The following is a 144,179-nucleotide window of genomic DNA, read 5'->3' as shown; positions in this document are numbered from 1 at the left end:
CCAGAACCAGCTGGCTGAGAATACTCTTCTCTATGTTCCTCTCTAGGCGAGGGCTTTGTGGTGGAAGGCATGGGCATTGCTTCCTTTTAAGTGGTTGTAGAATTTATAGAATTTAACGTCTCTTTTCTGGATTTTGATCATTAGTGGGTATCGGCCTAATTCTGCTCTGCCTAATTCTGCTCTGCATGCATTATTTGGTGTTTTACTTGTGCACAGAGCATGTTACTGCAGAATTCTGCATGCAGTCTCAATTGGGTGTTAGTCCCATTTTATGAATCTTTGGTTGGTGAGCAGACCCCAGAGCTCATAACCATATAGAGCAATGGGCTCGATAACTGATTGAACTATTTTTACCCAGATCCTAATTAGATGTTGAGTTTAATATTCCTTTTAATGGCATAGAAGGCCCTTCTTGCCTAGTCTCTAAGGTCATTCACAGCCTTGTGGAAGTGACCTGTTGTGTTGATGTTTAGGATCAGGGGGTGTAATTCTTTGTTTTCTCAAGGGCAACAGTGTCTAGATAGAATTTGCATTTGTTGTCTGGACCTTTTTTGGAACACCATTACTTTTGTTTTACTGAGATTCAGTGTCAGGGCCCAAGTCTGACAAAATCTGCGCAGAAGATCTAGGTTCTGCTTTAGGCCCTCCTTGGTTGGGGACAGAAGCAGCAGATCATCTGCAAACAGTAGACACTTGATTTCTGAGTCAGGTAGGATGAGACCGGGTGCTGTTCTAGTGCCCTCACCAAGGGTGGGGCTCAAGCTGCATCCCTGTCTCACCCCAGGGCCCTGAGGAAAGAAATGTGTGTGTTCATTGCCAAGTTTAACTGCACACTTGTTGTTTGTGTACATTGACATTATAATGTCATATGCTTTCCCCCAACACTGCTTTCCATCAATTTGTATAGTAGACCCTCATGCCAAATTGAGTCAAAAGCTTTTTTGAAATCAACAAAGCATGAGAAGACTTTGCTTATATTTTGTTTTGTTAGTTTGTCAAGGATGGTGTGCAGGGTATATACGTGGTCTGTATATATGTGGTCTGATCAGTATTTTGGTAAGAAATGTTAGTTGATAGGTCAAATATATTGTTCAGGCTTCCTCCTGTTCCTAAGTTTATACCTTCACTATTGCAGGAAAACATCTTGTCTAGGAGGGATTGGATTTGTTGTTGGCCAATAGTTTTTGGGTCGGTTTCTACACTACCCTCCTTCCATCTACAGTATTTCTCAATAATATGCAGTTTGTTCAGCTTCGATGTCTCATGGTTGATTATTGCTCCGTTCAAGTAGATTATGATTTTGCTGTGATCTGATAAGGGTGTCAGTGGGCTGACTGTGAATGCTCCGAGAGACTCTGGGTTGAGGTCGGTGATAAAGTAGTCTACAGTACTACTGGCCAAGAGATGAGCTATATGTACAGTATACTTACCGTAGGAGTCCCCTCAAAGCCTACCATTGACTATGTACTGCGACAGAGCTGCAGGAGTTGTGACCTGTTGTTGTTGGTTATGTTGTCGTAGTTGTGTCTATGGGGGCATATGGGGGAGGGAATGCTGTCACCTCCCGGTAGCTGTTTGACCTCCTGTGTGCTGAGGGTGTCAGGTTCTTGTCCAGTTCTAGCATTTAGGTCACCACAGACTAGTACATGTCCCTGGAGCTGGAAATAATGGATCTCCCCCTCTAGGATGGAGAGCTGTCTTCATTAAAGTATGGGAATATACAGTGCCTTCGGAAAGTATTCAGACGGTTTGCCTATTTTTCACATTTTGTTCGGTTACAGCCTTATTCTAAAATGTATTAAATCGTTTTCCCCTAATCAATACACACACAATACCCCATAATGACAGAGCAAAAACAGGTTTTTAGAACTTGTTGCTAATTTATTTAAGAAAACACTGAAACATGACATTTACATAAGTATTCAGACCCTAAAGTACAGTAGAATAGAATACAGTATATATATATGAGATGAGTAAAGCAGTATGTAAACATTATTAAATTGACTAGTGTTCCGTTATGAAAGTGGCCAGTGATTCCAAGTCTATGTATATAGGTTCAGGGTTGCGTAACTAGGTGGAAGCCGGCTAGTGATGGCTATTTAACAGTCACCAGACCAAGTCTGATGACCTTGAGAAAGAAGCTGTTTTTCAGTCTCTCGGTCCCAGCTTTGATCCACCTGTACTGACCTTGCCTTCTGGATGATAGCGGGGTGAATAGGCCGTGGCTCGGGTGGTTAATGTCCTTGATGTTCTTTTTGGCCTTCCTGTGACATCGGGCGCTGTAGGTGTCCTGGACGGCAGGTAGTTTGTCCCAGGTGATGCGTTGGGCAGACCACACCATCCTCTGGAGAGCCCTGCGGTCAATCACTCCCTTTCCTGCTGTGCCCACCCTTTCCTGCTGTGCTCTCAGGTCGTTTGTGCCTGTGTGTATTATTATGTGGCTGGGTGACCCTAGTTGGTTCTCAGACGATAAGGTCTAAGGTCTCTCTCTCTCTCTCTCCGTCTCTCTGTCTTAACGACCACTCTACCACAGGCTGGTGTTATTTGGGAGCCAAACATCTCGGAGTTTAAGTTATGATTTCGAGCAACATTGTGTGATAGATAAGATAAATCTCCAACCCTGAGACACAAAAGCAATCATCCTCACCACTGTATTCTCACACTCAAGAGCAGTTAATGCTATTCCTCCCGAGATAGATAATATTTTGTCAGTGAACACTACTAGGGCACTTTCCCTCTCATCTCTAGGGCTAAGTGTCTTATCAACAAAAATCCTGCTTTCTCCATTCTTTGAAAAAACACTGGCAAAGCAACCATTGATTTTAGCTTGTTTGCGGCAGTCTTTCAGAGACTCGTTCACCTGTTTCTTTTCTTTGGGCATCAAATTTGAATTGGATCTTACGAATGTGTGTTTCTTCACTCTGCTGTGGGTGTCAATAACAGGTGATTTTGTGAAAGCCATGATGGTATAGACCTGGCAGTCAATATGACATCAATAATCCATCTCATGCTGTCGATGCCAGCAAACGGCTATAGGGGGGGGGGGGGCTTTCCTTGAAAGCTCACAGTGCAATCGAATGAAACACAGGGATAAACTGAATAAGGTAAGACCCATTCTGGAGGAGCAAGTAAGATTGGTTTCCTGGGATCTCAGTGGAACAACGCCGTTAGGTCTGCAATAACATCAGTTACTGACCAATTACAGTCCTACAAAACGTTGAACTTGGAAAACAAACATCTATTGCTTAGAGGAGCAGTGTGAAGCAGCAGGATTCGAACCGGATTTGCACAATTCAAGGCTGTTATCCCACTGAGCTAAAGCCTGGGCAATAACTCAGGGAGTCAACGCAAGTCTTCAGGTCTCAGTTTATTCATCACACCCATACAGCAAAGCAGGCCCGGAATGAATCATTTGGACTGGCATTTCTATTCCATGAGGGGGGGGGGGGGCACGTATTATTTTCAGGGATGTGCCAAGTGCCAACAGCTTACTTTATTGAGATGTAAAAACTTCAATTTATACAATGGGTGGGGTTGGAATTCCCATTGTTATAGAGCAGGGGTGTCAAAGTCAAATGGACGGAGGGCCAAATAAAAAAATCAGCTACAAGACGAGGGCCGGACTGTTCGAATGTTCATTGAAAATTTTTAAATGACGCATATAGTCTAGTGAACCTAATTGAACCTACTGAAAACCTAACAAATATATTACAATATGATCAGATAAATAAAGCAATATTTTCTTATGGCTCTGTCAGTAATCTTTAATTTTCAACAGACACAAAAGACAAATTTCCTTTATATAAATATCCCCATAACATGAACATTAAATGAAAGAAACCGGTATTCAAGGCACCATCAGTAGACTATATTTTCTATTTTAGCAAAAGTGGGCTAAATTTACTTCAAAGAAAAAACAATAATAGCAATTTTCTATCATCCACTCAACTGAAATATTTTTAAAATATAATTGGATTGAAATACAAAAAAATAAAGTGCAAAAATCTATTAATCAAAAACAACACTTTGTTTAAGGAGAAGTAACATGCAGTGAAAACAAATATTAAATTTTAACTTTTAAACTTGAACTGAGTAAAAACTCTAAATATGTGATTGCACAGTAATGTTCACTTGTTTGAGGTTGAGGGTGATACTTGGTGGTGTCCCATCTTTTCCACAAGTTCATCAATGTTCGGGGTAAGGCTCTGAGCTGAAGAAATCCTCAGAATTGAGTGGAGGTGTTCAGCAGTAAGTCGACTTCTGTGTGATGTTTTGTTCAGGTTCATCAAAGAAAACAGTTGTTCACACAGGTATGTGCTGCCAAACATAGACAACGTTTGAGCAGCCTGGATGCGCAGCTGGGGCATTGTGCCGGGAGGAAACGGGCGAACTCCGCAGCACCCACTGCCGCATATTTTGCCCTCAGTGCATCATTGCATTGGAGGTCAATCAACTCCATTTGGAGGTTTGGTGGTGAGCTTTCCACGTCAACAGCAAATGGGTTACCGAGCAGTTCCAACCTGCTTTTTGTGCTTCAAAGTCAGCAAATCGGCGTCGAAAGTCAGCGGCAAGCATACCTATTTTATCAGCCAACTGTGTGCTCGGGAACGCACTGGTAGAGAGCTTCTCTTTCATGGTCTGGCAGCTGGGAAAGTGGCTCAAATTTTCTTTCCGCATCTCGTCTCCCACAGAGTCAGTTTGGTTTTAAATGCCTTCACTGTACTGTACATATCAGAGATGACACGATCCCGACCCTGCAGCTGCAAGTTTATTGCATTCAGATGACTCGTAATGTCACACAGAAAAGCCATTTCACACAGAAACATTTCGTCTCGGAGTTGTGTTGTGTCTTTCCCTTTGCTGTCCAAGAACAGACAAATCTCCTCACGAAGCTCGAAACATCTTTGAAGCACCTTTCCCTGGCTTAGCCATCGCACCTCTGTGTGATAAGGCAAATCACCATGCTCCGTTTCTAACTCCGTCAGAAATGCCTTGAACTGGCGGTGATTCAAACCTTTGGCTCTGATAAAGTTAACTGTGCGCGTGATGATGCTCATTACATGCTCCATTTTCAAGGCTTTACCGCACAACGCTTCCTGGTGTATGATACAATGATAAGCTGTCAGCTCACCTGTCGCGTTTTCCTCTTGCATCTTTTCCCGTATCTTCGCCACCAGTCCGCTCCTGTGTCCACACATCGCAGGTGCTCCGTCGGTTGTCAAACCCACAAGTTTTTCCCAAGGCAGCTCCATCTCATTTACACATCTTGACACCTCTTCATACAAATCATGCCCCGTAGTTGTGCCATGCATAGGACGTAAAGCCAAAAACTCCTCTGTCACGCTTAGGTTGGAGTCCACTCCGCGGATGAAAATTGACAACTGGGCAATGTCAGAAATGTCGGTGCTCTCATCCACAGCCAAGGAATATGCAATAAAATCTTTTCCCTTTTTCACAAGCTGCTCTTTTAGATTGATGGACAACTGGTCTACTCTCTCGGCAATGGTGTTTCTGCTCAGACTCACATTTAAAAAGAGTTGCCTTTTTCTGGGCAAACTTCGTCACAAACTTTAATCATGCAGTTTTTGATGAAATCCCCTCCGTAAATGGCCGGGCTGATTTAGCGATCTCTTCTGCCAAAATAAAACTGGCCTTGACAGCAGCCTGGCCTTGTGATTTGGCTTTTTTGAACAGAGCCTGTCGAGATTTGAGGCCTCGTTTTAATTCCTCTGCCTTTTGTAGCCTTTGTTCCATGTCCATATTCTTGTTTTTGTCCGCGTGTTTCGTTTCATAATGTCGTCTCAGATTATACTCTTTCAGTACCGCCACACTTTCTCCACACAGAAGACACACAGGTTTTCCAGCTACCTTCGTGAACATATACTCCGACTCCCACCTTGTTTGAAACCCCCGGTTCTCAGTATCCACCTTCCGTTTTGCCATTTTTGATGGGTATCTGAAAGTTAATTTTACTGTGATGCTGACGACTGCTGTGCCAATAAATATTGAAATGAAGCAGCCTACTGCTCGGTGCGTCACCTTTGCATTGTGGGAAATGTAGTATTGGTGCGTGTAAAAGATCTGCGGGCTGCCGGCATGCTGCGGGCCGGTTCTAATAATAAATCAAGATCATCCCAGGGGCCGTAAAAAACCTTCTTGCGGGCCGGATGTGGCCCGCGGGCCTTGACTCTGACATATGTGTTATAGAGCATTTCAAACCCGTAATAAAATGCACAACATGCATAAGCCTACCCATGTCCACGTGTTGACGTGGCTTGCTGCTGATCAGCTTCGGCATTACCGGTACATTGATCTCTAACTTCAGCACAATGGACAATCCCGTATATTTGTATCATGCATGGCCTGGTACCTACATGACATAGGAAACACTAACATTTAAATGAAATTCAAATGCTTTTACTTACACTCATCGCAGCTGCTTAAATCACCTTTATAATAGGCTAATGCAAATCTTTGATCGCATTTGCAGAGGAAAGATGAATTCATGACAGTAATTAAGTAGATTGGGAAGCATCCAAAATGGAATTGCCTCATTATAACAATACAATGACAATAATCACTCTTTTAAATTATAGGCTATAACACATTTTTCTGTACAATTTGTGAACCAACTTGTGCACTCAAGACCATTCGTGAAATAGTCACATTATGGTTATTTTGAACAGATCACCACCGCTTGGGTAAAATGATAGTTTAACAAATTCTTATCAAATAAGCCTATACGATCAAATTCATTGCTTCCAAACTACAAATAATAATGACACAAAAATTTACAATAACAACAACACGAAAAACAACTGCTTTAAATACAAAGATCATCTTATTTGAACATACAGAGCATCCCGGAAAGTATTCAGACCCTTTGACTTTTTCCACATTTTGTTATGTCACGGTCTTATTCTAAAATGTATTAAATATATTTGTTTCCCCCATCAATCTATACACAATACCCCATAATGACAAAGCGAAAACAGTTTTTTTTTTAAATTTATTGCAAATTTATTAAACATAAAAACTGAAATATCTTATTCGACCTTGAGATGTTTCTACAACTTGATTGGAGTCCACCTGCAGTAAATTAAATTGATTGGACATGATTTGGAAAGGCACACACCGGTCGATATAAGGTCCCTCAGTTGACAGTTTGTCAGAGCAAAAACCAAGCCATGAGGGTGAAGGAATTGTCCGTAGAGCTCAGAGATAGGATTGTGTCGAGGCACAGATCTGGGGGAGGGTACCAAAACATTTCTGGCGCATTGAAGGTCCCCAAGAACAGTGGCCAGAGACCGGACTTTCTGACAAAGTTGCTTCAACAAAATACAAAGGGTCTGAATACTTCTGTAAATGTGATATCAGTTTTTTAAAAATTTTAAATACATTTTCAAACATTTCGAAAAACCTGTTTTTGCTTTGTCATTACGGGTTATTGTGTGTAGATTGAGGAGGGGAAAAAACATTGTAATCCATTTTAGAATAAAAAAAATGTGGAAAAAGTCAATGGGTCTGAATACTTTCCAAATGCACTCTATACGAAGGAATCCGTTGAGAATGTCCATGTCATATCAATAAAGAGTAAATTATTTCATATCCTTGCTGTGTTGTGGCCAGATGTTTTAAGACTACTTGTTGCAGCAGATGAGGCATTCTTTTTAGCAAACCAATTTCTAATATTCATTTCGACCACGATGAAGAAAACAAGTTAAGGTAGCCTACTCTTGAACATGACATTCCGAACAATCACAAGGCTGTTTACGTAACACTCCGCCCACTATTAATTTGACTCATCAAAAAGAGAAATGAGCTTCATGATGCATTTATGATAGGTCTAAATCCCTGTCAGTCATAATTTCTTGAGACATATTTATTTTAACAATAAAAAATGTTTTGCGGTAATTAAAACTTTAAATGGACAAATATCATACATTAGTGTTATAGCAACAACAACAAAAAAATATAAGTCTTGCAAAGTTTCATTCAACCATGTATTTTATTTGGACGGGCTAGGAGGTGCGGTAGGGCGAGCATGGCTCCCTAAGGCCCACCCACAACGCTAGGCCTGCAGTAAAGTCATATATTGAAATATTTGGTGTACAATTTCAAATGCACTTTATTTACATTTGATATTATGTTTATGAAATAGATGAATTATTTTTTAAATATATTTTGAAAAACATATGTATAAATAATATACCCATCTGTAAAGTATGTAACATAGAGAAATGTGCACAAGCGATGGGCTTGTAAAGGATGCCAGAAAACATATCAAAGCTACGTGAACATACAGACTTGTAATAACTTTTCAAAGCCCGAAATCTTATTTTATTTTGTCTTTTAAAATGCTGAAATATCAAATGATCCCTCCTGGAAAACGACCTGTGAGACAAAAATAAATAACTTAAAAATCACTGCAACTTCAGCCAAGTGTTGCTGTATATTAAAGCTAATTAAATAAATCGTTGCAGAAGGATTGTTCAGTGTCGATTCTCAAAAGGGTAGAGTGCCTGGGCCAAGTTTCTGCCTGTCAACATCGAATGGCACAGTCATCGGTGCCATGAGTGTTGCATGCTGGGCAGGGAGCGATCCAGGACCCTGGTATGGAGGCGATGTGGTGATCCCACCATGGTACAATAGCTTGGGATACCTGTCCCCTAGGCTTCCTTGATCTGCTGTTAGAAGGAAAGGTGTTAGCAGGAGATCATCGGAGAGGGCTATCAATGGCTGGCACAGTCTTGGAGTTAAACCTAGTGTAGTCTAAAGCGCTATTCACCTGCTTTCATGGAGTAAGGATTCACTCCTTTGGGGAGACTAGAGTTCCCCAGATACATCCCCATCGGGGGAGGAGGTGGAACAGGCTTGTTCTGGAAAACATATCAACAAATGTGCAAATGTATTAGTAACGTTCTTACAGTTGAAATACGATGGTCATCCACTGCTTTAATGACGTGAATTAAAGTGAACACCTCAGTCTTGGGCATGGGACTTGCGTCAACCCATCTGTGCAGGTTTTGATCCCAGACAATCTAAGGAAGAAGATAATAAAGACAATGTGAATCAAGACACTGAGAAATAGATGAATCCACTAGAGTGTCTCTATACACAATATACATAACAGGTTCCTTACAGAATTAGGCTTGTCATCTGGTATCCTTGTCATCTGAGGAACTTCTTCCTTTTCACCGAAGAACCACCTGAGCCAGCCTCCACTGTTTGGTGTTTTCTGTACTGGGGGTGCTGCGCGCTGAGGTTTAGCCACCGGCCAACTGCCAGCCTGGCTCTGAGGGTTGGCCTCGAAGTGTTCTGGCTTGGTGATGGTCATTAAAGCAGGATCCGCCACATATCTACTCCGGATATCTGTGACAAGTGGGAGAAATCAAGCCACTCTGCTTGTCACCGTACAGAACAATCACTACAGAACAATCACTAGCTGACGGTGTAACTTGCAATGATACTTTGTTCACAACCCAAACACAAACAAGGCTACAGGCAAATGGATGAATTGAGTTAAATCTGTTCAACGTAGACACTTAGACAACACACTCATAAGATAAGGCTTTTCTTATGACCTTTTCTCCTGGCATAGAAATCTCCACAACGTGGAGCATTCACTCCAGCGTCCCAGGATCCCACCATGGGGATGATGGGAGGTGGAGGTGGTCCATGATATTCCATCTGTTCCATTCCATTGTTTTTGATTGGGATGACGCCTTGTTGGAATGATTGGTTCTTGTTGGGATCCTCCCTCTGGATGATTCCTATCGGGAGGATTCTGTCCCACTGTGCAGGGGTGACGTTCTTCAGTTGGATCCCCTCCGCTTTAGGTGCCATAGGCATGTTGTCATCAAGGAGCTATCCAGTACAGGTGGATTATAGGAGTTACAAAGACATAATTACCATTACCATTCCAGTCATCATCATCAACATCATCACAATCCCAGACATCATCATCAATCTTCATAACATCATGACTACACATGACTCATTCTACTCTTGCGGAGACTAATCTACTACCTGAGAGAGGGCACTCTGCAACTCAGTAAACTGCCTCCGCATGGAATTCAGCTGCTCATGCATGTGGTTCATTGACTGCTGCAAGTTGTTCACCTGATTCTGGGCTCTCTGCATCTCATCCCTAGCGGTCATCAGGAAGTTAAACATGACTTTGAGATAAAGAGACCTCACCATGTCCATTGGACCATCTTTAGGATTCTTTCTCACCCAATTCTCATTTCATTAGGATTGCACCCATGTGCAGATGTTACATTGTGTTATGTAGAAAACCCTTACCCTGACATGGGCTCATGGACCAATGGGATCATTGGTATGTCTCCCTGCTCCTGGTTCACTAAAACAAAGAACGCGAGGAAGATTAGAGGACACCGCCTTGGTTCAGCAATGGCACATTCAGCACACCATGACTATTGGACTGTACAAATGAAGTCAAATCTTGCTCCATTGGTAGTTTTGGGAAAGTTACCAGCATTTTTCAACCTTTATATCAGTCCAGTCAGTGCTTACCTTCAGGAGAGTTATCCATGGTTAGCTTTCTCAGAAAAAGACAATCCTTGTGAAGTACACTCCGTCTGGGTCAACAATACAATGATCCACAGCCTTCAGGCAACTTTCTGTCTTGTGCCTGAATGACGGAACCAGAGAACTAGAACATGATTCTATTTCTATGGACAAAACAGCAGTGGTGTTTCTCAGTGTTCTGACATATTGAGTCATAATCACGACTGCATGACTAACAGTTCATCTAGGTTAACAACGCCGTAGCAACCAAAGACTCTTCTATTGATTGTGACATAATCAATCCACAGTTGCATTTAATTCCATATCATGTGGAATTGAGATTGAATATGAGGATGAGGATACTATGAGGATTATTCTGTCCAATGCCAGAATCAGGACACAGGAAACCACAAGGCCTAATGGAACACTGACATTTGCACTGCGGAAAAGTAAAGCCATTCTAAAAACCCACTGAAACTCAATACATCTAGGTTTTTAAATATGTACAGAACCATCTTTGTTACACTAGAAGTCTATAGTAGAGTCATTGCTGAACGTCTGCTTCCAACTCTGTGTTATAGGCCAATGTCTTATAAAAAAAATGTTAACACTAAACAACTGAATAAGTTCCTCTATAAATAGACCTACAATAAGTTACAGTGAGTTGATAGTCATTTGGTTGAATTACAGTATTTTAGGCCCCTCCCAGATTTTGGTTGGTGACCTGGATAATGTTGCTGCTGTGGGAATCATCCTGCTCCTTCTTGTAAGGGACGGGGCCAGCTGACCTCAATACATGTCATTATCATATCACAGTTTCCTGTTGGCAAGAAGCAGCCGTATCACTGTGTGTGTGTCAGTCCTACGTAACACAGCCTAAAGAAGTGCAACATGCTAGCTCCCTGGCAGCACGATACAGTCAAGTGCTGTTGCTGTTGCTGACATCCCTGTAGACACCAAAACATCCCCATCCCATCCCGACACACACTTATCACCAACAGACAGCGTTCATACAAACCCCTCTTCAGAGATTATCCGAAATAAACCCCACATAGCCACACGCCCCAATCCATCTCCTATCGTTGAGACCCCCGCCCCACTTACCTTCTGTTTTCGTCCACAGACATGATAATACTCACCTTCTTCTTCTTCTTCTTGATGTTCTTGGGCTTGAACTCATTCTGGGAAGCACAAACACATACAGGTCAATCCCAGACATCCATGGCAGCAGAGCAACAACCACAATCAACCATCTGTTGCATAGGTAGGTGCATATTGGTAGTGGATGTGGTGAATGACCTATTTTACAAAGTAAAATGCTTTGAATAAACACCATGATCTCCACCTTCACACAAGCATACACCCACACAGCTAATTATAGTGCCTGTGTGATGAGGACGAGGTGTATCTCATAGAACCCCGCGGGGTTACTTTGTGCCTCTAATCCTTTGTTATGATTTGTGTCTTAAACAAGCAGTGTCTACTCAGTCCTCCTAGTGTCAGCACCCAGAGTATCCATGGCAACTGCCGGCTGGGCCCAGCTCATGGAGATGCAGTCTGTTGCCCAACAGGCAGAAAAGATACCTTGCGTACACTAAATAGTGTGAATGACAGTGCTCTCCTATGGGGCGTTCCTCCAAGTGCATGGAAGAGGGTTTTGATCAACTCTGGTTCCAGCAGGGGGAGGCTGATTGATGCAAGATTTGACTCCAGGATCTGAATGGGTTTTGGATATTTGATTGCTACAGTTCACGTGAGAGCAAAAAATGCTAAAGCAAAGGCCAATGTAAACATCACAAACCAGTGAACAAAACAATTCAGCTATGTTGTAGCCATCAGCACCATCTATTGGTGATATTTGATAATAGATTAAACAAACAAATTGACCGTTCTAATCTATTTCTAACCTATATTCAACACCGTACTGCTATACGCACACGATAAACTCTTTATTCTCAGTTAAAAGCAACAACAATAAAAAAATACAATCTTGATATTCCTAAGTATAGAAAGTAGAGTTAAAAGAATGTGAATAATTCCTCAAAAATGTGTTATGTAAAAAATTTTTTTTAAATACATGTGCAACATGAAATAGACTTCCTTTTGCATAATGTTTATTTCAATTTGAAACTGTAAGCATAACGCCTGACATGTAACATTTTACAAGTGGAACAGTAGATATGGTCAACTAGCTTTCTTGACATTTTGATAAGAGCCTGATACAGCTTCACCTGCAAGTTGAGGTTAATTGCGTTTACAATGTCATGTCATTTTATGGAATAGGAAAAACGAATATATTAGATAAATGAATGGATAGTAAAAAGTGGAATAGATATTAAGTGTAAATAAGTGTAATAAAGCCAGTTTTTTATGGTAGCCTATGCATGAAAACCAAAATGCTTCACTTTCATATCAATAAGTATTCTACAGTTGAAGACGGAAGTTTACATACACTTAGGTGGAAGTCATTAAAACTCGTTTTTCAACCACTCCACAAATTTCTTGTTAACAAACTATAGTTTTGGCAAGTCGGTTAGGACAACTACTTTGTGCATGACACGGGTCATTTTTCCAACAATTGTTTACAGACAGATTATTTCACTGTATCACAATTCCAGTGGGTTAGAAGTTTACATACACTTAGTTGACTGTGCCTTTAAACAGCGTGGAAAATTCCAGAAAATGATGTCATGGATTTAGAAGCTTCTGATAGGCTAATTGACATCATTTTAGTAAATTGGATGTTTTTCAAGGTCTACCTTCAAACTCAGTGCCTCTTTGCTTGACATAATGGGAAAATCAAAAGAAATCATCCCAAAAAATTGTCTGGTACCACGTTCATCTGTACAAACAATTGCATGCAAGTGTAAACACCATGGGACCACGCAGACGTCATACCGCTCAGGAAGGAGACGCGTTCTGTCTCCTAGAGATGAACTTACTTTGGTGCGAAAAGTGCAAATCAATTCCAGAACAGCAGCAAAGGACCTTGTGAAGATGCTGGAGGAAACGGGTACAAAATGATCTAAATACACAGTAAAACGAGTCCTATATCGACATAACCTGAAACCACCATAAAAAAAGCCAGACTACAGTTTGCAACTGCTCATGGGGACAAAGATCGTACTTTCTGGAGAAATGTTCTCTGGTCTGACGAAAGAAAAATAGAGCTGGTTGGCCATAATTGCCATCGTTATGTTTGGAGGAAAGAGGGGGAGGCTTGCAAGCCGAAGAATACCATCCCAACCGTGAAGCACGGGGGTGGCAGCATCATGTTGTGGGAGTGCTTTGCTGCAGGGGGGACTGGTGCACTTCACAAAATATATAGCATCATGAGGATTGAAAATTATGTGGCTATATTGACGCAACATCTCAAGACATCAGTCAGGAAGTTAAAGCTTGGTCACAAATGGGTCTTCCAAATGGACAATGACCCCAAGCATACTTCCAAAGTTGTTGCAAAATGGCTTAAGGACAACAAAGTCAAGATATTGGAGTGGCCATCACAAAGCCCTGACCTCAATCCCATAGAAAATTTGTGGGCAGAACTGAAAAAACGTGTGCGAGCAAGGAGGCCTACAAACCTGACTCCGTTACACCAGCTCTGTCAGGAGGAATGGGCCAAAATTCACCCAACTTATTGTGGGAAGTTTATGGAAGGCTACCTGAAACATTTGAACCAAGTTAAACAATTTAAAGGCAATGCTACCAAATACTAATTGAGTGTATGTAAGCTTCTGACCCACTGGTCATTGTGGTGAAAGAAAAAAAAGAGCTGAAATGAATCACTCTATTATTCTGACATTTCACATTCTTAAAATAAAGTGGTGATCCTAACTGACCTAAAACAGGCAATTTGACTAGGATTAAATGTCAGGAATTGTGAAAAACTGAGTTGAAATGTACTTGGCTAAGGTGTATGTAAACTTCCCACTTCAAATGTACCTTGTAAATGCTCCCTTTCATACCTTTACTATGCACATATCCTTAACGTTCCTCTACGCAAAGAATTTCAAAGCTATGATAAACCGCAGTACACAAAACCATGACATGCATGGGCAGAAGTCTAGATGCAGGAGTGACGAGAATATACAGGTCAAAATAAAGGAAACAGTCAAATAAAATGTCTTAATAGGCCGTTGGGCCACCACAAGCCAGAACAGCTTCAATGCACCTTGGCGTAGATTCTACAAGTGTCTGGAACTCTTTTGGAGGGACGAGACACCTGCGCTGTCTCAAGCGCCACTCCAGAATTTCCCATAGTTGTCCAATTGGGTTGAAATCTGGTGACTGAGACGGCCATGGCATATGGTTTACATAGTTGTCATGCTCGTCAAATAATTCAGTGCCTACTTGTGCCCTGTGGATGGGGGCATTGTCATCCCATGGGGGCATAGGGATGGTAGGCAAAAATAATGGCATGCCCAGCATTTGTTTTATTTTATACAGGATGGGATGCTAATTGATTAATTAACTCAGGAACCACACCTGTGTGGAAGCAACTAATTTCAATATACTTTGTATCCCTCATGTACACAACTGTTTACATTATTTTTGACATTTTACTGTAAAATACACATTTGTCTCAAATGTCCTTCTCTAAAGCTATAAAACACTTCCCTGTGTGAAATGTGAACACACTTCATGAAATACATTTTCACACAAAAACTAGATAGTACATTCTGTAATTAACAACTGGAATATGATGAATATTGCAGAAAAGTATTCTCCCTTTTCTCCTTATGAAACAGAACATTAGGTGACATTGTAAACTTGTTTTATTTTAGCAAAAATCCCTGAGGTGAGTAGTACATTTTTACTACAGTATATGCTGATACAAATATTTTAGTAGCAGTAGCTTTATTTTTAAAAATACAAAATCCAGCACAAAACAAAAACGACTGCTGATGACAGGGTTGTGCGCAACTAACTATTTGCATAATGTATTCTACATTCCCACCCCTAGGAGGCTCACTACGTCGTGTCTTTGGCAGGCTGCTCAATAAATATCCCCTTGTGGTACTTCTGTCCAATCCCATAAGGCACGTGTGCAGCGATAGTCCCCAGCTCCTTGGCACCTTCAATGTGGAACATTCGGTCATCAAAGAAGATGTGAGGCTGGATCTTCTGCAGGAGAGGCCATTTAGGGGCCCCGGCTAGGAACAGGGCCTCATCTATCTCCAGGCCCCAGCTCCTGAGTGTCTTGAGGACGCGGACCCCTGAGCTGGCTGCACTGTGGGATGTTACTAGGTAGGTACGAATGGGGCAGGTCATACGCTCGTTCTTGGCGTAGAACTTCCTCTGGAGCATCCCCAGCACCTCCAGGAAACACTTTAAGGGACCCTGAGTGAATGAACGAGACATAGGGTTGGCATTGCATAATTTTTGTATTTAAAAAAAAATAATCTAAGCAAATAAAACAAATGGGTTCAACTTTATTTGAACATTCTCCTATTATAGATGGTCTTTAGACGCTCAAACTATCACCAATCAATCAAATACCACGGATGATACGCAACAACTTACAAGGGTTAAGGTTAGGTCTCGGATTAGAGTAAGTGGGTGTGTTAGTTAAAACGTTTGTTGATAGTAAGTTGAACATCTATAATAGAGGTCGACCGATTAAACGGAATGGGCGATTAATTAGGGCCGATTTCAAGTTGTCATAACAATCGGAAATCGGTATTTTTGGACACCGATTTGGAAGATTTAAAAAATAATTTTTCACAACATTATTTAACTAAACAAGTCAATTAAGAACACATTCTTATTTTCAATGACGGCTTAGGAACGGTGGGTTAACTGCCTCGTTCAGGGGCTGAACGACAGATTTTTACCTTGTCAGCTCGGGGGATTCAATCTTGCAGTTAACTAGTCCAACACTCTAAACACCTGATTACATTGCACTCCACGAGACTGCCTGTTATGCGAATGCAGTAAGCCAAGGTAAGTTGCTAGCTAGCAATAAACTTATCTTATAAAAAACAATCATAATCACTAGTTAACTACACATGGTTGATGATATTACAAGTTTATCTAGCGTGTCCTGCGTTGCATATAATTGATGTGGTGCGTATCGTTGCGCCAATGTGTACCTAACCATGAACATCAATGCCTTTCTTAAAATCAATACACGGAAGCATATTTTTTTAAACTGCATATTTAGCTAAAAGAAATCCAGGTTAGCAGGCAATATTAACCAGGTGAAATTGTGTCACTTCTCTTGCGTTCATTGCACGCAGAGTCAGTGTATATGCAAGTGTTTGGGCCGCCTAATTTGCCAGAATTTTACGTAATTATGACATAACATTGAAGGTTGTGCAATTTAACAGGAATATTTAGACTTATGGACGCCACCCGTTAGATAAAATACGGAACGGTTCCGTATTTCACTGAAAGAATAAATGTCTTGTTTTCGAGATTATGGTTTCCGGATTCCACCATATTAATGACCTAAGGCTCGTATTTCTGTGTGTTATGTTATAACTAAGTCTGATTTGATAGAGCAGTCTGACTGAGCGGTGGAAGGCAGCAGCAGGCTCGTAAGCATTCATTCAAACAGCACTTTTGTGCGTTTTGCCAGCAGCTCTTCGTTGTGCGGCAAGCATTGCGCTGTTTATGACTTCAAGCTTATCAACTCCCGAGATTAGGCGCATGTAACCGATGTGAAATGGCTAGCTAGTCAGCGGGGTACGCGCTAATAGCGTTCCAAACGTCACTCGCGCCCCTTGCTCTGCATGGGTAACGCTGCTTCGAGGGTGGCTGTTGTCGATGTGTTCCTGGTTCGAGCCCAGGGAGGAGCGAGGAAAAGGACAGAAGCTATACTGTTACACTGGCAATACTAAAGTGCCTATAAGAACATCCAATAGTCAAAGGTTAATGAAATACAAATGGTAGAGAGAGAAATAGTCCTATAATAACTACAACCTAAAACTTCTTACCTAGGAATATTCAAGACTCATGTTAAAAGGAATCACCAGCTTTCATATGTTCTCATGTTCTGAGCAAGGAACTTAAACGTTAGCTTTCTTACATGGCACATATTGCACTTTTACTTTCTTCTCCAACACTTTGTTTTTGCATTATTTAAACCAAATTGAACATGTTTCATTATTTATTTTAGGCTAAATTGATTTTATTGATGTATTATATTCAGTTAAAATAAGTGTTCATTCAGTATTGTTGTAATTGTCATTATTACAAATACATAAATAAAAAGAATTGGCCGATTAATCAGTATCGGCTTTTTTTGGTCCTCCAATAATCGGTATTGGCGTTAAATCATAACCGGTCGACCTCTAATCTATAACCCTCTATAGGGAGACTCCAAATAAAGTGTTACCCATCTTAAAAAAAAAAAGTGAATCAGAAACGAAAAGCTACAAGAAAAATGGAGGCATGTACTCGAACACCTGTGCAAGAGGTTTGTTCTCAAACTCCTTCTCGTGCTCAAAGAACGTGTCCAGGCCGTGTTGTTTCACGATGATCTCCGACTCATCAGAGAAGAGGACGGCGTCCCCGTCAAAGGCAACTTTCAGCTGTGTGTCGGATAGCTGGTTCTCCACATCTCCGGACGCAAACGTGGTCGCTGCTGCAATGCCTATTTATAAAGACATTATAAGGGGCTTATACATGCTCATAACAATGGTATCATAATGTATTACATCTGTAGGCTATATTATACCTATAAAGCGTTCCCACAATGTACGTCTACAGTTGAATTTTTTTAACTCTGTTAGAAACGCAGTATCCAAGCTAAACTAAAACAGTTTAATCCCTATAGGACAATAAAGGAAAGTAGCATTATCAATTACCCTCCTCAATGGCCTCGATGACTTGCTCTCCATCCTTTGAGAGGTACAGGTTGGTCATGTAGGCCTTCAGGTAGCCAATAGGGCTTTCCCCTCCAGTCATACAGAATCTTTCAATAGTTAAATCTGTCAGGGAGAGTGAAAAACAAAAACATATCAGAACCCAATAGAAATCTGATATATCGTCATCAGGCTGGTAGCCAAAGATGGCCACTAACATCCACACAAAACAGCTATTTAACTATTAATAAAAAAACATTTGGTCAAAAATACCAGTCATTCAGCGAAATGCAGCACAGAAGTAGTGAGTCTTATAACCAAAGAAATATAATTACTAGAATTACTGGTCATTGTATTTCTCTGCTTATAGCACTGTAGTATGGCTGAGCGTGTCGACCACGAACCGTAGTGGTTGATGCTGTTGATGAGGCGCACCCCGACCTGGGCATGGTTATTCGTCATCAGGACGATGTCAAACAACTCGTCGCTGTCGGGGTAGAGCCGCCTCAGCCGTGCGTTCACATTCATCAGAGCCTGCAGTGTGTGTGTGTGTGTGTTTGTTTTTAGGGCAGAATTGACACAGGGGTAAAGTCAAAACCTGACTGGTGGGTACTAGAGCAACTACTTACAGGTGGTTGCTTCAGACTATTTAGTCCCAAGTTGCAACATATATACATATGCAGGCAGGCACACTCACATGTACTGATAAATGCACAGGGGTGGAAGGGGACAAGAATTCGGCCCTGGCATTTTATCCACACCAGCCCACGTCGCTGTATAAACCACCATCATGCTACCAATCCCCGGTAGGCCACCAACAACACACACACTATACCCTGACAGGCAATAGTGCTGACATTACATTGGTAGTACAAATCAGCGTTTCTCAACCATTTTCTGTTCCAGTGACTGGCAACACATGGTCCTCCTCTTTTATCCAGCTCATGTTTAAAAAAATATGCATTTCCAGTGGTGTTTTTACAACTCACCACTATAACTGGGCCTCTTCTCTAACCATGTTGGTTTGCCACCCTGTTGTGCTGTCTATTAGTCTAAGCATCTTCTCTGCTGTCACTCTGTGCTGCTTTTGTCCTGTCTGCTTAAGCATTAGACGTTAGAAAAGCCAAGCTAACGACTTAGGCTATGTTGCAAACTCGTACATGTTCTCCTGAATCAGCACGGCCCATGTTGGTGGTTCACACCAACATGGATTAAACCTTGATCTAACCCAGTTTAAGAGTTCTAATAATCTTGGTGCAACAAATTCCACATTTAAATTAAATCTTTCCTCTAATCTAAGTTTATTTTTCACTTCAAACCTGTTGCTCAACGAATAAAAAATTAAAAAAAATACCTTAGATTGGAGATTAATTCTAAACTGCCACTTGAGGTGGTTTAACTGATAAATTGGCTGCACATCTACTGTGGAGAAACCAAAGTGACAAGAGTTCCTCAGAGATTAATTAGAGACAGGGTGAATCCTGTTGCGTGTGATGATAATTAACAAATGATTAGTAGGCTATTTACGTGCCCATTTTGTACAACAATTGAATTATGGGCTTATGACATGCCCAGCCTTGGTACGAATTATGATGTTATGCAACAATCTGAACGGGCCTGATAACGGTAACATTGTAGTGAAGTTGCATTAACGTTAGTTTTAACGTGAATTATAAGGCATTGATATTTACCAGTTATTTATGCTTACTAAATATTGCTGGGTCGAGTTGTGGGTGGTTATCATAGGAGTTATGGAGAGGGGCAAACTGCTGGGGAATCATCTCACATATCTTCTGGGTGATGGGATCAATTGCCTTGGACAGAGGCCCCCCTCCAAAGAAGTGTAACATTGTTTCATCTAACATGTACAAGCAGGAATGCATGACTCAATGCAACCTAACCCAGTAATTGTCATGTATTATGGGTTGACAATTAGACTATAGCTGCTATATTTCTGTCAAAAAAGGACTCCAGATTTTTTTTTTTTTAGTTCAATAGCGATGATACATCGTAATGTTCAAAACCTGAGGAAGTGGAAACTCAAAACAAAATGAACTAGATCGACAACTCTAACACCCACTGCTAGTAGCCATGTATTCAACCAACAGTACATTTTATGTCCTAAAGCACTTTGCATTTGTAGTCTACTACCCATGTGACCTATAGGCCTACACTACACTTGCAATGTCCTTTGCGCATTTCGCACGTGTACCGCTCCATATCTCAAAGCCATATCAAATATCTAGGTGGTAAAATAATTGCTATTGAGCGTTGAGAAATAAAAATGATACCTGCAGAAAGCGAAGGCCCTCCAATCGTCAACCAGGAAAAGGGGGACAAAGCTTCCAAAGCTGTGTTTCCCCCCAATTACATTATGAAATGTCATACGATTAGAACACATTTTTCCCTCATGTGCATTAGGGGGAGGGGGGGGGGGGGGGTTGCTCATTACAGAAGCAGGCCCCAGTGAAAACAGGCACAGGGCACACACTTTCATTACAGGAATCATGAGGCTAATGCACTTTACCGTTTGCCCAAATCATGGTTTTAGCTGCAAAAAAAATGACATTTTGAGTAAGAAGAAATGTAAAATGTGCTCTTCCTAAGTTTATAGGCAGTGACACCCACCCTTACAGTTTATGATCCATGATGTCTGTCTAACTGATGACAGTGTCGGAACAAGTATCTTTAGCTATGCCGCGTTTCACTTTGAATATGAGTTTGCATGACCTCAGCCTACCAGAAAATCAGGCCGGCCCATCTTGGCAGATTAGTATAACAGAAATTGCACAAATAAAATCAAATAAAACCAACAAATTAACTGGTCCAGCCCATCTGGCATTTCCCAGAATTGCCAGATGTCTAGGGGTAGGTTGGACAACAGTCGGCTGCATTTGCTAATTAGCTAAATGAGTCTTCGAACACCTGTGTGTAAACAGAGGACAGACGCCAAACATGTCACTAAAAAACACTGTTGGCTGCAACTGTGTTAACTTTGGAGTCCACCTGTGGTAAATTCAATTGACTGGACATGATTTGGAAAAGGATACACTTCTCTAAATAAGGTTCCACAGTTGACAGTGCTTGTCAGAGCAAAAACCAAGCCATGAGGTCGAAGGAATTGTCCGTAGAGCTCAGAGACAGGATTGTGTCAATGCCCAGATCTAGGGAAGGATACCAAAACCTTTCTGCGGCATTGAAGGTCCCTAAGAACACAGTGGTCTCCTTCATTCGTAAATGGATAAAGTTTGGAACCACAAAAACTCTTCCTAGAGCTGGCTGCCTGGCCAAACTGAGAAATCACTCAGACAGAGCTCCTCTGTGGAGATGGGAGAACCTTCCAGAAGGACAACCATCTCTGCAGCACTCCACCAATCAGGCCTTTATGGTAGTGGCCAGACGGAAGCCACTCCTCAGTAAAAGGCACAAGACAGCCTGCTTGGTGTTTGCAAAAAGGCACCTAAAGACTCGCAGACCATGAACTCATTGGCCTGAATGCCAAGCTTCACGTCTGGAGGAAACCTGGCACCATCCCTACCGTGAAGCATGGTGGTGGCAGCATTATGCTGTGGAGATTTTTTTCAGCGGCAGGGAGTGGGAGACTAGTCAGGATCGAGGGGGGGAAAATGAACAGAAGTACAGACAGATCGTTAATGAAAAGGTTCACCTTCCAACAGGAAAATGACCCTAAGCACACAGCCAAGACAATGCAGGAGTGGCTATGGGACAAGTCTCCAAGTGTCCTAGAGTGGCCCAGCCAGAGCCCAAACCAGATCGAACATCTCTGGAGAGACCTGAAAATAGCTGTGCAGCAACTCCCCATCCAACCTGACAGAAGTTAAGAGGATCTGCAGAGAAGAATTGGAGAAACTCCCCAAATACAGGTGTGCCAAGCTTGTAGCGTCATACCCAAGAAGACTTAATGATGTAATCGCTGCCAAAAGGTGCTTCAACAAAGTACTGAGTAAAGGGTCTGAATACTTATGTAAATGTGATGGTTGCTTAAAATATAACTATTTCTAAAAACCTGTTTTTGCTTTGTCATTATGAGCTATTCTGTGTAAATTGAGGAACAAAAAACTACTATTTTAGAAAAAGGCTGAAATTTAACAAAATGTGGAATAAGTGAAGGTCTGAATACTTTCCGAATGAATTGTATATCTACCGCAGTCATATACCCTTGAAAGCACCTCAGCTATGACATGTTTGTCTGTCTGTAAGGTACACCGTTTTTTAAATGCCGAATTGCTACGCCATTTTACTTGTCTGTAAAGGAATGCCACTTTTGAAACGGAATAACGTCAATCACTAGCCGACCAGAAATATCAATCAAATAATCTTACGCGCAGACCACTCTCTCCAAAACAAAGTACTTTGAAATGTGTTAAATACCGTGACATTTGAAAGAAAACAGCCACTAGGAATTAACTCCTAAGATTCAGTATTTCTGGAAAGGAGGAGACTGATTAGTTGCCGTACTTCCGAACACAAACACTTGCATCTTTCATAATGAGCTACAAAGGGTCGGGGAGAGAGAGGAGAGGGGCACAGTATAGGTAGGTCGGCCACCAGGCAGAACTATGCACTAGGCTTATCTATCTGCAATCAAAAGTTGGATCTGGCACCTTCAGTAAAGAAGGGCCTATCATCAATAAATAGGCTAGGATATTCTACACGCAAATGACCAAAAGACTGAACACACACACTCGCATGATTTGCAAAGAGAAAGAGCAAGCTAGCCAACTGTACTGTAAATGTTTTACATTTTAAGGATCCATATTTTTTTTGTTTAAACATTTTAACGTTCACACCCCCTCATATACTTAAACAGAAATTATGATGACTTTCACAGACTTTCCTCCAACCTAGAGCTCTTGCAGTATGGACTAACATCTTGTCCAGCCAATCAAAGGATCAGAGAATTAATCTAGTCCTGAAAGCATAAGCTACAGCTAGCACTGCATAAAGTGTGGTGAGTAGTTGATTCAGAAAGAGAGACAATCGAACAGTTAAATTAATTTCTTCCAAAAATTAATGAGAAGAAGCCGAGAGAGCTAGCTATGTTTCATTGTATTTTTTTCCCTTCAGAGTTGACCTTTCACTTACTTAGCTAGTTAATGCAGTTAATTTAGCCTACTCAACAACCTGCCTCAGAGAGGACTGCTATTTATGCAAGCTGGCCAAGCTGACCTTGACTTGCATTCATTTGCTGTACTGCGTGATTGTACACATGGATTGTATTGTGGGTTTACAAATGGGTTTTTTGCCTGGTCACAGGCAGCTGTTGTGAACTGAAGTCCAAATTTGAGTATCATGTAGTAGCCTAAACCTATCGATGTTACATTGAGCTGGGTGAATGGAATATGAATGACAGCCATACAATATGCTTGCATTCGTGAAATTATTTTGATGTGATATGAAAGTAGGGGGCTGTGTTTCTAGAACCTCAATGCAATTGAGAATCGATCTGTGTTTAAATTAATATTTTGGCTGTTTTTGCTGCCAGAGCCAATTTGCCTATAAACAGAATCTAATACCCCTTACCAAAAAGATTGCAGTCAGAGCGCAGTATAACTGCAGGAGGCTGAAAATACTACATCCAAAATAACTTTACCGCAGTAATTTTTCAGTATAACCGCAGTTCTGCAATCCCTGCGTCCCGAAATACCACAGTCGACTGCAGTTAGTGCACTTTTACTGCAGTTTCAAAACTGCAATAATAATAATTGTAAGGGCACACTCTGCCTTTTCCTTGCAGACTTGACGGTAGGCCATGTCCTTCAATCACTCTCTGAATTAACCTACCTTCACTAGAGGAAACGCCACCCCTGGCATGAGCGGCTCATTGTCGTGCTCCTGTTGATAGGCCACATACTTCTCGACCCCATCTTCTTTGTAGATCTTCCCCTCTGCAACCATGTTGAACAGGGAGCGAGAGGAGACGGCGATAGTAACGGCATTCTGGGGTTTGGGCTGTTTGCAAAACAGAATAAAATTACGATACGAGATTAGCAGCAAATATACCCGTATTGACACTTATCTGCAAACAATATATTTTTATTTTACCTTTATTTAACTAGGCAAGTCAATTAAGAACAAATTCTTATTTTCAATTACGGCCTAGGAACAGTGGGTTAACTGCCTGTTCAGGGGCAGAACGACAGATTTGTACCTTGTCAGCTCGGGGGTTTTGAACCAACACTCAAACCACTAGGCTACCCTGCCGCCCCAATATGCGAATGTATCACTTACAGGTCTAGGTTTGTTTGTTTTTAAACGGTCAAAAAAGGCTTTTGCTGCTGCCCAGTCCTTTTCCTCTCCAGCCTCCGTGGCTGTTGGATCGGTAGTTTTGCTTTCAGCCATATTTGGCCTGGAATTGAAACGTTTTTAGTCTGATAATTCCGTAACAACGATTACCAATGTAGACGACCAGACCAAGAGACAACAGGAAAGTTTGCGGAAATGCTTGCGTGACGGTGAAGATGTTCGTGTGTTTTTACCCATGACGCTCAATCACATGAGGTTGGTGGCATCTTAATTGGGGAGGACCGGCTCATGGTAATAGCTGGATCAGAATCAGTGGAATGGTATCAACACATAAAACCCGGGGCCGGCTCTAGCCTTTTGGAGGCTCTAAGTGAGATTTGGTCGGGGGGCTCCAATCTCGTGGCAAAAAAAAAACATTTTAGTGGCCCCCCACTTGACGTGGAGAGAAAATGTTAAAGCTGCAATATGTAACTTTTTGGACAACTTGACCAAATTCACATTGACATGTGTGTTATAGATCTGTCATTCTCATTGACAGCAAGTCTAAGAAGCGGCAGATATGTTCTATGTGCTCTATTTCTATGATTCTTGTTCTTAAGTTTAGTTGTTACACCTTTTTACTTTTGGTTTTGTACACCAGTTTCAGACAGCTGAAAATTCAATATTTTGGGTAATGGAAAATATATTTTTCACAGCGGTTTAGATGGTACAATGTTTATCTACACTATACCTGTTTTGTCACATAAACTGAAATTAAGCGAACTATTATAATTTTAGCAACCAGGAAATGGCGGAGTGAATTCTGCATAGTGCATCTTTACACATTTTGCAAAGAGGCGTAGAGAAAATGTGGCAGTTTTAAAGCAAGTTTTCTTCAATTTCTTCAACGTTTTGTAAGGACTTATGACATGTTAATATGATATCTGAGTGAGAATGACTAACTAAATCAATGGGGGCCCCAGAAGGTCAGGGCCTCTCGGCACGTGCCCTGCTTGCCCAGTCTGTATTCAGACAAGATTTCTACACGTTTAGAACATGGCTAATTGAGTGACTGTCAGTGACTGACATAATGAGAAAAACTGCTGATGCACAACCAATTTCGAAATTGCACCTTATGTATTCTAATATTCATACTCTTAACAGTAAGTTGAGACCCTAGCTGTGTTCAAATACCCATACTAACATACTGTATACTACATACTTAATGAGTATATATTACATATGCTATTAGTTCATTTTAGTATACTGTCAACGGAACAGTATCCTTTCAGTACTAGCTCTTTGCCAGTCTACCGGAAGTTGATGCTGCTGCTATGCAACCTCTTGCTAGCTAGTTAGCAAAACAAATGACTAGTTAGACATTTTACAACTTTGGGTGTGTTGTTAAATTCAATCTGGAGTGCCAGAGTGCGCTCGAAAATTCAGAGCATTGTCAGATTGTCCGTTTGTAAATTCAGAGCATTTTGCTTTCGGAGCACACTGGACGCTCGGGCCGAGGAGTAAGGGTTGATTCGAGCGTTCTGACCTGACAACGGCAGTCAAGCACCCAAGCTAACGTTAGCTAGCTTGCTAGCTACTTCCAGAAACAAATGAGTGACCATTTTACTCGCCCAAATAGAGCTGGTTAGGCAGTTTTCATGTTATCTAGAGCGTTGGTGACTAAATGTGTTGCTGGCAACAATTGCCTTAACTGACACCGGCCATATTCAACCGATGTTGAGCGCTCGTAAATTCATTATTCTAACCTCTGGTACACTCAGAAGAGAGTGCTCTGAAATCAGAGTAGATAGCCAGAGCGAATTTACGAAAGCACCCGAATGTCCATTGAGAACGCACAACGACTATACCATTTAGCTAAGCTAAGAATGACGGGAATAATCAAGTCAATAAACGTTGGGTAGGTAGTTAGATAGCCTATTGTTAAAACGTCTTATGGCTGCAGGGGCAGTATTGAGTAGCTTGGATGAAAGGTGCACAGATGTGCCCAGAGTAAACGGCTTGCTCCTCAGTCCCAGTTGCTAATATACAGTGGGGCAAAAAAGTATTTAGTCAGCCACCAATCCAGAAAAAATCCAGAAAATCACATTGTAGGATTTTTAATTAATTTGGGAGCTTGTTTTGAAGAAATCAACTGTGGGAGCAATTATAAGGAAATGGAAGACATACAAGACCACTGATAATCTCCGTCGATCTGGGGCTCCACGCAAGATCTCACCCCGTGGGGTCAAAATGATCACAAGAACGGTGAGCAAAAATCCCAGAACCGCACGGGGGACCTAGTGAATGACCTGCAGAGAGCTGGGACCAAAGTAACAAAGCCTACCATCAGTAACACACTACGCAACCAGGGACTCAAATCCTGCAGTGCCAGACGTGTCCCCCTGCTTAAGCCAGTACATGTCCAAGCCTGTCTGAAGTTTGCTAGAGAGCATTTGGATGATCCAGAAGAAGATTGGGAGAATGTCACATGGTCAGATGAAACCAAAATATAACTTTTTGGTAAAAACTCAACTCGTCGTCTTTGGAGGACAAAGAATGCTGAATTGCATCCAAAGAACACCATACCTACTGTGAAGCATGGGGGTGGAAACATCATGCTTTGGGGCTGTTTCTCTGCAAAGGGACCAGGACGACTGATCCGTGTAAAGGAAAGAATGAATGGGGCCATGTATGTGTTTTGAGTGAAAACCTCCTTCCATCAGCAAGGGCATTGAAGATGAAACGTGGCTGGGGCTTTCAGCATGACAATGATCCCAAACACACTGCCTGGGCAACGAAGGAGTGGCTTGGTAAGAAGCATTTCAAGGTCCTGGAGTGGCCTAGCCAGTCTCCAGATCTCAACCCCATAGAAAATCTTTGGAGGGAGTTGAAAGTATGTGTTGCCCAGCAACAGCCCCAAAACATCACTGCTCTATAGGAGATCTGCATGGAGGAATGGGCCAAAATACCAGCAACAGTGTGTAAAAACCTTGTGAAGACGTTTGACCTCTGTCATTGCCAACAAAGGGTATATAACAAAGTATTGAGATAAACTTTGATATTGACCAAATACTTATTTCCCACCATAATTTGCAAATAAATTCATTAAAAATCCTACAATGTGATTTTCTGGATTTTTTTTCTAATTTTGTCTGTCATAGTTGAAGTGTACCTATGATGAAAATTACAAGCCTCTTTCATCTTTTTAAGTGGGAGAACTTGCACAATTGGTGGCTGACTAAATACTTTTTTTCCCCACTGTATGTTGCTTTTGCCTGGAACCGGCCCTGCACATGGCTTCCATGCATTTGATGCCATTCCATTTACTTTCTTCCCTCCTTTCTTTTCCCCCTTTCCTAGGATTAACCATGACCAGTAGAGAGGAAATGAAAGGAAGAAGGAAAGGCAGGAATCTAGGAAAGGGAGCTATTAAAGGAGGAGGTTAGATAAGCTAGGAAAGGAAATTAGATAAGGAAAGGGATATAGAGAAGGAGGAGAGGAAAGAGAGGTAGGGAAGAAAGCTAGGAAAGGAGGAAAGGAAATACATCTAGGAAAGTAGAAAAATAAATGGAGTTAGGAAAGGAAAATGACAGAGGAAGGAAGAAAATGAATCTAGGAAAGAAAAGGAGTAGAGGAAAAGTAAGCCAGAAAAGGGAGCTAGGAATGGAAGAAAGGCACTAGGAAAGGAAAGGAGACAAGAAAATGGAGATGGGGAAGGAGGAGAGGAAAGGGATGTAGGAAAGGAAAATAAGTTAATAAAAGCGCAAAGGAAGCTAGGAAAGGAAAGGAGTTCACATATATGTGGATGGGATTAATGGTAGCCATTATATGGCTATAGTATTAGTTTCAGTAACAGGCTATTTTTAGTTACAGGCTGCTGTGGATGCTCGCTCTGTCATTCTGAAAAAAAAAATACAAATGTTCCCAGGCTACACATTTTAAGCACATTATCTGGCTACTTTTTGCATAAAGCCAAACGCCCGCTATATAGTTACTGTTTATCTGGGCATTATTACTAATTCATTGTAATAAAATTGATCCCAGCACAAAAACATAGAACATGCAATAATGGGAAAACTGATTAATATTGAAAACTACACAAGATGATCCCACAGGTGAAGAAGCCAGATGTGGAGGTCCTGGACTGGCTTGGTTACATGTGGTCTGCATTTGTGAGGCCGGTCGGACGTATTGCCAAATTTTCTAAAACAATGTTGGAGGCAGTTTATGGTATAGAAATTAACATTAAATTATCTGGCAGTAGCTCTGGTGGATAATCCTACAAGTCAGCATGCCAATTTCACACTCCCTCAAAACTTGAGACATCTGTGGCATTATGTTGTGTGACAAAACTGCACATTTTATTGTGTCCTTTTATTGTCTCCAGCACAAGGTGCAGCTATGTAATGATCATGCTGTTTAATCAGCTATTTGATATGGCACACCTGTCAGGTGGATGGATTATCTTGGCAAAGGAGAAATGCTTGCTAACAGGGATGTAAACAAATTTGTGTCCACCATTTGAGAGAATGAACATTTTGTGTGTATGGAACATTTATGGCATCTTTATTTCAGGTCATGAAACATGAGACCAACACTACATTTTGCGTTTATTTTTTTGTTCAGTGTATAAATATTACAAACATTTTTACTTTACGACAGTATGCATAACATAAAATAGCCTATTTGATACACACATAATGAATTCATGTTGACCTATACACTTAAAAAAATATACATAATCCATCATGCAAATGAACAATTATTAAACGATGTATTGCAAATAACTTACTAGTTCTTATTGCACCTACAGGTAGGCTACACTCAATGTGCGGTGCTGATGAACAGCGTCAAACAATGCCCCCCTCCCTCAAACACAAGAATAACTTCTCCCGAGTTTTCACCCCCTCGCCTTGGACCAGTCCGAAACAGAACATCATGGCGATTGATGGTAAGTACACCGTTAACTTGCATGGGACATAGTTAGAATGCTTAGTGACAGTACCATTAATTCAGCAAGATAGATGTCTAGTAATGATATAGCTGCACATTGCGTTGTCCCGTCAGCTTGGGCTGTAGGCAGCCTACATAGCGAGACGGGATGCTGAAAATTAGACGCAAGAGGCAATAGGGATGTTGCAGTACCTTCACCGGATGCGCGCGAAGTGGTGTTGAAGTGGTCAGCGACCAATAACATACATGTGACTCGGACATTACGTTGTCTTTGCTTAGTCGTATGCATGAGTGTATCGAAATCTTGATAGACTACACAAATGCTTCCTTAGAAATAGGAGTAAGTGTTGAAGTGTATTATAGGATAATGGGATCAGAACTTTATGAGTGGTGCAGTCAGATCAATGCTGTCAATGGTAGCCTACCTGTCAGTTTATCTTTTTAAAAATGTCTAGATTGAAAACTGCATGCCTGCTTCTGGGCAATACTGCATGTCATACACATTTATGGGCTACTTGGTCACGTGTACTCACTAGCACGTTGGTTGGTTGCGATCCCATCTCAGCATTGGAAGTGCGGCAGTCACACCTGGCAAATGTGGTACTGTGAGATGGAAGAGAGAGGAGAGATTGTCAGCTGTCAGTTGGTGAATGTGCTGGTCCTTAGCCAATGCTCGTCTATACTGTACTGGTCATTGGTGTAAATACACAAAATACACAAAATGTTTCTAAATGACTTTTTGTAACCTATATCCATTTTTTTGAGGCAGGCTTCTGCTCAACAGAAAATTGCGTTGAGAGCAAATAGGAAGCATTTTCTGCAAGCTACAGATATTGCATGAAGATAGAAAAGATTTGCCTATTTTCAAGTGCTTTTGGTTTTTACCTGACATTTTTTGCTAGACGGCTGATGGCAAATATAGAAACGGAGAGCGATAGAAAAAGTAGTCACTACTGATCATATAGGGCTACTGCCAAAGTAAAAACATAAATCATTTTGAAGCAGTAGCCTGTTTTGCACTCTTTGAGCAACCTCTTGTTTTTGTCCTCGGCAAAAAATGTCAACACGGGGAAGGGAAGCTTTAACCAAGCTGTTAGTGAAGTGGCTTAGACTCACAAGACAGAGTAGTGTTGAGGTTGATTTGTGTGAAATGAGAGAGGTTGCCTCAGTGCCCTGACTGAGAGAGGTTGCCTCAGTGCCCTGACTGAGAGAGGTTGCCTCAGTGCCCTGACTGAGAGAGGTTGCCTCAGTGCCCTGACTGAGAGAGGTTACCTCAGTGCCCTGACTGAGAGAGGTTACCTCAGTGCCCTGACCGAGAGAGGTTGCCTCAGTGCCCTGACCGAGAGAGGTTGCCTCAGTGCCCTGACTGAGAGAGGTTACCTCAGTGCCCTGACTGAGAGAGGTTACCTCAGTGCCCTGACTGAGAGAGGTTACCTCAGTGCCCTGACTGAGAGAGGTTACCTCAGTGCCCTGACTGCCCTTGCTGCCTTATTGACCTCAGTGATGTACTTTGATTTCCTCCTTCAATGTGAACTTCCCGTGTGTGCTCTGTCTCTGTAAACTCACACTCCATAGGGAGTATAGTACACATTCAGTAGTGAGAGGATCGTTTGAGGGTCAAGAGCCTGAGCTACTATGCGACTAAGAACTATAGTACACTCTCTGTGTAGCCACTCAGAAAAGTAATTCCTACACGACATAGTGCCAAGTATGTGTGTGTTGCATGAGTGCATGTGCCTACGTGTGTGTACTTTGCATGTGCCTGTGTGCGTGTTTGTGTATTCGTGTGTGTGTTTGTCTTTATTGTCCTATGAGTTTGTGAAGGTTGGGATACAGGGTTAAGAACATTGATCTATTTACAGTGCATTCAGAAAGTATTCACATCCCTTGACTTTTTACACATTTTGTTACATTACAGCCTTATTCTAAAATTGATTGAATAAAACATTTTCCTCATCAATCTACACACAATACCCCATAATGAAAAAGCAAAAACAGTTTTTTTTTATTTTTTAAATACCTTATTTACATAAGTATATACTTTATATAATGTAGCAAAATGTGGAAAAAGTCAAGGGGTCTGAATATTTCTGAATGCGCTGTATATAAGTATACTCTGTGTTCTCTATTCTATTTTACTTCTCAACGTTTAAATTCAACGGTTTAATGGACAGACACGTTTTTGTTCGATTTTAAACCCTTATTCATGTGTGATTCCTCACAGATAAGGAATTGAACCCTTTAGTGAATTCCTCCAGTGAAAGAGCTTCTCATTATGTAATGGGACAGTGCCTTGATAAATCTAATTGAATGTACTTAAACACTTGATAACCCCATGAGATTAGTTGGCTCAAGTTAATTAGTGTGACATCTGCCTGCCTCAGTAGCCTGAGGAGGAGTTGACATAGGAGCCAGAGCAATTTCTTAACCCCTGACCCCTGACGCTCGTATCCCTTTACTTACCCTTTAGGTGGTGGTGGGAGGAGCTGTGGGGTGCATGAGCTCATCTGTGCCAGACGAGGTAAGATCAGGGGGTTGCTCTGTTTGTCTGTCTGTACTCTAATGTACTCTATGCTTCCTTGACTGTTTGCTTGACTGTACTTGTATCCCCCTAAAAGCAGAGAGATGGCTCCATCAAAGCACTTGGCTATCTGTTTTGCTTGTTTGTAACTTTCGAGTATAGAGTTGGCTACTCTATTGTTACACACTTCTAGAAGATTCTATATCTGTGTGTGACAGTGGAGGCTGGTGGGAGGAGCTATATGAGGACGGGCTCATTGTAATGGCTGAAATGGAACGGAGTCAAACGTGGTTTCCATATGTTTGGTACCGTTCCATAAATTCCATTCCAGCCATTACAATGAGCCTGTCCTCCTATAGCTCCTCCCACCAGCCTCCACTGGTGTGTGAATCAAGTTTTAGACCTCTTCTCCAGAGAAGGCAATAGTAGTCATTATTTATTTACCACAGAGGTTTTGTTTCGTATATGGGGGGCAACGTTTTCAGATTAACCAATTGCGTTTAAATATGCGTGCCCTACATTTCCTTAGTAACCTCAAACACGCATACAATGGCACTCTGATACTGGGTCCTGAAAAAGGATATTGCCCTTGCTACCATGCTCAGCTAGTCGGGTGGCAGGTGGTCTAGCGGTTAGAGTGGTAGGCCAGTCCATGTGCCCTTGAGCAAAGCACTTAACCTTCATTTGCTCCAGGAGTGCTGGACTGCTATGACTGACCCTGTAAAACAACACATTTCGCTGCACTTATCTGGTGTATGTGACAATGAAACGTTTTTGTTTTATCTGAATGTAAACAGCGAATTATGCAAAGAGGAAATACTAGAATAAATATGGCAGTTTTCTTTTCATCAGTATTTCAATGTCATATCGTAGACTCTCTTTTTTTCATTCGAATTTTGTGGACAAACATGGTACACATTTGTCAAGAGTAACTCAGCTGTTGACATATATTCCATTAGTGGAATGTCAAATGTTCATGGTCTTTTACTTTTAATTAGTGTTTTTTTTGTTGTTGTGTGTGAACAGAATATTGTGTCAGTTATCTGGAAAACAGATGTAGCCCTGAGGCTTGGGAGTTCAAGTTCACATACTGTACAGCAGAACGCGCTTGTTGTTTTCTTTCTCTGATGCTCGGTTCATAGATTGCCCTTGGGAAAACACAACACACACACACAAACAAACACAAACAGATGCACGCACATGCACATACTGTACATACGCACACACAAACACATGCATGCACGCACACACACACCCCCACCCATTCACATCCACCCATGCTCTCTCACTCACACACACACACACACACACACACACACACACACACACACACACACACACACACACACACACACAGCTGCTTTGGAAACTCATCATACGAGCTCATCCCATCTGTCAGTATGAGATGAATAAGTCCAGTGTCCATGACTTCACTCACCATCAGCCTCTATTGCCTTATAATAGTAATCCTTAGTGAGTGCAGAGCGGGACAACAGCATCTCACTATGAGTGCTGATCTAGGATCAGCTTTCCCTGTCCATATAATCATATTCATTCATCTCTAAAAGGCATAACTGATCCTCTATCAGCACTCTGAGACTTTGTGAACACAGGCTCGGGTCATGTTAGCATGGGGCTAGCTAATGGCTAAAGGTCCACCAGCATCTGTCAATGAGAGAGGCATCCGGTTACTGCAGGTGTTTGAATTATTTAGGAGCAGTTGACATGCAAACAGCAGTAGCTTATGAAGTGTCACCACCGCACTCAGGTCAGGGACAGGGACATACAGCATTGGACTTCAGGGTCACTTCAAGACCTAATTTGACTCAATTACTAGAATTGTCTTCAGTGAGAGAGGATAGGTACTGTAATGGTGTTGGGTGTTGAGAAGAATCAAGGAATTTTTGACCAAACACGAAAGATCACCTTATGGTCTCGAAGCGTTGTTACAGCTTTTGGTTACGTTGGACTCAATATTAGGATCATAACCAATTTTTTTTTTTTTTTTTCTTTGTGTTAGACTCAATAATTGTATTGGATAACCGGATTACCACTAAGGGGAACAGCACACAACACTGGTGTTTTGACAGAATGGAATAATTCACCATAGCTTAGGCGTGAAGCAATTGAGATACATACACAATCGAAAGCTGCTAGAATGGAGAAGGTGAGCTATGCATGTGGGTTATTGTTCTCTTATCTCGCCCTCTCTTTCACTCTTTCTGCTGAGCTTTGACTATCAGTCTATCTGTTTTGGGAGGAGGAGGAGACAGGAGAAGCCACTACTTCTTGTCTGTTCTCAGGCTTCAGTGGTCTCTGCCTGTTGCCATGGTGAGAAGAAGAGATAGTCCACGAGAAGTAGTTCCTTCTAAACTCAGCCAGGGTTGGATGAATGGTGCACCTTTTCCTGTGGAGATGTAGTGTGAGCGAGAGCTGTAAGGCCTTCACTCCTCAGGCAATAGATGTTTTCATATTGATGAACGTCCGCCCACGATACTCTGCCAATGACCCTTCAACGTTGCTGAATTATTCTCAGTGTTTCTGAATTGTTCGAAATGGAGGCTCTCGTGGACTCTTGGTGTGTTTTCCGAGCTTTTCTGGCACCTCTGTGTTATTTTTGTAATCGAACGCCCACTCATGCACCTGTGGCTATTCCATGGCCTGTATATTATCCATTAACTACCCTGTTTCCATAACGACAATTCTAACAACAACCCAAAAAGTAATGGGAAAGATAAGCATCATATCATTTTCAGATCTTATTTAGTGCTATACTCTTTCCATTAATTTGGGGTTGAAGCATTTAGATGTGTGCCCTGTTTGTCCCGGTATCTGCTTAATCAGTGAAACTCAATGCCTCAGAGGTCTCTGTTAAAAATAACACATCGGCAAGAACAGTGGGAGGCTGCTTAGTAACATGAGCTATTGTTGGCCTGAATAAGTGTCTGCTGAGCCTTTGAAGTGAAAAATGAATCACGAACTGAACTGTACCGTAATGGGGACGCTATCTGGTTTCTCAACTCATTCTCAAACTGAATTGTACCGTAATGGGGGAAGCTTTCGGGTTTCTCAACTCATTCACAAACTGAACTGTACTGTAATGGGGAAGCTATCGCGTTTCTCAACTCATTCACAAACTGAACTGTACTGTAATGGGGAAGCTATCGGGTTTCTCAAATCATTCACAAACTAAACTGTACTGTAATGGGGAAGCTATCGGGTTTCTCAACTCATTCACGAACTGAACTGTACTGTAATGGGGAAGCTATCGGGTTTCTCAACTCATTCACGAACTAAACTGTACCGTAATGGGGAAGCTATCAGGTTTCTCAACTCATTCACGAACTGAACTGTACCGTAATGGGGAAGCTATCGGGTTTCTCAAATCATTCACGAACTAAACTGTACCGTAATGGGGAAGCTATCGGGTTTCTCAACTCATTCACAAACTGAACTGTACTGTAATGGGGAAGCTATCGGGTTTCTCAACTCATTCACAAACTGAACTGTATTGTAATGGGGACGCTATCGGGTTTCTCAACTCATTCACGAACTAAACTGTATTGTAATGGGGAAGCTATCGGGTTTCTAAACTCATTCACGAACTGTATTGTAATGGGGACGCTATTGGGTTTCTCAACTCATTCACGAAATGAACTGTATTGTAATGGGGAAGCTATCGGGTTTCTCAACTCATTCACGAACTGAACTGTATTGTAATGGGGAAGCTATCGGGTTTCTCAACTCATTCACGAACTGAACTGTATTGTAATGGGGAAGCTATCGGGTTTCTCAACTCATTCACGAACTGAACTGTACCGTAATGGGGAAGCTATCGGGTTTTTCAACTCATTCACTAGGGCACATTCTCACACTGTCTCCTTCATTTGTCTCTGTTTGTCTTCTCCCCCTCTTCCTTTATGTCTATGTATGTTTGTCTCCCCTCTCTCTCTACTCAGTGTCTCCTGAGCTGCTAGGGGTCCTGTCCTCCATTGCAGCCTTCATGGGCCTGATGGCTCTCTTTTTTCTTTACCTCAGCAACAAGCTGTCTGTGGAGAGCACAAGCGACTTGTCATGTCTGGACGACTATAGGCCCGACCAGCAAGGTAAACACGTCAAGGTGTATAACATGCAAAGTCTGTAAACAGTTTGTTTATTGTTCAATGGGCCTGAGATAGTTTCTCGGACCAAGATTAAGCCTAGTTCTGGACTGAAAATAATATTTTCTACAGACATTTTAGCAAATTTATTAAAAAGAAAAAACAGAAATATCTTATTTACCTAAGTATTAAGACCCTTTGCTATGAGACTCAAAATTGAGCTCAGGTGCATTCTGTTTACAGGTTTCTACAACTTGATTGGAGTCCACCAGTGGTAAATTCAATTGATTGGACATGATTTGGAATGGCACACACCTGTCTATATAAGGTCCCACAATTGACAGTGCATGTCAGAGCAAAAATGAATTGTTCGTAGAACTCCGAGACAGGATTGTGTCGAGGAACAGATCTGGGGAAGGGTACCAAAAAATGTCTGCAGCATTGAAGATCCCCAACAACACAGTGGCCTCCATCATTCTTAAATGAAAGAAGTTTGGAACCACCAAGACTCTTCCTAGAACTGAGCAATTGGGGGAGAAGAGCCTTGGTCAAGGAGGTAACCAAGAACCCAATGGTCACTCTGACAGAGCTCTAGAGTTGCTCTGTGGAGATGGGAGAACCTTCCAGAAAGACAACCATCTCTGCAGAACTCCACCCATCAGTCCTTTATGGTAGAGTGGCCAGACGAAAGCCACTCCTCAGTAAAAGGCACATGACAGCCCGCTTGGAGTTTGCCAAAAGGCACCTAAAGACTCAGACAATGAGAAACAAGATTCTCTGGTCTGATGAAACCAAGATTGAACTCTTTGGCCTGAATGCCAAGTGTCATATCTGGAGGAAACCTGACACCATCTCTATGGTGAAGCATGGTGGTGGGGATGTTTTTCAGTGGCAGGGACTGGGAGACTAGTCAGGATCCACGCAAAGATGAACGGAGAAAAGTACAGAGAGATCCTTGATGAAAACCTGCTCTAGAGCGCTCAGGACCTATAGTCACTGCCAAAGGTGCTTCAACAAAGTATTGAGTAAAGGGTCTGAATACTTATGTAAATGTGTTACGGCAGTCGTCGGAATGAGACCAAGGTGCAGCGTGGTAGGCGTACATTTTTAATTTATTTAAATGAAAAAAACAAAACAAGAAAGATAAACTACACGTAAATTAATGTAGTGCTAAACCAGCAACTAACAAAAACAAGATCCCACAACAGAAAGTGGGTAAAAGGGCTGCCTAAGTATGATCCCCAATCAGAGACAATGAAAGATAGCCGGAGACAATCTGGACTGCAACTCGTCGCTGAAGACTCTGGACTGCGGACCGTCGCTGGGGCTCCGGACTGGGGACCGTCGCTGGAGGCTTCGGACTGGGGACTGTCGCTGGAGTCTTCAGGCTGGGGACCGTTGCTGGAGGCTTCGGACTGGGGACCGTCGCTACAGGCTCCGGGCCATGGATCATCACTGGAGGCTTTGTGCGATGGATTATCACTAGAGGCTCCGGGCCATGGATTATCACTGGATGCTTCGTGCCATGGATCATCACTGGAAGCTTCGTACCATGGATTATCACTGGAGGCTTCGGGCCTTGGATCATCCCTGGAGGCTTCATACGTGGAGCTGGAACAGGTATCACCGGACTGAGGAGACGTACTGGCAGCCTAGTGAGTGGAGCTGCCACAACACATCCTGGCTGGATACCCACTCTAGCTTGGTGAGTGTGGAGAGCTGGTACCGGACGCACTGGGCTATGACGGCGCACTGGAGGCATAGTGCGTAGAGCCAGCGCAGGACACACTGGACCGTGGAGGCGCACCGGAGGTCTGGAGCGCAGAGCTGGCACAACTCGTCCTGGCTGGATACCCCCCTTAGCCCGGCAAGTGCAGGGAGCTGGAACAGGCCGCACTGGGTTGCTGGCGAACTGGGGATACCGTGCGTAGAGCTGGTGCAGGACAACCTGGGCCGAAGAGACGCACCGGAGGCCAGGAACGCTGAGCCGGCACAATCTCTCCTGGCTGAATGCCCACTCTAGCACGGCAACTGTGGGGAGCTTGCAGAGAGCGCACCGGGCTGGGGCTGCGCACCGAAGGCATGGTGAGCAGAACTGGATAACACGGTGCTTGACCAGTCACTCACTCCCTATGGTAAACACGGGAAGTTGGCTCAGGTCTGAACCCTGACTCCTCCAATCTCCCCGTGTGCCCCTCCCAAAAAATGTTTGGGGCTGCCTCTCGTGCTAGCTTCGTGGAGCCAACTCCTCGTAACGTCGCCGCTCCGCTTTAGCTCCATCTCCTCCTTCGGACTGCAATACCCTCAAGCCTGCGCCCAGGGTCCTTTCCCGTCTAAGATCTCCTCCTAGGTCCATTCCTCCTGACCACGCTGCGTGGTCCTTCTGTGGTGGGATCTTCTGTTACAGCTGTCGTCGGAATGAGACCAAGGTGCAGCGTGGTAGGCGTACATTTGGAATTTATTTAAATGGGACAACCCAAAAAAACAAGAAAAATAAACGACACGTAAAGTAATGTAGCGCTAAACCAGCAACTAACAAAAACAAGATCCCACAACAGAAAGTGGGAAAAAGGGCTGCCTAAGTATGCTCCCCAATCAGAGACAACTATAGACAGCTGCCTCTGATTGGGAACCATACTCGGCCAAAAACAGGGAAAAAGACAACATAAAATGCCCACCCCAAATCACATCCTGACCTAACCAAATAGAGAAATAAAACGGCTCTCTAAGGTCAGGGCGTGACAAAATGTGATATCAGTTTTTTTTAAATATACATTTGCAAAACCTGTTTTTGCTTTATAATTTTGGGGTATTGTGTGAAGATTGATGAGGGAAAAAATGTGTTTAATCAATTTTAGAATACGGCTGTAACGCATCAAAATGTGGAAAAAGTCAAGAGGTCTGAATACTTTACGAATGCACTGTATATAATCTGACTGGCAATTTAAAACTCTCATAATCACTGTTGAGATACATGCTTGTGGGTGAGAATGTTGTGAATATACATGATCCCTATTCCCAACCACAAATTGTCCTCCTCATTACATGTACAAAGTGTAAGTCATGGTTTTCAGATAGTAATACCTTTCCCACACACTCTCATGAACCAAATGTCCCTGCCAGAGCTGTGATTATGATATAATCTAGAACACAACAGACAGTGTGGAGAAGGACAGCAGCCACAGCCATCAGCAAATCCAACCAACATGGCGTTCTTCCAGAGCTTCGGTCAGAACATACCATCGGTCAGCATCTCCTCCATCTTGGATTCAGTCAGCAGCAGAGTGGACGACCTAGCCAGCGCTGTCACTGATGCCACCTACAGCGTCAGTGACCAGCTGACCGAGCTCAGCGACCAGGTCATCAAGAAGGTGCAGACAGAGGAGGAGGAGGCTGCAGATAGGGCAGAGGGGGGCCAGGACAGCAAGGAAGGGAAGGCCCAGGAAGGGATGGCCGAGTCAGCGAGGAGCAAAATCAAGTGGCAGGCTTCAGAGGCCTGCTCAAGCCTAACAGACTACAGCTCCAAGCTTAACCAATCCAGTGACTATGGTTTGAAGAACAACCAATCGAGTGAAGTGACCGCAGAGGACTATCTTCCAGCCCACTTGGAATGGGTGTGGAAAGACGGAGGCTGGCGAGCTGTAAAACCAGGGGAGAGTTCTGCAAGGGACAAGGAACCAGAAGACAAAAGGAAGAAGGAGGAGAAGGAGAAGAGGAAGGCGGAGAAGAAGGAGGAGAGGCTGAAACAGGTGGAGGAAGAGGAAAATAGCCATGGGGAGACCATCAAGGAAGAGCCTGAAGATATAGAAACCAGCTTGTCCCCTAAAGAGAACCACACTGCTTGTCAGGACAACGAGGGCCAGAAAGAGGACAAATCCAATGGGGTCCACCAGTGACGACCATAGCGATCCTCCACAGTCTCCTTGCCCCGAGGAAGAGTCGAGAGCATCCAAAAAGAAAAAGAAGGGGGAAGCTGAAGAGGAGGAGAACGAGGTGAGCCCTGAGGGAGACGGAGAGCAGAATGAGACTGAAGCCGCTGTATCTCCCATTTCTGAGGGAAAGAAGAAAGAGCGTGACGTGAAGAATAAGAAGGGGAAAGGGAAGAAAGAGAACAAGAAGAAGAAGAAGAAGAAGAAGAGAGGGGATAAAGGTGAGATCTCTCTGGATCTCTTCTTCTCTTCTACTCTTCATGTCTGTCTGTGACATTAATTAACTGAAGTCATGGGTTCTAAAACTGAAAACAAATCCTATTTTAACAGTCATGGATGGATCCAAATACATCTGTCTGTAAGCTGTCATGTTTACACTTTCACTTCTTTCTCCTCACAGATTTAACTATTTCTCTCAAATGAGTGTTGTAGATGTGATATCGTGGACACAGAGGAATAGCTTACCAGTTAGAAATATGATACTTCTCTTCTCTGACGTAGTAGTAGTATCCATTCTTATCAGTCTGCTATCTAATACATCCCCTAACTGGAGAACATGAAATACATTTGTGGAACAGGGTAAAAAAAAAAAAATCCTTCCATTTTTTGCGAGGACACATCCTCTGTGGTCTGTGAGTGGAGATGTGTCTTATGTTGACTGATTGTGATGATGTACTATGATCTTGTGTGTGTATCTGTTTGTCCAGACCAGAGCTGCCCGGAACGTGGCTCTGAGGACGATAGTGAGGAGGACAGACCAGGGAGACACTCTGAATCCTCAGCCCAGCACAGAGCCTCAGTCTGGGATAACAGACAGAAACATACCAGCCATCACAGCAGTGAAGCCTCCATTGGACAAAGTGAGAAACTCATTGATGTGACAACATACATGCATGCACACATACACACACATCCGAGATGTTTACTAAGTCACAGATGAATCGTATCCATCACTCTGTTCCACAGCCAACAATATCCAGCGGATGAGACGGGGTTCCCCCTCAACGAGAACCAGCCTCCCCCGTATCAGGACGAGGATAGACCGGTCCGGGTGTCTCTCTCGCGGTCGGAGGTAGGGGGTCTGGGGGAGTCGAACCCTGACGGCAATGGTACACGGCGATCCAGCAAGGCCAGCGTTGACCAGGACACTGCGAGTTACCTCAACAAGGGCTATGATGAGGATGTACCTAGTGACAGCACTGCCGTCCTGGGACCAGAGGTGAGCTAGGACAAAGACACTCATGCACCAGACTGTTAGCATTTCCCATAGGACACTGTGTCATGCTAGCCGGGCATGCCGACACTGCCTGAGCAAGCCCACTGGCGTAGCACAAACTCCACAAGGCGGGGGGGGGGTGGAATACACATGTTTCTCAAAAAGTATAGAATAGCTGGAAATTAGCTCAGGGATTCTTGAAAGTCGGGACAATCCTTATCTGGCAGGGAAACTATATTTTATTATGTTGCATTATTTGAGCTTAAAATGTACATTTAGGGGAATGTTATAAGGAAAATATTTTTGAAAGAATTTTCTAAATACTTTCGATATATACAGTATACACTACCGTTCAAAAGTTTGGGGTCACTTTGAAATGTCCATTAAAATACCCATTAAAATAACCTCAAATTGATCAGAAATACAGTGTAGACATTGTTAATGTTGTTAATGACTATTGGCTTTCTAGGCAGAGTTGCAAAGAAAAAGCCATATCTCAGCCTGGCAAATAAAAAGAAAAGATTAAGATAGGCAAAAGAACACAGACACTGGACAGAGGAGCTCTACCTAGAAGGCCAGCATCCCGGAGTCGCCTCTTCACTGTTGACGTTGAGACTGGTGTTTTGCGGGTACTATTTAATGAAGCTGCCAATTGAGGACTTGTGAGGCGTCTGTTTCTCAAACTAGACACTCTAATGTACTTTGTCCTCTTGCTCAGTTGTGCACCGGGGCCTCCCACTCCTCTTTCTATTCTGGATAGGGCCAGTTTGCGCTGTTCTGTGAAGGGAGTAGTACACAGCGTTGTATGAGATCTTCAGTTTATTGGCAGTTTCTTGCATGGAATAGCCTTAATTTCTCAGAACAAGAATAGACTGACGAGTTTCAGAAGAAAGCACTTTGTTTCTGGCCATTTTGAGCCTGTAATCGAACCCACAAATGCTGATGCTCCAGATACTCAACTAGTCTAAAGAAGGCAAGTTTGATTGCTTCTTTAATCAGAACAACAGTTTTCAGCTGTGCTAGCATATTTGCAAAAGAGTTTTCCAAAGATCAATTAGCCTTTTAAAATTATAAACTTGGATTAGCTAACACAACGTGCCATTGGAACACAGGAGTGATGGTTTCTGATAGTGGGCCTCTGTACGCCTATGTAGATATTCCATAAAAAATCTGCCGTTTCCAGTTACAATAGTCATTATTTTAATGGACAAAACATGTACTTTTCTTTCAAAAACAAGAACATTTCTAAGTGAGCCCAAACATTTGAATGGTAGTGTGTGTGTATGTATGTGTATATATACACACACATATATACATAAAGCTGAAGTCGGAAGTTTACATAAACCTTAGCCAAATACATTTAAACTCAGTTTTGAACAATTCCTGACATTTAATCCTAGTAAAAATTCCCTGTCTTAGGTCAGTTAGGATCACTACTTTATTTTAAGAATGTGAAATGTCAGAATAATAGTAGAGAGAATTATTTATTTAATCACATTCCAAGTGGGTCAGAAGTTTACATACACTCATTTCTACAAGCTTCCCACAATAAGTTGGGTGCATTTTGGCCCATTCCTCCTGACAGAGCTGGTGTAACTAAGTCAGGTTTGTAGGCCTCCTTGCTCACACACGCTTTTTCAGTTCTGCCCACAAATTTTCTATGGGATTGAGGTCAGGGCTTTGTAATGGTCACTCCAATACCTCGACTTTGTTGTCATTAAGCCATTTTTCCACAACTTTGGAAGTATGCTTGGGGTTATTGTCCATTTGGAAGACCCATTTGTGACCAAGCTTTAACTTCCTGACTTATGTCTTGAGATGTTGCTTCAATATATCGACATAATTTTCCTTCCTCACGATGCCATCTATTTTGTAAAGTGCACCAGTCCCTCCTGCAGCAAAGCACCCCCACAACATGACGCTGACACCCCCGTGCTTCACAGTTGGGATGGTGTTCTTCAGCTTGCAAGCCTCCCCCTTTTTCCTCCAAACATAACGATGGTCATTATGGCTGAACAATTCTATTTTTGTTTCATCATCAGCTTGCATGCCGAAGAACACCATCCCAACTGTGAAGCACGGGGGTGTCAGCATCATGTTGTGGGGGTGCTTTGCTGCAGGAGGGACTGGTGCACTTTACAAAATAGATGGCATCGTGAGGAAGGAAAATTATGTCGATATATTGAAGCAACATCTCAGACCAGAGGACATTTCTCCAGAAAGTACGATCTTTGTCCCCATGTGCAGTTGCAAACCTTAGTCTGGCTATTTTATGGCGGTTTTGGAGCAGTGGCTTCTTCCTTGCTGAGCGGCCTTTCAGGTTATGTCGATATAGGACTCGTTTTTACTGTGGATATAGATATTTCACAAGGTCCTTTGCTGTTGTTCTGGGATTAATTTACACTTTTCACACAAAAGTACGTTCATCTCTATGGTACAGAACGCATCTCCTTCCTGAGCGATATGATGGCTGCATTGTCCCATGGTGTTTATACTTGCGTACTATTGTTTATACAGAGGAACGTGGTACCTTCAGGCATTTGGAAATTGCTCCCAAGGCTGAACCAGACTTGTGGAGGTCTACAGTTTTTTTCTGAGGTCTTGGCTGATTTCTTTTGATTGTCCCATGATGTCAAGCAAAGAGGCACTGATTTTGAAGGTAGGCCTTGAAATACATCCACAAGTACATCTCCGATTTACCCAAATGATGTCAATTAGTCTATCAGAAGCTTCTAAAGACAGAATTTTGAAAGCTGTTTAAAGGCATAGTCAACTTAGTGTATGTAAACTTCTGACCCACTGGAATTGTGATACAGTGAATTATAAGTGAAATAATCTGTCTGTGAACAATTGTTGAAAATTGTGTCTTGCACAAAGTAGATGTCCTAACCGTCTTGCCAAAACTATAGTTTGTTAACAAGAAATTTGTGGAGTGGTTGAAAAACAAGATTTAATGACTCCAACCTAAGTGTATGTAAACTTCCGACTTCAACTGTATATATATATATATAAAAATGGCAATAATGAACATTTACTGAAAAATTATATCATATCGTTTCTTTCAAAAGCCCTCTGTGACATTAAAAAATTATTTTCTCAAACTACGATTCATAAAAGATGTGTGGAGATTTGGTCAGATTTGTAAAAAATCGGGAAAGAGCAGGATTCAGTTATCATAAGGACCCCTTATTCATGTCCTCATTACATGCAGTGCAACATGACCACTCATGGTCTGTAAAGTAAAGGTTTTATTGGGATTCCATATTTTACAAGTGTTTGTATTGAACTTTTATTTGTAGAGGCAAAAATCTGTTTTGAGAATCTGTTGTCAACTCCGTAAGTGGCTTGTCAACTACGTCACTGATGGCTAACCCGCCAATATCTTGAAAAAATATTTCTATCACTGTTCTTCAGCATATGCTCAAACAATGGAAGCATTTGCTGTGCTAGACCTGTTTGCTTAATACATGTTTTTTAAAAAATGTTTTAAATCTAGAAAAAGATGCCAAAATGCTTAAGAAATTTGCCCTGGTGCATTTAATAGTGCTATAAAACACAAATGAGTTTGGAGATTTGGAAAGATCAAGGCCTGTAAACACTTGCTGGTGAAATGCCTTTGATAGTGTCTGACGGAGTTGACAGAAATCCATATAGTTGCATTTTATGAGAAATAACATGGTGTGAAAGCTAATACTTTGATCTATCAAAATATGTATTTCACATTTAGTTAATATTAAGACAAATATGTGTGGAAGATTATCCTGTCTTTCCAGAATCGCTTAGCTTGCTTGTACCTTGTGGTTTTATGCATTAATATGAATCTTATCATTCTCTCTCTCTCTCTCCCCTCTCTCTCTCTCTCTCTCTCCCTCCCTCTCTCTCTCTCTCCCTCTCTCTCTCCCTCTCTCTCTCTTCCCTCTCTCTCTTCCCCCTCTCTCTCTCTCTCTCTCTCTCTCTCTCTCTCTCCCTCTCTCTCCCCCTCTCTCTCTCTATCTCCCCACTCTCTCTCTCTCCTCTCTCTCTCCTCCCCCCACTCTCTCTCTCCTCTCCCCCACTCTCTCTCTCCTCTCCCCCACTCTCTCTCTCCTCTCCCCCTCTCTCTCTCTCTCTCTCTCTATCTCTCCCTCTCTCTCTCCCTCTCTCCCTCTCTCTCTCTTCCCTCTCTCTCTCTCTTCCCCCTCTCTCTCTCTCTCCCTCTCTCTCTCTCTCCCTCTCACTCTCTCTCTCCCTCTCTCCCTCTCTCTCTCTTCCCTCTCTCTCTTCCCCCTCTCTCTCTCTCTTCCCCCTCTCTCTCTCTCTCCTCTCTCTCTCTTCCCTCTCTCTCTCTCTCTCTCTCTCTCTCTCCCCCTCTATCTCCCCCACTCTCTCTCTCCTCTCCCCCCACTCTCTCTCTCCTCTCCCCCTCTCTCTCTCTCTCCTCGCTTCCCCCTCCCCCTCTCTTACAAGATGGTTCACCATCCCATCTGCCCTTCACCCAAGGCTCTAAGGGACTATATCTACTCTCACTCTGTAATGTCATAGATGAGGACTGACTAACAGATTCATGCATTAAAATGCATATTTTCATTATCTCTCTCCCTCTCACCCCTTCCCCCTCACTCACAGGATGGTTCACCCTCCCAGCTCCCCGGTGGCTATGAGCCCGAGCCACTGGCTAAGTACGGCACGCTGGACGTGGCCTTCGAGTATGACTCGGGCAAGCAACACCTCGCCGTCACTGTCACTGCGGCAACCGACATCCCCGTGCTCAAACAGACAGGCAACATCGCGTGGCAGGTGAAAAACTTTACTGTTGTACTTGTCTTACTTGCTCTCACACGTAAACATATTTTCTCACTAGCACTGATTTTGCTACAAGCGTTTATTTTCCAAGAAAGTTTTACTTGCAATGATTGTGATATGTGATTGTACCTACTACCTTAGTTGCCAGCACTGACTGCAAGTCACCCTGCATGAGAGCATCTGCTTCAGCTTAAGTTACGGTGAATTATACAAAAAGAGAGATAATACATTAGAAGACATTATGAAGGCTCATGCATGCCTACAGCAAGCTATAAAGCATTCTACCAAACTCTCCTCCTGGAGATCTACCACCTGTAGGTTTTTACTCCAACCTTCATTTAGAACACCTTATTCTACTTGTTAGCCGTTCACCAAGACCTAACTAGCTGAATCAGGTATGTTAGGTGAGGTTTGGACTGGAAACCTGCAGGACAAAAACAGTTTTTTTTAAATGTTGTGAATTTATATTAAAAAACAAACAGAAATACCTTATTTACATAAGTATTCAGACCTTTTGCTATGTGACTCAAAATTAAGCGAAGCTGCATCCTGTTTCCATTGATCATCCTTGATCTTTCTACAACTTGACTGGAGTCCACCTGAGGTAAATTCAATTGATTGGAAATTATTTGGAAAGGCACACACCTGTCTATATAAACGTCCCACGGTTCACAGTGCGTGTCAGAGCAAAAACAAAGCCATGAGGTCAAGGGAATTGTCCGTAGAGCTCCGAGACAGGATTGTGTCGAGGCACAGATCTGGGGAAGGTGCCAAAAGATTTCTGCAGCATTGAAGGTCCCCAAGAACATAGTGGCCTTCAACATTCTTAAATGCAAGAAGTTTGGAACCACCAAGACTCTTCCTAGAGCTGGCTACCTGGCCAAACTGAGCAATCAGGGGAGAAGGGCCTTTGTCAAGGAGGTGACCAAGAACCCGATGGTCACTCTGATAGAGCTCCAGTTTCTCTGTGGAGATGGGAGAACCTTCCAGAAGAACAACTATCTCTGCAGAACTCCACCAATCAGGCCTTTATGGTACAGTGGCCAGATGTAAACCACTCCTCAGTAAAAGGCACATGACAGCCCACTTGGAGTTTGCCAAAAGGCACCTAAAGACTCTCAGATGATGAGAAACAAGATTCTCTGGTCTGATGAAACCAAGATTGAACTCTTTGGCCTGAATGCCAAGCGTCATGTCTGGAGGAAACCTGGCACCATCCCTACGGTGAACCATGGGGGTGGCAGCATCATGCTGTGGGGATGTTTTTCAGTGGCAGGGACTGGGAGACTAGTCAGGATCGAGGGAAAGATGAACGGAGCAAAGTACAGAGAGATCCTTGATGAAAACCCGCTCCAGAACACTGTTGTGTCTGTGACTATCATTAATGTGAAGACTGTTATTTTATCAAATCAATTCTCTATGTGTAGTTATTATTGTTATTATTATTATGTGATTTAAAGTACTCATGTATACTTTAATTAACTAAGAAGTCGGGGCACCATGGGAAAATGTTTGTAGTGTCTCTATTTCCCGAATCGACTCTAAGATATTTTCATAACAAAACAGTCGCTTATTAATGAATTGTACCTCATCAGTTCTCATTACTGAACGTCGCAAACCCTTGGATATCTGCACGAACCCTAGCATAAATTATGAATCAGCGATATACAAATTGGCTTAATTATTTATTTACTAACTAACTAATCAAATCACAGAAAAACATGAAAACACACACAATTAGTTAATACGTGGGGTACTGCATGATACAAAGAAAAAGGCCCTAGCGGACAAAACCGATATGACGGCTTGGTAGACAAAGGAAAGGGGGTGTGGACCATTCAAGAGCATGAAACTCATAGCTGATAACTACAATCATAGAAATTGCTAATACTTTACATGAAAGACCACTCATTGGAAAAATTTGGAAGCAATTTACATATTTACGAGCGTATGTCTTATCTCTCTCTGTGGTCGCCGGTCCATCTGCTGGAGAGAGTTGACAGAAAAGTCTCTGGTTGTGTTCCCCAGAACTCGGTCTGTCGTAGTTGTTATAATGGATACTTCAGAGTTCCATTCGGAAATCTTCTTTGAATCAGATGCGTTTACCAGACTAAAGTATTTAAACAGCTGCATTCTGAATAATTCTTCTTTAGTTTGTAGATTTCTTTGCCATTTCAACGTGGGAATGATCTCCACGTTCTCTGGTCTTGTCCTCTGGTAGAGTTGTAGTTTAAACCACTTCACACACTAGCGTCACCAGGCATGTTTTGGTCTTAGGAATTCAACCGTTTTTAACCTTAGCTTACACCGTGGTTTGCGTGGTCTACGTGGTCTGCTGTGAATTGTGCCACAGGGGCTTTTATTCTTGAGTAGAAAAGGGCCGTCTCATCATGTTTGTGCCCACCTGGGCATGGCTACTGACTGTGCATAAGTTCCCATAAAACAACCAATTGTCATTTAGAAGACTATATCACATTATCTTTCCAAAAGTATTATTTTACTTAATCATCCATCTTATACAACATTCAGAAGTAAACCTGACTGGGGGGCACAATATACACCCAAAAGACCACATCGTGACAGCACTCAGGACCTCAGACTGGGGTGAAGGTTCACCTTCCAACAGGACAACGACCCTAAGCACACAGCCAAGACAACGCAGGAGTGGCTTTGGGGACAAGTCTCTGAATGTCCTTGAGTGGCCCAGCCAGAGCCCTGATTTGAACCCGATCGAACATCTCTGGAGTAACCTGAAAATAGCTGTGCAGCAACGCTTCCCATCCAACCTGACAGAGCTTGAGAGGATCTGCAGTAAAGAATGGGAGAAACTCCCCGAATACAGGTGTGCCAAGCCTGTAGCGTCATACTCAAGACTGTAATTGCTGCCAAAGTTGCTTCAACAAAGTACTGAGGAAAGGGTCTAAATACTTATGTAAATGTGATATTTAAGTTATTTTTCTTTTTATACATTTGCAAATATTTCTAAAAACCTGTTTTTGCTTTGTCATTATGAGGTATTGTGTGTAGATTGATGAGGGGGAAATAACAATGGAATCTATTTTAGAATACGGCAAACACCTAACAATGTGTAAAAAGTCAAGGGGTCTGAATACTTTCCGAATGCATTGTATGTAGGTACACCTGGTTTTACTGCCCACTAAGAAGCAGCGGGCCAAGACGGAGGTGCAGAGGGGGCCGTGCCCAGTGTTCACAGAGACCTTCCGCTTCTCCCGGGTGGAGCAGGAGGCACTGGCGGACCACGCCGTCCGGTTCCGCCTCTACAGCGTCAGGAGGATGAAGAAGGAGAAGGTTTGGGGGAAAAAACAAGCATGTATGCAATAATTCTTGTAAGTCACTTTGGATAAAAGCATCTGCTAAATGGCATATATTATTATATTATTATTTATGTTAGGTGTTGGGCGAGAAGGTTTTCTATTTGACTAAACTCAACCTGCAGGGCAAGATGGCGCTGCCCGTTACACTGGAGCCTGGCACTGCACTAATGGTGAGTGACTGCGAAGATAGGGGTAAAAAGGGGTGTGTGTATGTTTGTTTTACTATACTTGTGAGGACCAGAAAAGAGATTTCGGACAAGTGAGGACATTTGGCCGGTCCTAAAAAGGAAAAGGATTAGGTTTAGGAGTTAAGGTTAGGTTTAGGGAAAATTGGATTTTGAATGGGCATCAATTGTTGGTCCCCAATTTAGTGTAGCAATACACAACTGTGTGTCTGTGTATGTGGTAGGGGTCTGTTTGTGCAATTTCTTGCCAAGAAGAAGTAACCTGATTTGTATGATGTCCACTTAGATAAATTATCTTGGCATTTTTCCTATTTTGTTGCCTTACAACCTGGAATTAAAATAGATTTGTGGGGGGGTTTGGATCATTTGATTTACACAACATGCCTACCACTTAGAGGATGCAAAATAATTTTTATTGTAAAACAAACAAGGAATGAAACAGAAAAAACAGAAACCTTGAGTGTGCATAACTATTCACCCCCCCCCAAAGTCAATACTTTGTAGAGCCACCTTTTGCAGCAATTACAGCTGCCAGTCTCTTGGGGTATGTCTCCATAAGCTTGGCACATCTAACCACTGACATTTTTGCCCATTCTTCAAGGCAAAACTGCTCCAGCTCCTTCAAGTTGGATGGGTTCTCAATTGGATTTAGGTCTGGGCTTTGACTTGGCTATTCCAAGACATTTAAATGTTTCAACCTTAAACCACCCGAGTGTTGCTTTAGCAGTATTCATAGGGTCATTGTCCTGCTGGAAGGTGAACCTCCGTCCCAGTCTCAAATCTCTGGAAGACTGAAACAGGTTTCCCTCAAGAATTTCCCTGTATTTAGCACCATCCATCATTCCTTCAATTCTGACCAGTTTCCCAGTCCCTGCTGATGAAAAACATCCCCACAGCATGATGCTGCCACTACCATGCTTCACTGTGGGAATGATGAGAGGTGTTGGGTTTGCACTAGACATAGCATTTTCCTTGATGGCCAAGAAACTCCATTTTAGTCTCATCTGACCAGAGTACCTTCCATATGTTTGGGGAGTCTCCCACATGCCTTTTGGCGAACACCAAACATATTTCCTTATTTTTTTCCGTTAAGACCAGCTCTGTGGAGTGTACGGTTTAACGTGGTCCTATGGACAAATACTCCAATCTCTGCTGTGGAGCTTTGCAGCTCCTTCAGGGTTATCTTTGGCCTCTTTGTTTTCTCTCTGATTAATGCCCTCCTTGCCTGGTCCATGATTTTTGGTGGTTGGCTCTCTCTTGGCAGGTTTGTTGTTTTGCCATATTCTTTCCATTTTTTAATAATGGATTTAATGGTGCTCCGTGGGATGTTCAAAGTTTCTGATATTTTTTTATAACCCAACCCTGATCTGTACTTCTCCACAACTTTGTCCCTGACCTGTTTGGAGAGCTCCTTGGTCTTCATGGTTTCGCTTGCTTGGTGGTGCCCCTTGCTTAGTGGTGTTGCAGACTCTGGGGCATTTCAGAATAGGCGTGTGTGTATATATATATATATGCACACATATACATACACTGAGATCATGTGACACTTAGATTGTACACAGGTGGACATTATTTAACTAATTGTGACTTCTGAAGGTAATTGGTTGCACCAGACCTTATTTAGGTGCTTCATAGCAAAGGGGGTGAATACATATGTTCACCACTTTTCCGTTTTTTTCCCCCTAGTTTTTTGAAACAAGTTATTTTTTCACTTCACCAATTTGTACTATTTTGTGTATGTCCATGACATGAAATCCAAATAAAAATCTATTTAAATTACATGTTGTAATGCAACAAAATAGGAAAAACACCAAGGGGGATGAATACTTTTGCAAGACACTGTTTAATGGTACAGTAACTCGTAGACTAACCTCGTCCCCAGCTTCCAATTGCTGGCGCATGGAGCCTGGTGACAGTGTGGGACTGTTTGGGATTTAGTGGGTGTGGATTTACTGAGTGACATGATAAATTCAAATTCTGAGCAACTCACACGACTATGAAGCGTGGTTCCAAATCGAGGCGGGCAAAGTGTGTGTTATGGAGCACCACGGAAATAATTCCCTGGAACCTAAGGTAGTAGGAACACAAAACACATATTTTAGCTGGCTATACCAACCTACCATCTATCTAAACTTTTAGTCATCATGGTCGGATTACCGACCGGGGCCCCCATTGATTTTGTTAGTTACGCTCACTCAGATATCATATTAAAACATGTCTGCAAACATTTCTCTCCACCCTATGGTAAAATGTGTAGAATTGCATGAAATTAGTAATAAAATTACTAAATCTTCTCTTCACTCCATAGCAAAATGTGTACAATTGCAGCAACATTTTCCTTACACCTCATGGCAAAATGTGTAGAATTGCAGCAAATGATCTCTAAAACTTCTCTCTCCTCTGTCAAGAGAGAGGCTGCTAAAATGTTTTGCTCGCAAGGCTAAGGCCAGCTCTGACTGCATGTGTGGGTATGGATGTGGGTACACTGACCGGCGAGCCACTGCGGCTTCTCATGATGAGTTTCGATTGTTTGCTCCCACCCATCAAAGTTGCCCATCTACACTCAAAGGTGATGGACTGAAAGATCAGCCAATTAAAACCAGCGGTTGTTTTGTGCTCTCCTGTGGCGCTTGAAAACCAGACGAGAGAGCCGGCTGCTTTAGACAAAGCATAGTCTCACCCAATCCAAGCCATTCAGTTGCATTGTACTAATTCCTACCTGCCTCTAACTCTGCATGTGGTGTTGTCCATCCTCTCCTTTCTCCCTACAGGGCTGTGGGTCGTTGGTGAGTGTGTCCCGTAGTGCAGGGGCTCTATCCTACCGTTCCACCAGGGACTCCTCCCCAGAGATTCTACTGGGCCTCATCTACAACGCCACCACTGGTAGGCTTTCTGCAGAGGTCATCCAGGGCAGCCACTTCAAAAACACAGCCTCAGACAAACCTCCCAGTGAGTGGACAAATAACACGTCTATTTTCCTGTTGTGTCTGTGATAATGTTTTGGAGTAGTTGGGTAGATTAGCATTCAAATCCATAGAACTGAATACTTGTTCTTATTCCTATTTTTGTGTCTACCACCTATTTACTTCAGTCGTCATACGGTCTTCTCTCTTCTTTCCTCCCTCTGTGTGGTGTCCCCCAGGTGGTCTGTTCTGTTGTATGAAACGGTTCATCGGGGGACAACTTTACATCATGAGAGGTGAGCCCACTGTTATCAATCCATGTACCTCTATCTATACCAGAGTCACTGTCTGTTCCTCTCTGGGTCTACTGATAATGTTGGGAAAGGGGGATACCTAGTCAGTTGTACAACTGAAATGTGTCTTCCGCATTTAACCCAATCCCTCTACATATTGTATCGTGAAAAAGAACCCCCAAAAATGGCTGGTATCAAAAAGCAATTCGTATTCTATTGTGGGTCAACACAATTTTTTATTTTACTAGGTTAGTCTCGTTGAGATTAACAATCACTTTTACAAGAGACCTGGCCAAAATAGCATTTTCAACATAAAACAACGCAATACAGTTTAAAAACATGAATTTACACATTGAACAGCAAGATGTATTGGGAAAGTGTGGTGCGACTAGGGGTCAAAACAACCCCCCCCCCTCTCCCACACACACACTTTATTTTCCATCGTAGTGTTTAACCTATAGCTTTAAACCCATTTAAAGGGACGGGCTCCTGTTATTCCACGACCCTTTGAAGCTCGTTCCAGGTCAAAGAGGCAGAGAACTGGAAAGCTTTTTACCATAGCTCTGTACGGCCTTAGGCACAATCAACAAAACACTGTCCGGTGAGCGCAGGCAATAGTTTGTCTGCCGGACAATGTAGTTACATAGCACAAGTAAAATGGTAGCTGGCTATCTATATATATATATAAACCTACCAATGATTCAATCTCAGAAGAGCTAAGGAGATCCAGCCCACTCTCGCAGAGCGTACAGTGATGAGTGAGGGCTTTGGAGTTAGTAACCAACTTCAGCGCCCCATGGTACACAATCCAGCATATGTACTGATTCCACAGGGGCATACATATACAAGATATCACCAGAATCACCTACAGGCACGAAACAATGGAATTACAATAGACTATACATGACTTGAAGATCTTCTGCAATACGCCATTTTGTATTATTCTCCACTAGATGGCAGCCTCTCACCATCTTCCTCCTCCCTTCCCCAGACACCTATGTGAAGCTGACCATGCTCGACTCCAAGGGCAAGGAGATGTCCAAGTGCAAGACGTCAGTTTGCCGCGGCCAGCCCAACCCCACTTACAAGGAGACCTTTGTCTTCCAGGTGAGGGAGGGAAGAGATATAAAATAATACATTTTACATACATGGACCCTGTTTTACAACCCAACCCCATCTCTCGTCTTCCAGGTGGCCCTCTTCCAGCTGTCCGAGGTCTCCCTGGTGGTGTCCGTGTACAGCCGGAGGAGCAGCATGAAGGCCAGGGAGAGGGTGGGCTGGGTGTCCCTGGGGCTCAACAGCACCGGAGAGGAGCAGCAGGCCCACTGGAGCCAGATGAAGGAGGCCGGGGGACAGCAGGTGTGCAACTGGCACGCGCTCTTGGAATCTTGAACAGGTCTTTAATGAGAATCACAAGATTTCATCTCGGTGACACCAGGAGGAGAAATACAGAGCCAGAGGAAGATTATAGGGTATCTTGATCTCGGTGTTGAAAGGGGATTGGTTCCTTGACCTTCCGTCAGAGATGCAGACGAGGAACCATCTATCAATGCTATGCATATGAACCTGGAATGGGATGTGTGTGAGGGTGCAGCGCTATGAGAGGCACGTGGATTCCACATGGAGTCGCTATTCATTAAGTGCTGCTTTAAATACCCTTTAATATGTAAAAGAGCCACTTGACCTGAGAAAGACTGACTGGTTCTAAGCAGTGACTTCCCGCTCCTGTCATGGTCAATGGGGACTGTCAGACTGATCTTTTAATACAACAGCTGATAGACCTCAGTTATGAACTGGTCCTGGAATGGACGAAACTGCTACTGAAATGAACACAGCGGGTCCTGATCCAGTCTCTGATTGATGCCAATTTTGTGTAATTCATTTCCCATATTCTGGTCCATAATAATATGTTTTGCATGTAATTGTTTACAGAAGATGATCCAAATACGACCATACATATCTCGTACGATGGACCATTTTCATCCTGAAGAGTGTGTGGAAGAACAACGACCAAAACAAGCCAGCCCCCTCACATTCTTCTGGAGTTGTACTGGCCATAGAAATAGAATTACAAGAAGGGGAAAAGCCCCTCAGACCACTGCAATTTAAATGATACAATCATGGATTCACTCAATATGGCCGAAATGTTAATTCTATTTCTAATGGTACTGACTTCTAATAACACCAGCATCAGTCATTTCTCAACTGACGCTCACAGCCATTGGTGACTGTTAAAGCCAGCTGGGCCTGTAACAACTATGCTAACGAGCTATGCTTATTTTTTACACTTTGTGACATTATGCAACATACATTTGACTGATTTGTCATTTTTATTTTGGGGGTTTCTTTCGACAGCCATTTCATCTCCCGTTGTAATAGCGTGTATTATCTTGTGTGCGTGCATGTGTTCAAGACCACAAAATACAAAGTACATCTTCAGAATCACATTTAGCATCATTTGAGAATTTTTGTGGCTCACTGAATCAGACAACTCTGTAACCAACACCATCCTTATAAAAGACCCATCACCTTTCGTGTATTACATATTCGAAGCTACAGTGCCTTCAGAAAGTTCACACCCCTCGACTTGTTCCACATTTTGTTGTTAAAGCCTGAATATTAAATTGATTTTTTTGTCACTGGCCTACACACAATACCCCATAATGTCAGTGGAATTTGTAAAAAAAAAAAAAAAAAAAAATGACTGAAATATCTTGAGTCAATAAGTATTCAATCCCTTTATGGCAAGCCTAAAAATGTTCAGGAGTAAATTTGTGCTTAACAAGTCACATAATAAGTTGCATGTACTCACTCTGTGTGCAATAATAGTGTAACATATTTTTTGAATGACTACCTCATCTCTGTACCCCACACATACATATAATTGTAAGGTCCCTTGCAAAGAAGGGCACCTTTTGGTAGATGGGTAAAAAAATAAAAAAATAATTGAATATCCCTCTGATCATGGGTAGCCTAGTGATTAGAGCGTTGGACTAGTAACCGGAAGTTTGCAAGTTCAAACCCCCGAGCTGACAAGGTACAAATCTCTCGTTCTGCCCCTGAACAGGCAGTTAACCCACTGTTCCTAGGCCGTCATTGAAAATAAGAATTTGTTCTTAACTGACTTGCCTAGTTAAATAAAGGTAAAATAAAAAATATAAAAAATTAAATGGTGAAGTTATGAATTACACTTTGGATGGTGTATCAATACACCCAGTCACTAAAGATACAGGCGTCCTTCCTAATTCAGTTGCCTGAGAGGAAGGAAACAGCGCAGGGATTTCACAATGAGGCCAATGGTGACTTTAAAACAGTTACAGAGTTGAATGGCTGTGATAGGAGAAATCTGAGGATGGATCAACAACATTGTAGTTACTCCATAATACTAACTTAAATGACAGAGTGAAAAGAAGAAAGCCTGTACATATTACAAATATTCAAAAACATGCATCCTGTTTGCAACAAGGCACTAAAGTAATACTGCAAAAAAAAATCCAAAGCAATTACCTTTTTGTCCTGAATACAAAGCGTTAGGTTTGGGGAAAATCACTTTACTGAGTACCACTCTCCATATTTTCAAGCTCAATGGTGGCCGCATCATGTTATGGTTATGCTTGTAATCAATAAGGACCGGGGAGGTTTCCAGGATAAAAACTAAACGGAATGGAACGAAGCACAGGCAAAATCCTAGAGGAAAACCTGGTTCAGTCTGCAATAACCTAAAACACAAAGCCAAATCTACACTGGAGTTGCTTACCAAGAAGGCGGTGAATGTCCCTGAGTGGCCAAGTTACAGTTTTGAATCTACTTGAAAATCTATGACAAGACCTGAAATTGGTTGTCTGGAAATGGTCAATAACCAATGTGACAGAGCTTGAAGACTATTTAAAAGAATAATGGGTAAACGGTGCACAATCCTGGTGTGGAAAGCTCTTAAGAGATTTACCCAGAAAGACTCCGCTGTAATCGCTGCCAAAGGTTCTTCTACAAAGTATTGACTCGGGTGTGAATACTTATGTAAATGAGATATTTCTGTATTTCATTTTCAATAAATGTACAAAAATGTCAAAATACATGTTTTCACTTTGTCATTATGGGGGTATTGTGTGTAGGTGGGCGAGAAAATATATATTTAATTCATCCACACTACAGTATGCTCTTCCATAGAAATATAATCTAGTCGTTATATTTCTATGTAGAGAATCACTGGTGAAACAGAGCATTATGGGTACTGAAGTTATGCTACAAAAGGTGTACAGTATGACAAGCAGGATTCCACAGAGTGTGTCATGCTGACTCTGAAGCAGGCCTGGAACACAGGGTCTATTTCACATTTCACTGTGAAACATGTTTGATGGCTTGCCACCGAGAAGCAGAAGTGAACACTAGAGTCTCATACTAGCACCACACCCCGGCTTTACTGTTACAAGAACCCCCTCCTCCCTCGCTCTCCTGGCTGGAGATGAGGGGAGGAGTCTCTCATCTCTCCCTCTTGTGATGTTAGTGGCTCAGTGTTTAGTTCAGGCTTGCTGCCCGACGCCCCACACCCATTGGGTCAGGGTTTCTACCGTGTGCAGCCACACCTCGCAGCATGGAGTCATGGGAGAGATGGGTGACATATTGCGCTGAGATCCACCAGTATGCTGACTGAAGTAAATCCCCAGAGTCTAACTTCCAGTGTCATTGATGAAGCTGAACATGCTCATTGTGGCTAATAACATGTGAGAATAGAGAACGTCAGGAAATGTATGCCTACTTTTTCATTTCTGCGGTGAAAGGAGGAGACGGAGTTGGACGACAAAAGAACAACACGAGTCAGAGACACGCTTTAAACTAACGTTGAGATTTTAATTCCATGTCTGGCCTTCAACGGCTTGTTTTACCCTGTCATCAGTGGTCAGTCTGGTACAGAACAGGGCAGGCAGCAGTAGTTGCAGTTGGCAGGTAGCCTAGCCCAGGGTCCTATTCATTGAGGCACACTAGCAAACAGCTTTAAAGCGTTTTTTGATTTTAGATTTTTTTTTTTTTAATGTATTGGACCAACTCCAGGTAGGGACTTCCTGTTTCAGTCTGTTTGGTGCCTAATGAACAAGACCCAGGGCTGGGTGTGTTGGGGGAAACAGTCCCATGAGCGCATAGTTTCAGAACACTTAAACAGCTAGCTAGAGGAATGATTGGTGGCTTTTTCCTGGCCCTCTTCATCTGTTGACACTAGAAAACCCAGCTGTGTCATTGTCCGCCGAGGGGGAAAATGGGGAGGTGAGAGGTGGGACTTCCAAAGCACTGCATGAGACGTCACCCGAGTCGACCCCTCCCTGCCCCTGGAAATGTTAGGAGTGTGTCTGTCAGCCAGGTCATTTTTCAGACAGCATCTGGAGCTCAAACTCAAGCCACTGGTATGTGTGAGTGCACATTATTGCAAATGGGCTGACTGAGTCAGTCAAAAACAGGTTTGAGCACATACCCTGGCTGTAGTGGTCTCAAAGACTTGATCTCAGATCAGTTTTGCTTTTCACCTCTTAAAAAGGTTCAGGTTAGGATTGGCGAAGGCTAGAGATGATCCCTAGGTCTGTGTTTTAGGGCGAGTTTTAAGTCGAGCGGTCAATGCCACCTGCTGGTTCTCGTTAGTGTTCTAATGAGGCCCCCCCCACTGGGCACACACACTGTGGTTGAATCAAAGTTGTTTCCACGTCATTTCAATGAAAGGACTTTGAACCAATGTGGAATAGATGTTGAAGTGGACCAGTGATGCGTGGTCAGTCAGGTGAGGAGGTTCCGTTGACCAAGATCACGTTTCATTTTTATTGCAGCCACCATTTCTAGTCACAAAGTTAACCCCTTCAGAAGCAAGCCTTCGTATACCCATTTGATATATTCAATTCAATAAATATACAGACATCATGGGGACGATAATGTGGAGTTCCGTAGTTTGAACTTCCCAGAATCAAATAGATTCCTATTGCTGATCAACAGTGTCGTCACATCTCCTGAATCATCTCAAATAAAGGATCTAGTGTTACAGATTAGATCCTCAAGTCAAATCAATGGAATGAAGCCAGAAAAGGTCAAAGCACGTTCATTTATAAGGGCTGTATAGGCACTGCCATTTCAATTGGTGAGGGGGGAGTCAACTTTCTTTTCTTTTTTAAGAGGGGGGAGTGGGGGGTGCTGTCTAAAAGGGGTGAGGGGGTAAGGGTGTACCAGACCATATCCTATTAACAAGCGTTCACATTGTGCACTCTGCAAAACATTGTGCTGTTTTTCAGCAGTTAAAATCGTACCTATTTGGCAAATAAAACATTCATTGAGCATCAATCGTTACAAAATGAAATTTGAGGGACCGGACGTGGAGACGCTGTACAGAGAAGCAGCTCATTTTGGAGGTTAATACTGAATGGAACTGTGATGATGATGAGGGATAGAAACACCAAAATAAGCTTGTTTTTCAGTTCCTTGCACTAAGGTCTGATATGTTTAGACTTGTGTTTCCCAAAAGTGCCCAATTGAAACAATGATTAAATGTTCCGGGGTCAAGTCTTCCCCTAGGTACAGATCTGGGATCAGCTTCTCCTCCCCCAATCCTAACCTTAAAGGTCCAATGCAGCCATTTGTATCTCAATATCAAATCACTTCTGGGTAACAAGTACCTTACTGTGATTCCTTTTGACCATTTGAATTGAAAACAAACAAAAATAGCTTCTTAGCAAAGAGCAGTGGTCTGAGCTGTTATTGGCAGAGAGGTCTGAAAGTCTTATTTACCACCTGGTCATGTCACCAGGCCAAAACACCCTCCCACCAAAACAGGCTGAATTGTCTGTCTTTTCAAACAGATCTTAAACTAAAAAAGGCGTCACCATTTTCAGAATTTCACAGTATTATTCCAACCTCACAGTGTGGAAATACATGATAAAACACAAAAATCAACGGTTTTGACTGCACTGGGCCTTTAACCATTGGTGGGGGAAATGCAAAACTGACCCAATATCAGAATCTAGGGGCAAGTTCACCCTCCTCCATTACTGAACACCTCATTAGAGGACTATATAGGAACGACTAACCCGTCAGTTAACACCGACCATTGATAGGTAGCCTAATACCAAACAAAAAAAACAAGATCACCGGAAAAAAAATACTTCTGCGACCATCAGTGCTTCTCTCGCGGTTTCATATACAAGAGTAGAGTATATAAATGTAAAATGAGTAAAAAAAATAATAAAATAATGAAATGAGTGCAATGACAAACCGTATATGCCTTTGCCCCTTTGTTTCTCTCCCAAAAGGTTACATGTCTAGCTAGCGATTCAGGAGCTCAGGACCCACTGCGACAGTCCACTGTCTCTCGGTCTCGCTCTCCCTGTGTCAGTTTAAAACCAGTCGTTTACATTGTCAGTTTGAGTTTGGCTCTGAGAGTCAAGTTAAGTCCTTGGGTAGGCAGTGTTACCACCCCTCGTGCCCATAAAAAGTGGCGCAAAAAATTGAATCTGTAGTGGTTGCTGATAAAACACACAGATGACATGACAGAAAACAAACGAAAAGGCTTTTTGATTGGCAGCGGCCCTTCTCTGCTTCCAGCCTATCAGGGGTTCCAGTAAAGGTGTGGGGGGGCGGCTCTGAGGGGGTTCAGCCAATTAACTGGAGAGGGTTGTTATTGTACATCCTAGATCCAATTCTTAGGTGTAGGCCCTCACCCCCAAACCTCCATCCATCTCAGAACCAGCCCTCTCTGCTCCCTCTTCCGCCTTTCTTCCGTTTTGCCCGAGTTCCTCATTCTCTTGCTCCGTTCTGCCCAACTTCCTTAGCTGGGCCTAGCCCTGGGCTAGATGAACTTGAAGCACTTAGTCTTGTCGTGGGGCAGACGTGTCTTGAAGAGCACAGAGTCCACGCGGAACTGTGTGTAGAGTAAGGGCATGTAGCCGTACACCTTGACAAAGAAGTTGATGCACTTGTGGCGCTCGTGGAAGTGAGAGTCGTCGTGCGACAGGGCCTGTGGGCAGCCGGGGCAGCGGAAGGTCCAACGAGACGTCACCTAAGAGGGAGGAAATGGAAAGGGTGGTGTCTGTGTGTTTCTAATCACAATGCTACAACCATTTTGATTGCTTTGTCGATACCATGAGCATGTGGTCGTAAAATATGTCAGTGTGTGCCAATGAATACTGGGACAGAATACTTGCACAGAATTGAATACCGCGACACATATTACAGTGCATAAAATAAGGTTGACTCTTAGGGTTGATTCTCCAGGAAAAGGAAAGTCACTCATTGGTTATAGGAGGTTACTTCCCACCACATGCATTATTCACCTGCCTTATTCTTACCAGGGTCAACTTGCTGTCAAGTCACACACGCCATCGAAGCCTGTTCTAATTCCGGAATGGAACACCTGGGAATATTCCAAGATTCCAGGTCCCAAAATTCCCCCTGGCTCGATTGGCATAATTAGTCCGCTAGCCATAAATATGTATATACTAGTATAAATGTCTTGCAAATAGATGTCGAGGGAAACGCAAGCGTAGGGCAACAATCCAATCTTGTTGTGCTCTGATTTATAATTTGCCACAGAATATTGAGCATGTCAGGTTGAGTAATGGTTGGCTAAGTGAGCAGAAATATAAATAAACAGTGCCCGGGGGTGTGTGTGTCTTTTTGGAGTATACGTGTGTGTGTGCGCCCCACTGACCTTGATAGGGGGCTTTCGGGTGATGTGTGACACTAGGAAGTTCATGGCGATATCCTCGCAGTTGATGTACTCGTCCACCATGTCGCGGATGGCCTGAGGCATCACATACGAGTACAGGTACGCGTAGTACTGCAGCAGAGAGACAAAACATATGAGGGAATCAACCGGCATTCCGTTCATTAGAACACTCAATGTAAAAAATAAATAAAGTACAACAGAAAATGAGCGAGTCTAGTGGACAAGTCATCCCTCTGTTTTACGTTCTTTTGTTCCGTTTGGTGCCTAATGAATATGGCCCAGGTACAATGAGGGTGAGACAGGTCAGACCAAAGAAAGTACAAGGAAGTCATGGAGAGGAGGGATGAGGGTGATGTATCTTATAGAAGACAGGTTTCGGAAAGTATTCAGACCCCTTCCCTTTTTGATACGTTACAGCCTTATTTTAAAATTGATTAAATAAAACATTTTACTCTTCATTTTACACACAATACCCCATAATGACAAAGTGAAAACAGGTTTTTAAGATAAAAAAAAAAATACATTTAATAAACCTAAAAAATAGAAATACCTTATTTACATAAGTATTCAGACCGTTTCCTATGATACTCGAAATTGAGCTCCGCTGCATCCTGTTTCCATTGATCATCCTTCAGATGTTTCTACAACTTGATTGGAGTCCACCTATGGTAAATTCAATTGATTGGACATGATTTGGAAAGGCACACGCCTGTCTAAATAAGGTTGCATAGTTGACAGTGCATTACAGAAAAACCAAGCCATGAGGTCAAAGGAATTGTCCGTAGAGCACAGAGACAGGATTGTGTCTGCAGCATTGTAAGTCCCCAAGAACACAGTGGCCTCCATCATTCTTAAATGGAAGAAGTTTGGAACCACCGAGACTCTTTCTACAGCTGGCCACCCAGCCAGATTTAGCAATCGGGGGAGAAGGGCCTTGGTCAGGGAGGTGTTCAAGAACCCGATGGTCACAATGACAGAGCTCCAGAGTTCCTCAGTGGAGATGGGAGAACCATCCAGAAGGACAACTATCTCTGCAGAACTCCACCAATCAGGCCTTTCTGGTAGAGTGGCCAGTTCGGAAGCCACTCCTCAGTAAAAGGCACATGACAGCCAGCTTGGAGTTTGCCAAAAGGCACCTAGAGACTCTCAGACCATGAGAAACAAGATTTTCTGTTCTGAATGCCAAGCGTCACATCTGGAGGTAACCTGGCACCATCCCTACGGTGAAGCATGGTGGTGGCAGCATCATGCTATGGGGATGTCTTTCAGAGGCAGGGACTGGGAAAATAGTCAGGATTTGGGGAAAGATGAATGGAGCAAAGTACAGAGAGATCATTGATGAAAACCTGCTCCAGAGCACTCAGGACCTCAGACTGGGGCGAAAGTTCACCTTCCAACAGGACAACGATTCTAAGCACACAGCCAAGACAACGCAGGAGTGGCTTTGGGACAAGTCTCCGAGTGTCCTTGAGTGGCCCAGCCAGAGCCCAGACTTGAACCGAATCAAATATCTCTGGAGAGACCTGAAAATAGCTGTGCAGCGACGCTCACAATCCAACCGGACAGAGCTTGAGAGGATCTGCAGAGAAGAATGGGAGAAACTCCCCAAGTACAGATGCCAAGCTTTTAGCATCATACCCAAGAAGACTTGAGACTGTAATCGCTGCCAAAGGTGCTTCAACAAAGTACTGAGTAAAGGGTCTGAATACTTATGTGATATTTCAGTTTTTTTTATATTAGCAGAAATGTCTAAAAACCTGTTTTTGCTTCAACATTATGCAGTATTGTGTGTAGATGAGGGGAAACTATTTAATCAATTTTAGAATAAGGCTGTAACGGCACAACAAAATGTGGAAAAAGTTTTTCCGAATACACTGTATGATATAATAATATATGCCATTTAGCAGATGCTTTTATTCAAAGTGACTTGCAGTCGCCGATACACTTTACATTACGGGTGGTCCCGGGAATCAAACCCACTACCCTGGTGTTGCAAGTGCCATGCTCTACCACCTGAGCTACAGAGGACCACCGAACAGAGCTACGTGCAGCATAGAGGTCAGGGCTCACGGGGTTGAAAGGTGTCACGACGGGGGAGGGAAGAGGGGGAGTACCTTGTGAAAGAAGGCGGCGCCCGTCAGCACCATGGACAGTTCACAGGAGTAGTTAGAGTTGTAGAGCCATGACTGGTGGTTGACGTCCCAGGCATGAAACCTCCCGGGGAAGCCCACGATGCGGTCCCTGGCCTCCCGCCACACCCTGATCCACACAACCAGACCAAGAGAAACATGACGAAAAAGGCAGCAATATACTGGGGAGAATGAGCTGAGGAGAATTGCATCAAAGTGAGACCACAATATATTCATATTGTATTGTACATGTAGGCCTATAAGGAAAATCATACAGCTGACAAAAAGGTCTCCAACAGCTCGTCAGCGAGGACGGCAATCTACAAGGAGAAGAGATATGTGTTCTGTTGTGTATTATTTTCGGACGTGCACACAGACGCACACGAGACTACAAGGACGTGCTCACTGATTGGGGAGTATCAACAGCTACATGCTGTTATCAGACGACACGCTCCTACTTCTGGAAGTCTCTGAAAAATGCGTGGCACGTACAAGAGTATATATAACCCCTTCCCTTTGAGATCTAGTACATTCCCATTACACCCACGCTATAGAACGTCCCAGTGGGAATTTAGCCGTGGTTCTAGGTGAGGGAAAAAATGATTACAGGATACTTCATGACAAATGACCCCATTCATACGGTGCCTGCCAAAACACGCTGCAAAAGTGCTAAAACCTGTGGACAATGCTGCAGTCGGGGATTTTGGGAAGCTGTTCAAAATGGTCAAGAATCAATATTTACCCATTGATTCTTGAAGAATGTAACTTATCAATAAATGGCTTAGGGGGCAATGATCTATCTTTATCATAACCCAAAATTACAGGCCAAGGTTGTATTTCTCCATTGTTTACAAACAACAAAGACTGGAAACAAAGTACGTATAGCTTCAAGATATGGTTTAAAAATATGAAGAAACATGTCCAGTCACTGCGTGTAGAGAGCCATCTATGGATTTGAGAGGTGTTACATTCCCTAGCTCGGCTTTTTTCTCTCTCCTCTGTTTTGAATCCCACAATGTAGCTTTGCACATGGCCCTGATGTGATATTCAAGGTGAGGCAAGTCTAGTACTGTACGCTCATGTGGCGTTTGAAAGTCAACATGGTCCATTTCTCTCTTGTTGATCTGTCAGGGTCAGTTGCATTAGTGCCATGTTTTGGTTTATTCTGTGGTACTGAGCTGAAAATGCTTTTAAAATGTCAGCGTGCGTTTTTTCATTATTATATATATTTTTTACATTTGGAATAAGTGTCGATTCACACGATGCTTGTCGATATCTGTAGACAGATCATCGGTCTGCTGGGTTCCAAAGAAAAATGCATCTCTTTGAAAATCAATGAGGCACAAAACAAAGTACACTTTCTTTCTCCAAAGAGCTTTGGATCCAATGACTGGTCCCAGACTCCCCTCTAACTGACCTGAACCCAAACATAATCTCGTCATGGCGGAGGTGGGCGTCGTCGTCGATGGACAAGATGGCCTCCGTCTCCACGGCGTCCCAGGGCAGGAAGCGGTTGTTGAGGCTGTTCTTCTCCGTGCGCACCACCTGCAGGACAGGAGAAGTATTCAATTGAAAATATTTGAGTATTTTCTTAATTAGTTCACTGTTAATACAATCCCAAGAATGTGTGCATGTCGGTAGTCAAGTTTTCAGGATAGAGGACTTTGAATACAGAGCAAAAACAGTATGTTTTGCATCACTATCCATTTAATGTGGCATTTCACAAAAATATAGCACAGTGTACTGGTCCAAACCACTCAGCCCCCCCCTTTCTCAACAGCTTTATTAGGCTAACCCATCTAACAAAAAACATGAAAGTATGGAATGATCTAATAGCATTCAATAGTTATGCGGTTTGTCAAATGTGTGGACCAATTAGGCTAGTCATTCAAGATCATTAAACTATCCTCCCATATCTTCCTACAGAAAGGGAATCTCTTTCCTACAGACAGTGTAATTGGGATACTTGAGTATTCTGTTCAAGTTCCATTCTAAAAGACAAACCTAATTCTGTGGACGTCACACTTTATATCAGCTGGTGTAATTTGTCCGGCTGCAGAGTTGTAAGCGAAGCAGGGAGAGCAGATTAAATGAGTTTCAGCAGCTAGACCAATGTGCTTGAGCACACTCTCAGACACACACGGCCTTCCAAGACTGCTGCGCCACGACACAAGTTACACTATTTGCATTTCAGAATGGGGTAGGACGAGCAGGGCCTTTCAGATCACTCTCTCCCATTCAATCATATTGTTCAGTCTGAGCAGTGAGCACTTAGCAGAGGGGGCATGTTTTGTATTCAGCGGCGGTGGAAAGTACTCACCACGATGGGCAGGCCGATGTCTGGCCACAGCAGGTCGTCTGAAGGAGGCTTGGGGGAGTTCCACACCACCACCACCTTGTTGAGGTAGGGCAACCCGTTGAGCCTTTCCAGGGAGTTCATTAGCACCTCCTCCCTCTCGTAGGTCAGCATGACCACCGTGAACTGCTCCCGGGGCACGTTACCACCCAGCGCTGCCTGAAACTCCTTCCCCGAGCCCCCAGCACCGCCGCCAATGGGGCGAAAGCCCGTGCCCGAGCCCAGGAACTTGGCCTCCGAGGGCAGCACGGGGTCCAGTGGCGTGTGGGGGAACAGATGGAAAGGCCCCGGGGCACGGTTCCAGGTCTGGTAGGTGTTGGCTGACGTGTAGGTAAAGTTGCGGAGGAAGCGCGGCGAGGCGTAGGGTGGCTCTGTCTCCACGGGGCCCAGGTCCAGGTCACCGTTGTCGGCCAGGTTGGCGTCCGTGCCGGCCATCTTGCCTGCTTTGTGGGGGATCTCCTGGGCGGGCTCCTCGCGGATGGGTGCGGCAGGCACCTGGATGCTGGTCCGGACGCTGGCCAGGATGGTGCCCAGTACATTCTCCGAGGTGGAGAAGTAGGTCTCCCACAGGAAGCGTCCCTGTCGTCGCATGGCCAGCAGGTCGTTGTCTGATAGGCTGCGCAGCAGGAAATGCAGCTCGGTGATGCGGGGCTTAGGCACCATGATTGCTGCCTCGCTCCAGCGGATCAGCTCATGGTAGGGCAGCCTAGCGTGGTCCCCAAGCACCACAGGGATGGCCCCCACCTCTAGGGCTTCAAACAGCCTCATGCTACTGCCTGCAGAGGCCACCAACTGACAGTCCCCGGGGGAGATGACCAGGGCGAAGGTGGAGGCCTTGAGGACCTCGAGCCGCTCCTCCCTCTCGCCACACAGAGCCCACTCGGTAGGCAGGCTGGGCCGCGGGCTCTTACAGGTGAACTCCACCAGCACCTGGTCCAGGCGGCTGTCCTGAACCGCCTTGAGCGTGCCGATGATGCGGTCATCGTAGTCGGCTGGCGCATCTCCCTCCATCTCCTCCTCAAAGGACTGGTGCGGTCCCTCCTGCAGGCTACTTCGCAGAGACTCCACCTTTTCGCCCTGGAAGGTGAACAGGTACTTCCTCTTGACGGGCACCTGGGGCGGCACCTCCAGGAAGTTGGGCTCAGATAGGGCGTGGACCAGCGGGGACACCACCAAGTCAAATCCCTCGCGGTACTGCTGCTCCAGGAAGGTAGACTGGGCCACTGCCGCTCGGCCCGTGCTCACATTGTACAGGAAGTTCTGCGTCATGGACTTCCTGGAAAGATGGACCAGGAGGTGGTTGTGTCCATCAGACCTCCAGTAGGGTAGAGCCTTCAGCTGCTTCTCCAGCTCCAAGGAAGCCGGGAGGGGGGAGGAGGGAGTCTCCTGCAGCTCCCCAACCAGCACCACATACAGACAGGCGATGCTGGGGTTGTTCGTCACATAGATGCTACTCTTTACCGAGGTGGCGAAGGCCTGCTTGACCAATGGGTCCAGGGACTCGCCCCAGGGGTAGGAGGCCGTGTCATAGACGTACACAGGGAAGCCAGAGGTCAACGGGCAGCGGGCGTAGTCGAAGCAGGAGCGCAGGCGGCAGGCACGGGCAGACTTGGGCGGGGGCAGGCCTGGGTCGTCCTTGTCGGGTAATAACCTCACGGGCAGAGAGAGCTTGGGTTGGTTCTGAGCCATCAGCTCTTTGTACGAGTGCTCCGTCTGGCTGATGACATTCTTCAGCTGCAGCAGGTCCTGCTTGGCACTGTCGATGCTCCGCTTGCACGCCTCGATGCGCAGGTTGAGCCGGGAGATCTCCCCGTTCAGCTCCTGCCGCTTTGCCTCCAGCTGTAGCAGCTCCTCACTGACTGACTCGCGGATACGGCACAGGTCTTGCACGTGCTTGGTCTCGCACAGTTCGCCGCCGGGCCGCGGGCCGAAGATGCGCTTGTCGGGGCCGCCCGCCTCGTCGATGGTGGTGAGGTAGTAGTGGGCGATGAGTGGGAAGAAAACCAGGATGAAGAAGAGCATGAAGCTGAGCCAGGTGAGGCGCACGCGCCGCAGCAGCCACGGCTGGCCGCCGGGCCCCACCCCGCCACCGTTACGCTGCATCATGGGTTAGGGTCACTGGGCTTAGCTCAGCGCCAGAGTCTCTACTAGTCTACAGGGATCAGCAGCCATGGTGCAACCTCGTCAACATGGTGAAACAGTGTAGCCGCTAAACCATCAGAATTGTTAAATCGACTTGTTTTGTCCTCATAAAATGGATAAAATGTCATCTGTGTGGATCTACCTGATTGTGGTTTTCCTTTTGGTATCAGATGTTGGGGGACTTCACCTTTGTCTTGCTGGCGTGCCATAGTTCAAACAAGTCCTTGCCATCGTTCCTCTTGTATGGTGTAGTTGTATTTCTGGCCTATGGGAGCAAACTGTCGGGTGGAGAGGAGCCCCTGCTGGTAAACGTTGGGGAGGAGAGCATGGCTGGTCACAGTCCTGCAGTGTGGCATCATGGGTCAGCTGCTACTGCCCTGGTTGTGCCCATTTCTTCTAGGTCCGTCAAAGAATGAAAGGCCTCCAAATTCTCCTTCAATGTTGAATAACAAGACCTGAAACTGATAAAGAGAAACTATGTCAAAATGGTCATATTTAAGGTCACTTAGTTGGCATTCTTAGTATATCAGATTAAAAAGAAAAAACATCCAGAAAAGTCCAGCCTTCACGTCATAATCCAAATAAGAACCATACCAGCATTCTGATGACATCACGAGGAAAAACATTCTTAACAATTAAATTGTGTGCGTGACGTGACATATGTTCTAAGTTAACACAAAAATACATCATTTGAACATACATTTGAAAGTAAATACAAACTAGCCAATGTGAAAATGTATTTCGCCAAATAATGCTTCTTTGATGGTTTAAACATGGTTGTGTTATCATGATGATGAGTCTAGTTTCCCCCCCCATGTCTCTCCACAAGCCTAAAACAGAGATCAGTAACCTATCTGATCAGCAGCACTGTGCATACTGTATCAAAACCGCTGACACGAGGTACGGTTCATAGTAACAGCATCTCATCCCTTTAGGCATCATCCTCATTAGGAACTAATGGTTTTCTCCTCTTTGCTGGCTTCCTCAGGCTAAATCACAAAGGAGACAGGTCTTCCTGTTGAACAGTTCATTTCTAAAAAGAGAGACTGCAGAATCACAATACGCTGTGTTGGAGGAAACAGTAAAATCAAAGTTTTGGCTTTGCAATCAGAAGACCATTAGCAGATAAACCAAAGCGCTGATAGGAAAGACATACTGATTCAAATGGTAAGGGCAGCCAGGGACAGGAGGAAAGACCAAAAGGGACATATTAGGCATTTGTTCTCAGACAAGAGTCCTAATGCATCAGAAAATAATGAAAGTAGCCTATTCTCCAGCAGACCAAAGACAAAAAAAAAAGGCACGGAACACAAACTAATCAATGCTGGTTCACACCAGTCTTGGACAAGGCGACAGAACAAAAACAGGACAGAACTAGACTATCTCAAGGCCAGAGAGTACAGTGTCCTCACTGCTACATATTGGGAGATGCGGCTTGTTTGGCTGAAGGCCTATCAACTAGGCCTGCACACTAAACCACAAACACTATGTTCCCCGATAAGGACTAACATTACAGAATGGAGTTCAGAATGAGATTTCACCAGGACACATAATATCACAAAATAGAAAGTGTGAACAAGTACACGTTTACCTTGGCAACAGACAAGGTTCAGTTGCAGATGAGCCATAAACTCACAGTCGTGACAAGTAGGCTGCACCATTCATTGGGCTACAGTGAGACCTAATCTGCAGAAGGGCCACTTTCACTGCTGTCCTATTAAAACTTGTTTGCCTGCCTGCTCGATTATAACACATAGATTACTAAAAGCCTTGTGACGATTTGGAGACTCAAGCATCCAGCATATGCATTTTTCTCCGACTAATGGAGCATCTTGCAATATGGCCACACAGGTCTGCTCTTATTTTCCACACTGTACTGTAGCTATCAGGGGCTAGCCTTGCTGCTATCAGGGGCTAGCCTTCTTAACACAGTGTGTGCCATTATGGCAGCAGTTATCAGCACAGCGCCCAGTAGGTCAGCTCCAAAGTGCTACTGTGTCACATGACGTCATCTGCTGGCCCTTGCACCTCCGAGGTGCCACTGGGAGACAGAAAGAGGTGCTGGCACTCAAGCCCTCTAGGTGCCACTGGGAGACCTGAGAGAGTGCCTATCAGGAGCCTCCGATTAATTGCTGCGGGCTGGGATGCAAATCTACAGTGTAATGGGAGGCAGATGCTGCAGCCTCTCGGGGGCAAAGCAATGCCACATCTAATCTGGGGCCATAAACACACCGACTAGAGCCCCAGCTCTTGTTAGCCTTTGGGTGAAACAGTCTCATCTACAACGGCAGGACTTCGGTAATCCTCAAAGTGCATAGTCTTTACTCTGTACCACAGAGTTTAATTTAATCTGTAGAGCATGGATGTGGAACACACAAACATCCACGCCAGTGTTTCCTATGGAAAGTTTAGGGGGGGGTCCCGGAGTAGATGGATTTCTACGGTCCAGTAGGACTGAGAAGCCCAGTTCTGGTGACCATTTAAAAGGACATTCTATCAAAAATATGTTATATATAAATTATGCTGACACCCTCTAAAATAGAATTTCCACACTGAGAAATGAGCCCAATAACATATTGGTAAACTTTGCATGGCCCATATTATTAGGCATTAGCATAAGAATTGCAGTGTTTTCCACGAGTGAATAGAAAACATAGCCAGCCAGGTGTCCCCGGGTCGGAGCTCTATTTGTGGCCTAGATTCCATCTGAAATACACAGCAAAATTATTGCATACTTGAATATGAGTTCACCTCTCAGATTGGAAATATTGGTTGTGGTATTGTGTAGGAAAGTCATGACTTCACAATTTTAATGACTGAAAATGTATGAATTCAGTATATTGTAAGTTGTTCTGGATATTGTCTAGGTCTAGGCCTGCAGTGCCTTCAGAAAGTATTCTTACTCCTTGACTTTTTGTTGTTACAGCCTGAATTCAAAATGGACTAAATAGATTCATTTTTTTACCTCACCCATCTACACACAAAACTCCATAATGACAAAGGGAAAACACGTTTAGAAATTTGGGGAAATGTAAAAAAAAAAAAAATGAATTGCAGAAATCTAATTTACATAAGTATTCACACCACTGAGTCAATCCTTTGTAGAAGCACCTTTGGCGGCGATTACAGATGAGTCTTATTGGGTAAGTCTCCAAGCGCATTGCACACGTGGATTGTACAATATTTCTCCATTATTCTTTTTTTTTTTCATCTAAAAGCTGTCAAGTTGATTGTTGATCATTACTAGACAGCCATTTTCAAGTCTTGCCCTAGATTTTCAAGCCGATTTAGGTCAAAACTGTAAATAGGCCACGTTGTCTTGGTAAGCAACTCCAGTGTAGATTTGGCCTTGTGTTTTAGTTTATTGTCCTGCTGAAAGGTAAATTTGCCTCCCGGTGTCTGTTCCAAAGCAGACAACCAGGTTTTCCACTAGGATGTTGCCTCTGCTTATTGCTGTATTCCATTTATTTTTATCCCCCCAAAAACTCCCTAGTCCGTGCCCGATTTCAAGCATACCTGTTACATGATGCAGCCACCATGCTTGAAAATACTTAGTGATGTGTTGGACTTGCCTCAAATGTAACGCTTTGTATTCAGGACAACAAGAAAATGCATTTCTTTGCCACATTTTTGAGATTTGCATATGTTTTTAGGGAACTCATAGGTCTGTATGTCTCATTGAAGCTACACAAATGTAAAAATGTTCAACCTTAACATGTGATAACTATACAAAAGAACAGGAATACATTTTACACAGGTGGAAAGCCACGCCCCTACTAAACTATGCCTCCAGTCTTTTGATCTGACCTGCTGGGTCATATCTTTAGAACGCATCAACCACCCATCCTGGCTCTTTTCAAAGAAAACCCAACGCCTACAACCCAGCAGTTGGGTCAACCAAACAACCCAGCATGTTTTAGTGTAGCGGTAATAAATAAAGACAAATATGGGGTTGCCTATCTGCATTTACTCAATTGAGCTCCTCATTAGCGAGATCCAAAACGTGATTTTTTTAACTAGCTTTCATCCATTTAATTAAATTCCCAAAAAACTTGCACAAACAAGTTAATATAATGTGTTCGGGTAATGTGATTCCAGTTCATCTGTTATTTTGTATCGTTACCATAGTTATTCATTGGATGGTTCTCCATCAATTGGGTTCCCGCCCATAAATACCTGGGCATTTGGATTTACAAAGTTTAAAAAAAAAAATTTAAAACTACGAACGGGCTAGTTAAAAGGCGAAGATTTAAATAGATCTTGCCTCACCGTAAATAGCAGGAAGCAGATTGTAGTCAACTTTCCTGCCAGTTCTTGACTATGGCGACAGCATTTACCAGATTGCAGCAGCCACTACTCTTAAACCTTTGGATGCAGTCTACCATAGCGCCCTTCGCTTTATCACAGGGGACAGTTTTAATACTCACCACTGCAACCTGTATCAAAAGGTTGGCTGGTCTTCATTAAAGTACCGTGGGTCTCTTAATTATTCCCTTTTTGTTTACAAAGCTCTACTACACAAGCTTCCGACTTACCCAACTTTGCTGTTAAAATATATAAACATGACACCAAACCCTTTCACAAAGATGTTTAACTCATGAGGTTCCCCGGGTCTCCACCGAACTAGGTAAATCCACTTTTAGTTTTAAAGCATCTCATTGCTGGAACCAACTACAAAATACAGTGTACAAAACATTATGAACACCTGCTCTTTCCATGACATACTGACCAGGTGAATCCAGGTGAAAGATGTGACATCAATAATGGATAATTTGTTAAATCCATTTCAAATCAATGTAGATGAAGTGGAGGAGACAGGTTAAAGAAGGATTGTTAACCATTGAGAGAACTTAAAAGCATGTATGTCATGCATTGGGGTCCAGAACGGTGGATGAATTTAAAATACAATAGAAGAATCTTAAAATGAATTGTAAAACTCACAGGTAGCCAGTGCAGAGACCCTAAAACCAGTGTAGCGTGTGCTCTCCGTCTGGTCTTGGTCAGTACACATTAGAGGTCGACCTAGTAATCAGAGTGGCCGATTTCAAGTTTTTAATTTTTTTATACCTTTATTTATCTAGGCAAGTCGGTTAAGAACACTACCTTGTTCAGGGGCAGAACGACAGACTTTCACCTTGTCAGCTCGGGGGATCCAATCTTGCAACCGTACAGTTAACTATAATCGATGCAACGCTGGGGGATGATTCAACAAAAGCGCATTTGCTAAAGAAAGCACAATCGTTGGACGACTGTACCTAAACATAAACACCAATGCCTTTCTTAAAATCAATACACAGAAGTATATATTTTGGCTAAAAGAAATCCAGGTTAGCAGGCAATATTAACCAGGTGAAATTGTGTCACATCTCTTACGTTCATTGCACGCAGAGTCAGGGTATATGCAACAGTTTGGGCAGCCTGGCTCATTGCGAACTAATTTGCCAGAATTTTAAGTAATTATGACATAACATTGAAGGTTGTGCAATGTAACAAGAATATTTAGACTTAGGGATGCCACCCGTTAGATAAAATACCCAACAGTTCCGTATTTCACTGAAATAATAAAAATCATTATTTATAACCTTGTCAACGTCTTGACTACATTTCCTATTCATTTTGCATCTCATTTCATGTATGTTTTCATGGAAAACAAAGACATTTCTAATTGACCCCAAACCATTGAGCAGTAGTGTATACAATACCAGTGAAAAGTTTGGACAACCTACTCATTCTAGGGTTTTTCATGTTACCATTTTCTACATTGCAGAATAATAGTGGAGACATCAAAACTATGAAATTACACATATGGAATCATGTAGTAACCAAAAAAGTGTTAAATCAAAATATATTTTATATTTGAGATTATTCAAAGTAGCCACCCTTTGCCTTGACAGCTTTGCACACTCTTGGCATCCTCTCAACCAGCTTTATCGGTTAGAAACCTGGAATGCATTTCAGTTAACAGGTGTGCCTTGTTAAAAGTTAATTTGTGGAATTTCTTTCCTTCTTAATGTGTTTGAGTCAATCAGTTGTGTTGTGACAAGGTAGGGTTTGTATACAGACGCCCTATTTGGTAAAAGACCACGTCCATATTATGGCAAGAACAGTCCATCATTACTTTAAGACATGAAGGTCAGTCAATTCGGAAAATAGGGCCGGGCAATGAAGTTATATCTACTGTAAACCTTCACAGACATAGAACACTGCTACATGTTGATCGTGACAATCAATAACTTTTCAGACGAAAAAAAAAAAAAAGAAGCTGCATCAGGTCTTTATCTTTTCCAACAGTAGAATTCTGCTCTGTCATAAAATATTATCTATTTTTTTTCCCCCTGACAACAATAAACGTTGCTGATTGATGTGTTGTTTTTTATGCTGTTTTTTTATGCTGTGTTAGCTAGATGTATTTATTTATACTGAATGTCTTGGTAAGTCACGGTATTTAACTTTAAAGTACTTTTGTAGAAGAGTGGTCTGCGCACAGGCAGCAGGCTGCATGCGTCAGCGCACGATTATTTGATTGACAGTTCTGGTTGCCTAGTGATGGATTTTAGTCCCGGTTCAGAAGTGGCATTCTTTTACAGGTAAATAAAATGTCTGTTCATATCACCAGAGAAGGTTTCATGTCGGCATAAAAAAATACGTAGTGTAGCCTACCCTAACAGACATTCCATAGCCGCATTCCATTGTCTGAAAAGCATAAATTGATCCAGGCTACCGGAAGCCTTCTGCAATTTCATATGAGGCAAAAATGAAGAGCAGGCTACCCCGTGCCTGCAAGACTGGCCCGAAGACCTCAGTGCCACGAATAGGCTAGGGTTTCCTTAACTCAGTCCTCGGGACCACAAGGTTTGCATGTTTTGGTTTTTGCCCTGGCACTACACAGCCGATTAAAAAAATATGCTAATCATCAAGCTTTGATAATTTGAACCAGCTGCGCAGTGTTAGGGCAAAAAAACTAAGAAGGTGCACCCCTTGGGGTCCCGAGGATCAAGTTCGGGAAACGCTGCCATGATATTCTACACGCAACAGACCGAAGAAGGCAGAAGGGTACTCATACATTTTTGGTCATGTGAATTTCGCAATGTCTTGTCTTGCATATTCACCAAGTAGCCTAAAGTTTGCCTCTTCCTCTCTAGTTTTACTTGAATTACACAACTTCCCAGGCCTTTAAAGCCTAGCGGCTATAACATGGTAAATCATATTTTTTTGTGATAACTGAATTGTGATTTCAACTAAAGTGGAGAGAAAAAAAATGAACACATTTTTTTTTCTTAACGTTAAGGATCTCAACTTTGTTTAAAAGTTGTAATGTTTAAACCTTCACACCCCTAGTCTCAATGCTAACTCCCTGCTTAAATAAAGGTTGAAAGATACTGTATATATACAAAAAGTGAACACCCCTTCAAATGAGTGGATTTGGAGCAGCAACAAGTGGTAGGCCACACAAGCTCACAGAACGGGGTCGGTCTGTCCTTGGTTGCAACACTCACTACCGAGTTCCAAACTACCTCTGGAAGTAACAACAACACAAGAACTGTTCGTCGGGAGCTTCATGAAATGGGTTTCCATGGCTGAGCAGCCGTACACAACTGTAAGATCCTCATGCACAATGGGTGGAGCAGTGGAAACGCGTTCTCTGGAGTGATGATTCACGCTTCCCCATCTGGCAGTCCGACGGACGAATCTGGGTTTGGCAGCTGCCAGGAGATTGCTACCTGCCCCAATGTATAGTGCTAACTGTAGAGTTTGGTGGAACAGGAATAATGGTATGTTTTTCATGGTTTGGGCTAAGCCCCTTAGTTTCAGTAAAGGGAAATCTCAACACTACAGCATACAATGACATTCTAGATGATTCTGTGCTTCCAACATCGTGGCAACAGTTTGGGTTAGGCCATTTCCATTTTCACAATGACAGGCACAACGTGACCTCACTAATGCTCTTGTGGCCTAATGGAAGCAAGTCCACACAGCAATGTTCCAACATCTAGTGTAAAGCCTTCCCAGAAGAGTGGAGGCTGTTATAGCAGCAAAGGGGGGGGACCAACTCCATATTAATGCCCATGATTCTGGAATGAGATGTTCGACGAGCAGGTGTCCACATACTTTTGGTCATGTAGTGTAAAATAGAAGTCCATCCCCGGTAACAAGCCCCCTGCCTGTACTTCTCACAGAAACCACTTCATGTCACAAAAAGGTATGTGTAGACTGTTCTAGCATCTTTAAAGTGCGCCTCGACAGAATTGTTTTCTTCATTTTCCATATTGTTTGGAGCGTGGTGGCAATTCATTTGCAGTGGCACAGCGCCACAGCTAAATTACTTTAGCGGAAACACTGATCCACACACACAGTATTGATCATGCCAGACACAGCTTATGTGAGAATCAATGATAATCTAATCATCGGCGTTACGAGGCAGTTTTATGTTCAGCTCCTAATCGACGGCAGGGTCCATTTGCACTTGCACTTTCAGGGAAAGACAACCACAAGGAGGTACAGACTGAGGCTGTAAAAAGGCAGCCCGGAACGCATTGTATTACAGTGGCATGCATTACGATACTGTTTCTTTGTCTTCACCTTAAAGCGGGCTACATCAACAGGAACATGTAAGGCTTGGGCCACCTCAATTATTTCAGCTCCATTTCAGAATTCTGCAACATGATCAAATCAGGAGGCCCGGGCTGTTCTCCCGGGAGGGGGTAGAGGCAGAAGCATAGCCTGATGACCCAGATAAAGGAGCAGCCAGTTGAGGAGTTAGTCAGCACGTTGGTGCTCAGAGCCGGGGAACAGAGCTGTCTAATCTAATTGCGATATCAAAGTTAATTTCATTTTGGCCGTATAGTGAGGCTGCTATGAACTCGAGCTGTTAATGTCTAGCTAACTTTTTAAAGTTATAGAATGTGCGTTAGGTGACAGTGACAAGGCAACATGATGAAGTTGGCATGAAGAAAGGGAAGTAAAAAGGGAGAACTGAACGTAGAATCATGAAAAGGGCCAAATGTCAGCCTAGTTAGTTAGGCTGGAAGGCTTTAGGCCTATATCCTTATGGTAAAGAGTAAGACCAGACAGGTCTAGACTGGGCTCGTCAGAGCGGAATTGGGCAGAAAATACAAACCGATTTTATAAGGCCCTAAGAGAAGTGAGTCAGGCAAGCGTCAGTGGCTCTAGTTTCTGAGGTCGAGACGAGTTGAGCCATCACTGGCTAACCCTCCAGACAGAGTTTAAGAAGCACACAGTCAGAAGAACAAACTTCCCGGTTCCCACACTATCATTTCGCCAGGCAAGCGACAAGTGCATCTCTAAATGTTTGAACAGTCTCTCTGCACACTGGCTGGGTGAGTGAAAGAGAGGGAGTCCTACACTTCTGGCCAGAATATCATATCAGGGTATGAAAAAAATAAAATAAAATTGACAGTATTTTATGTTTTTGAATAATGAATGTTCAAAATTTGCTTCGTGAGTAGTGCGTGACCCTAGGGTGGCAACACATACATTCTAAGTGATTTCATTGCGTCTTTCTCCATTCTGATTGTTTTATACTGTTCAATTGAACTTCAACCAAAAATAATTTTCAGCATTTCCAATTTCAGCATTTCCTGCACTCATTTGAGATCATTTCCACACTGCCACATAGGGCTGCACGATATGGGCAAACAATCTAGGCCTTATTTTTAACCAAATATTGCAATTGCGATTTGACTTGTGATTTAGAGCAAAACACTTGGGTGAACTGTTGGAATCATGAAAATAGAATGATTATCCTAATTCTATAGTTATAATATAATAGCGGGCATTTTGAATACAGTGTTTGACAACAAATGAAAATGCCAAGGAAGAGTTATGGGGACGGGTAGGAACCAAGTGTTGACAAGTGTTTCTTAGGGGGCCCTATAATTTTTGGCTTACATGTAATGTTCTCTGTTAGCTACTTCACGTAGCTAACATTCTTGCTTTGCGTATTTCTCTTTGATTTAAAAAAGATACTGTTGCACAAAAAACATGAATGTAGGTCTACACAATCACAGGGATTATCAGGCTGTATAGCTAGTAGAGGTCGACCGATTAATCGGAATGGCCGATTAATTAGGGCCGATTTCAAGTTTTCATAACCAATCAGTAATCGTCATTTTTGGACACCGATCATGGCCGATTACATTGCACTCCACGAGGAGACTGCGTGGTAGACTGAATACCTGTTATGCGAGTGCAGCAAGGAGCCAAGGTAAGGTGCTAGCTAGCATTAAATGTATCTTGTAAAAAAACATCAATCTTAACATAATCACTAGTTAACTTCTTTGGGACTGGGGGGCAGTATTGAGTAGCTTGGATGAATAAGGTGCCCAGAGTAAACTGCCTGCTACTCAGGCCCAGTTACTAATATATGCATATTATTAGTAGATTTGGATAGAAACCACTGAAGTTTCTAAACTGTTTGAATGATGTCTGAGTATAACAGAACTCATATGGCAGGCAAAAACCTGAGAAAAAAATCCAACCAGGCAGTGGGGAATCTGAGGTTTGTCGTTTTTCAAGTCATTGTCTATCGAATATACAGTGTCTATGGGGTCATATTGCACTTCATAAGGCTTCCACTAGATGTCAACAGTCTTTAGAACCTTGTTTGATGCTTCTACTGTGAAGGAGGGGGGAATGGGAGCTGAATGAGTCAGAGGTCTGCCAGAGCGGCATGAGCTGCTCACGTGAGAGCGACCTGCGTTCCATCGCATTTCTACAGACAAAGGAATTCTCTGGTTGAAACATTGACCGTTAAAAACATCCTAAAGATTGATTCTATACATCATTTGACATGTTTCTACGGACTGTAATATGACTTTTCTTCTTAACTTTTGCCTGGACTTGCCCACGCGTCATGAGTTTGGATTGTGTACTAAACGCGCTAACAAAAACGAGGTATTTGGACATAAATGATGGACTTTATCGAACAAATCAAACATTTATTGTGGAACTGGGATTCCTGGGAGTGCAGTCTGATGAAGATCAAAGGTAAGTGAATATTTATAATGCTATTCCTGACTTTGTTGACTCCACAACATGGCGGATATCTGTAAGGCTTGTTTTGTTGTCTGAGCGCTGTACTCAGATAATTGCATGGTGTGCTTTTTCGGTAAAGCTTTTTTCAAATCTGACACAGCGGTTGCATTAAGGAGAAGTGGATCTAAAATTCCATGCATAACACTTGTATCTTTAGCAATGTTTATTATGAGTATTTCTGTAAATTGATGTGGCTCTCTGCAAAATCACCGGATGTTTTGGAACTACTGAACATAACGCACCAATGTAAACTGAGATTTTTGGATATAAATATGAACTTTATCGAACAAAACATGCATATATTGTGTAACATGAAGTCCTATGAGTGTAATCTGATGAAGATCAACAAAGGTTAGTAATTCATTTTATCTCATTTCTGCTTTTTGTGACTCCTCACTTTGGCTGGAAAAATGACTGTTTTTCTGTGACTAGGTACTGACCTAACAATCGTTTGGTGTGCATTCGTCGTTAAAGCCTTTTTGAAATCGGACACTGTGGCTGGATTTACAAGTTTATCTTTAAAATGGTGTAAAATACTTGTATGTTTGAGGAATTTTAATTATGGGATTTCTGTTGTTTTGAATTTGGCGCCCTGCACTTTCACTGGCTGTTGTTGAGGTGGGACGCTACCGCCCCGAATATCCCAGAGAGGTTAACTACACATGGCTGATGATATTACTAGTTTATCTAGCTTGTCCTGCGTTGCATATAAATCGATGAGGTGCCTGTTTATTTATCATTGAATCATAGCCTACTTCGCCAAACGGTTATTTAATAAGCGCATTCGTGACAAAAGCAGTCGTTGCACCAATGTGTACCTAACCATAAACATCAAAACTTTCTTGAAATCAATACACAAGTATACATTTTTAAGCCTGCATATTTAGTTAATATTGCCTGCTAACATGAATTTCTTTCAACTAGGGAAATTGTGTCACTTGCAAAAAAAAGCACATCGTTGAACGAATGTACCTAACCATAAACATCAATGCCTTTCTTAAAAGAAACCACCAGCTTTCATTTGTTCTCATTTTCTGAGCAAGGTATTTAAACATTAGCTTTTTTACATGGCACATATTGCACTTTTACTTTCTCCTCCAATACTTTGTTTTTGCATTATTTAAACCAAATTGAACATGTTTCCTTATTTATTATTATTAATGATTTTATTGATGTATTATATTCAGTTAAAATAAGTGTTCATTCAGTATTGTTGTAATTGTCATTATTACAAATAAATAAATTTATATATATACACTTTTTTTAATTGGCCGATTAATCGGTGTCTGCTTTTTTTGGTCATCCAATAATCGGTATCGAAAAATCATAATCGGTCGACCTCTAATTGCTAGTTATGTTTCCTCTGACAGTACATGTATTAGCTAGCTAGCGATTAGTATTAGTGATTAGCGACTAACAATATTTGGGCCCAACTTGCTAAGAAATGACAAACTTGCTATTTGTAGATGTAAGAAGCAAAGTAAGTGTAATTATAACAAAATTGTTGTCATCAACATTGTTGAATGTGCTACATTAACCATGCAGGGACTGAATGAAAGTGTCTTGTGGTCGAGGAACGACAAACGCGCTCCTTGAGTGACAGGGGGCGGGGCAAGGTCTGTGTGGAAAGCAGCAGAGAGAGAGAGAGAGAGAGAGCGGAGAAAGATGACTAAAGCGAACTATAAAAATGGACATTACATGGCGGATAACATTTAACAAACCAAACATTTAAAAACCGTTATAGAAGTTAAAGTAAAAACCCAAACTGGTCAGTGCATCAATACCGGTATATCGTAAAATATGTAATACTATTCAGCCCTAGGAGAGAAGGATGGCAGAGACAAAACTGTCAGTCAGCCACATCCAAAGAGAGAGCGAGAGAGAGAGAGATTAGAAGTGAGTGGACTCAAATAGACCGGGGGCATTGTCTCAACTAGATTTGGGGATGGCAGGAAGAGAGATTTTGTAGCTCGTCTGCGGTTGTCAGTGTGAGTAATGAGAAAGTTTATGCAACACCAATGGGGGAAAAAACTGCACAGACCAATGGGGGAAAAAACTGCACAGACCTGAGGCCTGCAAAGTTATTTTTAATGTGAATTTGACAGAGAGCGAGACAGACAGACAGTGAGAGAGAGATCCGGGGGGCAGACAGAGGGAGAGATCACACAGACTGTATTTTTAATAGGGCCCAGTGTACTGTGTGTGCACTCCTCCAGATGGGTACAGAGATCTCATTCTGACGCCTCGATTTTTCTGTTATTCTTTAGTTCTTGCATCTTTGTTGTAAAGTAGCCTATAGTTCCGCAATGCACAACTTATTATATAGGTCTTAAATGGAAAGGTCCACACATTTTGAATGTTATATTGTTTTTCTACATCTGAGTGATGTTCTATTGATTCCCTGGTTCATTTCATGTTTGAGTTAAGCCAAAATACAACATTTGTTGACAAAAAAATATTATTCTCAGAGTTATTTTTAACACTGTAAATGAAATTTTGGGTGGATTTTTATTTGAATTCACACAAAGCAGATGATGACATGGTTAAAGCTTGCTGACCATTGAGGACAGGGGGCCTCGGTATAACTCGAGGGGGCATCATTGTTGAGCAGATATATCCGCCAGTCATGAACAGCATGAGGGACTTAGGGATCCAGAATCAGAATACACAGACTTTTGCACCGAATGTCTGAGTTTGCTGTTTGCTGAGGCAGCAACTGGCACAGGCCTCTGGAGGTGCTCTGCTATTGAACAGATGATCCCAGCAGATGACACTGTCTTGCGTCCCAAATGGCACCCTACCCCTACATTGTGCATCACTTTTGACCGGGTTGTGCGCTATACAGGGAACAGGGTACCGTTTGGGACGCAACCACTGTGTAAGCACTAAGCGAGTACGGAGTGAGAACGGTATCTGAGAAATGCTCCAACTGTGCCTGCGCATGTCTGATTTCCTAATAGGGTCCCTCCCTCCCTCCCCTACCAACTGAAATCACTAACTTCACAGCAAGGGGAGTATTCTCTGATGAGAAGAATGAGGAAGAGGAGGAAGGCAGCTTTGGAGCAAGGTGACAGGGCTGTGGGAGGGAGTGGAGAGCAGCAGCTGTTTCAGCCATGGCTCATCTGCAGCCAGCTGACTGCCCTGAGGGCCTGTCTCTAGTTGAGTTACAGTGGACCCACAGAGAGGAAGAGAGACACAGATAACCTTATTCTAGGACCCGTCATTAAAAGCAGATAACTCAGCACCAATAACTAACAATGAGCTGGATTGTGATCAGACCGTGTCTGTAGCGGTGCGCATACATTGGTAATTGGAATGCTCTCCACCACTGTGTGTGCAGGAATAGGTTGTGTGGCTCAGTTGGTAGATCATGGCGCTTCCAACACCAGGGTTGTGGGTTCAATTCCCACGGGGGACCAGTACGAAAAAGTATGTAAGATTGTCTGCTAAATGACTAAAATGTTTATAAAAATGGTGCATACCGTGTGTTCCACTGACAGATGGGCCTGGGTGCCTCCCAGCCAGATCTCCAAATATGAGAGACTTTAAAGAGCAGTTGTTTGAGTGTAGTCCTATTGGCATGTGGACGAGAACAGAAGCAAAAGCCATGAGGCATCATTTAACATGTTGAGAAAGACTATGTCCAGCCAAGTAACTATTTAACAAAAAGAAAATGTGCAGGCTAGCTAGCTATTTTGATTGGGCTTTATTTACCTTGAACTCCCTCTGCAGAACAGGCTGCCCGCGTCTCCCCAACAACTGGGTTTCTCAATGAAAATCAGTGCGCACACAAAGTGTGGCCAGCTATTTCACTGTCAAGCTCCATCTTTGTTTGGCACGGTCTGTCTCGTGACAAACCCCAAAAATATTGGGTTTCGTTTTTGAGATAGAATCCTCATACGACCAAGTGAAGAACCTGGAGTGAAGAACCCCCCCCCCCCCCCCCGGCCTGTCCGTCCGTGCCACACCGTTTAGTCTGCGCACCACTACGTTGGCAAGACAACAAAAAAAACGACAAGAAAGACAGTCATTTAATCTGAGCGGCTCAGCGTTGTCAGGATTTTGAAAGCCGTGCAGTATATGCCTGGTATTAGAAAAGTAGGTGATGCATGGTCCGTGTGACGCGTTGTCAGGATGAGAATCCACCTTCACGGGGGAATTACAAACTAAACGGCTGTGAGTGATTGCCGTTTGACCCTTTCGTTACCGCAATCAAATTACAGACAAAGGCATCGTGGTACTCGTTAAATCCTATGTGCCAGCCTAATTTGGCTAGATAGAGGAGGGAGTGGGGGTGCAATTAAGTTAGTAGCCACTAGACTAGCCTACGTGTCGAAGTCCGGTTCTGTACACGGGACAGCGTTATGAAGCAGCAGAGCAAAAACATTATTGTTATGAATGAAATACAGCACCAAAAAGGTCTGCCAGCAATACATTACAAGCATGTGCGCGAGCGTGCGAGGTGAAACCGTAAATGCAAGAACCACTGACCAGAAAAACAGAGAGAGAACCTTTCAAGCCCATTTCCCTAAAATACTTATGACACGGAACAAACTGAAAAACACCTCATTTTAAAGCTCCTTGCTTTATTCCCAGTTAGCCTCGCAGGTAGCTACATTAAAATCATTTTGAATTATGGGAAACATCTGATCCAGATGGGGTAGTGGGGCCCCTCCTGATAACGGCTGTAAATCCACTGGGAGGAGATTCAAGGCCTGAGAATGACCAAGGGCTCCAATTGAAATGCATTACTTCTCTTTCCTGGGTCTTTCCAATCACAGCCTTCTCTCACTTACTTATTCTCTGACCGGGAATCTTTCGCATAAGTGTATTGGCTACAAAGCTGAACGCTAATTTTCTTATGTCATTGAATGCCCCCTAAAATGTAAATTTCTACTCTTTAAAAAATATATTTACACTTTATGCTGCAGATCAAACAGGCCATAGGACTCTGACGCAGTTCTTGATGAGGATGGATTGGCGCCCATTTAATCATGAGCTGAGCTCGCTTTGGTATTTGAAGGGCAGGGCAACCTTAATTAGTCAACCGGGCTGTAATCAAGCATCGTCTCCAGCAACGCGAAGCCAGACATTACACCCCACAAGCACTTTGACGGCTTAGCGTCACAGCATTACAACAAGTCATTCAAGGGAAGTGAGAGAAAAATTTGAGGAAAAAAAAAACAAGTTCCTTTTTGTATTCTAGGGTGGAGACTGCTGGCTTCGGTGATTGATTCCATTTCAAATTCCCTGCGGCTGACGCTTTCTCTTGGAGTGTCAGACGCACGTACACGCACGCCTCTCCCTTTCTCTGGTCAGGACCGACATCCGCAGCAGTGCGAGTTGCAGCCATCCGAGGCGAGGCGCTGCAGTGAAGTGCCCCAGGGCAGAGGGCACAACAGGAGACGCTGGCTGTCTGTGCTAATGGAGAAATGAAGTAGAGAGCAGCAGAGGAAGCAGCACAGGCCAGATCAGCTCCATCCATGGCACACAGACAGACAGCACTGCAGTCAGTCAGCAGGACCTTGTGTCAGCCAGAGAATGGAAACCAGTTTAACGCACAGACAGGATCTGTCAAGCAGCGCAATAACGAACAGGCAACCACACAGAACAAAACAGGTGCTCTGAATTTTAAGGCCACAGCATATTAAGTCTACCTTCCAAACATTGTCAGTGTAATGACTCAGGCTTAGAACTGTATAGTGCTATAGTTTCCTTTTGGGAAGGCGGAGTTTGTCCCAGAACTCTCCATTTCTATGTATGAACACAGAAAGTTGATCATGCAGCTGACCAAATTAAAGGGATACTGCGAGATTTTGGCAATGATCCCCTTTTTCTACTTCCACAGAGTAAGATGAACTTGTGGATACCATTTTTATGTCTCCTTGTCCAGTATGAAGGAAGTTCGAGGTAGTTTCGTGAGCCAATGCTAACTAGCGTTAGCCCGACTGGCAGTCTATGTGTATCCACTAGCAGATAGCGCACCGACTGGAGGTCTATGGGTAACGCTAGTTGGCAATTACACTAGCTAGCAACTTCCTTCAAACTGCATGCAGAGACAAAAATGGTATCCGTGCGTCCATCCGACTCTGTGGAAGGAGATAAAGGCCCTCATTGTTAAAATCCCAAATATCCCTTTAAGCAAGACTAACAGAGGTTAGAAGCAACCCAATGGAAACAGCGGTGTAAAAAAAATCAGCCGAATGAGCCTAACATTTGCACACAGCAAGCCAATTCTAAATAAATAAATCCTACCTCTTGTAATCTGGCCATAGCAGCGGTGGCAGCCCTGGTTTCCTGGGCCTCCTGAGAGCCTCTCTCGCCCTATCCCAGCCTAGGCAGCTAGCTTAGCCCATCACAGATGGAGGTAAGCCCTGCCAACAGCTGCCAGCCCCAGCCCACCCCCTCTTCCTCCCCCCACCCCATTCTCCAGACTCTCTTGGATTGTGGGAGAGGAGCCAGGGTGATTAGCCCCTACCATGTGGGATTTACTTCGGTATACCGCCACAATGGAGACGGCACCCAAATCTTAACAGTTAACGGAAACATTCGCAAGGCAAAGACCCACATTTCACTTGTATGCATTTTGGACGTCAATGAAAGAGCAACAGTGAATATCTGATGTTGGAGACTGCCATTGATCCATTCCAGTAACAAGTAAGCACCATTCCATCAGCAACTAGCCAAAAGCTTTCAAGAGCCCAGAAAACAGAGGGCCATGGCACTAGCAATTTGGTCTGAAAAGGACCCACATAGACCACGTCCTGTTCATTGACAGCCTATTCACAGGACGTTATGTTCTGCCACCACTCTAACTGGGCTTCCATTCAAATATTTACCCTTGGCCCGTGCTAGGCTAGCTATTTATTTTTAACTGCTTTCATCTTAACTACACATATGTTTACATTGTGTGGGGGTGGGATTGCCATCGGGATCCTCTGGGGGAGAAAAAAAAGAGGGCAAACGGGGCTCTGGAAAAAATGTAGCTTGGGAGAGGATGGATTAGCTAAGTAATCCCGATAGTGAAGCAGGGCCAGGATTTAACATGCGTGTTCCTCTGCTATCCACCGTCTCTGCCAAGAGCACATTAATTCTGCCACCTCCCTCCCTCCCTCTCACATACCAACATTCTATCACAGTGCAATTCCTTTACTCTCCATGCTGATTTCATCTGCCTCTGATCCCTTCATGTTCTCTACCTACACAGTGGACTACTCTGCATATTCTCTGAAACGCAATGAACTGAACTTCAGAAGTGGCGCTTGGCCCGTATAAATACCTTTCCCTCTCTTGACAGAGAGAGAGAAAGTAAAACAGATGTTAATGAGTCAGGCTTTAGAGCCCGCCCTGCAACACAAACATTCATCGACAAACACGGCCAAACGTCTACACCCTCTCAGCGCTGTCGGGAGAAAGTCGAGCAGACACTGCAAAAGGCAACACCTCTAGCTTATTTGCTAATTTATTGTCATTAAACTGGCACCAGTAGACATAGCTTGCACATAAAAAAAACATGAAGTAATTGCCCACGCACATAGACGCCTCAGCAATGGATCAAACGGAGCAGCTGCATCCATTCTCCCACAAGAGCTTCATGAAATGGGTTTCCATTGCCAAGTAGTCGTACACAAGCCTAAGATCACCATGTGCAATGCCAAGTGTCGGCTGGAGTGGTGTAAAGCTCTCCACCGTTGGACTCTGGAGCAGCGGAAACGCGTTCACTGGAGTGATGAATCACGCTTCACCATCTGGCTGTCCGACGGACGAATGTGGGTTTGGCATATGCCAGGAGAACGCTACCTGCACCAATGTACAGTGCCAACTGTAAAGTTTGGTGGAGGAGGAATAATGGTCTGGGGCTGTTTTTCATGGTTTGGGCTAAGCCCCTTAGTTTCAGTAAAGGGAAATCTCAACACTACAGCATACAATGACATTCTAGAAGATTCTGTGCTTCCAACATGGGTAAGACCCTTTCCTGTTTCAGTATGACAATGCCCCCAGTGCACAAAGGTAAGTCAATACAGAAATGGTTTGTCGAGATCAGTGTGGAAGAACTTGACTGGCCTGCACAGAGCCCTGACCTCAGCCCCATCCAACACCTTTGGGATGAATTGGAACACCGATTGCGAGGCAGGCTTAAATCGCCCAAGATAAATGCGCGACCTCACTAATGCTTGTGGCTGAATGGAAGCAAGTCCCCGTAGTCATGTTCAAACATCTAGTGGAAAGCATTCCCAGAAGAGTGGAGGCTGTTATTGCAGCAAAGTGGGGGACCAACTCCATATTAATGCCCATGATTTTGGAATGAGATGTTCAACGAGCAGCTGTCACATACTTTCGTATTGCATTTTTTTTTGAGGTGGAATGAAAAACATACTTTTTCCCCCACAAATTGTGCTCTGATGGACTAACTGATACTCTAAATCATGATTCCTTAATATGAAAATGTATATTATATATTATTAGTATATTATATATTATATTATGTATATTATTTATTATTTACACGATAACCACTAAAAAGCAACTATATCCTCTATAAATACGCAAGTAAATACGAAACACTTGTTCAGTTACCTTAAGTACAACTTAAAGATCGATGGCAGTGCATAAGAATGCAGAAGTGTTTTGGGCTGAAGCACCACAAGCACACTAATAAACAAGGCGGCTGAATTAATTTAACTGTCTCAAGGTCAATCTGAAACTTTCCACAAGATCAAACTCCTGTAACACGCAGTTCATATCGTCACCACTTTATATTGAGTAGATTCACTACATCGCATTACAACAGTCAAAGGTCATGTGAAGAAATCATTTTCTCCATCTCTGGCTTGTTATCCCATAATGTACTAGCACACGCTAGCTGTTCATTACGCAAAATGTTTCCTTACTGAAATCAATGTAAACTACACTCTGGTCCAATTCAAAATGTGTTGGCTATATATTTCAACTGTAAATGGCATGCGCTGGTGACTGAAAACGTCAATGCCGGAAAACGCTTCCCGCACTGGTTTTAGTCACGCGCTCTAATTTAGCTAGCTAACAATATTCTCATCATGAATGAAGCGCATGGCCTGAATGATAGATCCGTCAACTCAGGGTTTCCCAAACTCGGTTTGTTTATTCACTTCTTGATCAGCCTTGGTCAAAGAGCCCTGAGTAAAGTAGGTGCAGCCACATAGGGCTGGGTGATATGGCCAAAATATCACATCACAGTATTTAAAAAAGAAAAAACATGGTATTTGATGGTATTTTATCTTTTTGAATAATAAAAATTCTTCATTTGCTTTATGAGTAGTGCGTGACCCTAGAGTGGCAACACATACATTCTCAGTGATTTCAATGGGTCTTTCTCCATTATGATGGTTTTCTACTGTTCAATTCAACTTCCACATAAAATTATTTTCAGCATTTTCCTGCACTCATTTACACACTGCCAAGTAGGTTTGCACGATATGGGCCTTATTTTTAACCAAATGTTGCAATCGCGATTTGAAGATTAAGAGCTCAACACTTCGGTGAACTGTTGGAATCAGTGGGCACTTTGAAGTGTTGTTTGACATGACAACAAATGAAAATGCCAGGAGGAGTTATTGTGACAGGAACCAAAGTGCTAATAAGTGTTTCCTAGGGGACCCTAGAATCTTTGGCTACATAGAATTTTCTCTTTTAAATGGTTTTACTATTTATTTTTTTTATTTTTTTTACCTTTAGTTAACTAGGCAAGTAATTTAAGAACAAATTCTTATTTACAAAAGGCCTCCTACAGGGGCTGGGATAAAATATATATATATAACATATCACAACGCTACATAAAGAGAGACCTAAGACGACAACACAGCATGGCAGCAACACAGCAACACCACATGGCATCAAAACTACATGGCAGCAAAACAACATGGCAGCAAAACAACATATGGTACAAACATTATTGGGCACAGACAACAGCACAAGGGGAAAGAAGGTAGAGACAACAATACATCACACGAAGCAGCCACAACTGTCAGTAAGAGTGTCCATGATTGAGTCTTTGAATGAAGAGATGGAGATGAAACGGTCCAGTTTTTTGCAGCTCGTTCGCTAGCTGCAGCGAACTGAAAAGAAGAGCAACCCAGGAATGTGTGCCTTGGGGAGCTTTAACAGAATGTGACTGGGAGAACAGGTGTTGTATGTGGAGGATGAGGGCTGCAGTAGGTATCTCAGATAGGGGGGAGTGAGGCCAAGAGGGTTTTAGAAATAAGCATCAATCTTGCGACGGGTATACAGGGATGACCAGTTTACAGAGGAGTATAGAGTGCAGTGATGAGTCCTATAAAGAGCATTGGTGGCAAATCTGATGGCCGAATGGTAAAGAACATCTAGCCGCTCAAGAGCACCCTTATCTGCCGATCTATGAAATTAAGTCTCCGTAGACTAGCATGGGTAGGTTGTTCAGCTGAATCAGGGTTAGTTTGGCAGCTGGGGTGAAAGAGGAGCGATTACGATAGATGAAAACAAGTCTAGATTTAACCTTAGACTGCAGCTTTGATATGTGCTGAGAGAAGGACAGTGTACCATCTAGCCATACTCACAAGTACTTGCATGAGGTGACGACCTCAAGCTCTAAAATCTCATGGGTAGTAATCATACTGGTGAGGTGAGCGGCATTCTTCTTACCAAACCACATTCTTTTGGAGGTGTTCAGAGCAAGGTTAATGGCAGAGAAAGCTAGTTGGACACAAGGAAAGCTTTGTTGTAGAGCGTTTAACATAAAATCTGAGGAGGGGCCTGCTGAGAATAAGACTATCATCTGCATATAAATGGATGAGAGCTTCCTACTGCTTGAGCTATGTTGTTGATGTACAGTGGGGCAAAAAAAGTATTTAGTCAGCCACCAATTGTGCAAGTTCTCCCACTTAAAAAGACGAGAGAGGCCTGTAATTTTCATCATAGGTACACTTCAACTATGACAGACAAAATGAGGAAAAAAATCCAGAAAATCACATTGTAGGATTTTGAATGAATTTATTTGAAAATTATGGTGGAAAATAAGTATTTGGTCACCTACAAACAAGCCAGACTTCTGGCTCTCACAGACCTGTAAATTCTTCTTTAAGAGGCTCCTCTGTCCTCCACTCGTTACCTGTATTAATGGCACCTGTTTGAACTTGTTATCAGTATAAAAGACACCTGTCCACAACCTCAAACAGTCACACTACAAACTCCACTATGGCCAAGACCAAAGAGCTGTCAAAGGACACCAGAAACAAAATTGTAGACCTGCACCAGGCTGGGAAGACTGAATTTGCAAAAAGTAAGCAGCTTGGTTTGAAGAAATCAACTGTGGGAGCAATTATTAGGAAATGGAAGACATACAAGACCACTGATAATCTCCCTCGATCTGGGGCTCCACGCAAGATCTCACCCCATGGGGTCAAAATGATCACAAGAACGGTGAGCAAAAATCCCAGAACCGCACGGGGGGACCTAGTGAATGACCTGCAGAGAGCTGGGACCAAAGTAACAAAGCCTACCATCAGTAACACACTACGCCGTTAGGGACTCAAATCCTGCAGTGCCAGACGTGTCCCCCTGCTTAAGCCAGTACATGTCCAGGCCCGTCTGAAGTTTGCTAGAGAGCATTTGGATGATCCAGAAGAAGATTGGGAGAATGACATATGGTCAGATGAAACAAAAATATAACTTTTTGGTAAAAACTCAACTCGTCGTGTTTGGAGGACAAAGAATGCTGAGTTGCATCCAAAGAACACCATACCTACTGTGAAGCGTGGGGGTGGAAACATCATGCTTTGGGGCTGTTTCTTTGCAAAGGGACCAGGACGACTGATCCGTGTAAAGGAAAGAATGAATGGGGCCATGTATCGTGAGATTTTGAGTGAAAACCTCCTTCCATCAGCAAGGGCATTGAAGATGAAACGTGGCTGGGAAAATCTTTGGAGGGAGTTGAAAGTCCGTGTTGCTCAGCAACAGCCCCAAAACATCACTGCTCTAGAGGAGATCTGCATGGAGGAATGGGCCAAAATACCAGCAACAGTGTGTGAAAACCTTGTGAAGACTCACAGAAAACATTTGACCTCTGTCATTGCCAACAAAGGGTATATAAAGTATTGAGATAAACTTTTGTTATTGACCAAATACTTATTTTCCATGCAAATAAATTCATTAAAAAATCCTACAATGTGATTTTCTGGATTTTTTCCCCTCATTTTGTCTGTCATAGTTGAAGTATACCTATGATGAAAATTACAGGCCTCTCATCTTTTTAAGTGGGAGAACTTGCACGATTGGTGGCTGACTAAATACTTTTTTGCCCCACTGTAAATTGAGAAGAGCGTGGGACCTAGGATTGAGCCTTGGGGTACTCATTTGGTGACAGGTATTGGCTGAGACAGCAGATGTTCTGACTTTATACACTGCACTCTTTGAGGTAGTTAGCAAACTACGTCAAAGACCCCTCAGAGATACCAATACTCCTTCGCCAGACCACAAGAATGGAGTAGTCTACCGTATCAAAAGCTTTGGCCAAGTCAATAAAAATAGCAGCACAACATTGCTTAGAATCAAGGGCAATGGTGACATCATTTATGACCTTTAAGGCTGCAGTGACACATCCATAACCTGAGCGGAAACCAGATTGCGTACCCGAGAGAATACTATAGACTTCAAGAAAGCCAGTCAGTTGATTATTGACAAGTTTTTCAAACACTTTTGATAAACAGGGCAAAATATAATTTGGCCTATAACAGTTAGGATCAGCTTGATCTCCCCCTTTAAATAAAGGATGCACTGCAGCTGCCTTCCAAGCAATGGGAACTTCCCCAGAGAGGAGAGACACGTTAAAAAGGTCAGAGATAGAGTTGGCGATGATAGAGGCAGCAACCTTAACTTTTTATGGCTGCCCATATCAAACAGCCTGCTCCTCCGCATATTATTAGTAGTATTGAATAGAAAACACTCTGAAGTTTCTAAAACTGTTTGAATGATGTCTGTGAGTATAACATAACTCATATTGGCAGGCAAAATCCTGAGTTGAAATCAAAACAGGAAGTCGGAAATCTGAGCTTGTATGTATTCACCAGAGTCCCCAATGAAATCCCCTTGAGATATGAATTATGTTGCACTGCCTATGGGTTCCACTAGATGTCAACCATCAATAGACATTATAATGAGGCTGCTATGTTGTTGTGGGAATGAATGAGAGCAGAATATATCAGCTGTCCATCAAGCAGCCATTTTGGGATCCCACTTTTTCCTCATGGTAGTCACTTGCGTTCCATTGCTCACGAAGACAAGAAGGAGTACTCCAGTTGGAACTTTATTGAAACAATATGTTAAAAACATCCTAATGATTGATTCTGTACTTAGTTTAAATGTTTTTTCGACCGGTAATATCACTTTTTGAAGTTTTTGTCCGATATAACGCTGACCAGAATTAACGTTTGGATATGTATACCACCATGCTGACGCCATCTTTGCGGCTGTGGTGTTTTTAAATTGAGCGCCGTCTCAGATTATTGCATGCATTTCTTTTTCCGTAAAGTTTAAAAAAAATCTGACACAGCGGTTGCATTAAGGAGAGGTATATCTATAATTCCATGTGTATAACTATATTATCATCTACATTTATGATTAGTATTTCTGTTGAATGATGTGGCTATGCAAAATCACTTGATGTTTTTGGAGCTAGTGAATCTAATGCGCCAATGTAAACTCAGATTTTAAAAAAATATAAATATGAACTTTATCAAACAAAACATGCATGTATTGTGTAACGTGAAGTCCTATGAGTGTCATCTGATGAAGATAAAATGAATCACTAACCTTGAATTATCTTTTTTTCTGGTTTTTGTGAAGGCTATATTTTGCTGGAAAATGGCTGTGCTTATTGTGGTTGAGACCTAACAATTGTGGTGGAGACCTAACAATCGTTTGTAGTGCTTTCGCTGAAAAGCCTATTTGAAATCAGACACTGGTGGGATTAACAGCGAAAATAGATTTAAAATGATATAAGACACATGTATGTTTTAGGAATTGTAATTATGAGATTTCTGTGGTTTGAATTTTGGCGCCCTCTGTTTTCAGTGGTAGTTGTCATATCGATCCTGGTATCGGGATTGCAGCCATAACAGGTTAAAGAAGAAAGGGTCTAAACCATCTGACCCAGATGCTTTTTGGGGTCAAGTGTAAGGAGCTCCTTTGGCACCTCAGACTCAGTGACCGCCTGCAGGGAGAAAGACGGAAGAGCATCGGGGATAGACGCATTAGAAGGACTGGAAGATGAGGAAATGTTGGACGGGCAAGGAGGCATGGCAGAGTCAAATAGGAATGCTGACTTAATGAAGTGGTGATTAAAGAGCTCAGCCATGTGCTCGTCAGTAACAACCACATCAACATTAAGGGACATGGGTATCTGTGAGGAGGGTTTATTCTCCTGGTCTTTAATCGTTTTCCAGAACTTCTTGGGGTTATTAAATAGCTTCATTAAATAGTACCCGCAAAACATCAGTCTCAACGTCAACAGTGGAGAGACGACTCCGGGATGCTGGCCTTCTAGGCAGAGATGCAAAGAAAGCCATATTGCAGACTGGCCAATAAAAATAAAAGATTAGGATGGGCAGAGGAACTCTGCCTAGATGCCAGCATCCCTGAGTCGCCTCTTCACTGTTGACATTGAGACTGGTGTTATGCGGGTACTATTTTATTAAGCTGACTGTTGAGGAATTGTGAGGCGTCTGTTTCTCAAACTCGACACTCTACTTGTCCTCTTGCTCAGTTGTGCACCGGGGCCTCCCACTCCTCTTTCTATTCTGGTTAGGGCCCGTTTGCTCTGTTCTGTGAAGGGAGGAGTAGACAGCGTAGTACGAGATCTTCAGTTTCTTGGCAATGTCTCACATGGAATAGCCTTCATTTCTCAGAACAAGAATAGATTGACGAGTTTCTGAAGAAAGTTATTTATTTCTGGCCATTTTGAGCCTGTAATCAAACCTACAAACGAGGATGCTCCAGATACTCAAGGCCAGTTTATTCACTTCTTTATCAGAACGACAGTTTTCAGCTGTGCTAACATAATTGCAAAATGATTGTCTAATGATCAATTAGTCTTCTAAAATGATAAACTTGGATTAGCTAACACAACATGCCATTGGAACACAGGAGTGCTGGTTGCTGATAATGGGACTCTATATGCCTATGTAGATATTCCATTAAAAAATAATCCGTTTCTAGCTGCAACAGTCATTTACAAGATTAACAATGTTTACACTGTATTTCTGATCAATTTGATGTTATTTTAATGGACAATAAATGTGCTTTTCTTACAAAAACAAGGACATTTGTATGCATGTATGTATATATCTATACACACACACAACCTATATATACATACTCTACCTGTCATAAGTTTTAGAACAACTACTCATTCAAGGGTTTTTCTTTATTTTTACTATTTTCTACATTACAGAATAATAGTGAAGACATCAAAACCATGAAATAACACATATGGAATCATGTAGTAACCAAAAAAAAGTGTTTAACAAATCAAAATGGTGTATATTTGAAATTCTTCGAATAGTCACCTTTTGCCTTGATGACAGCTTTGCACACTCTGGCTCTGTCGCATACTGGGTAAGTACATATTCAATGGTAGGATTGAATATGTACTTACCCAGTATGGGACAGAGCCACAGAGCACACACACACACACACACACACACCATTTAGCAGACACTTTTATCTAAAAGATACTTAGTCATTTGAGCATACATTTGAAGTATGGGTGGTCCCAGGACTCCAACCCACTATCCTTTTAGCGCGATGCTCCAAAAACTGAGCAACAGAGGACCACATAACATTTGGTTTTTAGTGACAGGATTTGGGCATGCATTTTGAAGCATCCTGCCATAGGCCCTACCACTCCCATTGTTTCAATAGCGGCGATGCTTTAGGCTAGCTGTGGGGTAAGTAAATAAAGGCAACTAAGCCATATTCTCTATCATTTTCTCTTAGGATCAATGGATGAAACACTGTCAATAAAATGAAGTATATATACATTTTATGTACCACCCCTTTTACAGAATATACAAATTAAGTGTAATTTGGCTCAAATAACAGTCGGTTTTGGTTATTTTATTGCAGAGGACATTATTTACATGTTTAATGATGTTTTGCTATGATTGTTTCTTTTTCCAATAGTTTCTTATTGGGTCAAAATGACCCTACTTGGTAACCCATGCATGTAAAATATCAATATAGCTAACATATGAAATCCAATAAACTATCATGATAATTAAGGAAAACTGAGGTTTGCAATTACCTCTATTTAGTACCACTATTCCTAAGTAGTAGCTTTTCTGGGGACCTCTACTGAGGCTTATAGTAACAGAACAACATAACATCCTTGTCCCAAGTCCTTGTTGTTTGTGTGGTGTCACCCTTCTTCATACCATGATTCACTCCATGCCAATGGCACTGAATTGGCTAAGTATTGTGGCAAGCCAACTTCATTGCAGCATGCAAATCAAATGGGAAAAAGACTAGCTAGTTACATTGACTAGGTAACCAGCTAGCTTACTAGTTAGCTGCAATAAACAACATGTTGCTTGCCTGTAACACTGACACCAAGTACTGTTTAGTCACCTTAATCACGTAATGTCTATACACTATATGGGATCCCGATTGGCGCAGCGGTCTAAGGCTAAGGTCTAACTGCATCTCAGTGCTTGAAGCGTCACTAGACACCCTGGTTCGAATCCAGGCTGTATCACAACCGGCCGTGATTGGGAGTCCCATAGGACAGCGCACAATTGGCCCAGCGTCGTCCGGGTTTGGCCGGTGTAGGCCGTCATTGTACATACGAATTTGTTCTTAACCGACTTGCCTAGTCAAATAAAATAAAATAAGTATCGCTAGCTAGCTAATGACTGTGTGTGTCGTGTCCGTCAGAGGGGAGAGATCAAAGCAAACACGCTCTCGATGGGACTAAGAACGACCGACACACAAACACAACGCTGGCTTTTAATAGCATAATACTCGAGGCGACATGGCTAAATTCATCACTGAATAGTTAAGAGTAATATACGTCTCGGCACAACAAGATGAGGGGATTGAAGAAAAGGCAAAAAGGGGGACCATGTCTCATCTGACCAATAAACCAGCTATCCACAACGGACGAATGTTAGTTTAGCTAGGTAGTTAGCTTGCTACTCACCCGGTATGAAGCTCCGAAATGTCTCCAAATAAAAACCTTCAAAAGGCTTCAAAATATATGTCACGTTATGCAAGGTGATAACAAAATGGCATGCTCGGTGTTTAATGTAACCATGTACGCGTAGCTAGCTAGATCTAGATCCCCCTGTGTGCACGATAAATTTTACATTGAGCTGCATTGTTGGAGAAGGCTAGGCAAGCATACTGAAGCATTCTGGGACTGGGAGTTGCTGAACCTTGGACAAACTGTCGCGGTGAAGTGCTACACCTTGTGGCCATAAACGTTGTGGTTGTACTGTTATACGGAGTATGCCCACAAGATGTACTGTGCAAGCTAAATAAAACAATACATCCACAAACAGTCGATTTCATCATTTAAACAGATACATTATGTAAACTAAGGGGTATGTAGCAGGGGCATATTAAGCACGACAGCCTCTGACAAAAGGTCTTGACTAGTCTTTACCGATGGCACAGGGCGGGAGGTACTGTTAAAAACCCTCCCCAAACCCTAAACTATATAATGGCATTTGGCTTAGCAAGTATTGAGGGAGGCAGCCAGCTGCCCATAAAAGCACATCTATCATGTTACAAAGTGAGAGGTATTAAAACTGCTCTGCTTGTAGACCATGCATACCTCTTTTGAGCAAAGGAAAATCATACATGAAGTTGATTTACTTATTTTCCATGCTTCATATGTAATTAAATCTAGAGCAGCATTAATAAAGTAAGCACTATGTAAAGGCTTTAAAAGTAGCCTACACCGTACAAACACAGATTAAAGGGTGTTAGTTGTCATAACCTTTGGTACAAACTAACGATGTGTACAAACTCTGGATGACAATTAATAATTTGACACGTTTATTCTGTATTGAAGCCACCGCGCAGCCATCTTGGTATTCCTCCTCAGGTGTAAAAACGTATTTCGGAAGCTATACAAATGCATTTATTAATTTCTAATTTGACAGGTTTATTCCATTACAGATACCTTAATGCATACTTTCAAATTATGGCATGTGAGCTAGACATAAACGATTACAAATTAAAACATTTAAAAAACTTTTTTTAGAGCGCTAATATTGCTGTCCTCACAATTTAAATACATGTAATTTTGTCCTTGAAACATTCAATTGAAATACTGTCTAATTCCATTAATTTCTATGGACTGTTCCTTCCAGGGAGGGGCAATATGACCAATACATAGCCCAGGGTTTCCATACATCGTTGGTAAAAGCACTCGGAGTATGACAAAAGAGATTGCTGCATCTAACAGCCTGCACAGTAGAGGGCGATAAAGTTCTTTATCTAGCTTGTAAATTAGCTGATTTACAAATAAAAATCCCTAATAATAATAATATTTTTTATTTTTTTGTTTATTCATAATACAAAACAACTTACATCGCTACACCAAACATGTCTAACAAAACAAAACACAGTTATAAACAAGAAAATACTAAATACATACAAAACATTTAATATATAAAAAATATTTTTTTAAAGAACAACAAGTCTAGTGCAATTGCATTCACTCAGAAGAAATCTCATTATAATGATTCAGGAAGATGTTATTATTTTTCTTATTCACAAGGTATAATGTCTCAACAAGATCATTAAATTCAATCAAAAATATTTGTAATTTTGTTATAGAATTCTGGAATTTTTGTTTGTGTCTAAAGTATTTGGCAAGAAATGTAATAATTCACAATCATTTCAATTGTCTTGTTATCATTGCAAAAGTAACATATTATATCCTTCATGTTAAAAACTTTGATAGTGTTCAAAAAAGTATATAAGTATTATGTTAGGTTTTCCCAGTTTATGTGTTGGTGGGCTAGGGTCAGTCTGTTATATCTGGAGTATTTATCCTGTCTTATCCGGTGTCCTGTGTGAATTTAAGTATGCTCTCTCTTCTTTCTTTCTTTCTTTCTTTCTTTCTCTCGGAGGACCTGAGCCCTAGGACCATGCCTCAGGACTACCTGGCCTGATGACGTCTTGCTGTCCCCAGTCCATCTGGTCGTGCTGCTGCTCCAGTTTCAACTGTTCTGCCTGCGGCTATGGAACCCTGACCTGTTCACCAGATGTGCTACCTGTCCCAGACACACTGTTTTCAACTCTCTAGAGACAGCAGGAGCGGTAGAGATACTCTAATAATCGGCTATGAAAAGACAACTGACATTTACTCCTGAGGTGCTGACCGGTTGCACCCTCGACAACCACTGTCATTATTATTATTTGACCCTGCTGGTCATCTATGAACATTTGAACATGTTGGCCATGTTCTGTTATAATCTCCACCCGGCACAGTCAGAAGAGCACTGGCCACCCCTCATAGCCTGGTTCCTCTCTAGGTTTCTTTTCTCTCTCTAGGCTTTATAAATACATTTGATTGATTATCACAGATTTACATTCATAGAACAAGTGAGTCAGATTTTCACCATCTTCTTTGCAGAAAATGCAGACATCATCAATAGCCACAAATTTGGACGACATAGATTCTTGTGTAGAATTTTAAAGTGCACTTCCTTAAATTTGTTTGGTATACAATATTTGCAAGGCATCAACCAAGACAATGTCAGGAATAAGCATGTTCCAGAAAATGTTTCCTCGAGGCGTAAGTTGGTTCCGTGAATGGGAAATTTGTCTTATGTATTTATTACAACAAGATTTCTTAAGTAAGCCAACGCCTTCCAAACTGAGATCTGGATAAGCTCTGTGATCCACACCAAAGCTAAGATGAGTTTTCATTAGTGTAGTTAGACCTCTGGGAATGGCTTTGATCACAGAAATAAACTCTCTGAAAGGAATTGGAAACTCATTCAGTTTCTAAATTCTGCATATGCAAGAATATTACCCCTGTTGTCGAAAACATCAAAAACAAAGTAAATATTCCTCTCATGCCAGCTAGGGTAGAACAATGACTTATTCCTTACAGATATGTTTGAATTATTCCACAAATAGCTTTATGAGTGGAAAAATTATACAGAAAACATATTTTCCAGGACATTAAAGCTTGTTGGTGAAACCTAGCCAATTTAATGGAATATAATTACATTTCAGTAAAAATTGAAAACCTCCAAACTTATTTAACACATTGTTTGGAATGAAATACCAAATTGATTTTGTATTGACCAAACATCTTTTCAACCAATTGATCTTGAAAGTGTTATTTATGTCAACAAAATGCAATACTTCCAGACCTCCTTCAGCTCTTTAATTTGAGAGGACAGAATCTGTCTTTATCACCAGAGTCATATAAACATAAGATTTTACATGTAGAAACGTTCAGTTTTAATCCAGATGCAATAGAGAATGTAGCGATAAAATACCCGTAAGAATATCCCTGTTGTCGCACTATTGATGACGTCAGGAATGAGAAAATATTCGACAACATGGAGAAGAAACATGTGTCAGCTTTTGAATTGTACCAAAATGCGCTATTAGCATCGACTCCTGAAGTTAAAACATCTTCTGTGAAGGTACTTTGGGTTATGTTATTACTATTGGGGTTTGCTCGCTTCCAATTTCAGATAGGCTGTTTTTTTTTGAGTGTCCTATTTTGCCGGCAAACGTCAACTGTGTTGACAAATCAACTGAAGTAGCTAGCAAATGTATGTATTTTGAAGTTGGCGTCTTCCATAATGTGTATATAAGTAAGGAACATCTGTTTAATATACTATTGCAATATGCATCTGAGCAATTGACTGTTGATTGCCTAATACCATTTCATGCCTGACTGCCTCTGCCTACTGGATGCTTTTGTAGATTACAGCAAAGAAGCAGAAGGAAAATGGTATCCAGACCCCCAAATCCATCAAAAAGACCAAAAGGAAACGGATGGGCAAGCAGGTCAAAAAAGCGGCACAGAGAGAGGAGAGGGTGGAGAGACTGGCAGAGGTTAGTTTGGGGCATCAGCATATAGCCTATGTAATTGTTTGACGGTGGTTCCCTGGGTTTTTCAGTCATTGTATGTGTTTGAGATAAACTACATTGTATTCAGACAGCAGAATCGCTGCTCTACAATCACTTTGCATCCCAAATAGCTCAACTGATTGTGATCAATATAAGCTATTCTGTGCCTCGCTGGTCAAACTGAACCCCTTAAACATGCTGATTGTCTGGTTGCATGCAGGAGGTACAGTGTGGAGAGATTAGCGGAGTGGCACTAGATGCTCTGCTGAGTGACCTGGCTAAAGTCAGCAACAGCAGGGTGAGAGCCAGCAAACTTTTCCAGTGGCTCATCCACCCAATTCCCTCCAAGAGTTTCTTCAGGTAATGATGTCAGTGTAGCTTTTCACAGTACAGTATTGTAGTCGATTGCACAGGAAGACCTCCTTTGTTAACTATTGTCTTCCTTGATCTTATAGAGATGCATGGGAAAAGAAGCCAGTTTTGATCAAACGTCAGAATCCAGACTATTATACGGGACTGTTCTCCACAGCAGAGTTTGATCGCATTTTAAGACGGGTAAGGTGTCACGACTAGCTACACATCTTCTGTGTTTAGTGTCATTTTTGTTGCTCAAATAAGGTTTTTCCTATTGATATTTTCAGGATGACGTTCAGTATGGGGTGAACCTGGATGTCACCAGCTACAGAAACGGCAAAAGAGAGACACACAATCCTCCAGGGAGGGCTCTCCCATTCACTGTATGGGACTTCTATGAGGTAAAAAGTCAAGTGAAAGTCTACTGATTGTCAAGTTTCATTTACAAAGTGTGAGCAGGTGTTGGTTAGATCATACCAATGGCCGTGTAACATGTTTTAGTTAGAAGTCCTTAGTACCTCAACATAATATTGAAACCCAACCTGTTGTCTTCCATGTTGTCCAGAGTGGTTGCTCGCTGCGTATGCTTAACCCCCAGGCCTTCTCCTCCACTGTGTGGAATGTGCTGTCCATCCTCCAGGAGCACTTTGGCAGCATGGCAGGAGCCAACATGTGAGTCACCCTCTCTGACAATCTATCTGACCAGTGAGATGCTCTCACACAACATTGAAAGTTATTGAACATGTATGGGACAGTGAACATAATTTCCTCCTGGGAGGACAAACTATTCTGTTGTATTCTTACCGCATGCTGATGCACTTCCTCATGACATTTCAGTAAAAATGTATTTTGCGTCCCCAGGTATTTGACACCTCCAGGAACACAGGGCTTTGCTCCACATTACGATGATATTGAGGCCTTTGTGGTTCAGCTGGAAGGGAAGAAGCACTGGAGAGTTTACAACCCCAGGTGACTAGTTTCTCAGTACAATTCCCAAAAAGGTGATCAGCACCATCAACCCATTTTGAACTTGATTCATGTCAGAAAACTCTGCTGAGAAACAAATATATTTTGTGGGATGTGTGTTTCCTGTCACTTTTCAGGTCAGAAAATGAGGTCTTGCCTGTCGTTTCCAGTCGTAAGTAATCTTTTGTCCACTGTTGTGCCTATGAATAGACAATAAGCATGACCGATCATTCCCCTGTACCTCAGGCTCATTCCTTACAGATGGCTTGGTATTCCTCCTCCAGCTAACTTTAGCCACTCAGAGATCGGGAAGCCCATCCTGGAGGCAGTCCTGGAGGCTGGGGACCTCCTCTACTTCCCCCGAGGGTTCATCCACCAGGGGGACTGCCTGTCGGATGCTCACTCCCTCCACATCACTGTCTCATCTTACCAGAGGAACAGTTGGGGAAACTTACTGGCAAAGGTTTGTTATTAACCTGCTTAATCCTATGCATTCCTTGTATGGGACATAGTCCAGTTCTTTGTCTAATTTTGTATCAATAAAAACATTTACACTTTGAGTAAGAAAACAACTGAAAATATTGCAGGCTATACAATATGGCATGTCCATACAAAAAAATGCATTTACTTGTAAGTATAGGCTTGTATTGTGTATGATGTAGAACATGATCTATTTGACAGGTGGTCCCAGCAGCCCTAGAGATGGCCATGGAGGAGGATGTGGACTTCAGAGGAGGCCTGCCTGTGGATTACCTGACGTACATGGGGGTGCAGAACTCAGACAAGGTACTTCAGATGCCACCATTTATCTGTGCCTGGTTTCAAATGTACAATCAACCTTGAAGCACCCACCCTCAGCAGGGGTGTTTAGAAGGGTGACACGTTTGAAGATAGAAACGCTACAGAGCCGACGCCTACGCCCCATTGCAAAGAACATATGTTCTGCAACATCTATTTCTACCGGAACATACTGTAACGTTGCACGCTCGTAACGACCCTCAATCTACCTGTGCACGTATAGGAGGATCCACGCAGGGCCCAGTTCCTATCCAGAATAGAGGGTCTGATGAAGAAGCTATCAACCTTTGCCCCTGTGGATGCTGCTGTGGATCAGAAAGCTAGGGGCTATCTCCATGACTGTCTCCCCCCTATGCTCACCGCAGGTACCACAAGGTTTTACTTGAAATTGTGATAGGTGGTTGTTTTTACCTTCAGTTGAAACCACTTATTGTAAGTCACTGTGTATAATAGTTGCTAAATGACTCAATGTAAATATTTACTCTAAAATGTCACACTTTAAAGTGACTAATGTGACTCCGCCAGTTTAAATGATTCTGATGATTATCCACAGAGGAAAGGGCCAGCAGTGTCCAGGGAGCTCCTTCCAGGTGGGAGAATGGAGAGCCGGTGGACATGGGTGTGGCCATCAGAGGCCAGATCAGAGTCAGACTCGTCCGTTCTGGAATCGCCAGGTAGCTCTCAGCATTAAACACAAAAGCATGGCTATAAAGGGTTGACCTTTCCAGAAAAGACCATGACTTTCCTTTGTGCCTCTGCAGGTTATGCAGTGATGGAGAAGCAGTTTGGCTTTACTACACTGCTGACAACTCCAGAGTCTACCACAAGGAGGAGCCCAAGAGTGTTGAAATAAAAGCAGAGGTATGAATGTTTGGGTCTCTGTAATTGCTTTGCTAATATAGCAGTGACGTGTGCCTGTCTGATATGGTGCACTGCAGTGATGACCTTTATGATGCAACTCTTTCAGCACACAGATGCCATGGAGTTTCTGATCCATGCATATCCAAAGTTTGTGACAGTGGGCAGCTTGCCATGCAAGTTGGCTGAGGACAAGGTGTGTTTCCTCAACATGTTATGCAACATTGCTAAAACATGTATGCTTTCTTCTGCATAAAGTCTAACCACATACGCATCTCTGTAGTGCATGGTCAAGCCTTGATGATATACAGTGTTGGTCTCTGCACTGCAGTTTTCTTAAAGATGTAATTCCCTGCTCTTCCAGGTGTCCTTGGCTGAGCTGCTGTTTAAGAGAGGGCTTATTCACACTGCAGAACCTCTGCAGCAATCCTGAAGAGTTTCAAAATAAATGCTTGCCATGCCAGCATCATTCACTTCACTATTATGTGTAGGTAGAATTGTTCCGATTTTTAGGACAGTGGTCATTTACTCAGTAGTCCATCAGCATTGCCCTCTACAACAAATTCATCTAAAATCTTCAAAAACTGTTTGTAAAATAGCTATTTCAGCTCTATTACTATGTTACCCTTGTTCAGTAAGTATTGAATTAAACTTACTTGCATATTGGTGTAAAACACTCCTTGTTTGTGTGTGTTGCTAATGTCCAACTTTGTCTTATTGCTATAGTTGTGTATACTTAAATCACAAATGAATGACTAGAGGTTAAGATGACAACGGGGCATGTTTATTGGTTGATACAGTGACTGAAACGTATCAGGGTGCTTGATTTGAAGACCATCCAGAAAATGTCAATCACAACAGGAGATGTGACTAATGCACAATAAATATTCCACGACAGGTGGGTCTACTTCCAGGTGACTTCCTCGCCAGGCTTCAGCTCCCTTTTTATAGAGGAGAAAATTCAGAGAACCATTAGAACCCACATAGATTATTTCTAGGAATGTATGCTTTAATGTCTAGATACTGCCATGCCTGATAAACACTGGGACCAAGCTATACTGGCCTGGTTTCACATCCACTACAGTTGCTTGAAAATAAATCTGTGCCAGCACAGTATGGTTCGCATCTATAGTATATGTGTGGGTGCTGCAGATTTATACCTGCTGTACAATGCGCTTTTGTTCCTGAAAGCGGTCAGCTTCTGGTCCTGTGCTCTGTCCATGTAGATCCCGATAACAAAGCCAAGGGGGACAAATATGTTAACCCAATGGTCACGCATCAGGGCAGCAAAGTTCACCATACTTCCTGTTGGTGACAAAACACACGTTTTTAGATTACTGTATGCAACCAAATTGTATTAAAAAAAATCTTTGGTGCAGCATAAGTTAGCATACCAGTCTTTCTGATGTCAATTTCATAAGCAGTTGGTAAAGGATGAACGTCATAACATTTGGCAGTCAATTAGCTAGCTACAGTAGTTTAATCTAGCAAATTTGTCAAATTGCACATTTGCTAAATTCTAGAAATAGCTACAATACCAGCCAAACGTTTGGACACCTACTCATTCAAGGGTTTTTATTTACCATTTTCTACAATGTAGAATAATAGGAGACATCAAATAACACACATGGAATCATGGAGTAACCAAAAAAGTGTTAAATGAAAATATTTTATTTGAGATTCTTCAAAGTAACCACCCTTTGCCTTCATGACACTATTGGCATTCTCTCAACCAGCTTCATGAGGTCATCACCTGGAATTAATTTAAATTAACATGTGTGCCTTAAGTTAATTTGTGGAATTTCTTTCCTTCTGAATGCGTTTTAGCTAATCGGTTGTGTCAAGGAAGGGTTGGTAAACAGAAGATGCCCTATTTGGTAAAAGACAATCCATATTATGGCAAGAACAGTTCAGATAAGCAAAGAGAAACGACAGTCCATTATTACTTTAAGACATGAAGGTCATTGTGTCCCGCCACCCACCAACCCCTCTTTTACACTACTGCTACTCTCTGTTCATCATATATGCATAGTCACTTTAACCATATCTACATGTACATACTAATCAGCCTGACTAACTGGTGTCTGTATGTAGCCTCGCTACTATTATTTTCAAATGTCTTTTTACTGTTTTATTTCTTTCTTTCTTTAATCGCCTCCCTGCAGACCTGGCATCCTTTCACTCCCTCCTCTACATTTTCCTCCTCTGTCTCTGCTGCTAAAGCCACTTTCTACCACTCTAAATTCCAAGCATCTGCCTCTAACCCTAGGAAGCTCTTTGCCACCTTCTCCTCCCTCTTGAATCCTCCTCCCCCTCCCCCTCCTCCCTCTCTGCAGATGACTTCGTCAACCATTTTGAAAAGAAGGTCGACGACATCCGATCCTCGTTTGCTAAGTCAAACGACACCGCTGGTTCTGCTCACACTGCCCTACCCTGTGCTCTGACCTCTTCTCTCTCCAGATGACATCTCACGTCTTGTGACGGCCGGCCGCCCAACAACCTGCCCGCTTGACCCTATCCCCTCCTCTCTTCTCCAGACCATCTCCGGTGACCTTCTCCCTTACCTCACCTCGCTCATCAACTCATCCCTGACCGCTGGCTACGTCCCTCCCGTCTTCAAGAGAGCGAGAGTTGCACCCTTCTGAAAAAACCTACACTCGATCCCTCCGATGTCAACAACTACAGACCAGTATCCCTTCTTTCTTTTCTCTCCAAAACTCTTGAACGTGCCGTCCTTGGCCAGCTCTCCCGCTATCTCTCTCAGAATGACCTTCTTGATCCAAATCAGTCAGGTTTCAAGACTAGTCATTCAACTGAGACTGCTCTTCTCTGTATCACGGAGGCGCTCCGCACTGCTAAAGCTAACTCTCTCTCCTCTGCTCTCATCCTTCTAGACCTATCGGCTGCCTTCGATACTGTGAACCATCAGATCCTCCTCTCCACCCTCTCCGAGTTGGCATCTCCGGCGCGGCCCACGCTTGGATTGCGTCCTACCTGACAGGTCGCTCCTACCAGGTGGCGTGGCGAGAATCCGTCTCCTCACCACGTGCTCTCACCACTGGTGTCCCCAGGGCTCTGTTCTAGGCCCTCTCCTATTCTCGCTATACACCAAGTCACTTGGCTCTGTCATAACCTCACATGGTCTCTCCTATCATTGCTATGCAGACGACACACAATTAATCTTCTCCTTTCCCCTTCTGATGACCAGGTGGCGAATCGCATCTCTGCATGTCTGGCAGACATATCAGTGTGGATGACGGATCATCACCTCAAGCTGAACCTCGGCAAGACGGAGCTGCTCTTCCTCCCGGGAAGGACTGCCCGCTCCATGATCTCGCCATCACGGTTGACAACTCCATTGTGTCCTCCTCCCAGAGCGCTAAGAACCTTGGCGTGATCCTGGACAACACCCTGTCGTTCTCAAATAACATCAAGGCGGTGGCCCGTTCCTGTAGGTTCATGCTCTACAACATCCGCAGAGTACGACCCTGCCTCACACAGGAAGCGGCGCAGGTCCTAATCCAGGCACTTGTCATCTCCCGTCTGGATTACTGCAACTCGCTGTTGGCTGGGCTCCCTGCCTGTGCCATTAAACCCCTACAACTCATCCAGAACGCCGCAGCCCGTCTGGTGTTCAACCTTCCCAAGTTCTCTCTCACGTCACCCCGCTCCTCCGCTCTCTCCACTGGCTTCCAGTTGAAGCTCGCATCCGCTACAAGACCATGGTGCTTGCCTACGGAGCTGTGAGGGGAACGGCACCTCAGTACCTCCAGGCTCTGATCAGGCCCTACACCCAAACAAGGGCACTGCGTTCATCCACCTCTGGCCTGCTCGCCTCCCTACCACTGAGGAAGTACAGTTCCCGCTCAGCCCAGTCAAAACTGTTCGCTGCTCTGGCCCCCAATGGTGGAACAAACTCCCTCACGACGCCAGGACAGCGGAGTCAATCACCACCTTCCGGAGACACCTGAAACCCCACCTCTTTAAGGAATACCTAGGATAGGATAAAGTAATCCTTCTCCCCTCCCCCCTTAAAAGATTTAGATGCACTATTGTAAAGTGGCTGTTCCACTGGATGTCATAAGGTGAAAGCACCAATTTGTAAGTCGCTCTGGATAAGAGCGTCTGCTAAATGACTTAAATGTAATGTAATGTAAATGTAATTGTTCACCTAATACCTTTTTTGCACTATTGGTTAATGTCTGTAAGTAAGCATTTCACTAAGGTCTACTACACCTGTTGTATTCGGCACACGTGACAAATAAACTTTGATTTGATGGGTCCAAATTTGAGATTTTTCCAACTGCGGTGTCTTTGTGAGATGCAGAGTAGGTGAACGGATGAGCTCCGCATGTGTGGTTCCCACCGTGAAACATGGAGGAGGTGGGGTGGGGATGTTTGGTGGCGACACTGTCTGATTTATTTAGAATTTAAGGCACACGTAACCAGCATGTCTACCACAGCATTCTGCAGCGATATACCATCCCATCTGGTTTGCAGATAGTGGGACTTATTTGTTTTCAACAGGACAATGACCTAACACCTCCAGACTGTGTAAGGGCATTTTGACCTCAACCCAATTGAGATGTTTGGGATGAGTTGGCCCGCAGAGTGAAGGAAAAGCAGCCAACAAGTGCTCAACATATGTGGGAACTCCAACACTGTTGGAAAAACATTCCAGGTGAAGCTGGTTGAGAGAATGCAGACTGTGCAAAGCTGTCAAGGCAAATGGTGGCTACTATATACTTAATTTTATCGACAGTGTTTCATCCATTGATCCTAAGAGAAAATGATAGAGAATATGGCTTAGTTGCCTTTACTTACCCCACAGCTAGCCTTAGCATCGCCGTTATTGAAGCAATGGGAGTGGTAGGGCCTATGACAGGATGCTTCAAAATGCATGCCCAAACCCGTCACTAAAAACCAAATGTTATGTGGTCCGCTGTTGCTCAGTTTTTAGAGCATCACGCTAAAAGGATAGTGGGTTGGAGTCCCGGGACCACCCATACTTCAAATGTATGCTCAAATGACTAAGTATCTTTTAGATAAAAGTGTCTGCTAAATGGTGTATGTGTATATATAACACAGTGCCCTCGGAAAGTATTCAGACCCCTTGACTTTTAACACATTTCCACTGCCGACCATTGAATATGTACCCAGTATGCAACAGAGCCAAGAGTGTGCAAAGCTGTCATCAAGGCAAAGGGTGGCTATTTGAAGAATCTCAAATATATTTGGATTTGTTAAACACTGTTTTTGGTTACCACATGATTCTGTATGTGTTAGTTCATAGTTTTGATGTCTTCACAATTATTTTACAAGGTGTAAAATAGTACAAATAAAGAAACCTCATGGAATGAGGTGTCCAAACTTTTGACTGGTACTGTATATCAACTGGTTACCATAGATAGTTTGTGTCCACACAACTGCTATCAGCAAATATTCAATTTCTGACAAGAATGAGTGTATTTGCTCAAATCTAGAAATAGCTAGCTATATCAGCTGATTATCATAGCTAATTTGTGCCCACAACTGCATCAGCAAATACATTCATTCCGGTAGCTACCGGTAACTATTTTTTTTAAACTAGCTAATAGCTATCGTCAACTATCGTTGAAATTATTACCATATATATCTGTGTTATTAATCTAAACCAGCAAGCTAGCTGACAAGCATGGACTCAATAGGACCAGCTAACATCGTTAGCTCGCAAACAATATGCCTCGATTCTTCACACAATAATTCTACAGTATGTTGCAATTGAATTATATATATATTTTAAGTATTGCACTGCTATAGAAATACTTATAACGACGTCAAACTAATAACGAATTTATAGGAAGGCATAAAAAAGTGACATTTTACCTAGTCTTGGCCTTCGACTTCTCTTGCTCACTGGCTCTCAGAGGACGTTGGACCCTACCACCTGCTCTAAAATGGTGTTGTTGCCTTTTAACAATGAATCATTAAAAAACACTGTTTAATTCAATATGACTTCAACTTCAGAATATTAGAACATTCGTCTGGGGGATAATTTCAATGTAAAAAAACGGGTGCTTTCTTCTTTGAAAATAAAAGTTATTCTATTCACGATGCGATAAATATGACTCGATGGTACCTCCCCAGTGACCTCTCACATTTTCAGCGGCAAGCTTCCGCTTCATTGAAAGACGTGTTGACAATCGTTGCTGAAAATGCCGTAATGTTAGACTGTTCATGTTATTGATTTCTTTGCTCAGTTTTTGTGAAATATTATATAGCACTTTATGGTATGTTACTCTATGGCCCATTTTTATAGGACAATTAGTCTGATGGCCAACTTAGCATGCTAGCTAACGTTAGCTAGCTTGGACTGCAAACATACAATAGGTAGCATGGCTTCTCTAACTAGTTCTGTATGATGAGTAGTGTTAAGAATTGCTGTGTAAGTGTATCATGTTCATGTACCGTTCATGGACCATGTCTGTTCACATTATTATAAAGAGCAGACCTGTTCGTCGTCAGTCATATTTTCTGCATGTGAAAGTGGCTCGAAATATATAGCCATCTTGTTGATAACTAGGTAATGGTCTTGTCCCTGCAGTATGACAGCTGAGGAGAATGACTTCTATTATCAAACTGACCGCTGTGTCAGGGGTGCAGGAGGAGTCTGCCCTCTGCTACCTGCTGCAGGTGGATGAGTTCCGCTTCCTCCTGGACTGTGGCTGGGATGAGAGCTTCTCTATGGACATTATTGATGCCATGAAAAGGTAGAACACACATCATCTAAGCCAGTAGTTCTCAATGGGGTACATGGCCTATCCAAAGGGAGTACTTGGTAAGACTCAGAACATAGGCCTAATGATTGGTTACACATGAAGGGGCACATGTGCAGAGCAAAATGTGATTGGAGGTACAGATTGAGAATCACTGATCTACGCTATCTAGACATTGTCTTTGATTCCTGAAGTCTACAACTAGAACTTATCCCTGTCAATCAGATCTCTTACGGGCCATTCCGCTTCTCAATAGGTATGTCCACCAGGTTGATGCGGTGCTCCTCTCCCATCCTGACCCCCTGCACCTGGGGGCTCTGCCCTACGCCGTGGGCAAGCTGGGCCTCAACTGCCCCATCTACGCCACCATCCCCGTCTACAAGATGGGTCAGATGTTCATGTATGACCTGTATCAGGTAAAGGCAGGGGTGTGTTAACCTGGTCCCAGATCTGTTTGTGATGTCTTGCCAACTCAGCAGGACAGCACAAACCCATCTGGGACCAGGCTAGGGGATGTGGGTGATGTCCTATTGAACAAGAGGTGACCGTGCACTGTAAAACTATTCTCACAATTGGGATCTGTTGTTTTGGTAGTCGCGCAACAACACAGAGGACTTCAACCTGTTCACCCTGGATGATGTAGACTGCGCTTTTGATAAAATCCAGCAGTTGAAGTACTCCCAGATTGTAAATCTGAAAGGTCAGTAAAACATGTATCAGTCAGTCTTACATAGTGATTGAATGATCATATTTCTATTGAGTAACCTCCTTTTTATAGCTGAAACACTGGTTCAAACAACCTTTTTACTCTTCTGGACAGGGAAAGGACATGGTCTGTCCATCACTCCACTTCCTGCTGGTCACATGATCGGTGGGACCATCTGGAAGATTGTGAAGGATGGGGAGGAGGAGATTGTTTACGCGGTGGACTTCAACCACAAGCGAGAGATGTGAGTAGAGACTGGATAGTGCATGTTTATTTTGCTGCTGAACCTTCAAGGTACAGTACATGACCAAAAGTATGTGGACACCTGCTCATCGAACATCACATTCCAAAATCATGGGCATTATTATGGAATTGGCCGCATCAACTTGAAACAGCTGCGTGGCAATAATGACCTGACCTGTGTCCCATAATGAACCTGTATTTCATATAGAACCTGGCTAATAAAGGCTAGCCATCTTTTAAATTAGCATGTCCTTGCAGGGCTTGACATTCAGGCACACTACATGATCAAAAATATGTGGAGACCTGCTCATCAAACATAATTTAATTTCAAAATCATGGGCATCAATATGAAGTTGGTCCCCCAACATATTGTAAATCTTTCCTCCAGCCACCTGAATGGGTGTACATTGGAGTCGGTGAGTCGTCCCTCTCTGCTCATCACAGACTCCTTTAACGCTACATACGTGCAGCCGCGTCGCAAACAAAGGGACGAGCAGCTTCTCAGTAAGTTAATCAACTCTCACTCATGTGTGCAGTAATGCTATCCTGATCACAAATATCTTTATGCTGTCTTGCCAACTCCTGTGGTCACTGTCACACCATGGCCATGGCTAGACAGCACAAAAAGATCTGGGCCCAGGCTACAGTAATACCTAAACGTTGAATATTAAAAAAATGTCTAACCCGCCAATCATTTCCCCCTTCAGCCAATGTGATGGAGACGCTACGTGGTGACGGCAACGTGCTGATTGCCGTGGATACGGCGGGCCGTGTGCTTGAGCTGGCTCAACTGCTGGACCAGATCTGGAGGACGAAGGACGCCGGTCTCGGGGTCTACTCTCTGGCCCTGCTCAACAACGTCAGCTACAACGTGGTGGAGTTCTCCAAGTCTCAGGTCTCGGCCACACGAATACCCTTTTCATTACATGGTCACACAGTACCAGACAATCTTTAAAACAGTTTTAAGTGTTTGTTTCAGCCTGCCTGCAGTGCCAGATGGGTGGGGTTTGCACTTTTGGGATTGTTCCATTGGTCCAGTTGCACCGTGCAAGCTCAGTGAAGCAGAGCTAAAGTATTTGAAAGATATATAATATATATAGATATATAATATTTGAACCCAGGTCTCTAGCTCACTCACCGTGAGGAGATGTGATCAACTTTGTGCTAATGTTCACTTTTCAATAGTGCTCACTGCTCGGTCATACATTTTGTGAAAGATATTACAACGATTGACTTTTGTGGGATGGATTTAATATTTTTTCTCAGTGTTGTTGTAACACATGGCGCATGGCCTGCTAATATTGTGTGATTATCCTGTCATTGTAATAGGCACGTTATCAAGAGACGTGATTCTGCCTGTTATATTCTCCCCCTACAGGTGGAGTGGATGAGTGACAAGCTGATGCGTTGCTTCGAGGACAAGCGCAACAACCCTTTCCAGTTCCGCCACCTGTCCCTGTGCCACAGCCTGGCCGACCTAGCCCGTGTGCCCAGCCCCAAGGTGGTGCTCTGCAGCCAGCCCGACCTGGAGTCTGGCTTCTCCCGCGAGCTCTTCATCCAGTGGTGCCAGGAGGCCAAGAACTCAGTGATCCTCACCTACCGCACCACGCCTGGCACCCTGGGCCGCTACCTCATCGATAACCCCGGGGAGAAGATGCTAGACCTGGAGGTGAGACTAGGACAGGGGTCGGCAACTAGGTTTGCCTTCGGGGGAATTCTTCTGGGCTAGTAGTCAACGGGTCAGAACATAATTAGTGTAATAGCAGCCCAATTCATAGGCCTACACTACAAATTGGACACCATTGGTCCAATGCGGTCATTTTTGTTTGATCTCAATCAAATCATTTCTGTGTAACAATAAGTACCTTACTTAGAGTGTTTTCAATTAACATGGTCAAACAGAAACAAGTTTAGTTTCTCAGCAAAGGGCAATTTCTCAAGCAAGAAGTTTGCTATGACTGTTTTTGAGTGGTCTGAGTAGGGAGGGAAAGACTGAACATTTGTTGTTATTGGCAGAGGTTTGGAACGTTCTTCTTGGTCTATTAACTAATTTGCCGCTTGGTGATGTCACCATTGAAGGCCAAAACTCCCTCCCACCTTAAACAGGAATAAAGTTTGAAACAGCTCTGACACTAAAAGGGCATTATCATAATTTTCACAGTATTATTCCAACCTCAGAAATGTATATAAAACATCACGATTTTGACTGCACTGGGCCTTTAACACAACTGGTTAGTATAATGGACATAAATAATCGCAACATGCAACAATTTCAAAGATTTTATTGAATTAAAGTTCATATATGGAAATCTGTCCATTTTAAATAAATGTGGCCTAATCTATGTATTTCACATGACTGGGAATACAGATATACATTTATTGGTCACAAATAGCTTTAAAAAAGGTAGGGGCATAGATCAGCGAACCAGGCAGTATCTGGTGTGACCATCATTTACCTCATGCAGTGTGACACTCCTTTGCATAGAGTTGATCAGGCTGTTGATTGGGGCCTGCTCTTCTTCAATGGCTGTGTGAAGCTGCTGTATATCAGCTTCCAGGAATTGTGTACAGATCCTTGCGACCATTGGGCTGTGCATTATCATGCTGAAACATGAGGTGATGGCGGCTGATGAATGGCACAACAATCGGCCTCAGGATCTCTGTCACGGTATCTCTGTGTATTCAAATTGCCATCAATAAAATGCAGTCGTGTTCGTTGTCTGTAGCTTATGCCTGCCCATACCATAACCCCACCACCACCACCATGGTGCACTCTGTTCACAACGTTGACATCAGCAAACCACTTGCCTGCATGTCCCCATACACGTGGTCTGCGGTTGTACAGTCGGATGGATGTACTGCCAAAACTTCTAAAACAACGTTGGAGGGCGGCTTATGGTAGTGAAATGTACATTAGATTCTCTGGCAACAGGTCTGGTGGACATTCCTCCTGTCCGCATGCCAATTGCACGCTCCCTCAAAACTTGAGACGTCTGTAGCATAGTGTTGTGTGACAACTGCACATTTTAGTGGCCTTTTTTATTGTCCCCAGCACAAGGTGCACCTGTGTAATGATCATGCCATTAAATCTGCTTATTGATATGCTTACTAACAGGGATGTGAAGGAATTTGTGTTCCACATTTGAGAGCAATACGATTTGAGCGTATGGAACACTTCTGGGATCTGGCAGCTCTTGCTGCTTTTTATATTTTTGTTAAGTGTCTATAGTCAATTCAATGACAATAACATAATCATTTCTATATGATTACACTGATATAATAAAAAATGTCTTTACTAAATTAGTTTAAAAAATATATTTTTATGCGCTGATTGGGGAGAATCATCTTGCAATCAAGGGAAAATGACGCTCTCAAAACAAAGGTGGCTAGTAAAAATAGAAGTTTAAGGGAAGACTGGGCCCAGAAATATGCATTCTTACCATATTTCTCCAATGTCAAACCAGTGTCTTTTTTTGCTACGAAACTGTTGCTTTTTGCAAATCTGGGACGTCCTTATGTAGCCTACTTTTCAAAAGTTAACTTTCCACCCAGACAGCATCCCGACAGATGCAATAAATGTTTAGCTTAGTGACAGGATGGCAAATTCATTTTTTTTTTTTCTCTTTCGAATATAGGTCGTAGCACAGCTTCAAAATGTCATAGAGAGAAACTATATGCGTCAGTCAGATATTTTGCGTGCATTTTATAAAGCTTGTCTGTAATGTAAGGCACCAGTGTTGAGCGTCGTTATAGAACGCTTTATGTAATCGGGGTCCTTTTTTTATTATTTCATTTCAAAATATTAAGCTAACAATAGGTAGGGTATCCCTTCTGTCCTTTTCTTTAACAAAGGATATACCCCCTCAGTTGAAGCCCTGCTTTAAACCAAACACTCCAAGCCTTTCACGGACACGGAGGTATTTAAGGATGGGATGGTGACAGCATTGGAGGATTTGGATACCGACAACTCTATGGAAAGCATAAATGCGTCTGTCAAACAGGTAGGCCGAGTCTGTGTTTCTTAAATAGGAAGAAATAGTCGAATTGAAATGAAGAAAATGAATTACTCAAATTACTTTCAGCCTCATTCGCTGTCCAACTCGGTTGGTTGTACGCGGCCCGCCGCTTCACGTTTCATTACTAGGCTTGTCACGATTCCCAAATATTACAAACAATAGGATACCAGGCCAAGGATCACGATACCGAGTAGTATCGCGATGCCATGGTGGAAAAAAATTGGTGGCCTAGCATCCTGTTCGCCCCGTCCCCCGGACGCTTGTTCACGTTTTCTAAACCTTCTCCAAAAACCTATCACTGAAATTCACACTTCTACTCAATACAACACATTGAATGTAACGTCACACTGTTAAGTGTATAATATAATACTGCATAGAATGGCAGATTTGCAAATATTTGCAAAGGCATTCCTGTGATTTGGCTGGAGGAATGGGAAGAAGGAATATGGAATGGCATCAAACCCATAGAAACCGTGTTTGATACCATTCCTCTCATTTTGCTCCAGCCATTACCACAAGCCCGTCCTCCCCAATTCAGGTCATATACCTCCTATGATATACCTGCATAATGATCTGCATGTCATTGTGTCAGTGAGGAGAAAATACTGCAGAATGATCTGCATGTCATTGTGTCAATAAGGAGAAAATACTGCATAATGATCTGCATGTCAGTAGGGAGAAAATACTGCATAATGATCTGCATGTCATTGTGTCAGTAAGGAGAAAATACTGCATAATGATCTGCATGTCATTGTGTCAGTGAGGAGAAAATACTGCATCATGATCTGCATGTCATTGTGTCAGTAAGGAGAAAATACTGCATAATGATCTGCATGTCATTGTGTCAGTGAGGAGAAAATACTGCATAATGATCTGCATGTCATTGTGTCAGTGAGGATATAATACTGCATAATGATCTGCATGTCATTGTGTCAGTAAGGAGAAAATACTGCAGAATAATCTGCATGTCATTGTGTCAGTAAGGAGAAAATACTGTAATGATCTGCATGTCATTGTGTCAGTAAGGAGAAAATACTGCAGAATTATCTGCTTGTCAGTGAGGAGAAAATACTGCATCATGATCTGCATGTCATTGTGTCAGTAAGGAGATAATACTGCATAATGATCTGCATGTCATTGTGCCAGTATGGAGAAAATACTGCAGAATTATCTGCTTGTCATTGTGTCAGTATGGAGATAATACTGCAGAATGATCTGCATGTCATTGTGTGAGTGAGGAGAAAATACTGCAGACTGATCTGCATGTCATTGTGTCAATAAGGAGAAAATACTGCATAATGATCTGCATGTCAGTAGGGAGAAAATACTGCATAATGATCTGCATGTCATTGTGTCAGTGAGGAGAAAATACTGCATCATGATCTGCATGTCATTTTGTCAGTAAGGAGATAATACTGCATAATGATCTGCATGTAATTGTGTCAGTAAGGAGAAAATACTGCAGAATAATCTGCATGTCATTGTGTCAATATGGAGAAAATGCTGCATAATGATCTGCATGTCATTGTGTCAGTATGTAGACAATACTGTATAATGATCTGCATGTCATTGTGTGAGTGAGGAGAAAATACTGCAGACTGATCTGCATGTCATTGTGTCAATAAGGAGAAAATACTGCATCATGATCTGCATGTCAGTAGGGAGAAAATACTGCATAATGATCTGCATGTCATTGTGTCAGTAAGGAGAAAATACTGCATCATGATCTGCATGTCATTGTGGAGAAAATACTGCATAATGATCTGCATGTCATTGTCTCAGTGAGGAGAAAATACTGCATAATGATCTGCATGTCATTGTGTCAGTGAGGAGAAAATACTGCATCATGATCTGCATGTCATTTTGTCAGTAAGGAGATAATACTGCAGACTGATCTGCATGTCATTGTGTCAATAAGGAGAAAATACTGCATAATGATCTGCATGTCAGTAGGGAGAAAATACTGCATAATGATCTGCATGTCATTGTGTCAGTAAGGAGAAAATACTACAGAATTATCTGCATGTCATTGTGTCAGTGAGGAGAAAATACTGCATAATGATCTGCATGTCATTGTGTCAGTGAGGAGAAAATACTGCAGAATAATCTGCATGTCATTGTGTCAGTATGGAGAAAATGCTGCATAATGATCTGCATGTCATTGTGTCACTAAGGAGATAATACTGCATAATGATCTGCATGTCATTGTGTCAGTATGGAGAAAATACTGCAGAATTATCTGCTTGTCAGTATGGAGAAAATACTGCAGAATGATCTGCATGTCATTGTGTGAGTGAGGAGAAAATACTGCAGACTGATCTGCATGTCATTGTGTCAATAAGGAGAAAATACTGCATAATGATCTGCATGTCAGTAGGGAGAAAATACTGTATAATGATCTGCATGTCATTGTGTCAGTAAGGAGAAAATACTGCATAATGATCTGCATGTCATTGTGTCAGTGAGGAGAAAATACTGCATCATGATCTGCATGTCATTGTGTCAGTAAGGAGAAAATACTGCATAATGATCTGCATGTCATTGTGTCAGTGAGGAGAAAATACTGCATAATGATCTGCATGTCATTGTGTCAGTAAGGAGATAATACTGCATAATGATCTGCATGTCATTGTGTCAGTAAGGAGAAAATACTGCAGAATTATCTGCTTGTCATTGTGTCAGTATGGAGAAAATACTGCAGAATGATCTGCATGTCATTGTGTCAGTAAGGAGAAAATACTGCATAATGATCTGCATGTCATTGTGTCAGTGAGGAGAAAATACTGCATCATGATCTGCATGTCATTGTGTCAGTAAGGAGATAATACTGCATAATGATCTGCATGTCATTGTGTCAGTAAGGAGAAAATACTGCAGAATAATCTGCATGTCATTGTGTCAGTATGGAGAAAATACTGCAGAATTATCTGCTTGTCATTGTGTCAGTATGGAGAAAATACTGCAGAATAATCTGCATGTCATTGTGTCAGTAAGGAGAAAATACTGTAATGATCTGCATGTCATTGTGTCAGTAAGGAGAAAATACTGCAGAATTATCTGCATGTCATTGTGTCAGAATGGAGAAAATACTGCAGAATTATCTGCTTGTCAGTATGGAGAAAATACTGCAGAATGATCTGCATGTCATTGTGTGAGTGAGGAGAAAATACTGCAGACTGATCTGCATGTCATTGTGTCAATAAGGAGAAAATACTGCATAATGATCTGCATGTCAGTAGGGAGAAAATACTGTATAATGATCTGCATGTCATTGTGTCAGTAAGGAGAAAATACTGCATAATGATCTGCATGTCATTGTGTCAGTGAGGAGAAAATACTGCATCATGATCTGCATGTCATTGTGTCAGTAAGGAGAAAATACTGCATAATGATCTGCATGTCATTGTGTCAGTGAGGAGAAAATACTGCATCATGATCTGCATGTCATTGTGTCAGTAAGGAGATAATACTGCATAATGATCTGCATGTCATTGTGTCAGTAAGGAGAAAATACTGCAGAATAATCTGCATGTCATTGTGTCAGTATGGAGAAAATACTGCAGAATTATCTGCTTGTCATTGTGTCAGTATGGAGAAAATACTGCAGAATGATCTGCATGTCATTGTGTCAGTAAGGAGAAAATACTGCATAATGATCTGCATGTCATTGTGTGAGTGAGGAGAAAATACTGCAGACTGATCTGCATGTCATTGTGTCAATAAGGAGAAAATACTGCATCATGATCTGCATGTCAGTAGGGAGAAAATACTGCATAATGATCTGCATGTCATTGTGTCAGTAAGGAGAAAATACTGCATAATGATCTGCATGTCATTGTGTCAGTGAGGAGAAAATACTGCATCATGATCTGCATGTCATTGTGTCAGTAAGGAGAAAATACTGCATAATGATCTGCATGTCATTGTGTGAGTGAGGAGAAAATACTGCATCATGATCTGCATGTCATTGTGTGAGTGAGGAGAAAATACTGCAGACTGATCTGCATGTCATTGTGTCAATAAGGAGAAAATACTGCATCATGATCTGCATGTCAGTAGGTAGAAAATACTGCATAATGATCTGCATGTCATTGTGTCAGTAAGGAGAAAATACTGCATAATGATCTGCATGTCATTGTGTCAGTGAGGAGAAAATACTGCATCATGATCTGCATGTCATTGTGTCAGTAAGGAGAAAATACTGCATAATGATCTGCATGTCATTGTGTGAGTGAGGAGAAAATACTGCATCATGATCTGCATGTCATTGTGTGAGTGAGGAGAAAATACTGCATCATGATCTGCATGTCATTGTGTCAGTGAGGAGAAAATACTGCATAATGATCTGCATGTCATTGTGTCAGTGAGGAGAAAATACTGCATCATGATCTGCATGTCATTTTGTCAGTAAGGAGATAATACTGTATAATGATCTGCATGTCATTGTGTGAGTGAGGAGAAAATACTGCATAATGATCTGCATGCCATTGTGTCAGTGAGGAGAAAATACTGCAGAATGATCTGCATGTCATTGTGTCAGTGTGGAGAAAATACTGCATGAAACCTTCTTTCCTCTTCAGTTAACACATACTCACTCTCATAAACACACAACACTCTCTCTCTCTCTTTCACATACACACACTGCTTCCAATTTTCCAAACGTTAAGACACCAAACAGAATGTAAGGAGGACCAGATAAACATAGATGTTTGATATAGTTTAGGCTTACATTAGTTAGGCCTTATATGAATTATACCTTTTCCTTTCTTCCTGTGCCAATCAAATTTGCCTAAACCTACTGTCAAGTTACCAGGTTGTTAGCTAGCTAGAGTACATGACTGAACACTGTTATCAAATCAATATTTTAAAACGGCCTGCGACATGGTTTGTGAAACGATGTAAAATGTGCGCGAACCCCGATAGAAAGAATAAAAGGCATCTCTGGTAATATGGGTCTTATTTTTTTAATGTTTAGGCTAGAGACAAGGCATTTGTTTTTGCTGTAAAAGCTGCAAACATGCTTGTCGCAAAGCGGTGCTCCATTTTCCCTCCCTGACACTCCGAGTCTGCATGACGGTGAGCTTGCAAAGTCTACTCAGACCGGTCCGTGCTCTTTGTTATAACAGGCGATGAAATTATACAATGTATCAGCTTTGCGCACTAATCCAATGTAACAAATGTACAATTCTAACAACAAAAGACTCATAAGGGTCTGGGTCTGCATCCCTGCTCGCCATCGCGGTTAAATTATATTGGGGGTAAATAAAACGGACGGAGGAATATACACGCGGACAGAGTGAAGCAGGTGAGTGAGCACTGGTAGGGGATGTGGCTGGCTGGTTCCAGCTGACACAGGTGATATGCGCTTGAAAGGGAAGTGGATATTGGACCTGCATATACAAGTGGCTGTTGCCTCAATTGAACTGAATTTATAAACCAAACTAACTTTCTAAACATGTTATAACCGGCACCAGCAGGTTCTTAATATCGGTAGGGCTGAAAAAGTTGGTAGTATCATATGAAATGGTACTACAGTATTCTATAATGTTATTGTAAGTGTCATGACGTTTTGGTACCTTGATATTACACCATGGTACACCAGCACAACCTGGCACGCTTGCCTTATTAGTTCAAATGTAACTTTTGCATTATTTTGGCGGGGTAACTTCTTCTTGGGACATTACATTTGGATCCGTTACTATTTGGGGAACCCCAAAAAATAGAAGAGCAGCTGTGCGGCCATTTTGGCTCCGACTGATAGCTTTTTGGATTTATTTATTTTGGTGCAGCATCTCCCTAGGGCTCTTCCTGTCTCTGTTTCCGTCTCAACTCAAGCGTGGAACAGCTTGATGTGTCACTGGCATTCGCACTTTTTCTCCATTTCATTTTCATGTCATGTTGACAGATTAGAAAACGGGTGAAGCTGGAAGGCAGGGAGCTGGAAGAATACCTGGAGAAAGAGAGAATGAAGAAGGAAGCTGCCAAAAAACTTGAACAAGAAAAAGAGTGAGTCACTGACACTGTTTGTGTGTTTTTGGGCCTCACCTTATTTACAATATTTGGGCACCGTGAATAATATTCCCAGACATGGGTATTGTTCTGTGTGTGTGTTACGCGCATGTGTGCGTGGAGGACATACTATACAGATTCATGAAGTTGGTCTCCGGGAACGAAGATGTTTGTTTTTGAGATGAAGAAACACAGCAAGATTGTGTGTGTGTGTGAGTCTAATATATTTGTGTCTCTCAGGGTGGATGTGGACTCCAGTGACGAGAGCGACATGGAGGATGACCTGGAGCTGCCGGCGATGGTGAAGACCAAACACCACGACCTGATGATGAAGGGAGACGGCGTCCGCAAGGGCAGCTTCTTCAAACAGGCCAAGAAGTCCTATCCCATGTTCCCCACCCACGAGGAGAGGGTCAAATGGGATGAGTACGGAGAGATCATCAGGTACTGTAGTCATTAAACTATTACCCTTTTCACACTAAAACGCTGATCAAAACTGAGCTGTGCTGACCTGGTTATGCATCAACCATAGATGCTGGACAAGGAAAATATCAGCGCCAGTAAAGTCAGGTTGGCACAGAAGTGTAAAAATGCTCTACACAGACTGCCTTTTACCTCGGTAGAAACCCCTTTGAATAATGAGCTATGGATTTTTTGTTGAAGCAGAGCTAACTTCACACGATGATGTATTAATTAATGACTGTCTCCAGACCGGAGGACTTCCTGGTACCAGAGCTCCAGGCCACAGAGGAGGAGAAGAACAAGCTGGAGTCGGGCATGGCCAAAGGAGACGAACCCATGGACCAGGACTCCTCATCCAAAGTACCCACCAAGTGTACCTCTACTACAGAGAACCTGGAGATCAAGTAAGTGGGCCTACCCACCTAAATTGAAAGCAGACTTCTTCAGAGAGCCTCTCAATGCAACAAAAACAATATGATTCATTTTTATATTGTAATGATTTACAAGGAACACATGGTGCTGAAACGTGTACGTTTGGGATTTTAATGATCCTTGTGGATATGCCGAGACTATAGTTATTTTAATTTGCGCATAATATTAAAAGCACCTTAGTATTTTTCTCTAATATTATCAGGGACCCCCTCTCAGGCAAACTGGCGACCCACCCCCATCATACGTTAGCAAGAGAGAAAACATTCACATGTCTTGTCGTCAAGGGAATGATAATGGCCTGTAAAAGTCATGTTTTTTATTCTTATTTTATTTGCTTTGGTAGATCGTTTAAAATATATATATATATATTTTGATCTCCCCACATAATTTGAATAGGAAGTGTAAACTCTAACAGCCTATTAGCTCGAAAGGTAACTCAAACACATTTTTGCTAAGAGTAGCTGTTTAGCGGCTTAACAGCAGCCAGCGGCACTTGGTGGCCTATTTGCAGGTGCTTTTTCAATCCTATGTCAGATACTCCAGTGAGTGTAATTTGCTCAGTGTTAAGAGATAGAGTTTGTATCATTAGAAATAACATATTCTCCTCTTTTCTACTGTAGGTATGTAATTCAAAATGTGTTTCTTTTGTTGCTAGCAATATTCATAAAAACATTGAAATCAAACATTTTATATATTTATTTTTTTGGCTGAAAATAAGGGGTCTGCGGACTGCCAGTTGTATACCGCTGATAGAATATATATATATATATATTTTACATCACATTTAAAATGAATATCTTAATTCATATTTAAAATATTGAGAAATTATAAATTCTTATCTGATCATTCTGTGCAGAGCCAGGGTGACGTACATCGACTACGAGGGGCGTTCAGACGGCGACTCTATCAAGAAGATCATCAATCAGATGAAGCCGCGGCAGCTGGTGATCGTGCACGGCCCTCCCGAGGCCAGCCTGGACCTGGCCGAGTCCTGCAAGGCCTTCACCAAGGACATTAAGGTCTACACGCCTAAGCTGCAGGAGACTGTGGACGCCACCAGCGAGACACACATCTACCAGGTCAGTCGGGTTCGAATTTTATACAAAATGCCATGCTAATTTACAATATTTTGGGACAGATTGACTCATGGCCCTATATGATTGTGAATAATTGACATAGAATGTTGTGTTATCACAATTCACCAATCAGAATGATGATGTGCTTAAGTAACTGCAACTCATTTAACCCAGGTCATCTTAACCCAGGTCATCTTAGAATTTTGTAACTTGAAAGTGGGTCAATTGTGTATAAGGTTAATAATAATAATATTATTATAATATATGCCATTTGAGTTAGTCGTGTGTGCATAAATATACCGTACAGGTATTCCTGGGAATCGAACCCCACTATCTTGGCATTACAAGAGCCGTGATCTACCATCTGGGCTACAGAGGACCCAGTTAAGCAGTTTGTTTGTGTGCAATAACATTTTAAATGTTAAGCTTAAGCACTTTCTGTCATGTATACATGAAATATTTTATTCTTCCTGCCCAGGTGCGGTTGAAAGACTCGCTGGTGAGCTCTCTGCAGTTTTGCCGCGCCAAGGACACGGAGCTGGCGTGGATTGACGGCGTGCTGGACATGCGCGTGGTCAAGGTGGACACAGGCGTGCTGCCCGAGGAGGGCATGGTGAAGGGTGAAAAGGGAGCTGGCGAGGAGGCCGTGGAGGATGGCGAGCTGGCCATGGACGTGACCCCTGCTGACGACGGCACCACAGACCATAGTGTGGTGGCTCAGCAGCGCGCCATGAAGACGCTGTTTGGCGAGGACGTGCGCGAGCCGTCGGAGGAGAGTGACGTCATCCCCACCCTGGAGCCCCTGCCCGCCCACGAGGTGAGAGAGCGAGAGATTGTACTGTAACGAGAGATACTGTGGATAGACGGAGGGGAGGGCACAGAATAGGGGAGGGTTGGCTGTAATCCCTTAGTTCAGACAAAGGGAGAGAGAGGAGCTAGAAAGAGGGTATAATGAGGTGGCTTTGTCCTCAGTGAAAGAGGATGGGAGAGGGCTGACCCGAGGGAGACTAGTGTTGATCCCGGGACCGTGTTTTATTCAGAGAGGGAAATGATAGGTTGAGTGGTTCCTCTCTAGGTTTCGTCCTAGGTTCCTGCCTTTCTAGGGAGTTGTTCCTAGTCACAATGCTTCTACATCTGCATTGCTTGCTGTTTTGTGTTTTTGGCTGGGTTTCTGTATAGCACTTTGTAAAAAAAGGGCTTTATAAATACATTTGATTGATATGACAATAGACACAAAGAGCAGCACAATGCACAGGAAGAAAGCTAGCCTGTGGCTAATTTAGCAACAGAGAGAAGGGAGCTCACCGAGTAAAACTGATGTGAGGTTATATGTATAGAAATTATAAGTGATGGGGGAAAAAATTGATAGTTACAAATCGCAATATTATTTTTGGATGACATTATATTGATATTTGACTCTAAGTATTGATTTGTATAAAAATAGCATGTATTTGATTTAGCTAGATAATGTTAGCTTGTTCTCCATCTTCTTTTTAATAAGTAGTTTCTCTGCAGCAGACTTATAGTGAGCAATATGTTTGAGACATCAAATCGCAGCAAAGTCGCAGTATCAAACCGCAATACATATGGTATCGGCACAGAAGGATCGTGACAATGTCAGATTGTGAGGTCCCTGGCAATTCCCAGCCCTAGAAAATATATGGTTAGGGTTCTACAGAGTCCACAGTCAATAGAGTCAAGCTGATCTGAGATCAGATGTAAAGAAGCTATGAAGTTGCACTACAGGGGTAAAAAAAAAAACGAGGGTGCCAGTGAAGAAAGATTTCGCTGATCACGTCTGTTTTTGGTTCACAATTTCCTTTAAATATTTTTTTAAATTTTTAAAAATCAAACAGCAATGGGTATGCAAACCAGGTATTCAAAACGTTTGGGACAAAGTCTTGGTTGAATCTTTTGCGATGTGCGATTCGGTCGTCATGCACTGTATGAATGAAAATGTCTAAAGGCTTTCTCAAAAAAACATACCAATTAAATGTTGAATGCAAAGTAGGCCTACCTGGCAATCATTTCATGATGATTTGTATCGATCACGGGGCATTTGTTTTGCAAACTCAGCCATCACGTGTAGCCTACACTGTACATTGTAACCTTTTTTATTTTGTATTATTGTTCACAGACCTCTCCTCCTCTGATGTGGTTTAAGCGGGGTTGTGGACTTGGTACATCACATTTTAGTTTTTTTTCTATGAACAAAAAGTGTGATTATGAGAGTGAAAGAAAAAAAATCTCTGAAACCTGGATCATGAAACTGGGAAAATGGAATTTACCAAAAGATAAAACTGATTTTATAGGGCCATACAACTGTATCGCTACCAATAACACTAGTATTGAGATTGAGTAAAAAGGTTTTATTTTTTTCCATCCTAACAACAATGTACACTATATATACAAAAGTATGTGGACACTCCTTCATATTAGTGGATTTTGTTATTTCAGCCACACCCGTTGCTGACAGGTGTATAAAATCGAACACACAGCCATGCAATCTCCATAGACAAATATTGGCAGTAGAATGGCCATACTGAAGAGCTCAGTGACTTTCAACATGGCACCGTCATAGGATGCCACCTTTCCAACAAGTTAGTATATCAAATCTCTTGCCCTGCTAGAGCTGCCCCGGTCAACTGTAAGGGCTGTTATTGTGAAGTGGAAGCATCTATTAGCAACAACGGCTCAGCCACAAAGTGGTAAGCCTCACAAGCTCACGGGACTACCGAGTGCTGAAGCACGTAGCGTGTGTCTGTCCTCAGTTGCAATACTCTCTACCAACGTCCAGACTGCTTCTGTAAGCAATGTCAGCGCATCAACTGTTTGTCGGGAGCTTCATGAAATGGGTTTCCATGGCCGAGCAGCTGCATACAAGCCTAAGATCGCAAGATGCACAATGCCAAGCGTCGGCTGGAGTGGTGTAAAGTTAGCCGCCATTGGACTCTGGAGCAGTGGAAACGCGTTCCCTAGAGTGATAAATCATGCTTCACCATATGGCAGTCTGACGGACGAATCAGGGTTTGGCGGATGCCAGGAGAACGCTATCTGCCTTAATGCTTAGTGCTAACTGTAAAGTTTGGTGGAGGAGGAATAATGGTCTGGGGAAGTTTTTCATAGACCAGGCTAGGCTCCTTAGTTCCTGTGAATGGAAATCTTAGTGCTACAGCATACAATAACATTCTAGAAGATTCTGTGCGTCCAACTTTGTGGCAACAGTTTGGAGAAGGCCCTTTCCTTTTTCAGCATGACAATGCCCCCGTGCACAAAGCGAGGTCCATACAGAATTGTTGAAATCGGTGTAGAAGAACTTGACTGGCCTGCACAGAACCCTGACCTCAACCCAATCTACCTGTGAGCCTGGTCTAATTGCCCAACATCAGTGCCAGACCTCACAATTGCTCTTGTGGCTGAATGGAAACAAGTCCCCGCAGCAATGTTCCAGAAGAGCGGAGGCTGTTATAGCAGCAAAGGGGGGACCAACTTCATATTGATGCCCATGATTTTGAAATGAAGTGTTCAATGAGCAGGTGTCCACATACTTTTGATAATTGAGTGTACCTGGATGTCAAGCCCTGCAAGGACATGCTAATTTAAAAGGTGGCTGGCTAGTTATTATTAGCTTGGGTCTATATGAAATGCAGGTTAATTATGGGACACAGGTCAGGTCATTATTGCTGTGAAAAATTGGTGCGACCAAATCTTGTGCTGATGCCATCAACTGAAAAAGTTGGATTCACACCAGTGCCACAAGTGCAAAAAGTTTGTCTCGAGCCCTGAACTAATCCACAGAGTCCAACTGATCGGTAGTCAGATTTACCAGTATTAAAAACTGTATGGTTGGGGTTCCACAGAGTCCATTCAGTTCAACTGATCAAAGATCAGGAGTGTGTTCAATAAGGTAAATACTTTGAACATGAGCTAACACATTCCATTTGTTTTGTGTTGGCCATGAAGTTGCGGAATTTTGCTAACGTTATCAAAAAGCCAGAGAAGGTAGTGTGCAGCGAACGTACGTGTCTGTTTCGGATCTAAACGGCCACTACAGATAATCAAATCAAAGTGTATTTGTCACGTGCGCCAAAGACAACAGGTGAAATGCTTACTTACGGGACACAATGCAAATAGTCCGTTAGCCATTTGATTACCTGTTCAGAAGTCTCATGGCTTGGGGGTAAAAGCTGTTGAGAAGCCTTTGGGCTTGCGGTAGTAGAGAGAACAGGCTAATACTGGGGTGGCTGGGTTCTTTGACCATTTTTAGGGCCTTCCTCTGACACCATGTGGTGTAGAGGTCCTGGATGGCAGGCAGCTTAGCTCCAGTGAATGGGGGCGTGCTCTGTCCTCCTTTTTCTGTAGTCCACAATCATCTACTTCGTCTTGGTTACGTTGAGGGATAGGTTGTTATTCTGGCACCACCCGGCCAGGTCTCTGACCTCCTCCTTATAGGCTGTCTGTTGTGTCGTCTGTAAACATAATGACGGTGTTGGAGTCGTGCCTGGCCATGCAGTCATGGGTGAACAGGGAGTACAGGAGGGGACTGAGCACGCTCCCCTGAGGGGCTCCGGTGTTGAGGATCAGCGTGGCAGATATTTTGTTACCTACCCTCACCACCTGGGGGATGGTCCAGGATCCAGTTGCAGAGGGAGGTGTTTAGTCTAAGGGTCCTTAGCTTAGTGATAGGCTTTGAGGGCACTATGGTGTTGAACGCTGAGCTGCAGTCAATGAATAGCATTCTCTTGTAAGTTTTCCTTTTGTCCAGGTGGGAAAGGGCAGTGTGGAGTGCAATAAAGATCGCATCATCTGTGGATCTGTTTGAGCGGTATGCAAATTGGAGTGGGTCTCGTGTTTCTGGGATAATGTTGTTAATGTGAGCCATTACCAGCTTTTCATGACTACAGACGTGAGTGCTACGGGTCAGTAGTGATTTAGGCAGGTTACCTCAGTGCTCTTGGGCACAGGGACTATGGTGGTCTGCTTGAAGCATGTTGGTATTACAGACAGGAAGAGGTTGAAAATGTCAGTGAAGACACCTGCCAGTTGGTCAGCACGTGGCCATGTAGGTTTGTAGTTGGAATAGCAAAGTCATTTGCAGTTTGATCATTTCCTCTAAATGCCACAGTAATCCTTAGAAAATATTTTGTTTCATGTTTCACCTTAACATTTTTGAATGTCCATTCATATTGTTTCTAAGGCTGCATTTACACAGGCAGCCCAATTCTGAGCTTTTTTTCACTAATTGTGTCTTTTGACCAATCAGATCAGCTCTTTTGCCAGTAAATGAGCAAAAAAAGATAACATAGTCCTTAGAGTCATGCTGATCTGAGATCAGATGTACAGAAACTGTATGGTTGTGGTTCCACTAATCCACATAGGATGCGTTTACACAGGCTCATCTGATCAAAAGACCAATTAGTGGAAAAAAAGATCCAAATTTGGTTACCTGTGTAAATGCAGCCGTAGAATACAACTGGTCTGAGATCAGTTGTATATAATGTGTTCTGGTTCTAACCCATACACACCCTGTCTAACTCACAGATCCCAGGCCACCAGTCGGTGTTCATCAACGAGCCCCGCCTGTCCGACTTCAAGCAGGTGCTGCTGAGGGAAGGCATCCAGGCTGAGTTTGTGGGAGGAGTGCTGGTGTGCAACAACATTGTGGCCGTCCGCAGGGTGAGTTGTCCGTCTGTCTGTCCTTCTCCCCCAGCACACCACAGTACAGCCACAGTCATTCATTTAGTTAATTCAGCTCGCTTTGACAGCATAAGCCAATCCCAGCCCTGACCGGCGATAAGTAGTTTGTAGGCTGAAGGGGCAACCTATGTATAAACAAACCATTTCTGCTGCATACTAAAGTCAGCACCACTCCATCTCCATCTACACATCTATTTGTGGATGTTAAAGGGGGGGGGGGAATGGTTGTGACTATGCGTGACCCCTCTAACCCTTGTCCGTGTCGCCCCCCCCCCTGTACAGACGGAGGCAGGGCGCATCGGCCTGGAGGGCTGCCTGTGTGATGACTACTATAAAATCCGCGAGCTGCTCTATCAGCAGTATGCTGTGGTATAGGAGAGACGAGCAGCCGCGGAGACGGCGTCGGCCGTTACATGATCACACAGAGACATTCCGTTTGAGAGGAGAGAGAGTGGAGAGAGGGGACGATACCCAGAGGACCACAGTGTTCTAGGTGTTCTCCGCACACAGGCTACCTGAGCTCCCCTCGAGCATCTCCAGCTGTTTTACTTCCAACCGCTGTGTTGATTTCTCCTTTTTTACCCCCTTTGTCTGTTTACTGTTATTTTTTTATTGTGCGTCTTTCCCCCCGCAGTGAGAGACAGATGGGCTCTCCCTTAGTGACCTCTCCTTGATGCGAACACATGATGTGCGAACCAACGGTAACCCTTAGGGTCTTTTTTACCTCTCCTCAAACTCCCTCAGCTCTGGAGAACATTCACCACACACTCGCTGGAGAGTGCCAACATCGCTTGACATAGGCTGAAATGGTTTCTGTTTTTTTGTTTTCTACTACTCATTAAATTCCCTTTTTTGAACAATTTAATTGGTTTGTGTCATATATATTTGCTGTTGGTTGAAAGGGGAACCAGACTTGTATATGTACTTTATGTAGGTTTGGGGTCAATTCAGTTAATGTTTCAATGAGGGCAATTTTGAATGGGAATTCCAGTTTACTTCCTGAATTGAGTGAATGGAAATGGAATTGACCCCGAACCTGACTGTATGTAGTACCATTAAGGGGCTTTGCTCTACTGTGCTGCTGCAGTTACGGTTTGATAACACTAGATGGAGACATTTTTCTGCCTCTTCCTCCCTCTACCTCTCTCCCACAGCAGCAATTCTAGGGTTGAGAGATGACGTTGTCCCTGCAGTGATATCTTGGAAAATTAGCATAATTCACTCAGTTATGTACATAACAAGGTATAATACTTCATTCTCTAATGCTTATATTTCAGGTAACAAATTAGGTTATATAGTTAAGATTGAGACTGAGGAAAATGAATGTATTTAAAATGGCTTGCTGATTTGTGATGTCTTCTAATCCACATATAAGGTCAATGTTATTATCCCTGTGAAGTTTAAATTCACCATTGTCTCAGGAGACTGCTTGGGGGGAGGGCGTGTCCCAAATTGCCAAATTAACCGGAGCCTTATGGTGTAAAGTAGTGCACTATAATGTGAGTAGGGTGGTGTGACTGTGATGATGATGGGGGGGGGGGGGGAGCAGCCTTTTCTCCTCGGCGGCGGTGTCATTGGCTGGCTGAAGTCCGCTGCTGCAGTAGTGGTGGCACATCGTCTCAGCCCATTACGCTCACAGACAGTCAGCGTTGTGCGAATCCCCGGGGTGGCCCCTCGCCTAGCCACCTTACCACATGGGCAGTTGTGGTATGTCACTGCCGTGGCTCGACCCACAACAAAGGACCCCCCTACCATACACACAATCTCTCTCACTCTCTCTCTCTACACACACTCACTCAGTGACCTATCATCATGGGTCAAAGCACCTCCCCTACCATACACACACTGACATCACTTCACCCTCAGTTGTTGTCGACTACCAAACTGCCCAACCTATGGACCCACAGCCGGTCAGAGTATGGTGGGCCACGAACGTTTTTAGTCTGGGCCGACCCGACGAAGCGAGCTGACTGTGGGCAGAGGGAGAAAGGGATCATGGGGATGGATGGATGGAGGGAGTTATAGGCATGAGCAGCATGGATGGCTGGCCCACTGATGCGCAGCTAGGTTAGTTTTGTACAGAACAGTTGCATAACATATAGTTTTGCACTTTAGAAACATTAAAATTTAAATGGCCTTTTTTATAATCCATGGCACAGGCACACATACACACACAACATTTGCGGCAGAAAATATGCCTTTATTCTCTCTGTCACAGAAGGGATTACTGAAGTTCACACAGAGAGAATGGGATGGAGATAAACCGAGAGAGATGGAACAAGAGAGGCTCCTGACCAGTCACTACTTTTCATTTTGATAATTGACGGTGGGAACGCCAGAAAGGTCCATCAGCGTAATCCTCTTAGTGCATTGTTTATAATGTTGACTGTCACAGAAGCTCCCTATTTTTTTTATGTAACGAGCAGCTAAGGCCCCACTTTGCCCCCAGGAGGCAGGGAGGAGACCTGAGCCCTGAATGCATCCCAATTGACACCCTATTCCCTAATGTACTACTTTTGACCAGAGACCTATGGGCCCTGGTAAAAGTAGGACACGAAATAGGGAATAGGGTGCCATTTGAGTGAGAAGCACAGCATTTCTCCTCTTCTCACTCAACAAGTGCCCTTCTCATTTGTGCCATGGGATGGGAGGACAAGCAAGGATATTAGGCCAAAAGCAAAGTTAAAAACTGGGCATCTACTGTATGTGTATTTATTCATAGCTCTGTGGAGGACAAATTAATTCAACCTGATCCCGTTGAATTCCTGGTGGCCTCTCTCTTTCTCCCTCCCCTCTCTTCTTTACTCTGTATTAAGCTGACCCCTTAATGCTGCCAGTGACATCAATGGAATAATGTGAAATGGGAGTGGTTTTCTAAGAAAGAATGTTTGAAACAACATATGGCAGAGGCACAAATGGCAAATCATTTGTTGTCTGGGCTTCCAAAGGTAGGCTATGTTTGAGCCGTTCCATGTGGGTGTGAAACACTCCTGATTCGCTGCATACGTTTAGGATGAGGAGGGGTCTGCTTTCACTTTCCCTACCCCTCTCTCCTTCCCCTGCCCTCTCTCTGTCTCTCTCTAATTCCCTCTACTCCATGGGGCTGGGTAATCCCTCTGTGCCAGTGTCTTCAAGCAGTAATGGCCCTTAGCAGTGGCGCCAGTCATGCCCACCCACTCATAAGACACATGGAGGGGGCTGGGCTGTCTCGGGGGGGCTGCTGGGGATGCGATGGGCTGAGCATCCTCCTTTTGAATTACACAATTACTAAGGTAATCCTCTTACGCAACCGGCTCCTCACACCGGCACACAATACAAGGTAGGCGATCCCTGTGAGCATAAATCCATCCACAAAGGCAGGCAGCTCGATGACAGATTATCCCCCAGGCCAATAATACAGGCAGCTGCCATATTGCCTTTGTGATAAAACAATTGTGCATTTGTGGATGGAGGACATTGGGTTGGGTGATATGATCAAATCAAGTCAAATTTTATTTGTCACATGCGCCGAATACAACAGTGAAATGCTTACTTACAAGACCTTAACCAACAATGCAGTTAAGAAAATACAAAAAAGTAAGAGATAAGAATAACAAATCATTAAAGAGCAGCAGTAAATAACAACAGGAGGGGCTGTATACAGGGTGTACCTGTACAGAGTTAATGTCAATGTGCGGGGGAACCGGTGTCGAGGTAATATGGACATGTAGGTAGAGTTATTAAAGTGACTAAGTATAGATATTAACAGAGTAGTAGCAGCAGTGTTCCGGGGGGATGCTATGCAGATAGTCTGGGTAGCCATTTGATTAGCTGTTCTGGAGTCTTATGGCTTGGGGGTAGAAGCTATTTAGGAGCCTCCTGGACCTAGACTTGGCACTCCGGTACCGCTTGCAGTTCGGTTGCAAAGAGAACAGTCTATGACTAGGGTGGCTGGAGTCTTTGACTATTTTTAGGGCCTTCCTCTGGCACCGCCTGGTATAGAGGTCCTGGATGGAAGGAAGCTTGGCCCCGGTGATGTACTGGGCTGTACGCGCTATCCTCAAAAGTGCCTTCCGGTCGGAGGCTGAGCAGTTGCCGTACCAGACAGTGATGCAACCGGTCAGGATGCTCTCAATGGTGCAGCTGTAAAACTTTTTGAGGATCTGAGGACCCATGCCAAATATTTTCAGTCTCCTGAGGGGGAATAGGTTTTGTCGTGCCCTCTTCACGACTGTCTTGGTGTGCTTGAACCATGTTAGTTTGTTGGTGATGTGGACAGAATGGGGGTGTGCTCGTCCTCCTTTTCCTGTAGTACACAATCATCTCCTTTGTCTTGATCATATTGAGGGAGAGGTTGTTGTACTTTCACCACCCGGTCAGGTCTCTGACCTCCCTATAGGCTGTCTCATCGTTGTCAGTGATCAGGCCTACAGCTGTTGTCATCAGCAAAATTAATGATGGTGTTGGAGTCGTGACTGGCCATGCCTTCATGAGTGAACAGGGAGTACAGGAGGGGGCTGAGCATGCACCCTAGAGGGGCCCCCATATTAAGGATCAGAGTGGCGGATGTGTTGTTACCTACCCTTACCACCTGGGGGCGGCCTGTAAGGAAGTCCAGGATCCAGTTGCAGAGGGAGATGTTTAGTCCCAGGGTTCTTAGCTTAGTGATGAGCTTTGAGGGCACTATGGTGTTGAAATCAGAGCTGTAGTCAATGAATAGCATACTCACATAGGTGTTCCTTTTGTCCAGGTGTGGAGTGCAATAGAGATCGCATCATCTCTGGATCTGTTTTTGCGGTATGTAAATTGGAGTGGGTATAGGGTTTCTGGGATAATGGAGTCGATGTGAGCCATGACCAGCCTTTCAAAGCATTTCAAGTAGGGTGGAGGTGATATGGTCCTTGACTAGTCTCTCAAAGCACTTCATGATGACGGAAGTGAGTGCTACGGGGTGGTAGTCGTTTAGCTCAGTTACCTTAGCTTTCTTGGGAACAGGAACAATGGTGGCCTCTTGAAGCATGTGGGAACAGCAGACTGGGATAAGGATTGATTGAATATGTCCGTAAACACACCAGCCAGCTGGTCTGCACATGCTCTGAGGACGCGGCTGGGGATGCCATCTGGGCCTGCAGCCTTGCGAGGGTTAACACGTTTAAATGTTTTACTCACGTCGGCTGCAGTGAAGGAGAGTCCGCAGGTTTTGGTTGCGGGCCGTGTCAGTGGCACTGTATTGGCCTCAAAGCGAGCAAAGAAGTTGTTTAGTCTGACTGGGAGCATGACATCCTGGTCTGCGACGGGGCTGGTTTTCTTTTTGTAATCCGTGATTGATTGTAGACCCTGCCACTCTTGTGTCTGAGCCATTGAATTGCAACTCTATTTTGTCTCTATACTGATGCTTAGCTTGTTTGATTGCCTTGCGAAGGGAATCTCTGCACTGTTTGTATTCGGTCATGTTTCCGGTCACTTGCCCTGGTTAAAAGCAGTGGTTTACGCTTTCAGTTTCAATGATACAGGGTTTTACCAGCCCTGGTAGCACAATCGATATGCTGATAGAGTTTAGCGAGTCTTGTTTTCAGATTAGCCTTGTTAAAATTCCCAGCTACAATGAATGCAGCCTCAGGATATGTGGTTTCCAGTTTAAATGGAGTCAAATAAAGTTTGTTCAGGGCCATCGGTGTGTCTGCTTGGGGGGGAATATATGCGTCTGTGATTATAATCGAAGAGAATTCTCTTGGTATATAATGCGTACTGCATTTGATTATGAGGAATTCTAAGTCAGGTGAACAGAAGGACTTGAGTTCCTGTATGTTGTTATGATCAAACCATGTCTCGTTAATCATAAGGCACACCCCCTGCCCCTCTTCTTACCAGAATGATGCTTGTTTCTGTCGGCGCAATGCCTGACGAAATCAGCTGGCTGTACCAACTCCGATAGCGTGTCTCGAGTGAGCCATGTCTCCGTGAACAAAATACTGCATAGTTTCCTAGGAACGCGAAGCGAGGTGGCCATCTCTGTCGGCGCTGGAAGTACTAAGTACTATACGCCCTGGTAATCCGTCTGGCCCTGCAGCCTTGTGAATGTTGACCTGTTTGAAGGTCTGTGTGATCACACAGTCATCCGGAACAGCTGATGCGCTCATGCATGTTTCAGTGTTACTTGCCTAGAAGCAAGCATAGAAGTTATTTAGCTCATCTGGTAGGCTTGTGTCACTGAGTAGCTCTCGGCTGTCCTCCCCTTTGTAGTCTGTAATAGTTTGCAAGCCCTACCACATCTGACTAGGTATGATTCGATCTTAGTCCTGTATTGACACTTTGCCTATTTGATAGTTTGTCAGATGGCAGAGCGTTTAAAAAAAATATGCTTACAGGTATGAGTCCCGCTCCTTGAAAGCGGCTGCTCTACCCTAGCTCAGTATGAATGTTGCCTGTATTCCATGGCTTCTGGTTGGGGTATGTACGTACAGTCACTGTGGGGGCGACGTCGTCAATGCAAAGGAGTCCTGAAGTTTAGCATCTGCTTAATCTGAACCTTTTCTTATTGACTGAGCCACTGGTGCTTCCTGCTTTAATTTTTGCTTGTAAGCAGGAATCAGGAGGATAGAATTATGGTCAGACTTTCTAAATGGAGGGAGAGCTTTGTATGTGTCTCTGTGTGTGGAGTAAAGGTGGTCTAGAATTGTTTTCCCTCTAGTTGCACATTTAACATGCTGATAGAAATGAGGTAAAACGGATTTCAGTTTCCCTACATTAAAGTCCCCGGCCACTAGGAGCGTCGCCTCTGGATGAGCTTTTTCCTGTTTGCTTATGGCGGAATACAGCTCATTGAGTGCGGTTTTAGTGCCAGCCTCTGATATTTGTATAAGTGGTTACAATGTTTATCGCACTGATCGGGTTCAGAAAGGTGGGGGTGTGGCTATATATGTCAAATCTAAATTCCATGTAAGTGTGGCAAAGTCTGAAACTATTTGTAAACAGTTGGAATTTCTTGCTTTGAATGTTGAGGTTTCAAAGGGCCTCTCTATAACTGTGATTGGCTGTTATAGACCCCCCTCTGCTCTCTATAACTGTGATTGGCTGTTATAGACCCCCCTCTGCTCTCGGTGATTCATTTTCTTCTTTCACGCACCTTATGTCTAAACTTATTTACAGTGAAATGATCTTGATTGGTGATCTCAACTGGTGTTGGTTAAAGCCGGTGTCTGATGATTTAAAAATGTTTTGTAATTCTATGAATCTTACCCAGTTGATTAACTCACCCATTCGCCCAAATCTTAAATGCCCAGATAAATCTATCCTGATTGATTTGATATTGACAAATGTTCCACATAAATATTCTGCAGTTGGTGTTTTTTGTAATGATTTAAGTGACCATTGTGCTGTTGTTGCTGTTAGAAATACTAAGGTTCCAAAGACAAACACACATTTTATTCGTAAGAGAAATTTGAAGTGTTTTAATGAGCAGGCTTTCTTTCATGATTTGTTTTGTTTTGACTGGAGCAAGATTGAGCTTATCCCTGATGTGGAAACTGCCTGGAAATTCTTTCATGATGGTTTTTCCCAAATAGTAAACAAACATGCCCCATTCCACAGGTTCAGGGTTAAAGGGAGGAATAATCCATGGTTTTCTTCTGAGCTGTCTTGTATTATTCACGACCGTAATCTAACCGGGGCTAAAGCAAGGAAATCATGTTCTGATGCTGATTGGCTTATTTTTAGGCAGTTACGAAACAAGTGTTCTTTTTTTCTCAGGAAGGCCAAGTCTGAATATTTTATGTCTGTTACCACTGATAACCTGAATGACCCTAGAACGTTTTGAAAGGCTATTAAGTCTATGTCTGGTAACAGTAATGTTAATGAATTACCGTCATGTGTGTTTGAAGGACTCTGTTGCTATATATGACAAAACTGAAATGCTGAATTGTTTCAATGGGCACTTTGTATCATCTGGTAGGCTGTTTGATTCAGTGTCCTCTGTCTCTGTACAACCCTGTGTGGATGAACCAGTGAGAGCTGGTCAAACTTTTAGCTTTTTGCCATTCTCAGTGCAGGTGGTACATAAAGCCCTGAAATCCTTAGATCAGAGAAAGCCTGCAGGTCCTGGTCTTTCGGATCCCTGCTTTTTAAATCTGGCAGCTGATTTCATAGCTGAACCACTTACATCTCTGTTCAATCTAACCCTGGAATGTAATGAAATTCCAAAGATCTGGAAGTCAGCATTTGTCCTACCACTTTTAAAAGGGGGAGATCCAACTATTTTAAATAATTATAGGCCAATCTCAAAGCTGTCACCCCTGGTGAAAACATTTGAAACCCTTGTAAGTGAACAGCTAAAATCGTTTTTATTTACTAACTCTATTTTATCAATGTAGCAATCGGGCTTCAGTAAGAAGCATAGCACAATTACAGCAGCCATGAAGGTTTTAAATGATATCACTGAAGCCATTGACAAAAAACATTACTGTGTGTCACTTTTTATTGATCTCTCTAAGGCTTTTGATATAGTTGATCATGTTAGACTAAGGCAGAGATTGTCAAGTGTAGTTCTTTCAGAGCATGCAGTTGCATGGTTTGCGACCTATCTGTCTGATAGAACTCAGGGCACTCAATTTGATGGGCTTATGTCTGTTAAATTGTCTGTCTTGAATGGTGTGCCCCAAGGCTCTGTACTTGGTCCTCTCTTATTCACTATTTATATAAATGATTTAGACAAAAATGTCCAAAATGCACAACTTTTTTTATGCTGATGATACTGTTATTTACTGTTGTGCCTCGTCTCTTACAAAAGCTTTCCAGAACTTGCAAACAGCTTTTATACTGTTCAACATACCTTGTGTCAATTGAAGCTTATCCTCAATACTGACAACTAAACTAATGGTGTTTTCTAATGCAAGAAATAGACCTCTGAACCTTTCACCTATTACTACCTGTCAGGGCAAGGAGATTGAGGTTGTAACCTCATATACATATCCTGGAATTTTAATTGATGACGGTCTCTCTTTTAAATTGCATATTCAATCATTTACAAAACAATTGAAGCTGAAATTGGGATTTTATTTTAGGAATAAGGCCTGATTTTCTTTTGAAGCCAGAAGGAGGCTAGTATCAGCTACATTTATGCCTTTACTAGACTATGGGGATATTTTATATATGAATGCTTCCACTCAGTGTTTGAGATCAATTGACACCCTTTACCATGGCACTTTGAGATTTATTTTAAACTGCAAAACCCTTATGCACCACTGCACTTTGTATACCAGGGTTGGCTGGCCTTCTCTAGTCACTCGTAGGCTCAGTCACTGGTATACTTTTATTTACAAAGCCATTTTGGGTTTACTACATTTTTATTTGTGCATTTTTATTGTTCAGAAATGTGGTGGGTACTCTCTTCGTTCGCTGGACTTTATCCTGCTAACTGTTCCAAATGTCCGAACTGAATTTGGTAAAAGGGCTTTTATGTACTCTGCGCCATCGTCTTGGAACACCTTACAAAATACTTTTAAACTGGAAGAACTTGTCCCGATTGGTGTTTTTAAATCACTGATGAAGGATTTTGAGGCTGATTCCCTGACCTGTCAATGTTTTAAATTTGCTGTTTTATACTCTTGTGAATTCAATGGTTTTTACTAGATTACTTGTAGTTTTTCATGTCTGTCTGTAATTTTTTTGTAATGACTTGGTGCTGCCTATCTTGGCCAGGGTGCTCTTGAAAAATTGATTTTAATCATGGTTTAATTCCTGGTTAAATAAAATAAAGAAAGAATAAGATATTACAGTTTTTTTGAATGTCCCGTTGGTAGGATATACGTGCTTTCAGCTCATCCCATTTATTTTCCAGCAATTGAACAGTAGCTAGCAGTTGAACAGTACAACAACCTGCCCGCTTGACCCTATTCCCTCCTCTCTTCTCCAGACAATTTCCGGAGACCTTCTCCCTTACCTCACCTCGCTCATCAACTCATCCCTGACCGCTGGCTACGTCCCTTCTGTCTTCAAGAGAGCGAGAGTTGCACCCCTTCTGAAAAAACCTACACTCGATCCCTTCGATGTCAACAACTACAGACCAGTATCCCTTCTTTCTTTTCTCTCCAAAACTCTTGAACGTGCCGTCCTTGGCCAGCTCTCCCGCTATCTCTCTCAGAATGACCTTCTTGATCCAAATCAGTCTGGTTTCAAGACTAGTCATTCAACTGAGACTGCTCTTCTCTGTATCACGGAGGCCCTCCGCACTGCTAAAGCTAACTCTCTCTCCTCTGCTCTCATCCTTCTAGACCTATCGGCTGCCTTCGATACTGTGAACCATCAGATCCTCCTCTCCACCCTCTCCGAGTTGGGCATCTCCGGCGCGGCCCACGCTTGGATTGCATCCTACCTGACAGGTCGCTCCTACCAGGTGGCGTGGCGAGAATCTGTCTCCTCACCACGCGCTCTCACCACTGGCGTCCCCCAGGGCTCTGTTCTAGGCCCTCTCCTATTCTCGCTATACACCAAGTCACTTGGCTCTGTCATAACCTCACATGGTCTCTCCTATCATTGCTATGCAGACGACACACAATTAATCTTCTCCTTTCCCCCTTCTGATGACCAGGTGGCGAATCGCATCTCTGCATGTCTGGCAGACATATCAGTGTGGATGACGGATCACCACCTCAAGCTGAACCTCGGCAAGACGGAGCTGCTCTTCCTCCCGGGAAGGACTGCCCGTTCCATGATCTCGCCATCACGGTTGACAACTCCATTGTGTCCTCCTCCCAGAGCGCTAAGAACCTTGGCGTGATCCTGGACAACACCCTGTCGTTCTCAACTAACATCATGGCGGTGGCCCGTTCTTGTAGGTTCATGCTCTACAACATCCGCAGAGTACGACCCTGCCTCACACAGGAAGCAGCGCAGGTCCTAATTCAGGCACTTGTCATCTCCCGTCTGGATTACTGCAACTCGCTGTTGGCTGGGCTCCCTGCCTGTGCCATTAAACCCCTACAACTCATCCAGAACGCCGCAGCCCGTCTGGTGTTCAACCTTCCCAAGTTCTCTCACGTCACCCCGCTCCTCCGCTCTCTCCACTGGCTTCCAGTTGAAGCTCGCATCCGCTACAAGACCATGGTGCTTGCCTACGGAGCTGTGAGGGGAACGGCACCTCAGTACCTCCAGGCTCTGATCAGGCCCTACACCCAAACAAGGGCACTGCGTTCATCCACCTCTGGCCTGCTCGCCTCCCTACCACTGAGGAAGTACAGTTCCCGCGCAGCCCAGTCAAAACTGTTCGCTGCTCTGGCCCCCCAATGGTGGAACAAACTCCCTCACGACGCCAGGACAGCGGAGTCAATCACCACCTTCCGGAGACACCTGAAACCCCACCTCTTTCAGGAATACCTAGGATAGGATAAAGTAATCCTCAGGGCAGATTAACCCTTGCCTTACTTGGACTAACAGTATATACTTTGACACTGACAAGAAGCATTACGACCATCATAATCATATAAACCAGATAAGCCTATCACTTACATGCCCTTGTATCAGTCATTAATAGGTTGTCTTCTTGTCCTGCTCCTGAAATCTGCTCCTGCATTCATCCCAGTCATCAACAGGGCATTGGGATGGGTGCATGTTGGACATCAATGTGTGTGCAATTACAATGATCATTTAATAGGGTCAATTAAAATACATATATATATATATATAACATAGCCAACGTGTCAACATTATGTTTATGGTGTAATGGAATGTTTTGCCTTGTGTGGTTGGTTCTGTGGGTTTTGACACTCTTATGAAGGTGTCATAACCATTCATAAAATAATGCAATATATATCACAAAAGGTCTAAATGTGTCATGACAGTGTTGTGACCATATTATAACAGGTTATGTCAGCTGTTATGACATTAGGACATGGTTATGACCGTGTCATAATGTTATGACACTGGGTGTCAAGTCAAGCAGAACCTGCTAGTCAAATTATTATAGATGATGCCGTAGCGCGTGTCGTGTCTTGTGTATATATATATATTTACAACTTTTTTCACATACATTTTATTTTTATTTTCCATCAACTCATCTTCAAAACACTCTCCTGCAACCCGTCTCACCAATTTATATTTATAAATAAGTATTATTTACCTCAAATCTGCAATCCTCCAAGAAGCTAGCCAGAAACTCCAAGAAGCTAGCCAGAAACTAGCCAGAAGCTAGCCAGAAGCTAGCCCAGAAGCTAATCAGAAGCTAGTTCAGAAGCTAGTTAGCTTCTTTACTGGCAAATCAAATCGTTAGTATTCAGCTAACCACGGTTTGTGGTCATCAGCTATCCTTTAGCTCGAAAATCTATCGCCAGTTTTGTACGGCGCGGCTCGGAACGGAACATACCGGACCAATTTTTCTCCCCATGTCCCTAGATTTCAACTGGATTTCAACTGCTCTCTGGACATTCATACCCGGATCTCACAGCTAGCTAGCTGCTATCCGTGTGACTCGGCTTTCGTCGATTCCGGAGCAAACATCAATTACTCCGGAGCTAGCCAGCTCCGTCAATCACTCCTGGGCTGCAGTCACCTATCCGGACCCGTTTTACTGCCTACGCGGAGCCCCACCGGGCCTTCACAACTGGACTGCCGACGTTATCTACCCGAAGGAGATCCGGCTGGCTCCTCCGTCGCGACGTTACCTGAACGCCCATCTGCGGCCTGCTAACCGTTAGCTGTCTTACCGGCTGCTCTCAGAATAGACAATCGGACAATTTATTTATTTTTATTATTATTATGTTTCTTCTTGGGCCTCTATAACTATATCTATTGTTTTTATTTTTTTGTTGTTGTGTGATTTGGATTAATCCCCTCTACCACACGGAACCCCACTAATCTACTGACGGAGATCAAGAGGTGGCTAACAACAGACCTCCATCCTATGCTAGCTTGCTACCGATGGCCTGGCTAGCTGTCTAAATCGCCGTGACCCCCAACCAATCCTCTCCACTCACTGGACCCTTTTGATCACTCGACTAAGGATGCCTCTCCTTAATGTCAATATGTCTTGTCCATTGCTGTTCTGGTTAGTCTTTATTGGCTTATTTCACTGTAGAGCCTCTAGTCCTGCTCACTATACCTTATCCAACTTATTAGTTCCACCACCCACACATGCAATGACATCTCCTGGTTTCAATGATGTTTCTAGAGACAATATCTCTCTCTTCATCACTCAATACCTAGGTTTACCTCCACTGTATTCACATCCTACCATACCTTTGTCTGTACATTATACCTTGATGCTATTTTATCGCCCCCAGAAACCTCCTTTTACTCTCTGTTCCAGACATTCTAGACGACCAATTCTTATTGCTTTTAGCCGCACCCTTATTCTTCTCCTCCTATGTTCCTCTGGCGATGTAGAGGTGAATCCAGGCCCTGCAGTGCCTAGCTCCACTCCTATTCCCCAGCGCTCTCTTTTGATGACTTCTGTAACCGTAATAGCCTTGGTTTCATGCATGTTAACATTAGAAGCCTCCTCCCTAAGTTTGTTCTATTCACTGCTTTAGCACACTCTGCCAACCCGGATGTTTTAGCTGTGTCTGAATCCTGGCTTAGGAAGACCACCAAAAATTCAGAAATTTTAATTCCAAACTACAACATTTTCAGACAAGATAGAACTGCCAAAGGGGCGGTGTTGCAATCTACTGCAAAGATAGCCTGCAGAGTTCTGTCCTACTATCCAGGTCTGTACCCAAACAATTTGAACTTCTACTTTTAAAAATCCACCTCTCTAAAAACAAGTCTCTCACCATTGCCGCCTGCTATAGACCACCCTCTGCCCCCAGCTGTGCTCTGGACACCATATGTGAACTGATTGCCCCCCATCTATCTTCAGAGCTCGTGCTGCTAGGCGACCTAAACTGGAACATGCTTAACACCCCAGCCATCCTACAATCTAAACTTGATGCCCTCAATCTCACACAAATTATCAATGAACCTACCAGGTACCCCCCCAAAGCCTTGAACACGGGCACCCTCATAGATATCATCCTAACCAACTTCCCCTCTAAATACACCTCTGCTGTCTTTAACCAAGATCTCAGCGATCACTGCCTCATTGCCTGCATCCGTAATGGGTCAGCGGTCAAACGACCTCCACTCATCACTGTAAAACGCTCCCTGAAACACTTCAGCGAGCAGGCCTTTCTAATCGACCTGGCCGGGGTATCCTGGAAGGATATTGATCTCATCCCGTCAGTAGAGGATGCCTGGATATTTTTTTTAAATTCCTTCCTAACCATCTTAAATAAACATGCCCCATTCAAGAAATGTAGAACCAGGAACAGATATAGCCCTTGGTTCTCCCCAGACCTGACTGCCCTTAACCAACACAAAAACATCCTACAGCGTTCTGCATTAGCATCGAACAGCCCCCGTGATATGCAGCTGTTCAGGGAAGCTAGAAACCGTTATACACAGGCAGTTAGAAAAGCCAAGGCTAGCTTTTTCAAACAGAAATTTGCTTCCTGCAACACTAACTCAAAAAAGTTCTGGGACACTGTAAAGTCCATGGAGAATAAGAACATCTCCTCCCAGCTGCCCACTGCACTAAAGATAGGAAACACTGTCACCACTGATAAATCCACCATAATTGAGATTTCAATAAGCATTTTTCTACGGCTGGCCATGCTTTCCACCTGGCTACTCCTACCCGGTCAACAGCACTGCACCCCCAACAGCAACTCGCCCAAGCCTTCCCCATTTCTCCTTCTCCCAAATCGATTCAGCTGATGTTCTGAAAGAGCTGAAAAATCTGGACCCCTACAAATCAGCCGGGCTAGACAATCTGGACCCTTTCTTTCTAAAATTATCTGCCGAAATTGTTGCCACCCCTATTACTAGCCTGTTCAACCTCTCTTTCGTGTCGTCTAAGATTCCCAAAGATTGGAAAGCAGCTGCGGTCATCCCCCTCTTCAAAGGGGGGGACACTCTTGACCCATTACATTACATTTACATTTAAGTCATTTAGCAGACGCTCTTATCCAGAGCGACTTACAAATTGGTGCATTCACCTTATGACATCCAGTGGAGCAGCCACTTTACAATAGTGCATCTAAATCTTTTAAGGGGGAGGGGGGGTGAGAAGGATTACTTTATCCTATCCTAGGTATTCCTTAAAGAGGTGGGGTTTCAGGTGTCTCCGGAAGGTGGTGATTGACTCCGCTGTCCTGGCGTCGTGAGGGAGATTGTTCCACCATTGGGGGGCCAGAGCAGCGAACAGTTTTGACTGGGCTGAGCGGGAACTGTACTTCCTCAGTGGTAGGGAGGCGAGCAGGCCAGAGGTGGATGAACACAGTGCCCTTGTTTGGGTGTAGGGCCTGATCAGAGCCTGGAGGTACTGAGGTGCCGTTCCCCTCACAGCTCCGTAGGCAAGCACCATGGTCTTGTAGCGGATGCGAGCTTCAACTGGAAGCTAGTGGAGAGAGCGGAGGAGCGGGGTGACGTGAGAGAACTTGGGAAGGTTGAACACCAGACGGGCTGCGGCGTCTGGATGAGTTGTAGGGTTTAATGGCACAGGC

General features: G+C 43.1%; 7 protein-coding genes across 11 annotated transcripts; 3 read left to right on the top strand and 4 right to left on the bottom strand.

Annotated features, from left to right (window-relative positions):
• Nucleotides 1-8,034: 8,034 nt before the first annotated feature.
• LOC115107331 (protein transport protein Sec16A-like) lies at nucleotides 8,035-11,812 on the bottom strand. The gene is made up of 6 exons (XM_029630732.2): nucleotides 10,537-11,812; nucleotides 9,585-10,363; nucleotides 9,143-9,372; nucleotides 8,982-9,041; nucleotides 8,789-8,879; nucleotides 8,035-8,687 (listed from the first exon to the last, which is right to left on the bottom strand). Exons 2-6 carry the CDS (start codon nucleotides 9,850-9,852, stop codon nucleotides 8,506-8,508), a joined length of 831 nt encoding a protein of 276 aa, XP_029486592.1. The 5' UTR covers nucleotides 9,853-10,363; nucleotides 10,537-11,812; the 3' UTR covers nucleotides 8,035-8,505.
• Nucleotides 11,813-15,290: 3,478 nt separating this feature from the next.
• On the bottom strand, nucleotides 15,291-24,854 carry LOC115107914 (cytosolic 5'-nucleotidase 1A-like). Its single transcript, XM_029631680.2, has 6 exons — nucleotides 24,594-24,854; nucleotides 24,147-24,314; nucleotides 18,746-18,875; nucleotides 18,345-18,467; nucleotides 17,943-18,130; nucleotides 15,291-15,873 (listed from the first exon to the last, which is right to left on the bottom strand). The coding sequence occupies exons 1-6, from the start codon at nucleotides 24,702-24,704 to the stop codon at nucleotides 15,505-15,507; spliced, it is 1,089 nt and encodes a 362-aa protein (XP_029487540.1). The 5' UTR covers nucleotides 24,705-24,854; the 3' UTR covers nucleotides 15,291-15,504.
• Nucleotides 24,855-39,771: 14,917 nt separating this feature from the next.
• syt14b (synaptotagmin XIVb) lies at nucleotides 39,772-56,443 on the top strand. The gene is given in 13 exon segments (XM_065008850.1): nucleotides 39,772-39,798; nucleotides 39,800-40,053; nucleotides 40,055-40,311; nucleotides 40,798-40,950; nucleotides 41,057-41,083; nucleotides 41,086-41,309; nucleotides 45,912-46,082; nucleotides 49,224-49,397; nucleotides 49,501-49,593; nucleotides 52,380-52,557; nucleotides 52,751-52,807; nucleotides 53,796-53,911; nucleotides 53,996-56,443. Coding segments are annotated over 13 exon segments (1,932 nt in total). The 3' UTR covers nucleotides 54,197-56,443.
• A 1,183-nt stretch (nucleotides 56,444-57,626) lies between these two features.
• Nucleotides 57,627-96,604, bottom strand: LOC115107913 (exostosin-like 3). Its single transcript, XM_029631679.2, has 6 exons — nucleotides 96,388-96,604; nucleotides 65,949-68,587; nucleotides 65,046-65,173; nucleotides 63,614-63,758; nucleotides 61,482-61,610; nucleotides 57,627-60,830 (listed from the first exon to the last, which is right to left on the bottom strand). The coding sequence occupies exons 2-6, from the start codon at nucleotides 68,088-68,090 to the stop codon at nucleotides 60,621-60,623; spliced, it is 2,754 nt and encodes a 917-aa protein (XP_029487539.1). The 5' UTR covers nucleotides 68,091-68,587; nucleotides 96,388-96,604; the 3' UTR covers nucleotides 57,627-60,620.
• A 3,128-nt stretch (nucleotides 96,605-99,732) lies between these two features.
• LOC115107911 (ribosomal oxygenase 1-like) lies at nucleotides 99,733-103,947 on the top strand. Its single transcript, XM_029631677.2, has 15 exons — nucleotides 99,733-99,862; nucleotides 100,149-100,280; nucleotides 100,516-100,655; nucleotides 100,751-100,850; nucleotides 100,937-101,050; nucleotides 101,215-101,321; nucleotides 101,511-101,618; nucleotides 101,753-101,787; nucleotides 101,900-102,078; nucleotides 102,297-102,401; nucleotides 102,637-102,778; nucleotides 102,967-103,087; nucleotides 103,175-103,274; nucleotides 103,381-103,467; nucleotides 103,636-103,947. The coding sequence occupies exons 1-15, from the start codon at nucleotides 99,776-99,778 to the stop codon at nucleotides 103,702-103,704; spliced, it is 1,626 nt and encodes a 541-aa protein (XP_029487537.2). The 5' UTR covers nucleotides 99,733-99,775; the 3' UTR covers nucleotides 103,705-103,947.
• Nucleotides 103,948-104,033: 86 nt separating this feature from the next.
• On the bottom strand, nucleotides 104,034-109,372 carry LOC115107912 (NADH dehydrogenase [ubiquinone] 1 beta subcomplex subunit 1). Its single transcript, XM_029631678.2, has 3 exons — nucleotides 109,137-109,372; nucleotides 104,432-104,576; nucleotides 104,034-104,212 (listed from the first exon to the last, which is right to left on the bottom strand). The coding sequence occupies exons 2-3, from the start codon at nucleotides 104,569-104,571 to the stop codon at nucleotides 104,176-104,178; spliced, it is 177 nt and encodes a 58-aa protein (XP_029487538.1). The 5' UTR covers nucleotides 104,572-104,576; nucleotides 109,137-109,372; the 3' UTR covers nucleotides 104,034-104,175.
• A 38-nt stretch (nucleotides 109,373-109,410) lies between these two features.
• LOC115107910 (cleavage and polyadenylation specificity factor subunit 2-like) lies at nucleotides 109,411-129,527 on the top strand. Of its 5 annotated transcripts, none has more exons than XM_029631671.2 (15): nucleotides 109,411-109,540; nucleotides 109,855-110,020; nucleotides 110,283-110,442; nucleotides 110,621-110,726; nucleotides 110,847-110,976; nucleotides 111,364-111,479; nucleotides 111,683-111,870; nucleotides 112,354-112,644; nucleotides 120,897-120,997; nucleotides 121,241-121,444; nucleotides 121,711-121,866; nucleotides 122,751-122,973; nucleotides 123,449-123,787; nucleotides 128,512-128,646; nucleotides 128,950-129,527. In XM_029631671.2, the coding sequence occupies exons 2-15, from the start codon at nucleotides 109,872-109,874 to the stop codon at nucleotides 129,040-129,042; spliced, it is 2,391 nt and encodes a 796-aa protein (XP_029487531.1). In that variant the 5' UTR covers nucleotides 109,411-109,540; nucleotides 109,855-109,871; the 3' UTR covers nucleotides 129,043-129,527. The 5 variants fall into 5 exon arrangements, with proteins under 5 accessions (XP_029487531.1, XP_029487532.1, XP_029487536.1 ...); XM_029631672.2 differs by having other exon boundaries at nucleotides 109,411-109,640; XM_029631676.2 differs by having other exon boundaries at nucleotides 109,450-109,470.
• The last annotated feature ends 14,652 nt before the right edge of the window (nucleotides 129,528-144,179 follow it).

The sequence above is a fragment of the Oncorhynchus nerka genome, linkage group LG24 (assembly GCF_034236695.1).
Source record: "Oncorhynchus nerka isolate Pitt River linkage group LG24, Oner_Uvic_2.0, whole genome shotgun sequence".
In the NCBI taxonomy this organism is placed as follows: Eukaryota; Metazoa; Chordata; class Actinopteri; order Salmoniformes; family Salmonidae; genus Oncorhynchus; species Oncorhynchus nerka.
Note: the sequence above shows the minus strand (reverse complement) of the source record. Positions and strands in the feature narration are given on the sequence as shown.

Bases quoted from the DNA above. Each gene is read 5' to 3' on its own strand.
- LOC115107911 (XM_029631677.2), top strand. From the start codon at position 99,776: ATGGAGAAGAAACATGTGTCAGCTTTTGAATTGTACCAAAATGCGCTA. The intron at 100,656-100,750 runs GTAATGATGTCA...TTGATCTTATAG, and splicing joins CCCTCCAAGAGTTTCTTCAG to AGATGCATGGGAAAAGAAGC. The intron at 103,088-103,174 runs GTAGCTCTCAGC...GTGCCTCTGCAG, and splicing joins GTCCGTTCTGGAATCGCCAG to GTTATGCAGTGATGGAGAAG.
- LOC115107912 (XM_029631678.2), bottom strand. From the start codon at position 104,571: ATGGTGAACTTTGCTGCCCTGATGCGTGACCATTGGGTTAACATATTT. The intron at 104,213-104,431 runs GTATAAATCTGC...CTCTATAAAAAG, and splicing joins AAAAGCGCATTGTACAGCAG to GGAGCTGAAGCCTGGCGAGG.
- LOC115107331 (XM_029630732.2), bottom strand. From the start codon at position 9,852: ATGCCTATGGCACCTAAAGCGGAGGGGATCCAACTGAAGAACGTCACC. The intron at 9,042-9,142 runs GTAAGGAACCTG...CTTCTTCCTTAG, and splicing joins CAGATGACAAGCCTAATTCT to ATTGTCTGGGATCAAAACCT. The intron at 8,880-8,981 runs GTGTTCACTTTA...TATGTTTTCCAG, and splicing joins GTCCCATGCCCAAGACTGAG to AACAAGCCTGTTCCACCTCC.
- LOC115107913 (XM_029631679.2), bottom strand. From the start codon at position 68,090: ATGATGCAGCGTAACGGTGGCGGGGTGGGGCCCGGCGGCCAGCCGTGG. The intron at 63,759-65,045 runs GTCAGTTAGAGG...TGTGTGGATCAG, and splicing joins GAGATTATGTTTGGGTTCAG to GGTGTGGCGGGAGGCCAGGG. The intron at 61,611-63,613 runs GTACTCCCCCTC...TCTCTGCTGCAG, and splicing joins GCGCCGCCTTCTTTCACAAG to TACTACGCGTACCTGTACTC.
- LOC115107910 (XM_029631671.2), top strand. From the start codon at position 109,872: ATGACTTCTATTATCAAACTGACCGCTGTGTCAGGGGTGCAGGAGGAG. The intron at 111,480-111,682 runs GTAAGTTAATCA...TTCCCCCTTCAG, and splicing joins AAGGGACGAGCAGCTTCTCA to CCAATGTGATGGAGACGCTA. The intron at 120,998-121,240 runs GTGAGTCACTGA...TGTGTCTCTCAG, and splicing joins AAACTTGAACAAGAAAAAGA to GGTGGATGTGGACTCCAGTG.
- LOC115107914 (XM_029631680.2), bottom strand. From the start codon at position 24,704: ATGGCTGAAAGCAAAACTACCGATCCAACAGCCACGGAGGCTGGAGAG. The intron at 18,468-18,745 runs GTTCGTGGTCGA...TCTCCCTGACAG, and splicing joins CAACAGCATCAACCACTACG to ATTTAACTATTGAAAGATTC. The intron at 18,131-18,344 runs GTAATTGATAAT...CTTTATAAATAG, and splicing joins CATCGAGGCCATTGAGGAGG to GCATTGCAGCAGCGACCACG.